This window comes from Scomber japonicus, chromosome 11 (genome assembly GCF_027409825.1).
Source record: "Scomber japonicus isolate fScoJap1 chromosome 11, fScoJap1.pri, whole genome shotgun sequence".
In the NCBI taxonomy this organism is placed as follows: Eukaryota; Metazoa; Chordata; class Actinopteri; order Scombriformes; family Scombridae; genus Scomber; species Scomber japonicus.
Genome location: NC_070588.1, coordinates 19,974,408 through 20,118,586, shown reverse-complemented (window position 1 = coordinate 20,118,586; position 144,179 = coordinate 19,974,408). Strand labels below are relative to the sequence as shown.

At 39.3% G+C, this 144,179-nt stretch overlaps 1 protein-coding gene across 1 annotated transcript; it reads left to right on the top strand.

Moving 5' to 3' along the window:
- The first annotated feature begins 28,747 nt into the window (after positions 1–28,747).
- Positions 28,748–105,995, top strand: LOC128368266 (NALCN channel auxiliary factor 1). The gene is made up of 3 exons (XM_053329053.1): positions 28,748–29,479; positions 102,969–103,140; positions 105,694–105,995. The coding sequence occupies exons 1-3, from the start codon at positions 28,748–28,750 to the stop codon at positions 105,993–105,995; spliced, it is 1,206 nt and encodes a 401-aa protein (XP_053185028.1).
- Positions 105,996–144,179: the final 38,184 nt, after the last annotated feature.

Here is a 144,179-nt window from a genome sequence, read left to right as displayed (position 1 = left end):
ATATGGTAATGTGGTGCTGTGTGTGATATTAGGAAAACAGTAAATTGTGTGTTGAGTGGAAAAGCATAGAAGAGAGTTGAACTTTTGCAAAGACGTGATTATCACCAGTATGTACTACTAACTATGACAAAGAACTACTTGTCTCTGAATGCAAAGAAAATATGAAAACAACAAGGGGGGCTATCTCTGAAGGCATAAGATATAGGATGCTTTGTGTTCTATAAGTTTCAAACAAGAAATATCTTTTTATATCGGACGCTGTTCGAGGGGGTCGGATGGAGTCACATGAAGTCAGAAGATCCTGGAATGTGAGGATGCAAGGATGGAGTCAGATCAACAACCAATCAGAACACAACACATTATACATTCCATAATCATTTTGTATTGTATATAAGACTGGGTCAGGGAGAGCATAGTCAGTCACACTTCGTGAACTGACACACTTTGTTGTTCGTCAGGGATAGGAAGATCTTGACCCAGAGCTCTGTATTGTTCATTTACTGCTAAATAAATGGCATATTGAGACCGAATATCTTCTCCTATTACTTTATTAAACGAACACGCGGTTCAGCTCACACATAGTGTAAGATTAGTTAGTAAAGAGAGCTAAATTTCAATCATGTATGATTTAAAACGTCATGTACTGTACAACACAACACCTTGGACATTAAATAGTCATCTGAAGTTTAGTGGTAACCATTTTATGTGCAATTAAATTTTTGTCCAGCAGGTGCTGCTCTTAGAAAGAACATAATTCTTAAAACATGCTTTTAAAGATCCTCTACGTCTACAGATATGTTTCAGCATAAAAACATACTTATTATTTATGTCCGATATCCACTCCTTCTCCCTCATTACAATAGAATCTATGAAAATATAAATATTTTTTATTACAGGTAGGCTATTTAACTGCTGAACACAACATGCCTCCTACTTCACTGTACAGTGTTAGACTGTACTCTATTCTCAGTGTTTGTGCACTGGAGGCTTCAAGTTTCCACATCACACTTATGTAAGCTGCATACTGGACTGCTATTGACTGCAAATAATTTGTGATGTCACAAATTATGTACACAGGGCCACCCATACTTCTTCTTTCTGGCGATGAATGTTTCTTTCAGCTCTCTAGTGTCAAACTCTGCACATACGTGATTATGCACAATGAAACTCAAACATCCAATTGAAGGAAATCATATTTTTGAGTGTAGGGGGACTTTAAGTGGAAGTTTATTTAACAGTAAAAGCAAAAGCTCTCTTCTTGGAATATGAACAATGAACTGTGTAACAGCACTGGTAATAGCATTCAAATATATCATAGACTGAAATATATATATAGAGGGTATGCGTTTACGTCACTTCCCCCCCGGGACATGCCCCTCTCAGTCAGACTGAGTGGCAAAACAAACCTCCCTCAACATGGCGTAGTGTAGCAGTGGACACAGCAAGACCAGGAAAAGTATGGATTATCGGATCAAATTAAGGACAATTGGACTCGACAATGATCTGTACAAGCTACCAAAGACCAAGTGGTCCACGGACATTGGCCAGGAATCGGGTATCCTGACATTTATATGTACCTGATTTCAACGCTGGGAAAATACACAATTCCTCTTTTGGGAACTGTAGCTATCATTCATGCATGACACAAAGAAAATACAGGAAGTTGTTTTTTTTGTGTGTTATTGTTGAGTTGTTGATGTTGCAAACAGATCTGCAAGAGTCAGCACTAGGTACCAAAAAGCTAGCCTAGGTATACCCATGGTCTCATTCCAGCGACATTCAACTTTGCTCAGAAAGTTAGCATGGCCACCAAAACAACATTTTCCCCTGAGATAAGGAACCAATCACAGAACAGTGAGGCGGGCTCAGGGCGACTCTGTTTACATCCAGCATGGCGGCCACGGAGGTGCAGCAACCATTTGAAGCAGCAGTAGATTGTATGCTAAATAAATTGGAAGGCAAGTTCACTTTGAAAATAGAACAAAAACTTGCGCTACACGATTTATCCTTCATAAAAAGGAAGTGTTCACGCTGCTCCCTACAGGCTCTGAATACGTCATCGTCTATCTTTGATATGATTGACTGTAAGTTTGTCCAGAAGTGTACACAAGCATTTGATCGACATTCGTTGATCCCGCCTCAAATACGAGGAAATGAACGGCTCCTCTCCAGACCATTGAGACGGGGTCTGGTTAGCCAGGCTACCAAAAAGCTGCATTGCTGAAAAATTTGGTATCAGAAGTAAATTCATTAATCTCTTAAAGCATTATCCCAACATAATATAGTATATATCTTGACAGCCCATGGTAGCATGGCAGCTCACAAAAGCACTAAAAAATAAGTTTTTCATCAGGAGTTTTTCAGGTGTTGGTGGTGGAACCCGAATTAATACATTTCACAGCCTATAAAAGTAGGTCAAATTGTAGATGTGACAACCGTAACACTCTGCTCTGCTCACAGGTGAGGTGCTGAGAAAAATGTCCTTGGATGAAATGTCCCTCGATAAAAGAACAACAAGGTCAGAAAACATGTCAACCTCAGACATCCATGGTCAACGTGCACACAATATTCATCTGAGTTCCTGTTTACCTGGGAAAATGACTCAGCTCTGGGCTCTGCCAATTGATTGTATAAGGTGAGGTCAACTAATTGAGGAAAGACAAGATAACTAATTAATAAAGATTTGAGTTGACTGATTGTGATTATATGTAGCAGCACTAGTAATGACTTTACATACAACCCTATAATGGTGTATTAAACGAATCATGACATAAAATCATGACATGGGAAATATGAAGCAAAAGCAAATATAATATAATATTCCTGGGTTTCCTGTCGGTGTTGCTCTATTTAACATCTTGCTCACACTCAGTATGACCTTGTAGGAGACAGACAGATTATGTGCAGACTAGCACAGCTGTTGGCCATTCAGCTCTGTCCTTGAGGTTCGTTGATTTGATTCTGTGGTGTCAGAGTCAGTATCAAAACCCTTAGATAAAGCATGCCGTTCAATCATGTTACATAAAAAACAAACAAACAAAAAAACACCATACCAAAATTAAGTTGGACTGTGTAAAATGAAAAATATAAAATAAAGTATTTAAGCATAGGGTTAATCTTATGTATTATTGTTGAGGTAGGAAAGCTGACACTGGTGATATTGAGCATTAAAGCTGTATAATAGGGTTATAATTTGACCATCACCAATATGGCACAAATGTGATAACAGCCTATAAACTGTATGCAGGTAGAGGAATTATTGCAAAAGAATGATTTAGATAATCAATATATTGATTTTCAGGTGTAAGTTTGTAGTAGAATTTTGACATTCTCTAGGCAAAATCACCTAGACCAGCATGACAAGCTGCATTTTTTCAACTTGAACAGATCGACTTCCAGTGTTCAAACTCCATTTATAATTCAGGCTCTGTGGTCAAAAAGGAAAAGCTAATAGCTCCTTCATACACACACATAGACACACATTTGTATTTGTCTCTTTAGGTTATGGGATGTACTGCATTCTGATGGATTCCGTTTATATGAGACTGACAGCTGGCAAGATCACTATGTCTTACCTACAACTCAATTACCTTTGACATGTCAGTCAAAACATCTATCACACACGCATACACACACACACACACACACACATATAGAGACACACTCTAATATACACTTAAACATGCACACTCTAGCTGGACTCTCGTACCCCACAACTCAATTACTTGAAATATAGCACTCTAAACAGCTGGAGGGCCCCAGCTCAATAATACAAAGTCAGAGCTGCTGTAGGACGAGGAGCAACTGTGATAACCTGGCTGGAAATATCATATCATCAGGCCAAGGGACATGCTTATCATTCACCTCACGCCATGCACCCAATGCCCTCCTAGGGACAACAGAGCAGCAGAGTATAATTCTACAAGGGACCCATGGTTCCCTCTAATAAAATGAGAAATTACACTCAGCTATTATGCAGAAGCCAAGCTATTGATACACATCGATTTTTCTGTCAGTCAGCATCTTTTATGACTGGTGCTGTGCCCTTATCTTTTGATTTGTGGGATTTGCTATTATTGCATTTTTGCCAGGTTTGTGAAAGACTTTGTGAGCTCATCTGACATCATTGAGTGAAGCCTCTTTGATTTGCAAGTCACTGAATGCCATGCACAAAGTGATACATGTGGTGTCCATGGCTACAGTGTAAATATGTTGTCACCTTGGAGACAGAGCATTGCTTTGAGTCAGAAAAGACCATTATAAAATGGTAACTGTTTTAAACCCATCGCGGAGAGTTTAGCTATCAGGGCAGTAGCTTACAACCTTAAACTAATCTTTTTTTTTCCTTTAATGAAGATTCATAATTAATGGAGTGGGGATTCTAGCTTCTAGTGGTAGTCAACAGGGTTTAATGAGATTGTTCATTGTATAGTGATGGCTAAATCAGCCAATTAGCCAGTCAGTTGGCATTTCGGGCACACAAAATGTACTTTTTGTTTGTGTGTGATTTTTCAACAATTTTGTTTCAGTGACTGAGTGGAAATGGCTATGTTTTGTTTTGCTTGTGATATACCATTAATTTCTGCACTCTTTTTAACTGGGAGCCATGCAGATAGAGCCAGATGATTGCATTGAGTAAACCAGTGCTATTGCCTTGAGTGAGGCCAGGAATCCCAGAAGAGCTGCAAAGGTGACGTAGGGTTGCAGGACTGGAGCTGAGTGGAGAGCGAAAAAGAGGAATTATAAACCTGTTCCAGGGACCATCTTTAGGAACATGAGGTCTTGGGGATAAGAAATACTGATAAAGACCCAGAGGGAATATAGCAGCATTTTGTGTTTCATGGAGACATGGCTGCACTTGCAGTTCCAGCTGTACCTTGTATCAATGATGTTATATGGAGCAATAAGAAGAAGGGAGGACAGACTGCACTGTATGTAAATTAAAGATGGTGCAATCCTGTACGTTTTCTCTGACTGGGCAGTGTTCTGTCTAAAATGGTGGAGAATAGAACAAGATGTGACTATGCTCTCTCCCTTTGTTTTCACCTTGTACATCTCAATACAACTTTGGGTAATGCTACCTGCAGAAAGTGAACAACTTCAGAAGGAAGAGGATGACTACACAACCTCTGTATATTCTGGTAGGATGTTAACATAGTGGATGACTACAAGAACCTGGGCCTCCACATTGACCACAGACTGAACTGGAAGATCCTTCAACATGTGCAGCAAGATGTTGAAAATCTTCTAACACAGTGCCAAGTGCACTGTACTTCACTGTAGTCTTCTGGGGGAGCAACAATTGAACTGGCAACACCAACAGACTTATGCCATGGACACACTACGTAGCTTTCAAAGTTGTCTGATCGCTGTACTGTTCACACTACACAACATTCTGTCTTGTAATCAGGGGTGTTGAAGTCATTCTGGTGTGCACACGACACATGACTGATCGGCAACAGGAGTTCACACATTACAAGGTCTTTCACCAGGAGGAATCCAGGGCAAGTCTGTCTGGTCTCCAAACTACATTTCACACAACATGTGAACATGTGATGTGCTACAACAAACAAGAAAGAAAAGAAGAATATGTGTTAGACAATGGGTTGACATACACTGGCAACAAGGATTCTCTTTTGTGTAGAGAAGGTTGGAGGTAAATAAATATTTTTGCAATGGAAGGAGGACACTGAACATCCATTAGGGATAGTCCTGACCACCCTCTCTGCCACCTGCTGGACAGACAGCGGAGCATTTTCTCTAACAGACTTGCTCAGCTTCACTGTTAAAAGGAATGATAAAAGAAAATCTTTCCTGCCCAAAGCAACAACTCTCTACAATGCCAAACTTCTGTCTAGCAGAGAACAGTCAGAACTCTTAGCTTTATAGTTTCTGTCTCAACCAAACTCCCCTTTGTTTTTGTTTTCCTCCAATAACTTTGCTCATGGTGAATTTGCATGTTTTGACACCCCTGCTCCAACTCATTGCATTTTGAAACTTTGTACACTTGTCTAATGCATGTAGTTTGTTAAGTCTGTGTTTATTTAAAAAAAACGTTTTATATTTATAGTGTATGCTAAAGTTTTGTTTTATATTCTTTGTATTGACCTATGTATAATTATGCAATGACTGTATAACATGCTGCTGTAACAAAATAATGTCTCAATTTGGGATCAATAAAGTACATGTATCTATTCATTGGGTGGAAACCGCTGATATTAGGCAGCGTTAGGAGAATTCCTGTGGAAAAGAGGTAGACATTTAATAACGGTTGCATTACCTAATTTCCCTTGCAAATAAGCCTTTTTTTTTTTTTTTTTTTACATCTATGCTGATATCATTTTAATTAACCTGGAGATATAGGTTTATGTGTATCTGTGTCTATGTGCCCCTGTATTACATTTGGAACATGTTTTTTGTGCAGGAAGTTGTGAGAATTTGGAGATTTGGTAAAAACAACAAAACATAAACAAATAAATGACCAAAAACTTGCCAAAAACAAGCAAAAAGGAATAACAAAACCTTATGTTAAAGGTAGAGTCAGTGATTGTAGAGAGACCATGTTTGATTGTTCAATACACTTTTTTATCAAATTAAGCAAACTGCTCTTTACAGTCTGATAGCTGCCAGTTCTATCTTTTTCCAGAATGACTGTCTACTTTTAAAATTTTAACTTTATTAAAATTTTAGCTGTTCAGTTTTGTGTAATGGTGATTGGTACAACTTCAAAACTTAAAAAACAGGACATGTAGCTCCATCTGTTCCCATTCTTCACTGTGTTCAGTATACTCACCATGATAAGTATATAAGTGTTCATCACTTCCCCTAAAACTCTTAAAATCATATCTGCAGCATCCAGAGTGTGAATGATATTATCTAAGCCATCATTAATCTCCCGGTCTTTGCCCAGCTTCCTTTGATAGTAGCGATAGATAATTAGCACATTTAGCCAGCTGCTAAATCAAGCGGTCTTCAAGTGATTTACTGATGCAATCTATCCAAGTCCATCTATGTTTTGTTCTCCCCACATTTTTGAGACATCTGGTCTCAGTCCTTGTTTCTTGTTCTGTTAGACAGTAGCATCCCACTGTTTTGCATATTTTATCCATTAGTTGTACCTGTTTCATCTGTTCTAAGCATGTGTCTGTAGCAGACACAACAGCATCCAACGTCTGTTAGTGTCAGTTGCAAGTCGTCAGAGGTAAATGTCATTCAGTGGAGCTTCTGATTATGTGTCTGCAATGATGAGATTTTTACCTGGGACATAGACAATGTCATAGTCATATCTTAAGAATCTCAGTTGGACTCTCAGAACATCTGGGTGATCATTCAAACCTCTGCTGCTCAACAGTGGCGCCAGGGGTTTATACACTTTTCGACATTCGACTACGTTAGCTGAACAGTATTTCTGTGCATGTTTGCGTCCTTTTCTCCATTTCTCATTTGTTTTCCTTTTGTTCTTTGTGTTAGAACTTCTTCCCTTTTTTATATTTGTCTTACATGTACATGTTTTTGGGTCTCTTATGCTTTGCTGTGCAATGTTGTCTGTCTCTTAAAAATCTCAATTTGTCCGTTTTTTGAATTGCTTTTGAAATAACAATTCAGTCTGTTATGAGTTAATCTTTAAGTGCTCCAAAGCTACAGTGTTCTGCTAACTTGTGCAGTGCTGTGATGAATGCTTCTGTGTGCTCTCCTCCTTGTTGACATCTTATTTTAAACTGAGCGCCTTCAAAAATTATATCTGGTTTTCTGCACAGTGTTGCTCAAATGCAGCTTCAGGTTTTTCCTTTAATCCCGATGTGACACAAAATCTTAAATTGTCTGATCCATTTTGGCTATTCTGACAGATTTGAGAAGTCAAGTGGCTCTAGGTGTGATATTTGCACAGCTGCCACTGCCATTTCTCTCTCTTCCCTCATTGTTTTACGCTCAGGGAAACTATTCTCTCACTTATGTGTTATCTGGCCAGGCCCTGTAGCCTAGCACCTCACAGATTCGAGCAGACTCACTGGCTTTCTCGCCTTTGAGAGCATGCATAATTTGTTGCTGTCTTCTGTACTTTCAGTTCAAGGCTGCTCCCCTGTTGTCAACTCACTAAGAAAAATATCTGCAGCTTATAGCAGAGTAGGGCACCGAGATTTTGAGTTCTTTTCCACTCTGTGAGACCATGTATAATGGAGGACGCAAGACACCATAGAGCTAGGTGAATAACAAGAATATACGGAGTCACCTGGAAGTAATTTACATTGCATTATGGGCACTGCAGTCTCTGCTGCGACAGGAGTCAATTAGCCTAGCCTAGCCTTCGAAGTTTGAAAACGGGGGTAAATGGTTAGCTCCGCTCAAATACCCTTTACATCCTTAAAGCTCAGTAATTAACATGCTCTATCTTGTTTGTTTAATCCTTACACAAATGTAAAAATGTCAAGGTGAGATTGTACTGTAACTATTTCTTGGCAAAGAGCGGCCTAGTGTAATGACTTCCTGTTTTTGCATTGGGTCACTCTTTGCCAAGAAATAGTTAGGCTACATAGTGAATACACAAAATATAATGAAATCACAACTTGTTACTGTTACATTTCAGTTAGTGTATGAACTGAATGAAGAAGATACATAAACAAACAATTTCTCTTTGCTTCAAGCTTCAAGTGTTTATGCATTTAATTCTTGGCAATAATCATTTCAGCATCCAATGTCCATTCTCCTCCCTATCATCAACCTTGTTACTATCATGATAAGTACAGCTTCCTTGTGCCCAGAAAAAAAAAAAAACATATCACTCTGTGAAGGACAATCTCTTGCTGAAGCTATTGCACCCATGAAATAGTGTTAGGAGCAAAGTCTGTTTGAAAAAGTGCAATATCAAGGGCATACAGTAATTACAATGTGTTCGATTTAGCCTGTGGAGACTTCAGTCGCTGCAGAGAAGTAGAACCCACTGTCCTTGAGAAATGTGTTCGTATTGTCTGCGTGAAGTCAAGAGGTTTCTAGAGGTGGGGCAAACTGTAGGAGTTTGAGAGCATATAGGGTCATGTTGCTAACTGCTATCCACTTAAAGAGCAAATTCACTCAATTTAGAGAATGCTCAGTCACTTTGTGAAGGTCAGTCAGACCAGTAATAAGTGATTGTTTGAGTTGTTTTGGGATTTCACTCCTGACAGAGCTGATACCAGAGGACATGTGGACTCTGGTCGCCAGTAGAAACAGACAGGGTTGTGGTCCAGATTAAAGGTTACTTTTTTATCCCGTGGGGACGGAAAGGCCATCTATCATTTCTCATTTAATAAGTGTGTGTGTGTGTGTGTGTGTGTGTGTGTGTGTGTGTTTGTGCATGGAACTGTGGGTTTTGTATGGATATACGGATGTGCAGGTGTACACGTATTGAGCAAAACGATGGAAATAAATGCTTTAAAGGAAAGAGGCAAGAACCTTATTTCAAATTTAGGTTTTTGACTGTTGATTATATGATCTGATCAGTTACACATCACCAGTAGCAAAATGTACAGGACATAATCATGTTTTCATAATACAGAAGTTGACTCCTTCACAAATCTAGAGAACTTATAAAATGGGTCTTTATCTTTAACAGACTACTTTAAATATTAAACTAGATAATGATTAAATAAAACTGACAAAGCTTACAACCCCAATAAGAATGTTGCTGTTCATGCACTGCAGTAAAATCATTTTTTTATATCACATATTGTCATTTACTAATGTATCATTGCTTTGAAAGCAATGCTTCTTATGTGCAAGTGGGAGAGAAAGGTAGTTAGTCATCAGTGTGTGTCAGCAGGTCATGCTCTAAACAGATCCTGCAGCACGGTGATACAAATAAGGACTAATAGCCCAGTTGGGGGTAAATAAGTCTACTAACACCACAATGCTTCTTAGGCATTACAGGCTTAGCAATTACCCACCTTACGTTCTAGTGAACACACTGAACTAACTGACCAGTGCCACTCATAAGCCCATCAACTGCACAGCAAGTCGCATAAGGTGGGTGCTATAAAAATCAAGTAAATGACCCAGGAATAATTTTAGCCCAGCATGCAATTTTCAAAACATGACATATTTACCAATACACAATCGGTCCTCTTGGTCGAAATGGTTGCATGGGCAAGGTTGTCTGAAATGGGACTAAGTAGAGAGAAAAGGAACAAGAATGATTTGTGGAAAGCCCAACATACAAGCCCATGCTGTGATATACGTATCTGGCGTCCTATATCTGTCCCTTTTCAGTTGTATGACCAAGTAGTAAGTCAGCGTAATAGCTGTTGCTCAGGGAGCCTGCTGATTTAAAGACTGGAGTTTAAACTGTGAATCTGAACAATATATCACTGCCTCTCCTCCTCATCTTCCCCTCTTTATCTCCACACAGCTCTGCATTGTTGTCTGTTTCAAACTATTTTTCTCTCTCTCTCTCTCATAGTCTCTCTTTCTGTTGCTCCCCCTTCACACACACACACACACACACACACACACATACAGAGGCAGACACGCACTCCCAGGCACTTCCCCTTTCTCACCCCTGAGGCCCACACAATAAGAGCTTAATGAAAAGGTACTTTACACTGGCAGCTGAGCACTGGGGAGATATCTTTAAATGTCACTGTTAATGGGAGGAATTAGCAGTGAGCAGGTTTTTCTATATGTGTGTGGACATGTGCATCCAGATGACAGTGTGTGATACCTGCCTAAATGAGTTATAGCTTATTTCTGATGTGTGAGTGTGAGAGTGTGCCTGTGTGCGTGTTCACCACCCAGCAGCATGCAGTGGCAGTTCATGTAGTTGATTTATTTCCCACAGGCCTCAGCTCTCTGCTTGATTACAGTGTATCACTGCAGCTACAGCCATGACCCCACTGTGACCCCATAAATTAGTCCCACTGCATGATGGGAGCTCTCAAAATCAGATGCCGATCTTTTCTTAGCTGATTGATTTAAGTACAGCCATAATTTCAGCATATCATTTATTCACCCCTAGTCTCCTCCCTGCAAATCGAGCATCTCAGTGGTGCAATGCATCATGGCTCTAGTGAGCCTAGAGGACTGTGGTGAGAGTGATTGATGTTCTTCAATGGATCATTGCTGAGAGGGCCTGTTTAATGGTTACAGCAATGGTTTACATGCTTGAAAGTAAGGTGTTGGGAAAAAAAAGAAGGTGGATCATGTTGCTCCTGTCTTATAATCTCAGTTGATGAAACCATGATACACTGAGGTGGAACACTTTGTACTTTTTCATATGCTAGTTTTACACTGAGAAACAGAAGACAGAGCCCACACAGAATGTATCACTTTTGACCTTTTACTGAACTTTACTCTGTCTGTGGCAGATATTTACAGAGCCTCACAAAGAGGGGCATGACTGATGGAAAGAGAAAGGAAAAAGTATCCAAGAGAGAAAAGACATTAGTTGTTTAGCACGGAAGGAGGTCATCAGTGTATGTGCTGCGACTTGCTGGAAGCCTCCTTCACATCAAACTGGCTTTTAGGGAGCAGCTAATGCAAATGGGTGGCTTACACAATTTGAAGTGACACAAACTTTACATTGAAGATTTCAGGTTAACTGAAATTACAGAGGGGCATCGACGAGCAACTTGTGACCAGTCACTAATGGATGGCTCTCCTCCTTTAATTGTCTGGCGTCGATTTCAGATTTTCAGGAGAAGCACAGATGTGTGCTGTGATGAGAAGTAGAGCAAGCCACCACAGGGAGAGAGGGAGAGATTTGCACGTGACTGGTAGACTGCAGAGTGTGTCTGCAAAGTCATCTGAGGTCAGCCGGTCTGTGTGATCAGATAGATGACGCAGAGTAAGGCTGGATACAACACAGTGCTACACAGGCCGAGGCTCACACACAGAACACGCCACCTTGCATACAAGTTTACAGTAGATAGTGATTGAACCTTGTCTTTAATTGCAAACAAGAACACCTCTGAGAGTGGTGAGTAAGGAACTAAGTGAAATGATAATGAGACAAATAGTCATGCCACGGGTTGTGTGAGGCTGTACTTAAGCTAAATGCTAACGTCAGCATGCTAACATGCTCACAATGACAATGCTAACATGCTGATGTTTTAGCATGTATTGTTTACCATGTTTACCATCTTAGTTTAGCCTCTAAATATTGAGCAAGTTAAAATTTTAATAAAAATCATCATAACAATGTAATTTTGTGACCATCCTTTTGTGGTTGAAATATTGCAACCAACACCACAAATGTCAACCTCATGGTGGTGCTAGAGAAGAGTTGGGATCACCAAAGTCAGTTGGGTACATCTTCTGGGAAGCATGGATGGATGTCAAATAGATATTTCTGTGTGGACCAAAAAAGGAGGAATTACCAACTGTTTTTTGATGGCAAAGCTGGTCAAAAAACAAAAAGGCAGCCAAAAAAGTTGCAATGGCATTTTCATTGTAGAATATATCACCTTTTGATATCTGATCTAAGCCATTTCCACTGCAAATCATCAGCAATTTCACAGTAAAACAGAGATTGAAGAGAAGGAATTGGTATGGGCTGCTATGATTTGTCTTGTGAGCTGTGCGTTAACACTGTGGCAGGGACTGCTATGGTGATGTTTTAAGGCTCAGCATACTAACACTCATAGCAAAAGAGAGGAGGAGAGGGAAGGAGAAATGAGACTGGGGGATTAGCTATACTGGCCTTTCTCCAGCTTTGTCCCAGGCACAATCTGGATAGTATAGCTGTATGTTTATTCCTGTGAATGCACCAGCCCAAAAGGAATGTGAGGTGACTGGACACTGGCACTGGAGCCTGCTCAGATTCCATGTTAGCAAGGATTTAACTTCACTCCCAGTTCTTCAAAGGCAGCACTACACCCCCCCCCCCCACACACACACACTCCTGTTGGATCCAGCAGCAGACATATCCCTTTCATCAGGAGGTGCTTTTCTCTGACAGCACAGATTAGTGAGAGGCAAATGCATTTAGAAATGCCAGGCCCATTTTCCTTGCTCACACACTGAGCCGTTACCAAACTTTGGATTAATAAATGGTTCATTCAAGGTCTTCTATCTGTTGTCCCAGTAAAGGTGCAGCATGTAGAATTTGGTTTCATATTGCGGAATTAACTTGGCAGAAGGGTTTTAATCAGTGTACAGTCACCTGAAACTAAGAATCGCTGTGTTTTTCTTATCTCAGAATGAACCCTTTATATCTATGTAGGGAATCCACTTCCATGGAGATGTTGCACCGCAGTGTTTCTCTAGTTGCCCAGAACTGACAAACAACACTAACTCTAGAGAGGACCTTAAATATGTTTTGCACATTTTTTGGCCACCGTTAAATTGTCCTACATGCTTGAAAGGGGAGAGGGAGGGAGATTTAATTCAGTTTGTTGCAATCTGCAGCCTCACCACTAGATGCTACTAAAGCCTACATACTGGCCCTTTAAATTCAGCATATGAATATTTTCTTTGAGCTCACATCACATGAGTAACACTAAGTTCAAGTGATACCAACAGCTCTGTGCAGGTGCAGAAGGACACTCACTTCAAACAACAAGTTTGATCTCTATTTTTAAGTCAGTAGACTTTAATGTAAAGAGAGAGGACAAGCAGGTGGGGATGGATAGAGAGACTGAGAAAGAGTAAGGTAATATTGGTCCAGCTCATGTTGGTGTTGACAGTAGGGGTGCTTGGTACCAAAAAAACTCATTTTGGCTGGGCCTTGTCTCTCTCTGCTGGAGTGTGGAGCCTCAGTCTCTCAGCCCTGGAGTCCCTGCAAATCTTGCCTTCTGCTGTTTATACTCTGGCTAAAGCTGGTGTTACAGGGTCCGCTCCTTCCATTTGGAGGAAACAGGCACACAGGTTTGGTGCTGATGAAGACACTCCATGAATTCAAACAGGTTTGACAGATTTCTTCTCTTGAAGGGACAGATTATTATTTTTCTGGTTATCATTTAAATGTATTCTGTAATAATATTTTGATGAATTTCTATGTTAGACATGGCCAAAGTTTAAAAAATTGAGGTTAACCTGTTGAGATGCTCCCTGCAAGTTAAAAGCCCAGGCTTCAACCTGCTCTCGATGGTTTGTTTGTTGCCATGGTTTTTCCATGTGCTGTTTCCTTTGTCCACCCACACTTTAGATTGGGTGGAAAGATTTTGGGTCCAACCTAGCCTGGGTAAACCCATGCTCTCTTTCCATCGACATTCCACTTTGCTCAGAAAGTTAGCATGGCCACCAAGACAAAATTTTCGTCAGAGATAGGGAACCAATCACAGAACGGGGAGGTGGGCTCAAGGCGATGACAACCGTAGAGCGACTCTGTTTACATCCAGCATGGTGGCCACAGAGGTGCAGAAACTGTTTGAAGCAGCAGTAGATTGTGTGCTAAATAAATTGGAAGGCAAGTTCACATTGAAAATAGAACTACTGATTTTCCCTCCATAAAAAGGATGTGTTTACGCTGCTCTCTACAGGCTCTGAATAGATCATTGTGTATCGTTGATATGATTGGCTGTAAGTTTGTCCAGTAGTGTACAGAAGCATTTGATTGACATTCGTTGATCCCACCTCAAATATGAGGAAATGAACAGCTCATCTCCAGACCCTACCTCACTTGTGGTAGGGTCTAGCATTAGCCAGACTAGGTCCAACCTGGATGGAATTGAAATATTTTGTAACTGAGAGGTTGACATTTTGAGTAAATTATGAGAAAAAGTAGTGAAATCCTACGACTATAGTTTTTTTCATCGTTTGTTCCTGTGGCCTCCACAGCCCACGAATGTCCTGCCATAGACTGTAAACATGGATGACATGAAAGGTCCCCAAAAGTGAAGCTAAAATATCTTGAATGCCCTCTGGTGGGTTGTTTCAGTATACAGTAGTTCATAAATCCCACCCCTGCATGTTTGTGGATGGGACATGAGCCAAAGATAGTATATATGTCACTTTAGGTAGCTCTTTTCTCATTTATTTTCAAGTGCTATTTTTTTTTTCTTTTTCATTATTTGATGCTGTGATTGACATAAATTAGATATTTTTGGTTTCACTATTGCATAGTGGTAGGAACTTGAGACATGTCGTCCATCTACATATACAGTCTACAATGTGTGCTGAGGGGTGGCTTCAGATAGCTGGTCAATCAGAATAGAGTTGGCTCATAGAGAGGGTGCTCTTAGAGACAGAAACTAAAATGTCCTGTTTCCGACAGAGGCTAAACTGAGTGACATGTAGGACCGGCATACGATAAATAAGTGTGGAGTGTTTGAAATGTAAAACATATTAAGGTATTCCAATAGACCTGTAAATGTACATGATACATCGCCTTTAAAGCTGCTTTGTGTAGAATCAATAAATGAAAAACAGTCTTGCAAACAATTCTTCATCAATTCTTTATTAACATAAAATAAATGTTATATTTTTATGATAATTTCACCATAGAAATCTTACAAAAAATGTCTTACTTGCAGCTCAAAGAGGAAAAGCCTTTTTAAACTGTTACGCTCTTAGAACTGGAGTAAGAAGCGTTAAACCCACTGTTTGATTATCATTTCTAAAGCCCCCTGGTCCTTTCTCAGAGAGAGCAGTCATACCCCACGAATAAGACTGTGTGGAGACTGTGAGAGCATCAGTGTACAGTCTCAGGCCATTAATGATGTAACATCAGGGTAAGAGAGGATGAAGACAAACTCCAACACAAAAACATTTAATCATGCAATGTTGAACAATGTTTTGTGTATATGTATATGTATTTTTTTGTAAAAGTGACATCACTGTGTGATATTCTCAACAAGAATGTTTTAATTATTGCAGATTGCACAATAATAAAACAGTTGTGTGTAGTAGGAGGTTACAAAGAGGGGATACATTAACAATACTACTAATAAACATAAAAATGCAAAGCCCTTAAGAGTGGTCCATTTTATTTACAACACAAACAAGCTTCATCTTCTATGTACCGTGTTTGTATTCCATACTGTATGTTTCCTTTCAAGGGTAAAAGCTACCTTTCCTGACAGACACATTTCCTTTGAAGCTGGAGGCAGGGTAAACGCAGATTTCCAGATTGTTCGATGGGAATATACACCAGTGATCTAGCACCATGGGTATGGGAAAAAGCATTGTCCTTGGGATATAGAGCTGTGTTGTTAAGCTGCTATGGGATTCCTGGAATCGAAATGGAGTGAGTCAATCGATCAGGAGAGTAAAACCTGGAGGCGGAGCAGGGGTGGTGCTGGGTGGGGTGGGAGGCTGAACATCATGATGGTATCTCCATCATTGGACTAATCCTCCTTGATTCCAGTGGCCAATTGAACACTTTGAACATTCTGAATGTGTCTTACAATATAACAGTGATTCTACATATTTAACCTAATTTACTGTGAAGTAATAAATACTTGACAATGACATCATTGCTGAGTATTTTGCAAACCATGCTGTAGTGTTTCTGATTTTTAAATGAATGTTTTTATCTTCCAGCAGCCATTGGTTTCCATTCATTTCCGTGTGGTTGAAAATCAATTGTCTCTTGAGACTTTCTTTGGTTGTGTAATCCATCACAGTAAACATCAGGTATGCATTTCTTTTCCTGGATTGAATTACAATTATGAGGCAGTGCAGCGTGGACCATTTAAATAAATCAGCACCAATAATGGGAAATATTAAAGTAGACTTGATTATTTAATATTCTTTGTACTATAAGTCACACTGTAAAAAGCTTGCTGAATTGTACATTAACTTACTAGAAACTGGATGCCCATAAGTTACAGTAAAAGCATTTACAGTATTCCTGTATCATTGTCGTACTTTTAATTCAAGTACTATTACCGTATTTTCATTTGCAGTACTGTAGTTTTGTTTACAGTATAATTACTGTATTTTCAATTATAATACCATTATGTATTTTATTTTATTTATTTATTTATTTTCAAAGATTAATTTTTGCGTTTATTTGAAAGTACTTGGCATTGAGACCGACAGGAAACACGGAGAGAGAGAGTAAGAGGGGAATGACCTGCAGCAAAGTACCCTTACCAGAGTTGAACCAGGGACATTGCCGTTAGGTGGCATGCATGGTAACCACTTCACTACCAAGGCATTCCACCATTACACATTTTAATTTCCAGTTTTATTACTGTTTTTTTTAAGTATAATTAAAGTATTTTAATTTCCAGTATTATTATTATTACATTATTAGTCCTGCATTTTCTTTTATAGTATTTTTTGCTGTGCTGTATTAGTACTGTTTTTCCTTTAGAAAATTACAGTATCAGTATTTCTTTAACTAGTTTAGCTTCATTTAGTTTAAACAAAATTCCCATTTTTACCATATAAATACAATTCAGTTGCATTACAGCCCTTTAAAGCACCCCAAAAATCATAATTACTAATGAACATTTGTCCTAAAAATATGCTCTCTAATCATTAGAGTAATTGTTGAACTATATATACATCCAAATATGATAAGTGGGTATATAATCGAATACTTCTTATAATTTGAATAATCATACCATTCTCTCTGTAAAATGTACTGTTTAATAATACCTGCAAATTTCTAGGAAATGTAAAGGTAGAATATGTAGAATGAGCAGAACAACGCCATCTAATGTCTCAAGATCGTAGTCGCAACAACCAAAAAGTAATTCCAGCAGTCGGGTTGCCAGGTCCGGTGCCGGATTTTATTTTAGCTCTAACTCTGTAAATATACCACTTTATCCACATGTCTAACCTTTTTAGGCGAGAAAGTAGCCCTTTAGATCCACAGTGTGACGCTAATTTGTCCAAATAACATCTGCTTAAAGTTTTGTTCCTGCGAATTCGGAGCCACTCAAGTTAGCCGTAGCGAGTAACGCACTTCCGGTCATTTTCACAGAATAAAACACCCGTTGCCTTTTATTATTAAGAAAACCATAACGATAGAGTTGGTGCTTTTATTTTGAAAACAGGAAGCGAACATACCCTCGCTGTAACTGACTTGAAACCACCGAGGTACATTACATTGTAACGCCAGTGGGAGTAGCAGCAATGTCTCTGCATGTACTGCCTAATCCTAAACACCGATTGGCTTGTGTGTGGTGTCGTCAGAAGCAGAAGAGGCTCACGGTCGTAAACATCTAGTCACGTGTAGTCTGAGATGGACGCGCAGGTCAGGAAATGACGTAAACGGACCGTATATGGTTTGTTATTTGTGTTATTACATTACGTGTTGGACTAAATACATGGACATATTGAGGAAAATATTCCGGTTTTATGAAAACGGATTTCATATTTCACAAGAATGGATACTTGGCGAGCTGTACAGAAAGTCCTGAGTCATAAGATGATCGTTGTGGATAAAGGGAAGACTTTGAAGGTATGTAGGCATTATAGCTTTTCTCACTTAGCTGAGTGGCTAGCCGAGCTAATCGGTAATATTATTACGGCTGTGAGCAACCATATAAGTCGTGAGTGGTCTTGAATGAATCAGAACAATCTAAGCTTTCCAACAATGTATGGCATGAGTATATATGTTTAAGGGTTGGTGTTTAAAACATTCAGAAGACCGTGTGGCTACCTCCTAACATCCGTCCCGTCCCGTGAACGGAACAGCGTGCGTTAAGAGGTTAATGATCAAATATCAAAATCCGAATAGCGTCAGAAAGTCAACCCACTCTCCACATTTCCATTGCTACCGTTTTGATACTTCATGGTACACAAACAAATAGCATCTCATATGAAAGCTAAGACCCTGGCGAGTTCAACAGTACCACTATTATTGCGCTAAAAACTCAGTGAACCAGCAGCATACAAAGGTAAACAACCACTTATTTACAGTGACTAACAGATATTCTGTCTTACCTTCGAAGTTTTGTGATGAAAAGTTGTACTTGAGAGCAAAAAACGCTGGTTTTAGTGAGTCCAACACGGCCGTGCTTGTTTACAACTCCATTTCACCCAGTGCCTGCCTACAGTAGCTGCACCGGAACAACAGACAACCCTGGCAACCCGCAATTCCGGCCGTTAATAGACCTTTTTCACACTAGCCGGAAATACGTAGAGTACGGGTAAACTGGCTTCCGGTCGCTTGTAAACACATCGAAACAAAATGGATACCGGGAGGTTGTACTCGACCAACTTACAGCTTCTACCTAAGTTTTCGTTTTCAGATGTCACAAGAAGTGTGGAGGAACACAGCAGCACAAAAGGCAACAAGTTGAAAAAAGGGTACAAATTTTTCCACGAGGAATTTGTCCACAATTATCAAGGTAAGTTGAGCGATATTGGGTGAACCGTTACTGAACTGATAGCTACAATGACACATCATTAGCGCGTCTACTCTAAGACCTAGTTTATGTATAGTATAAAGTATACGATGATATAGCCGACCATACTAAAGCATCCTAGTCTTGTTTAAATGAAGCATTATGGCATAACATTGTTGTGTTGATGGTTGTCCAAGTGAACGTCTTCTACATTGCGACAGTGATATTAGCCGAATGCTAACCTTTCTATTTTTCTGTACTTTGTACTATTGAGTTGCCATTGTGTATGAAATGCGCTATATAAATAAAACCGCCTTGTCTTGCCCTGCCTAACCGGCTAACATTTTCTCTCGTAACGTGTGTTTGTGTGTGATCATAGTATCAAATGTACTAGACGGGCAGGTTTTTGTGAGGGCTAGATGCTTCAAATCCATGAAGAAGAGTGAGGAGCCCCACAAACTAGAGGTTTGACCATAGATAGATGCCTTTGCAGTACTTCTGTGCACTTGCTGCAGTTGCAGCTCTTTCTGACGAGTTCTTACACAGCTAGAAGTGAGGAAAAGTACACACACTCTTGTTTGTTTGTTTGTTTGTTTCATCTCTTTCCATACTTCTATTTCATCTCTCTCTATTGGCTGTTACTTCATGTTACTGTTGACACTGAGATGTAATATGATATTAAATGAAATTATTCTCTTTTGTTGTTGTGTATAGATATCACTGGCCACTGACAGTGGAAGTTTGATGGCTTATTCCTGCAGCTGCGTAGCTGGTAAAGGCTTCTGCAACCATGTAGTTGCCCTCCTTTACCAGACTGCACACTATTCACAGCTTGGTTTGCTGAATGTTCCACCACCCCTGGCCTGCACAAGTGATCTACAACGCTGGCATAGACCGAGAACACAGGTAAGATAAGTGGAATCAAGAGTAGAGTCTTTTCATTTAGAGCGTTATTTTACGATCATGTTGTTTATTTACTTTGGTTTTAGGTGTTTAAGTACTGATTCACACATACAGTAAATCGTAGCAATTCCTGCAAAAGTGATCACATTTTATTCAAAATTTTAAGGGAATCCATCCTGAACCTGTGAGTAACGTGGTGGTGCAAAAGCCAGCAACGGTGGGCAAGAGTGGTCTTAGCTCCACATTGTACCAGGCATATACAGGTGATATTTTATGGCCATTTTAATGTTGCTTTGAAACTACAGCAGTACTTGCCTAACTCTTCCTTTTTTGACCAACCAACCAAATAAATAATTTAGAACCTTGTGTATCTTTTCTTTCTTTAGGACAGTTTCCTGATCCTGACATGATGGCATCTGGAGCCAAGCTACGCCAGGAGCAACCCCAGCCTCTCATTGCTCTTGTATTAGATGGCATGTCTGAGATAGCGCTGACTCCATCTAAATTTGGGCCTGTCCCACATGGATCCCCGCTGTCATATCATTGCCCACCAGAAAAGTCCAGTGATGTTATCCTGCATCACTTGGCTCCTGAATTCCCAGCTCTTCCTTTAATGCAGCATACCTTCTCCAACTTGGACTTTGTTCCAACACTGCATCAGCTCATGCACCTCCAGTCACTGCAAGTGTCACCTCAGATGGTCAGTGAAATTGAGAAGGGAACCAGGCAGCAGTCAAAATGTCCTGCATGGGCACAGCTACGCCAACCACGGTTAACTGCTAGTCGCTTTCGAGAGGCCTGCTCTTCCTGGGAGGGAAGTGTGGATCCAGAGTCTGCAGCAAAGGCCCTCGCTGTCCAAATGATAAGAGGCTCCAAAAAGCAAACTGCTGCAATGAAGCGGGGTCTGCTCATGGAGTCAGAGGTCCTGGCAAGTTATGCCGAAGTAGTGCAAGTTAATGTGCTGCCTGCTGGATTTGTCATTCACCCAGAAGCACCACATCTCGGGGCAAGTCCAGATGGTAGGGTGTATGACCCTTCAGAGTCACCACCATTTGGACTTGTAGAAGTGAAGAGCACCACTAAACACGACGTGTCACAGGTTGCTCACCTTAAGAGGGAAAATGGCCGTGTCAGCCTGAGGCGTTCACACCGTTACTACTGGCAGGTTCAGGGACAACTAGCGGTAACCGGCCTAGAGTGGTGTGACTTTGTCACAGACACACAGACAAGTTTGTCTGTTGAAAGAATTTGGCGAGATGATTCGTTCATAATCAAAATGAAGGAAAAATTAGACCTTTTCTACTACAACACATACATGAATGTTTACTTGGAATCACACTGAACTGTCTTGTACTCTCAATAGATGTCTTATGTAATTAACTGTGAATAATTTTTCGTCTTTGCATAGCACAAAATCAAATTAGTTCATGAACCCCTAACCCCCACCACAGACTTTTATTCTGCCATGTTATCTTAAGTTTGGCCTGGCCCACTCCTGCACATGCCTCTTAAAGTTACTCACTATAAAATGTATAAAAAGTAGAATGTTTTGTGTAAAACTGACATGTTTAATATATTTCTGTTTTCTATGGCTTTATATAAATTGTTGATATTGATTAAATCGAAATGTTGATGTTTATTGAATCAGTTGATGTTCATCTACCTGTCTAACACCTTTTTCATGGCACACAAAGCCCAAAATGATAAATTCTCCCACTTACCTTACCTACTCACACTGAAATGTGGTGAATTGATTCAATAAATCAGTTGTTTATCCAATTGTTGTTCGTTCATTTTGAGTAAAGTAAAGGATTCAAAGTAAGTTGACCATTATAATTTATTATGAGGTAACATGCACAACAATACTGATCTGGGCACCAATTAATGTATTTACAAAGCATCTCATCTGAAGGTTTAATTTCACACATTCTGATTAAATAATTACAGGTTAATACATTTATAGAACATTAAGTGTTACTTTGTGTTAGATTATTGTTCATTTCTATTATACTGAACCACAACATTTATATATAAAAATATACAACATGTACATCTTTGAAAAACATGTTCAAAACTACATAGTATGTGCTACATGTGTTTTAGTTTGCTGGGGTTGTTGATGATCCTCTCAGCAACTTATTCTTCACAAGACAAAGGTCCTTGAAAATTAACCATTACACAGCAGTTGTGCCATATCTGGTTGACAGTGCCCATCAGAGTGAGCGGTACAGGTGAGTCCCAGATGTGATGTGACTTAACTCTGGCTATTACCCTCTCGACTACTATCCTGAGACGGGCGATGGCTTGTGTTTTCTCCGTTTCCTCTCTGGTAAATTGAGCTGAATGCTTGAAGGGTGGAATGATGAGTTTGGCTCCAACATCAGAAAGCAAATCTTCAATGAGAAATCCTTTGTCAGCCATCACTTCATTCCCTGGCTCAAGTAAGGGAAGGATTCCACTGACCTTTGTTATCTCCTTGTCAGAGATGCTTCCTGTGTACAGGGGTGAGACAAACGTCACCAAACCATTGGGGGCGACTCCGATCAGTCCCTTCAAGGTCGTCCTGTTTTTGTAGTGAGAGAACATTTCTGATTGCAATGTCAGTGAGGAGGCTGTCGCCACAGCAACCTCAGTGCAGTCCAGAATCACACGGACATTGGGACAGTGCAACTTAAATTTTGCTGGCATGACAGACTTCACCTTCTCCATGCTCACCCAGAGAGGAAGTGACCCCAGCATCAGGAACAGGTAGTTGGCCCAGGTGATGGTTACTCGACTCACGGTGGCTACACTGACCTCAAACATGTCAGCAATGAGCTGTTCTTTCATGCCAACTGCTACTCGCATAGAGTACATGAGAAACTCATCGATTAATGCCATCCTACGAGAGGGGCTGGGTCCCATGTCTGATTCACCTATCCTCTTTGCCTTGCTCCAGTAGGCCAATCGAGAAGCAGATGGTGCAATTGACTCCCAGAATATTTTAAACACACGTTCAGATGGAAATTTTGTGTAAAATCGTATCTGGTCGTCTGACGCACAATATCGGCTGAAGAGGGTCGGGGATGGTAGGGCTACCTTCTTCAGCGCGGCTCTCAAGTCCTGGATATATCCCACTGCCTCATCACGAACACCTAGAGTGATTGAAAAGAAATACAGAAACTAATTCAGCCCTTCATGCTTTCAATCCTACAGTGAGATGATACCGAAGTATGCAGTAGCAGTAATGTCATCTAATAATCTATGATGATGATTGTTATTAAATGTGAACTTTTAGCTTTCATCGTCTTTTATCATAGTTATTGTGATGTCTGGTATTGTACTGTGTGTCTTGTATATGGACCTTACTTTTAAAAAGTAATTAATTGTAGTTACTAGTTACTTTCCCCAGAAGTAACTGGGTTAGTAACTGAATTACTACAAAGCAAATGCAACTCATTACCAGGAAAAGTAACAATTGGGTTAGTTTTTTTTTTTAAATAAAATAATTTAAATAATTTAATATGTCAAATTACTTGGTCTCAAGTCAAATGACGGCGAGTAACGCCGCATTTTATATCAGTAACGGTAACGGTAACGGTTTGTTTTTGAGGATTACCTGGTGGGGGCGGCGTCGCATAATCGTGGTCGAGTTTCGCCACCTTCGTCGCTGTATCGTAGTTCTGGCAGGTCACAGACAGCACAGACAACCGTTTGTTGGACCTTTCATAAACAGACTCTCTTTTCGGATGAGATGTGAAGTTGTTCCAAGGAAAAAGACTGGGAACAGCCCCGGGTATTAAGCGGCTAACACTGCAGCCCGAGATATAATCCTCCGACGTGAAGTGCCGGCTACAGACATGCGTGCTCCCCTTCTTAATAACAAAATTCAGCCCCTCCTCCCGCCGAATCGCCTGAATCCACCTTCGTCTCAGATCGCTGTCAACCGGGAAAGAATGAAAAGAGAGGTAGGGTTGTTTTTGGGCAGAGCAAGAACAGCCCGGTACACTACAAAAACTTTTGTTTCTTGTTTCTGCCATTCTCAATAGAAACCGGATGTTGATTTACCCGTAGTCTACGTATTTCCGGTCACAAAATGCGGAAGTGTGAAAAAGGTCTATTGGCTGGTACAATGTACACAGAACGTGTCAGAACGTCATTGTCGAACCCGTCAAAAAATTTTAAAAATATTAATTCAGACTTAATATTTTTTTTTTATGGAAAAGCAATACTTTCATTCTGTACCCCTCAAAACTCCCCGTGGCTGTATTATTTTTTTTTTTTAAATATAGCTTTTAATAAATATTCTACATATTCAACCTTTAAGGAAACTGTAAAATAAAGTGTCACCTTATATTTATATTATTTTTACATATCTGCTTCCTGCTATCATACCATATGTTTGTGATAGCAACTGAGCAAACTCCATTGGTTGATGATGACTGAGAGATGCAGTTAAAAGCCAGTTGACTTTGCATTGACATTGTTTTGTTGAACTACTACTCGAAAGGCTCAGAATAAATTTTCATGCTCAAATAATAATAATAATATTTTTTGGCAAACAATCAAAGCATTACAATAACCACACGTGTGAGAGAAGATAAGAAAGCAACCATGTATGTGCTACTATATGCACACGTGGATACAAACATGCACAAACACTGTCACAATTTGGTTTTGAGTAGGGATAATACACTAACCTCACATATACTAACCAAGTCACACATCAATCATCAGTTCTTAACAACTACTTAGGACCAGGCTGAGGGTGTCGTCTTCTCTGACCAATCACTGAGGCTGAGCCTGTATCTTTTTCCCCTTTGACGTCAGGCAGATGAAAGCACTGAAGGAGATTGAGAGACAGAGGAAGACAGGGTGATGGTGAGCAAGAGCTTAAGGAAGAGTTATATCAGGGGAATCGTACAGGGTCAGCTGAGTGGGAGAGGAAGGAAGAGAAGGAAGGAGAGAGACAGTGACAGCGGGAAGGGGAAAATAAATGCTGATAGATCACTGAGAAGGAGGAAAGCAGCACTAAAACAACAAAGGAGCTGCGCATAAATGTAATATAGATCAGGAGAGAATGAGAATAAAGAGTGCACGTATCCTAAATCCAGACATAGGGATGGACCCATGAAAAGAGGTCAATTTCCATGCTGACACAGTGTGTAGGAGGTGTGAAGGTTGTGTATTTGACACAAGTTGTCAAGTGGCCACGAGCACAGTTGGATCATGTCACCTGTCTGTTTTTCTCTCTCACCACATTCTCCTCCTCCTCTGACTGTCAGTATGGTCCAGTCTAGCAACTACCGGTCTTCTCCTCTCTGTCTCCCTTCATCAGGAACGCTTACGGTTTGGGAAACACAATGCCATGATGAGGTAGTAAACATCCGGGGGGGAAAAGTTCTTGAAAAAAGTTTAAAATATCCATGTGATATAAGCTCAACCAATTTTACACATCAAAGTCTGTTGACAGGTGTTGAGGAATACCACTGTATATGTGGAAAAAAACTGAACAAAGCCTTTTGTGGCTCTAGAGGGAGCTGCACAAGGTCTGATAATTTGCCTGTACAGTCGAGGGAATCAAGTTGTGTTGCATTGTGGGTAATACTGGTATCAGGTTTTGACAAAATAGAAGAATGCATTGAATAAAAAGTTAATGGTTCTGCTGCATTGATTTAAAAAAAACTGCCTATCATGAAACTGTCAATGTTACAAGAACATAATGCTAAAGAAACAACATTCTCATCATCTGTTCTTGTATGACTCATGAGAAACAACACATCAGGTCGCCACTTTTTATTGTTTGGAATCTGATCAGGAGCAGAAAAACTTTAAAAAGCATCAACATGAGGAGTAAAAAGGCACTGAACCTTCAACTTGGTTATTTTGGATATGCTTAGAGCTCATTTATGAATAGATTGTTGAGCTTAACTTGAATTACATAAATCTACTTTCAAGTATCTTTGACAAGCCAGATAGGACATCAGTGTAAAAATGGATATGAAAAGGGTTTTGATAGTGACTGATGCACTTATATCTGCTTTTAATTTCCTAGAAATTTCGACATAAAAAATAGAAAAGGCCCTCAACGGTGCAAACTGCCTTTGATTAAGCAAGCACTCTCAAAGCAATGAGATAATAATCAATTCTACACATGTATGTATTGTTTCAGAGAAAACACACAAACACACACATACACACACACACACACACACACACACACACACGCGTTCCCCAGCATGAATAGTGGATGAGTCATGTCTGCTAGCCCTTACTGTTACTGTGATGGCTCCAGATTTAAGGGCCAGCAATCTGCATTCATCGCACAGACATACTCTCTCTTTTTCTCTTTCTGCCATGTCCCAGGCTCTGTCTCACTCACACTACTCCTCTCTCCTTCACACACATGCAATCACACAGGTATGAAAGTATTGGGAGTGGTGTGAAACTGACAACTCTGTGCTGTGCAAGACACACACTCCATATGTTGTAGGCAGGCTTTCAGTTTGAACCAATCGAGTTGTGGATTTGGAAATAGTCCCTATCCATAACAGAGCAGGAGGCTGACATACAACAGAGTTAAGGTCAAAGACAGAGCATGAAATTGAGCAATGGCAGTTAAAGGCAGACAAGACAATTCCAGTCGAAGTAGGACATCTATCCCCGCAAGGTATGATCACAGCATCCTGCAGTGACATAATATGTGAGAACAGTGAGTGATGAATGATGAGCATTCAAGCACCCCTAGCAACCACACAACAGATGTTTGCTACAACACTGTCCACAGTAACAAATCCAGTCCTACCAAAAAGCCAAGCCCCTGCATAGTAAACTTTCAGTTTCCATCATGATCAGAGGAACAGGGGCTCAGAACCAACAAGCAAATTGGATCTCCTTGTGTTCCCTCCACTCAGGACCGGTGTAATACAAATAGCCCTTTTACACACAATTGTTTGCCATTGTGTTCTAGCTTGGATAACTCTGGAGTGCACTCCTCAGAAGCTGCAATACCACAAGATGGAATAAAGACTCATTTTCTTGTGTTTGAGGGCAGTTTCACAAAGTGAACCTGTGACAGGAAACTAAATTGTAGCTTGCACGCAGGCAACCAAGACAGCAGTGTTAAGCTATCCATGGTGCTGAAATTCATTGCTGTTGTCCCACAGAAATATTTCACATAATGTACAATGTTTGCATTTACTTGCCTGTATTATTCAATATGTTGTCACATTATTTTCTTTTTTGGCAGAAGGATGCTGGCTGCACTAAAACTAATTGGATTGGTGTTAGATGAGCACCCCCTCAACAACAAATTGTAGAAGCTGCCTCCTACTCTGCCTTAAACACAAATTAATCAGGTAATCATCTCTTGTCTTATCCCCAAAATACAGCTCATTAACACTAAGCAACACTCTTTTTTTCTCTTTGGTGGCACTTTGAGCCCTGTACGCTGACAACAGTAGTTTTAAGGATGGGGATAAATACTGTAATTTCCTTTCAGCCCCTAAGAGTGTGCACAAACACATGCACACACACACACACACAAAGACACAAGCATATTGCATAGCATATGAACATGTGTATTTAAACCCACTGACCAAACATAACTGATAAGATGGGACCCACTTACAGGGAACAGCGCTTGTTCAGCTGCTTCCCACCTGTTCAGAGGCTCAAACTTGCTTATATTTTCAAAGCCTGAAGCCTGGGGTAGAAAAACATGTTCGCTATTTCAGAATGTATGAAATTGCCAAATTAATGATCTTACTGACTAGAATGGAAACAGTGAATGTGATGTCTGAACTACATTGTTGTGCTTGTGAATGAACTCCCGTCTATCCTGCACCAAAAGCAAGGTGTCGCCAAAAGTGTGTTTGCCAAGACAGTATAGTATATGGCCACTATTGCTCATGAACGTCAGAGAGGAAAGCCAAAAATTAACCACCTTTAAGTGTGCCTGTGTGCTCTCTCTCTCCCTCTCTCTCCCTCTGCCTCCGTGTGTGTGTGTATGATGGGTGTGTGTGTGTGTGTGTGGTGTGTGTGTGTGTGTGTGCATATAGCTAGGTAATAAGCTGCTCCACCACTGCGCAACGATGGAGCTATCGCAACGATGGAGATGACGCAAACAGACCCAGCTCTCCGAAAAAGTGTTTCAAGACGAACATGGCGGCAACTTAACCGAGGTCCAAGATGACAATGGCCAACGGGAGAAAGGATTCTAGGCTTTCCTGCCAGGTACGGGACAGAGAAACCAGCCAGCGTGCATCGAAGGGGCTCGTCGCTTTCCTTTAAGTCAATCTGCAAACCGAACGGCGGCAGGCGCGCAGCATCAGTATCGAGGGGCTCGCAACAGCTGGTCTCCCTGCGCCCTGACGAGAGAACAAACCCGGGAGGGACGGTAGAGGGGGGCATGCGGTCAAAGAGGACGCCGTTTCCCCCCGGTGAGCCATGGAGAACCGGGATGCGGCAGCGCAAAGCTTAATCTGTGCGGGCGGTCTAATTGGATAGAGGAGCGCCCTGGACCGGCGGAGGCACGGCACCCCACCGTTACAGAAGAGAACCAACCGGAGCCCATCTCCCCCTAAGTCAATGAGTATTGTGGCAGAGCAGCCCCCGCGGTGGAGTCGGCCAGGGCAGCACTTTCCTAAAATATGACCAGGGGTGCTTGGATGCGTCGGCAGCACGATGAAGGCTTAAAATATTGGTTTGCACCCCGAGAGAACGAGAAGCCATTTACCGAGTCGGAGCGGGCCCAGAGATGGCGACTGTCGCTGGCCTCTCTGTTGTTCATCACCGTCCTGCTCTCTGATCACTTGTGGTTCTGCGCCGAGGCGAAACTGACACGAACCCGAGACAAGCGGTTGGACGAGGGGCTTGCAATTACAGACATGGGTGAGCACCAAAACTCCCTCAACCGAAATCATACCCCAACATCACCTGACCCCCGCCGTCTCGCCAGAGAGCAAGATGCTATTTTTCTAGGGAATTCTACCAAACCTCTATGGCGAATGGACACCTGTCACCCCGATAGTGTGTCCAAAGACTGCTTTACTTTCACGGACGCCGAGACCGTGTGCCGGGGCCTCTCCGGTGGAGGGGGAAAGGGGACACAGTTGGCGTACGTGAATCTGAGCGATTTGTACCTTTCTTTTTGTAATTCCTACTCACTTTTGGATTTGTTTTACGGGTTTACGAGTCTAGACAATTTGAATTGCACCCTGGATATGGCCATGGCGGTGGATCAGCAGGGATGCAGCGAGTGTGTCCGGGCTTACCAGCTTCTTGACCAGGAGGTGGAGGAGAGGTACCAGGAGTTTGAACTGCTGGTTCAGAAATACGAGACGGATGCATACTCGGTTAGGACGTGCATGGAGGAATGCAAGGTAGGACTAAGGGCCGGTTGCGCGCACACACACACACACGCGCGCACACACACACACACACACACACACACACACACACACACACACACACACACACACACACACACACACACACTCAAAAGTGCATTTAAGGGGATGGGTTCACAGTCGTCATGGCAACCATTGGGCATATCTGTCAGTATATTAGTTTTTTTTTTTTTTTTATAGAGTTGAGGCTGAAGCACCAGCTGCATCATTTGGCCTGTCAGGGTTTCCACAAACACGCAGTTGCACCACATACAAATGGTTTGAGGGGACTAGAAGACAAGTCAACAGGGACTTTTGCAGTCCTTCATTCTCTCTCTCTCTCTCTCTCTCTCTCTCTCTCTCTCTCTCTCTCTCTCTCTCTCTCTCTCTGTTTTTCTTTTTGTGGCTCATGAAGTCTAATCTTTTTAATAGGGACTACTTTGTGAACTGTGACTGTGGGGCTGACATTTGACATTTGGACTAAGGGCCAGGCGTGTACCGCAGCTATGAGAGAGGAGGGGAAAGAGGGCTTTTGAGTGGTGCTTATTTCAATATCGTTAATAGCATGCAAGTGACCTAATCCAGGCTTTGCAATGTCCCCAGTTTGGTGGTTCATAACATGGCAGCATTAGGGCATATATCTCAGGGTCTGAAGTACATGTTGTGCATGTCAACAGCATACAACCCCAGCAGTCGTAGGTCTACTTCATTCACCAATTAGTCTTGTGTTACTTTTGGAGACAAGGCCCACTCAGTTGTGTTTTCAACAGTGAAAACGTACCTGTAAATGGCAACATGTTGGAGACACATTGTTTGAATCACACACACTATATCTGTTTCATTTGTTGTGCACTGGACTGTTGCAGAGGCCCTGTCTCCGCCTCAGCTGTGCACCCTCCTACTGAATGCTCACTGTCCATGGTACTTAAAGAAGGCCTCACAAAAAGTCTTTCAGTAGGACATGCTTGTTTATTTAGCTGTGTAACTATCAGGTTATAGCTACCATATTTATTAGAATGGCAGGGAAGCATGGTTGTATAGTTGACTTTACTGGCACACAGACCATAGCCAACTTAATGTCTTGGTTTATGCACGAGAAACTTATTTGCCAAATCAGGTGGGTTCACTCTCTCATCATGAGAGATGGAAAATATGTGATACAGTGGTCCTCTAAGAATGAGTGAGAATAACTGAAAGTATGGTTCGAGCTCCTCAGGACTGTGACTATATGGCTTTAAAGGGAAAGTAGTGACTCAATAACCTGTAGATGTATTTGTGCTCAGCAGATAAATGTTTTACCTGTGTTGTAACATGTTTAAGTGTTTCATGGTCTGTAGCTTGACCAATTTTTTCATTTGGAACATGAAGATTTTTAAGGAATTGTTATGACTGTTGTTATCTTGTGTGTCCAAAGCTGGGAGAGCCTCATCATCACCACAACAGCACCATAACACGGGTCAGGGAACTCTGATCCACTCAGTATCTGTCATACTGATCAAACAACCCAAACATGTACTGTAGAAAGCTATATGATGGATGTTGTCCATCAGTGTGTGTGAGGAAGAACATCAGAGGGAGAATATACTGAGGATAATCATTCGCAATACAATCACATGGTGTTTTTATGTTTGTTTATTGCGAGTATTACCTTATTGTTATGCCTGTTTGTCAGAAAGTGAATATATTTCCTCAAACATCTTATAGCTGCTTCCTCCTTAGGCCATCTAATCAGTAGTGTGCGTTTGCACTCCTACCCTTCGCTAATGTAGGACTCGGGCAGTGCTACAGCAGCCTTTTAGCCCCTTTAGTCCAATCTGAATTGCTAATCTGCTTCAGTGCCCAAGTGACCTTTGTGAAAGCACAGCACCCCAGGCCTGCATCACAAACCACTGCTCCTTGAAGAACCACTCTGCTGGACAATGAAGACATTAGACAGCTTGAAACAATTATTATTGCAGTTCACTCGTATTTCACTTATTTCTGTCATTTCAGGCCCCTCTCTTGTAAATTATCCATCCATGGTTTAAATGGCAGCTTAAGTAGTTTAAAATATGGATGTTGCAGGAATTTCAACATCATATGGTGTTCCTGTGAGCTGTATATGTATGTTGTCAGTGTGTGTACATTTAGAGGATCAGAGAATACATAAGGAATTAGAGAAGAAAGGAGAAGGACTAATGGAAAAGCTCATGTTTAATTAAGAGGTGCAATTAAATACAAAAGGCACACACACATACACACAAACAGACAAATACAAAAGGCACACACACACACACACACACACACACACACACACACACAGTAGAGTTTGACAGTCAACTAAGCCAGAAATTGATCACAAAACAACCCATAACACTTATAATTTAGGATATTTGTTTGGTGGTAGTGACATATGTATTACAGACAATAAAACAACATTTTTTGAAGTTAACTTAAAAATACATGTATGACCAAACTTCATCAAACCACTGCAGCTTGCTAAAAAACCCCCAAACAAAACCAACAAACCCAACAACAAAAAAACGTATGCCCATTCGTTAAAAAAAAAAAAAAGATTTATGTTCAGAAGGAACGGATGGGCTTGGGGCTGAGTGCCACAGACAGACTTGGTAAGTTTGAGCTTCAGATGTGTCTTTGACTGACTGAATTCCATTCCTGCTTTAATTTCAGGGTCCTGGTATTGTTCATGCTGGCTCACTGTCACACTGCCATGGCTTACTGGGACTTGAAAGGAGTCATTGTTAATGTTATTAGTAACACTTGCGCTTTTCCTACTATGACAAGTCAAAATGTCTGCTTTGAAAAAGGTCCTAATAATGCAAATTGTTGGGGGCAATACCTGGCCTGGCTTGAGATATACACTACTAAGTGGTGTTGTTACTTTTTTTTTTTAGATGGAAGAATGACATCATAATTAATCATGATTAACTGTCGACACATAAGCATGTAGCATTAAAAGAAGTTCACATTAATGTGAGAAGTCATCCCTCCTCTTCCTCCCTGTTTTTCTCTTTCTGTATCCCTCATCTGATGTTTACACCTTTTGATCTCTGTATGTACCTGTCTATTTCACACACACACACACACACACACACACACACACACACACACACACACACACACACACACACACACACACACAAAGAGCCCCATGTGCAGTGTTTCCTGCAGGTCCAGACCTGACTGTCCCTTCCGGTGTAATTTAATTTGCACTCCCATAATTCTCTGCTTCTCTGGTGGCTCTGTCTCCAGGGCTCCGTCTCAACATGTTGATCTTCTTTCTCCCTGTATCTGTCACTGTCTCTTGCTTACTTTCACATCCTTTCCCTCTTTGTCTTTCTCCCATCTGTGTCAGATCTCTGAGGAATCAGCATCACATGGACACGTGTCCAGTATCTCTCTCTACATCACCTCCACCCCTCTCTCCCTCCTTCTTATAGACTTACTTCCCATCAGGGGCCTTGGTTCAGCTCTCCCTCTTCCTCTCCCTCTCCCTCTCTGGAAATATGTGGGTGTTGAGCTCTCTTTTCCTGCTGGAGTGATAGATACTGATCTAGGTTAAGGTCCTTTCCTTCTCTTCAATTACAGGCCTGTCCACACAGATCCCTCTGTGAGCTCCTTCACCGAGCCACTCCGGTCCTCTGCTCATTCAATCACCTTCACCCCCCTCACTCTGTTTCTACTATTCACTTAAAGTTCACATTTAATCTGTCTGTTTTGGGTTTGTGTGTTAACCTCACAATTAGTATTGGATGAGTTGCACTTTTTCATTAAAAATGAAGCAGGATTACAAAAAAGTCCCCTCTTGAGTATGACTGTATGTCAAAGCAAAATTAAACAAGATAAGATAAGCTAAAACTTTATTGGTCTCGAGGAAATCATTTCTGAATCACAGTAGAACCAGAAACACCCAGAGATAAAGAGAGAAACAGAATAGACATACAGGAAGTAGAACAAAAGTCTACAGCTCTGTGCTTTGAGCAAAATGCTAACATCAGCATGCTAACTGGGTCACAATTATATTAATACACTGATGTGGGTTGTTTACTTGCTGTCTTAGCGTATTGACATGCTAACATTTGCTAATTAGCAGGGAACACAAAGTACAGCTGTGGCTAATGAAACTAAGGTATTTTTACCTGATGATGGCACTACACCAAAGTTTTTATGATTCCTCTTTAAGAGGACATGAATGTTAGCGCTAAATGTAATCGCAGTGCATCAATAATTGAGATTGAAAGTTTATTCGGCTCGGTAGTAGTTGTTCTGGAGCTTTCAATTGCATTATGATCTTTTTCCATGGATGGAGTTTACCCAGTTTTCATGGAGCTGTAGGAATTTAAATTTCTATTTTTCTGAGCACTTGAAGGGCTGCTCATCCATGTTGGCTTCACAGTTGAGACTCAATGTTCATTAATCATCATTTGAGAAACACTGTGATGAAAGCTCCAGAACAGCTAATAATCAACCTGGAGGTGAGATTGCTTTTGTCAGTCCATCCAACAGTAGTGAAATCCCACTCTGAACTGGAAGTGTCAACCTGCTGGTGATGCTATAGACACAAAGTGAGGGCATCATTAGAGTCATTAGGATACATCTTCTGGGGACCATGAATGTCTCTACAAATTTTCACAACAATCGTCTCGTATTATTCAAGATAATCAACCAATAGAGTGACTTACACTGCAAATACAAACACATAAATCAAATAAATCAATATCAAAGCTGTATGTGGAACATTACCTGCACTGGTGTGCATAAATGTAATGCCTATGTCCTGATACTTCACATCAAAGTGACATAGAAGAGATATACAGTATTTATATCCGTATCATAAGTTTGGGATAGCTCGACGTTCAGCGGTAGGAAACATGCTACAGTACATTTGTTAAGGCTGACAGCTTTTTCATATAAATTAAGTAACAGAAGGGTTTGACACAGCACATAAAGTGGAGATTGTTCTGCTATCTGCATAGACAGCATGCCCCCCTGCAAATCCTGCACTTTTCTCTCAGTAAAATTCAATTAGGGCTTTGTTGCTTCTCTACCCAGCTCAAATAGATTGAGGGAAACTCCCCTTCATATGAGCTGCCAGTGTTTGTTTCTCCCCAGGCAGGAGATAAGGGAATGTGTCTGTTGGAGGAGAACGCAGCAGTCCTCCCATGGAGACGCCTCCTTGTTGTCCTCTATTCCCTGTCTACACAGCACAATGAGACCATACAGCTCCCTCCGTCGCTGCCTTGGTCCTCAGCTCCAATCAACACACCCACACCCATTTCCATCTCTCCATATTTTTTTCATCCATCTCTCCTACACAGTGGAGTACAGCCCTGTTTGCCTGGTGCGTAGGTACTATTTACTGTTGGTCTGCTGAAAAAACTAAGGACAGCAGTCTGTGCTTATGTGTGTATGTGTGTCTTTTGTGCCTGTGTGCAAGAACAAGCTGCATGCATCAGGCACATTCACTGTAGGCCATAGCCCTGCTCCACTTGAGATACAAGTTCACCCAATTCAATCAGATCTATAACAAACAAATAATGACTTTTTACAAATGTATACTTCCTGTCTCTCCTCTCGCTTTCAAACTGGTATGCTTAGTTGAATGATTTGATGAGTGGGTGATGTGTTGTTTGATTTTCTATGGCAAGGTGGGGGAGAGAGAAGGGGCTAGAGAGAGTGGAAATGGCTGCTACTGATAACTGACTCCATACAAAAGGCATTGAACACTGGAAATGTACAATTGATAAACACCAGGCATTATTTGTCCTAACCAATGTTAATTTGAGGTGTTAAACAGCTCAGGCCTGCATCATCATGGCTTAATAACAACTATTGTGCTTCTGTGGCTGATACATTATCTGGCACTTGAATTTCTTGCAGTGTTATTTGATGGTGAAAAAAAGGACAATGACTTTAGATTAGACAACATCACGTTTCTGGTCTGAAGTTTTCCTTCATTGCTGAAATGTTAATTCAGCTCTTATGTGTACGCATGACATTGATCTGTAGACTTCTATTATTTGAAGGCAAGAGAAATTTCTTTTGAGTGGAATGAGTCATTGATAAAAATGGAATACATTTAATCAGGACTTCATTGAAGCAGCTCCATGAAAGTCATTTGAAGCAGAGAGTAAAATATGTGCTATTTGGATACTATTTTTAGAGTAACATCAGTAAGAAGTTTATGGATGAATTATGAATGAATCTGAACCAAACAGGGTCTTGAATTATTGGTGACTGAGCAAAAGCTGGATAGACTAAGTTTGATGCTGCAGAATCCATTTTGAACATGATTATAGTATTATAGTACACCAGGTCTACAACCACTTCCTGCTTCCATGCACAAGTAGTCAGGGTCATCTGGTTCTTAGACTTTTGGCTTCTGAAGCAGTGCTTCTTCTCAGGTTGATTACCAAACATTTGATGGGTGAAGCTGGTTGGACATGGCTTATCATTACCTTTATTTTTCATGTATTTTCTCAAAAATGACCACACCCACAGTAAACAGTTCATACAAAATTAGTAAATTAGTACAAATCTATGAAAACTGAGCTGAACTGAGACCCCATTTACCCTTCATGCATGTTGGCTGATTTGGATAGCTAAATGTACATAGCCAGATGTCGAAAAAGGTATAGTGAATTTCTCCAAGACACATAGGCTATATTATCTTTTGTCCTCAAGTGTCAGTAAGCACTCTGCAAATAGCTACTTACAGACTCAAGCCCCTGGCCATAATGACAGGTGAAGTGAAATTAGCCTGCATTTTTCAAGTCACAAAAGCACCAGGAAGAAAGCTGAACATAAGGTCATACAGACGGCGTAACATGTTGCAGTAGCATTCATCTGGTCGCTGATCGGTGCAACCTCTGAATGGTCGGTGTGGATGAGAGAGCATTGATCTGTTATCGGTGAGGGATCGGTGTAAGTGAGAGCCCATAATGACACACAAAGCTTTGGTCTCAGCAGTGTATTCATGTGAATCATCCATGTGTTTGTTTTTATGGGTAGTTAGCTACCTAGGTAATCTGCTAATACTACAGTTATTCTTTGGATGTTTTTTGTCCTTACCAAACAATTTCAGATGCATTACTACCCCCCTTTGTACTGGAGGAGGGCTGAAACTGGTGTACTTGTAGCTCAGAAAAACCCAAACAGATTGTGATCTGGTATGCAGTGCAAATGAAAGTGTACTAAATCACATTTGGGTTTCATCTGGATGTGAGACACTTGGAAATTACACATTAGAAGAGAAGAACAAAAAGAAACTGACAGCAGTAATAGTGAAGTGTACTGAGATAGCTTCAGTCTGAGTATCACTGGCAGAGAGACAGAAACCAGTCACAGTTCCCAGGCTCTGGTGACATTTTCACATTACTGAGTCATCATCTTCTTCAGCCGCTTGCAGCATGTTGTGATTCAGAGAGAGTAGATCACAAGTGTGAGAGAAGAATAGTACACGTACATGCAGACACATGTACTGTATATAAACTCAGACTGTACATAGATGGCTTGAGCAGACACATACTGTAGCAACAGTGGCACAAGCTAGTAATGATGGGCCATAACTGACACATGATATAGACACTAGCACACAGAGGACAGCACAACCACTGTATATCGACAAATGAATTAATTGGGACATATTATGGTTATGTTTATATTTACTATCATGATATTTATTATTATTTCAGTTCTAGCACTACTCGACTCGACTCCACTCGGTTTGGTACCAGGAACGACCTTTTCCATTACTATAGTATCTCCTTAACGTGGGCGGGGTCGTCATAGCATGGCTGCGCGAAACTGCCATGACTTCGTTTTATGCGCGACACAAACACATAAACAATGGAGGACACGGAGGTGACGGTGTACTCCATATACAGTAGTATGTATTTTTTTGTCACACACAAAGCAAGAGAATGGAGCTGTATGGCTGTAACGCTGTTGTCGGTATTTAAAAATGCCGGGTTTGATTCTTGTGTTGGACGGCTTCCAGTGACTCTCTGACCAATCAGTGGTCAGCAGGTGCTTAAAAAGTACCAGGTACCAGGTACTATCCCTAGTGGAAACACACAAAAAACATGTTGAGTTGAGCCGAGTAGTGCTAGAACTGTATAGTGGAAAAGCGCCAAACGTTCCAAAACTTGATATTAATGTATGTAGAAGTGCTCCCTGCATGTAAAAATCCAGGACTTCAACCTACTCTGAACATTTTATCACACATTTGCAATATTGTTTTTATACCTGGCGACGAGCTGTAACCTTGCTGCTAAAATGTATCCACTTAAATTGGATTCCAGCTCAAACATGTATGAATGTTGTTAAAAAGGCCAGCAACACTTGGACTATTCTTTTCTTCCCCTCTTGGTAAATTCCAGCGCCACACAGTAGCCCACGAAGACTGGTGTTCAGGAGATTTCGGCTTTGTTCTGTGTTTAAGGATCGCAGCTAATTTAGTTTAAAAAAAAGATCCTTACTGCCTTAGTTTTGGCTCTTGTGTTAGTCCATTGAACTGCAAGTACCTGTAAGTACCTGTAATATGTATATTCCTTCTTAAAAATACTTATTACTGTGATGTTGGCTGTTACTGCTGGTCATAGCCATAATTAGGCTAGTGTAAGTGTTGTACAAGGTTACCACAAATGCTATTACTCCATGTCACAGCACTGCCTTTCTTTAATTACAGGGGGGAGAGACCTGCTCTACTTGTGTCATGGCAGCATGGGTACCGTTTTACCAAGTGCACTGCCTATATTTACACCAACAGCACCACACACACGAGCCTGATAACAATAAAATCCTAGAGGCAAATAGAGGAGGGGTTGAGAGCAAGAGAGAATGACAAATGAATGGTTAGATTATGGGAATACCCAGTGATGTGTGCAGCATGATGGGCTTGTGTCAGGTCCTCTGACATACTGTATTTTCTCTGGGTTTTTGTACAAACAATTCATTTGAGCACCTGGTCCTACCTAATCCTTTCCATTTTAATCAGGCTAGGGTTTCTGTCAATGGATGTGTGTGTGTGTGTGTGTGTGTGTGTGTGTGTGTGTGTGTGTGTGTGTGTGTGTGTGTGTGTGTGTGTGTGTGTGTGTGTGTGTGTGTGTGTGTGTGTGTGTGTGTGTGTGTGTGTCCTGAGTGAAAGCACATGTGTGCATTTATGAAAGCATGGCATGTTGGAATTGTTTCCATTATTATTTGTCATAAATTTGGTATGAAGAGTGATAGATGGAACAGTTTGACATTTTGGGAAATACTCTTATATGCTTTCTTGCTGAGAGTTAGATAAGAAGCTGAAAACCACTCTCACATCTGTCTGGTCAATATGAAGCTAAAGCTAAAAGATATTAGCTTAGCTGCATTGCTGGTTAAGTTACTTAAAAACAATCTAATCAGTTACATATTACATATCAGGTTATTAAATGATAAAGGTTTTTTTTTCAATGACTAATAACTCTACAGAAAAAAAATAACAATTTGAATTACATTGCTTTCATTACTCAACACAGCTTCACCAATGGTGCCTTTAAACAACTCAAGTCCTCCACACCTATCACCCTTTGGTATTTAAAACATGTAGAAATAGAAAACAAGACATTAGGGTTTATCAAGCAGCAGCCTACATTAACATTAAACCTATACAGGCCCAACATGAAACATTTGAAAGGACTTATTCAGACACTTTGATCACTAATTCAAATAGAGATATGATATGTTGATTGACAAAAGGTTGATTCAAAAATACCTTTAAATATGAAAGAGTCATTGCTGGAGCTGGGACTAACCCCTGCTGAAGGAACAGAGCTGCTACAGTTGAGCAGCGAAAAGAAGACATGAATGAATGGCATTATCTTTATGCTGGATAAGCATCTCATCTGAATATCCTGTCCTAAGTAAGGCAAGCGTTTTACTATTCATCTTCACAACCACATAGAAGTGTGAAGTGGGATTTTCTGTTTTCACAAAAAAAAAAAAAAGACAAAACAAAGAAATAGACTGAACAGTGCACAGGATATGTGTGTTGCCCTCTCCTCTTGTGTACTGGATTGGAATGCAATACTTTCCCACCTTTCCCATTAGCAAGGTACATAATGGGCCTAATGCAATTTGACATGGAATAAACCTGGTGTGGTTAAGAAATGTATTGTTGACTGTTTGAATGGATTGATTGCTTGACAACAATAGGTGCACTTAAACACAAGCCTATTTGTGATAAAAAGCATGAGCATTTCAAAAAACTCAGCAACAAGAATGTTTTTGATAGGACTGAATGTTCGTATTGTTCTAATAATAACTTATAACATTGACTCTAATATATAAAAGGCCAGCGTGCATTCTTTGTTTTTTTTTAGCCTGTTAACTATAGATAAATGCATTTATTTGGTCTCATTTATAAAGTAATTAACATGCACATATGTTTTCAAGAACATGTGCATAAAACAAAGTTTATCATTTATCAGTGTTATTCAAGATATTGTAAGGTGATGTGAAAATGGCAGTAAAATGGTCAAGAACATTCATTTATGCACAAATTCACTAATTTATATTTTTGTTGTTGTCTGGTAAATATGGAAATTAGGATTGCATTGTTTCACGACTGTTTCCAGGGCAGCATGATGAAAGGCTACACTCATGTGTGATGCAGACTTTTTCAATATTTGTTTTTTAGTCATTTCCAGAGGAGGTTTGTACATAATCGCCCCTATTTCTCCCAAAAAGCATTTTTTCCATGTGGGGTGGAGAGACCTCTAAAATAGCATTTAGGCCTTATTACCTTAAACACCTCCATTCAAGCTCATGCAAATTGTGTTGTGCTCCTCACAGCCCTCATTATGAAGCCAAAGAGGCTGATTATTCACATCATTGCTCCAATGGCACCTAGCAACCACTTTGCCATTAAGGAGCCTTTTCTGGTTTGTGATACAACCCTAAAGTATGTGAGACCCTCATTTGGTGATCCGATTGAGATTTTTGTGAGTAGGCTGAAGCTGAGCAAGCATTATCCTCACCCTGCACCTCCTCCAGTCTGACACAGTAATTTGATTGTGTACAGAGTGGGGAGGGGCAAAGAAAGAGAGGTTATTGATGGGTACAGATAGAAGATGGGAAAGGAACAAAGCAAGACAGAAGAGGAATGGAAGAGAGCTTGACCTGATGATTAGGGTCTTATTGGCACCTCTGCGTACTGGTTTTGCACCTGCTGTGTGTGTATATGTGTGTGTGAAGTGGATGGATGGTGGTCGGGTTGGTAGGGGTCTTCACCTGCTATGGTCTTCTCTTTGTCTAAAACCTCTTTGTCCTTTTTTTGTCTGTTCTGTCTGCCAACAGTCAACTGCAGCTGCGCCACCCTTTCTTCATCCTTTTACTCCACCTTTCCCATTTTTATCCTTCATTCTTCTTTTTATTCTTCTTCCTTACATCTTTTCCCCCACTTGGAAATTACCCATAGAACATGGGTGCTGCTTTAGTCCTGTCCTGCTTTGTCTCTTTTGTTGCAGTTTTGCTTTACAGTGGCACTGACAGACCCTGACTGAGTCTTTGTAAATTATTCATCTGTCATTGACTTTTCAAAAGCGCTGAGGAGGAACTGGAACACTCCTCTTCCTAGCTTCCACCCTTGTGACACTCTGTTGTACCTCACTTATTTATAAGCACACAAACACAAACAGGCACACACAGACGAAGGCACGTGCATGCCCACGCGTTCGCTCATGGAAATCGTGAGCACATCCAAATATAAACACAAACAAAAGTACAAAGGTGTTTTTTTTTTGGCCCTTTTAGACCACAGGAACTTTTCAATGAATCCAAGAACATTTTAAGCAGTCAAGAACAACAGAAATCTAGTACAGGTTTTCATTTCTGTCCTGCAAAGATTCCAAAGGTAATACTATCTGATAATCAAAAACTCTTCAGGTTAAGTCTGCAGTAGAATGCTGCTGTATGTATACAGCCTTCATTCAGGTTGTAAACAAGCACTGAGTTTAAGTGGGAGCAATATTAGAAATTGGCATGGGAATTCAATAAACATTTGTGACTTCCTGAGTAGTCCAAAAAAAAAACAAAGACAGAGAGCTGGTGAGCAATAGAAATATAAAATTGTTTCCACAAATACAGAAAAAGCACCAGAAAAAAAACACTCATCGCTACTCTGGAACAAGCATCTTTATCGTTATGGTATTTTGATCCTATCTCAGCACATCCTTTTTTCAGCATGTTACAATAAAAATCATAGCACACAGCAGCAAATAAAAAAGTATTATTAACCTATTTCTCATTGAATGAAAACATCTCAGACCAGGTGCTTTTTACTCTGCCTAATCTTTGCAGATCTAAAAACTGATTAACTCACACTAAAATGTTATTTTAGTACCTGTTTTTATTCCACAGATTTTTCCTGGGACTTCCAGAGATCGTTTAATTGAAAAGGCCCATTTATGTGTGCATGATGTGTCAAAATGCATGCTCCATACACCACAATCTGTCTCTCATCTGTTTGTAGCCATGTGTCTAGAATCTAACAGAGCACAGCTGACACAGCAGTCATTGAGTAGTTAGACAGTAGGGATGAGCTTGGCATAAAATTAATTTTTTATTGTGCCACGGATGCCATAAAAACCAGGTCCAGGTGCTTTGCTGGAGGGCATGTATGTGCCCTCTATCTTAGAGCAAAGTAGGGGATATGATATGTGTAAATATCCCCCACCCATGTTCTTTTTGTAACCCTTCCTTCCCTCTTTTTTTCATTTTGTCGTTGTGGTTACTCGTCAGAGAATCGCTGCCCCCTTCTGTCATCTCCTCCTCCTCTCCCTATCTTGCTCCCTGTAGCCCTAATCCTCCTGTGCAAGCTCTTAGCTGGATAAAGCTGTCTCCCATCCTTTCTCTTTATGGCAGGATTTACAGCAGTACCTCTTCATATCCCCCTTTTAGCACTCTTACTGTAGCTTCCACTGTTGCACGGCCGTGCTTTTTGGAGAGCATAAAATTCAGTTGTGCAATTGAAGGAAATCCCTAAAGGTCTCTAAAAAGCCCAACTGACCGTTACTTGAAAAGGTTCAAATAGGGAACTATTTTATCACATAATGTTATAAGATTCTCACTGATTTAAACAGAAACTGGAAATAGAAAGGTCAGGGAAGGACATTTTGAAAATGGAGACATTTTGATTCTTATGACACACATTTATGTTTCCACCAGCTGTCTAGTGAACAGCAGCCTGTGGCAGAATATAACAGCATATGAAGCTGTTTGTTTGCAGCAAATTGTTCTCACAATGAATTTTTGGGCTTCATGTTCATTCTTATCAACCTCCTTTTCAAATGTGATTGTGCTCACTTTCAGTTTGAAAGTGAATGTCTGGGTTCCTCATTTTTCCTTGATGTCCTTTCGTCCTTGGTGTCATCTGTGGCGTGGACTGCAGCTGAGCAAAATGTGCCGTTATTCCTGCTGTATAATCCAGAGTTATTTAATTAGAAAAAAATGTGAATTCCTGACAGTATCCCTACATTTCTTACATCAAAGATTGAATGTTGTTTTATTTGTGTTAATAGGTGATGGGGGGGTTTTCACATGCAGATTTACTGACATCCCTTGAAAGTAGGTGTAAGGTTTCGGATGGGAGAGAATGGGAGATGGAGTCATCAAGAAAAGGGAAGACATGAGGCAGAGAGAAAAGACAAACAGGGGGGTGGGGTCTGAAATTGACAACAGAATAATACAGATGATGCTTGGAAATTAACACACAGGAAGGACAGGAGGGCTGGTGAGCTGTGTGGGGGCTTGACCCCCCCCCACCCCATCGAATCTGAGATTAATGCCTTCAGTCAAAGCCCACAGATGCTGGTTGCACAACTGTAGCATAGGAAATGATGGTGATTGATTGGTAGGGGAAAATGAGGGTCATATCCTGTACATAGGACAGCAGGACTGTTCTCTCTTTCATCACTATACCTCCATCTCCATCAGTCCTCCATTCATCTCGCCCCACCCACCCGTCATTTCCTCTTTCCTTGCATGTTTTATCAGCTTAGTCTTGATGTCCCTAGTTCTTACTTGTAGAAATGCACCAAACCAACCTTATACAACCTAATGACGATATGCCAAGTCAGGCTATTTGCTGATTATGAGCTGTGATCTGGTACCAGCACTTTTTTTCTCTCAAAACATGCATACATGTCTTTGAGTGGAAGTGATTAACACTGTAAACGGATGTCCATACAGCTACATGCCGTTTAGCCTTGTCAACATTTGATTCATTTTGTTTATGAATTGTTACACCTCGTGACAACAGAAACACCTGTGTTCTTGTCTTAGCACACACAGTACTTGCAGAAGTATAACGGTTGTTGTGAACAGATACAGACCTGGTGAAAAGTGCTGAGCAGTGGTGATTTGGAATAGGCTTCCCTTCATGTAATTTACATGATTATACATCTCTTCACCAAACCGTTTCACCTGTATGTTGCTCTGTTTCTTTTCGCATGTTGCTCCTACAGTAGTGCTTTTTAAACTCATGTTGCTAACAAGCTCTACAAAGTTCTTACAGATAGACTTTGAAAGGACCAACAAAATCGTACTTAGTGTTGCCCACAGACTTCCTTTTGATAAAAGTTCACTATTGATGTATTGATGTACACTAAGATGTAACATCACACACAAGTTTTTTCTTAACTGCTGTCTTTTATCAACCGTAAAAATCCCCCCCAAAAAAGGTTTTCCATCCATGCATCCAGATAAAAAAAGGTGCTAAAATGTCTAAGAGCATTTTCAGACCTGCACCTTTTGGTCCAGTTGAACCCCTTGGTCTGAACACAGCAACTGTACTCGGGTGCAGACCAAAACACTTGTACCAACAACCTTTAACCTTTAAAGTAATCTTGTTCTAGTCCCTAATGAACTCTGGTGTGGTTTGTTTGTGGTGGGAACATGAGCTGATCTCAATCTGACCCAACTACTACTCTGCAAGTTTGAGCTGAAGGGCTCCTGTCAACAGATGTAGCATACACAGATATGGATGATTTAACAGTTGCTAGCAACTAGCTGGAGAATCAATTGAGGTCCCACCTTGGATAGCACAACTAATATTGTTGTATTTGGCCACAGGACCTTGTTCCTGTAATAAGTTTCTTGCGTCCACCCTAAATACCTCTCTCATGGCATAAATCTACAATTATAAAAATTATAAGGAATAAATCTTTGGTTGCTGTCAACTGTTCCAATTTTAAAGTAAAGGCTTCACATAGAAATGTATTTAATGTGAAGCTTATGCACTAAGTAGCAAACTATCAGTCAATATTAGCTTGCTACTGCAAATGAATGGTGCTTAACACAAAATTGATTTAAGTTAGGTGGATCATGAAATTGAGCTAATATCTGCTAAATAAGATAGCTGAGCCAACAGTTCAGATCAGTACATCCTTACCTTCTTCCCCTGCCTGTCTTGATCTGTTTGTTGCAGTTCTTCTCTCTGTCTCTCTTTCTTTGTATATGTCTCTCGCTCTTGAAGCTGCATGAACAGTAGCACACTAGCACAAAGTTGCAGGTGAAGTAGATGATATTTTTTCTTGTGAAAGTTCAGCCCCATTTATGTTTGTTTATTGATTGCGTGGGTTTTTGTGTGTGTGTGCATCATTGTGTTCCTGTGTGTTCTTGGGCCTCAGTGTAATCACAGCTCTAATCTGTCTGCAAGAAGTCTCTGTGTGGGTGACATTAAAGTTCTCATTAGCACTGTAACTCAGCACCAATGTCACTGTGAAGACACCAACACCACATCCATTGCAGCAAAATCTACCCACCATGTCTGCATGTGCATGTGCATGGGTATGTCTATGTGTGTGTGTGTGTGTGTGTGTGTGTGTGTGTGCGAGAGAGAGAGATTAAAAGCTTCTTAAGTTAACAGTTCAAATGATTTCTTGCACCCATTCCTCTTATTTTCTTCTCTTAGTCGTTGTTAATGCGCTGTCGATTTCATTACTCATGTGGGAAAAATTAGATATAACAGTACCCGAGTGCTTCGTTTAAAAGCATGCACTATTAAAAAGTTGGGGGAATGATAAGTAATGTTGTGTGAAGTGAATCATGTCTTTCTGCACCACATTTCATTAAATAACTTAACAGTTCTCTTTAAAGACTATTTGATGTAGCTTGTGCTGAAGTAAAACAGAATGGATGAGAATGAAGATATGGAAAGAAGGAATAGTTGGGAAAAAGGAGATAGAGGTAGGTTGCTATGGTAACAGGAAACAGGCCTGAATGGAGTGAAGTATGTGGTGTAGACCATTTTGTGGAAACCACAATAAATTAGTTACCATACAATACAAGGTCTACCATTGCTATCATACACAGGAATGCCAGCTATGCTGCTGCATACAACTGTTTCCTCTCATCACCAATCTTATTTCTATAACCATCATTTGACACATCTCTCAGTGCTGCTTGAATAAGCATGGCTATGAACACTCTGCACCAAGTTAGTGTGAGTTGTTTGCAGCATATTAGGTAAAAGAACCAGAGCAAGTAAGAGAAGTGGGTCAGGGGAGGATATCGGAGTCTGCACTCAGGCCAGTTCTGTCTGATTTCACACATCTCAGCTAATCAGCCTTTAACACTTAGCATCCTCACTTGCACATTCTTATGCACAAGCAAGCTGCCCTACTACTTGTACTGGGTGTAGGGTATTATGGTTACATGCCAACACTGAGCAAACCAGCCTTGCCTTGGTCTTACTGTGTTGTAGCACTGGTAAACTGATGCACATTTGGTCTGGACTGTTTTGCTGTAACTTTAATAAGCTAATGCTCAGCAAGGTTTCTCTGTTGTTAGCTGTGGGTAGTAGCTTTGATTTAAAAAGATTTAGTGGTTGAGGGTGATTTTCACTGAATAAAAGCTTTGCATGTTTAATGAAAAAGGCAGCAGAAAGGGAGAGTGAAAAAAAGGAGTGGAAAGAGTGATAGCAGATCCATCAGACTTGCCTCTTGTGTCCTTGGTGACACAGATCTGCAGTTTTTTTCTGCAGTAGGAACAACAGAGAGGTAGTGAGACAGAGAGAAAGAGAATATATTTCGAGGGTCAGGGGCTGAGACAAACACTAAAGCTCAGGGAGTGAACATTCAGCACCTGCAGTGGGACTTGGCTGCTAAAGGAGTTAATCTTTTTTTTTTTTTCTGGGGAAGATTGGGTCTCTCTGATTTGCATTATGCAGCATCCTCGCTGCAATGCCTGCCCTGCAGCAAAGTGCAAAGTTGACAAATATGGGCTTTATATTCAGTAGCTGGGCTTGACAGTGTTGGTGTTGAAACAGATAGTGTTCTTATTTGGCCTTGGACTGGGACCATGTCTTTTCAGATATTGATATCTGCATGTGTGTAATGGGAGGCAGGGAGTAAAAGCCTGGTGATGCAGCTTTGAGATGAGTTTAATTTTAAATAAAATCAATAATTAATACATTTAATTAGACGTACAACAATAAATATCGAATGTTCAAATGGGTGTTGGATGAAGCAAAGAGCTTTTCTAGTCCTACAACTTTTTTCCCCTTTTTTTCTTTTTTAAACTCCTATCAGTCACTTCCAAGCTAAGAAAAGAGAAATGCAGAAATTTACATACAGTTAGCTTGATGGTAATCACTGTGTTTTATCACTGTGCTCACCTGCAGAGTGGTGCTCAGTGTGTAACCACTACAGATAAAGATTCATGAGTTGTACCTAATTGCTTGCTAAGACAGTCCAGTTTCACTCAAGCATGCATCACCTATAGTGACACAATTGGCATGGGTGGTATTTAATCTTTCATACTTTTATACCTTCCTGGGGTACACCATATATGACAGTATTTAAAACCCCCAAAAAACAAGAAGTAATTGTAGCATATATGATATTGTCTCATCTACAATAATGTGTCTAATGTGCAGTTAGCCTACTTAGGCAAGTCTTAGGCAAATTGCTCTTGCTGATGGCATTTGTTGCTGTGGTGGATACAGACACATCGATGTGCTGAACAGAGATGGTGTGCAGGTGGTGTTAGCCTCTTCATCGATATTAGCTGTCTCACCTTTATCATTGGGATGAAACTCAAAATACTTCCAAATGGGGCAGAGACATTTTTCTTTTTATACTTGTCCTGTAATGTTATCCACACCACTCGCACACCAGTCGCCGTCTTTCTCAGCTCAGCTTTGTGTTCTAGCAGTAGAAATTGACCTCTGGTGGTGTGTTGTACACTACGATACAGCACCTCAGTACAGCAGCTCCGTCTCTGTTTAACAGAACGAGGATCATCCTTATTTTTTGTGGCACTGTATAAGTACTGTATAAGTATACCATTATCCCCCTGATACCGCCCAAGCCTATGACACAGTTTCTCCTAAAAATATAATTACTATATTGCACAGGTATAAAACATGTAGTTCTAAAGTGGTTGAAGCGTCACAATGTGTGTTAATTGAGAGTCTGGATGGCTTTGGGAAAGAAACTGTTCAAGAATCTGTTGGTGGTCAAAGTAGTGGTGACCGTGGAGGGAAAAGTCCTTTATAATGTTCTCTGCTTTGGAGAAGTAGTGGGTGTCAGCAGTATCCTCAAGTGAGGGAAGATGGCAGCCAATGATTTTTTGTGATGACTTTATGACCCTCTGTAGAGCTTTCCGATCTGCCGCTGAACAGCTGCATACCACACTTTGAGGCAGTATGTTAAGATGCTCTCTATGGCAGAGCGATAGAAGACCAGTAGCCTACAGTCCAAGTTGTTCTTCTGGGGGACAAGTGCAGGCGCTGCTGTGCCTTCTTTACACAACTGTGATGTTTGTCGACCAGGAGAGGTTGTCGATAATGTGGGTAAAGATAGGAGGGTGGCCAACTCTGCACTTCCTGAAGTCCAGGATCAGTTCTTTTGTGTTCAGTGTCAGGTTATTTGCAGAGCACCACAAGGTCAGTTTGTGGACCTCATCCCGCTGGGCACACTCGTCCCCTCCTGAGATGAGGCCAACCACTGTAGTGTCATCTGCAAATTTTATTGTAGACTTAGTGGTATAGGAGGGTGTATTGTCATATGTGTAGAGTGAGTAGAGTAGTGGACTCAACACACTATTGAGAGCGATAGCAGAGGAGAGATGGGGGCCCATCCTGACAGATTGGGGGCGGTTTGTGAGAGTCCATGATCCAAGTGCAGAGGTGAGAGGAGAGTCCCAGTTGGAGCAGTATCCTGATATGTCCGGAATGATCGTATTTGAAGTGGAGCTGTAGTCAGTGAAGAACACCTGGACATAGGTTCCTCTGTGCTCCAGATGCTGTAGTTCCATGTGGAGAGCAATGGTGATGGCATCCTCTGTGGACCTGTTCTCACTGTAGGCAAATTGGTGGGAATCAAAGGTGGGAGAGAGGATAGCTTTAATGGGCCTCAGTACTAGTCTCTCCAGGCACTAAATGACAATGGGAGTGAGAGCAACGGGTCTGTAATCATTTAGACTGTCTACACTACAGCAGGCTTCTTTGGGACTGGGATGATAATGGCTGATTTGAGGCAGGGTGGACAACGGTATGCGCAAGTGACAGATTGAAGATATTAGTGAATACACCACCAAGTTCGTTAGAGTTAGTTGTGATGCTGCCCCTGCCACATCTGCCTAGTGCTATTCCCTGTGAAGTGCTTCTCGATTCTCCTCTTGTAGGCCAGTTTCGCATTTTTGATGCCTCTTTTAAGGTTGGCTCTTGCAGTGCTGTAGAGGGCCCTGTCCCCTGACTTGAAGCCCATATCATGAGCTTTGGGTTGACTCAGATGCACTTCTTTACAGTGACAGTATCAATGCAGCTGTGTAAAATAAAACAGTTTGTGTGTATACTGCCAGGTCCTGGTTCTCAAATACATCCCAATTAGTCCATGCAAAACAGTCTTGTAGTTGGGAGAGAGCTCCCTCAGGCCAGGTTTGGATAGTTTTAATGGAGGGCTTTGTCTTCCTCCTGAGGGGGGTGTAAGCTGGGACAAGGAGCAGACAGATGTGGTCAGATAAGCCCAGGTGTTGGAGGGGCACAGATCTGTAGGCATGCTTAATATTTGAGTACGTACTGTATGGTCAAGTGTATTTCTTCCTCTGGTGGGACATTTCACATTTTAAAGTCACCGGTGATGATGTGCATAAGCTCTCTGTTGTTTGTTAATGGTGTCATCCAGATAGTTGAGAACTGTGGTAATATTAGCATCAGGTGGGATGTAAACAGCTCTGGTAACCACTGCAGCCATTGCATGACTGACTGTGTCTCTATGTCGGGTGAGCAGTGGTTGTCTACAATGCGGCTCTGTGCACCAGTCATTGTGGATATAAATGCAAAGTCCTCCTCCTCTGCTCTTACTGGACTGCTTGTTGCTGTCCTGGCGATGTAGTATGTGGCCTGCTAGCTATACAGCAGTGTCGGAGATTGCCAGGTGTAGCCATGTTCCTGTCACAATAATCACACAGCAGTCACATACTGAGTTGTTGGCAGCAATCAGTAACTCTATGTCGTCCACCTTGTGTGTGATGGACCTGGCGTTTGAGAGGAGTATGCTCGAGAGCTGAGGTTTGAGGGGTTGTTTCCTTAGCCTGGTGAGTAGGCCCACTCTGCAGCACGCTTTTGCTTCCTCTCCCTTCTCCGCTTTATTTTTATGCTGTACATATCATAATTTAAAAATGGAGGGCATCTGTTGTCTATTTTGTCACCCTCAAATATCTACAGTATATAAAAAGGCCATAGGCCTGTTGTTTTAGGCTCTGCAGGGATTGGTTGTTTCTCTGTAGAACTTGATTGTACAGGTGTAAATGATCTAATCAATTTGAGAGCACAGGCAGATCAAACACAAAAACACATGCAAAGCAAGACATAAGGCAAATGTTCTGCCCAGGTTATACCATACTAGGATAAGCCAAAACCAATACATTTACATTCTACTTATGAACATCTGCTGTCTGACAGTATAAGTTGAAGTATGAAGGAAGATATATTACTACTGTATAGAGGAACATGTTTTACATAAAGTGCACACAGTTAATGAAATGTATGCTTTCTCTCTACCTTTTTAAAATGTAACTAGTCATCTTTAGGCTGATGCAGTCAGAGTGGTACTATAAATGGACCACTGAAAACTTTTGCCTAATTAATAAAGGTTAATGCATTCGAGATGGAACACTTAATCCTGCAATACAAGGGCATTTGGTTGAACATTCACTTTCAGTATTTGTATCCGTTTCGTCAATATTTAATGTGGAAAATGGAGTCAAATTTTAAATGGTCTTTCCAAGCTTTTACCAAATATATTTTTTTCAAGGGAATAAAGTGCATGCATAACCACAGTCTTAAACTATTTCTATATCTATACTGTAGCTCATGTCAGGTAACATCCCAATAAGAATTGTCTTAATAACCCAGTCAGCCAATGAATCCCATTTTTAAAAGTGTATGTTTTCCTCACCAAAAGGACAACAATATACTGCACGATACCTCTGGACCTGCATAGTTTGTAGCAACAGAGATAAGACTGCAGGCTTACATGAGTACACCTATGCATTAAAGATGAACTGAAATTTGAATTCTTCTCACTTTTTGAGTGTGGAAATAATGATGCTGCAGCCATTATGCACAGTTCTCTACTTTTCAAAAAGTTGATAACAATGGTTTCTGGACATATCTGGGGAAACAGCATCTATGTCTCTGGTTTGCTGTTTCCCTTGGCATCAGTTAACTGTTGTTTGAAAGCTGGTGTTGCTTGGAGATGAACAATTAACTTCTAAGGTACACTACAGCCCGGAGAGCATTGTAGCTCTGTAGGCTATTAACATTGATGCAAAATGTTTTTCTCCACCTTTTCAACAAGTCCTCTTTTGGTTATGTACAGTACAACTACTGATTTATAACTCTGCACTGGTTTCCAGTAGATGTTACGTTTCATTCATTAATTATTTTTTTAGAACACCTGCTATTGTGGCTAGTGTTAGCCACAATAGCTGAGTGCAGATAGCAGATAGCCAGACCTATCTCATTGGTTTAGTTGGATTTGATATCTAAGCAATACACATAATCCACCACACTCACTCTAAATATAAATATAAAAAAACAACAAACATGTTGGAGAAAATGTACCAGCCACCCTCCACTGGGGCATTGAGCCTTACATGTAAGAAAGTAAGATGTGAGATCGGCAGAGGGTCACCAGGCCAAAAAAAGAAAGTGACAAACAAGCCTTACTTGACTGTTAATTAACTTCTAACACTGGCTTCTGCGATGTGGAAATGATTGTTTTGTGTAGGGATTATATTTTTCTGCTCTTGCTGTTTGTGGTCATGATTCAATACACTATGTTATGAGTTTGACTACTAAAAAGTTAACTGAGAGTTACTGACTGTTAGAGTTAGTTTTGTTTAGAGGAGGCGTAGTTACACAAACTACTAAATAATCATGCTCATTGTTGCCATAATGGTACTACTAGTAGTAACTGCACATATTACCTGGTACAACCTAGTTGATTTCATGTATCACAATGTGTCATTGGAATAGTGTTTCCCTGCTGTTATGATAGTGATGTGAGCTCCTTGCTCAGAATTAGATGTGGCAGTGTTCTGTGGTCACTTGTAGCAGCACAGGCTTCTGTTGCCACGGCTCAGCAAACGTTTGAACATGACACGTTTGAAGCAACATCGTTTGTTTTCTTCCTACCTGTTGCCCAAACACTTGATATGATAATGATAATAACTGTTTATTCCTTTCAACTGAATGTAGTCAAGTGTATATGCTTAATCTGTGGTTTCCCAAAGGGGATCTCTATAAGGGCTGAGCCTTATCCTACCCCCTAAAGTGGGAGTTAGTCAACTGAGGTCACATTGAGGCTAACTGTTCCTGTAAATTTAGGATCCGATCATTTTGTTACATTATGTCCTCTTAACCCCTGACAGACACATAGCTAATATCAGCTACACATGCTCCATTCTGGAAATGTGCACAAAAAGTAAAATCAATTAGGAATCAGTGCTAACGTTAGCAAGCTTGGCTAATTAGCTTCAAGTTTCCAAATGGAAATCAAACTGAACAGCATGTTTGGTGCTACAAACATTGAATCAGTAAATAGACGGACAGACATAAACATATATCAAAGTTTGCATGTAGCATAAGATGAAAGTTGACAACAGGTGTCCTACAGAAGCAAAGCTGGCACTCAACTGTCAGTCAGCCAATGCCATTGTGTACACCCACTGAGAGATGATGTTAACACAAATATGTCCATCAAATTGGCAACAGAAAAGTTATGTGACAACACCAGAACCCACTCCATTGGATGAATGAAGACCATGAGATTGGGGTAAATGGAATTTAAGACTATTTTGTTGACTGTTGAGCGGATTCAGAGGTAAAAAATAATCAAGGTTCAAATGTATAAAAAGAGCTCTGAAAATTAATAAAATATGCACATTAGCTACAGTATAGTATCACATTTCCTTACAGGTGATGAGAAATAATATTAGTCATTCATTTATTAATTGATCATCATAGATCATCGTAGATCATCTGATCTTGTCTTTGCTTTATTGTCTGTCATCATTCTTTAAAGGGGACCTCGCTAATTTCCAGCTCCATGTTTTTGGACTTCACTAGAGTAGCTTTTTATGATTCTCATACTGGTATTGTATGCAGCCCCTTAGTTTAGCTTTTTTCTGTTTTCTGATCAGCCAATTCTTTTCTTATTGGCTTCAGGAAGCTTCTTCAGGCTCCATAGGCAGATTTTGCTTCTTACTCTGGTTGTTTTCTCAAAGTATAAACTTCTCAACTATGTCTGTACTTGTTGGAGCTGAAATCTGATCCATAACATGCCAGTGGAGTGTACAAACATCCACAGAAACAAAGATTACAGCAAGATGTGTTTGGTAAGGCTTATTACCTACTTATTCTTTGACATCTCTATCCTATCTGTGGCTTCTACCTGAATCATTATCTTTTGAACATTAGCCTCTCTCTTTGTTCCTTTTTGTACCTTTAGATATTTGCCTTATTTTACTGCCTGCTGATTGCTTTCAGCATTGTAAGAGTAGACATATGACAAGATAAGATTATAAGATTCCTGCTTCAAATAAAAAGCTTTTAAATGGCTAAATGAAGGGAGACTTTTAGTTTGAGGACTTAAATGAAATGTGTTTATCCACCATTTTAGAAAAGCTTCATTAGTTGCACTATTCAGTTTGTTGCAATCTCCAACCTCACTGCTGGATGCCGTGAAATCCTACACACTGGTCCTTTAACACCGTTCTGGCTAATGTAATCTTCACTGAAATGATTCATTATCTCCAAGTGTTCCTGCTATGCAAGTAGCATGTTTGTGTGTTTATAAATTCAGTGTAACAGACAGAACTCCATTTACACTATTAGAAGATTATGCAGCTGGCTGGCCTAGCAACTCGTTGAGTAATTGTCTGCCAACTAGACAAAAGTGCCATGCAGAAATGATAATAAGTCATCTTGCAAGACATTTTCAAGAAGCCAGGAAGCCTCAGTGTGCTCATTTTGTGCCATAAAACAAATGTGTAGAGGTGGTGATGTAAATCAGAGGTTACATAGAAAGGAATGTACATGGATTTTTCATATGAATACATTCCATTCAGGGGGTCTCAACGAGGTAACGTATATTTGCATAAGTTGATTCATATGTGTGTGTATGTGCATGTACATGTATTTCCATAATCATTCACATACTCTTTGCATCAAGTGGTACATATATAGAAACCACATTCAACTTGCATCATGTTGTTAGTGGTTAGTTACCGTAAACTGTACTTTGCCTTATTTTTTTTATTCATAACTTCTTGTTTTCAGCCCTGTCTCTGTATGATTATGAAGTGAGTCATACAGCTCAGGAAACACAAAATTGTGCTTCCAGTTTTTCCACTCATGTTGAAACAGTTGCAACTAGCATGAATGTGTCTTCAACCCAATTTGCATTATCTAGCATGGACCCTCGCCTACTTAAAATCTATTCTGTATGCAATCTCTAACTCTAAAATATGCTTTGGTTCAGTCAAACACACTTTGACTTCATTTACAAACAATAATTATGAGAAAACATCTAGCAGATATGGGATATTCAGATGGTCTACCAAATGGACAATACATGCTAACATGTGGCAATTATATCTATGATTATACACATTAATATAGTTCAAAGACAATGTCCATACTGAAACCTTGCTTGCTGCTTGCTTGCTTGCTTGTTTGTTCTTTCACACAGTTTCTGTTGCTTGCATTGCAGAGTAAACTAACAGATAGTGTTACAGTGGGTGACAGAGCAAAGATGTTGTGAGACTGGTGCTAAGTGTCTCCAAACTCCAATGTCACCTTTTGACACATTGACAGTGTGAGTGGTGTATATTAATATTTTATGGTGGTCTTCCAAGAATACATGGCCGATATGAAATCTGTCCTTCTGACTGTAAATAAACTGGGCCCTGAGGAAGTTTGATAGCAACTATACAGATACTGCAATCATTACTAGTGTCATCATGTCTCACAGTGTATTGTATGCAGATTTGTGTAAAAGAGATATATTTGCAGCTGTGGTTGCACATCACATCTGTGGCTGCTGTAAGGTTTCACCCCTTTAGTTGTCAAATGTTTGCCCATTTAAGTTCTAGTGTGTGCATTTTTGTTTGCTTGCTTACTTTGTTTCTTTGGACACCCACAGACAGACAGAGAGAAAGAAAGAGAGAGAGTCAGTGTCAGCTGTGCACCTGGGTATGTTTTGTCCTGTGTCAGCGTGGCCTCTCTGAAGCCTGATATTATCAACCTCTGCTGATGAAAGGTAGATTTTGTCCTTTCCAGATGTCCCTGGTTGGGGAGAAGGAAGGAGGTTTATGATTGGCTTGTTATTAGGCTATTTCATGCAAATCTGAATTGAGTTTCAAATCTAGGCATGGGTCTAAATCAAACGTTGAATCCCTGTGGATTTATTAACAGCCTTTTTTATAATCTCTCACAGAACCAAGTGCCATTAACAGGAACCATGATAATGAAGCACCTTGTGGCTAAAGATGCAGTAATGTAGTCTTAATTGGCCAAGTGCCATAGAAAGTATAATTATAGTCGGTGGCATGTAACATATGAACATACACTCATCTGCCAGTTTATTAGGTACACCTAGCGTAAAACTGGTGCAGTGTAATAAAACATCACTGCAATAAATCCGACCTCCATTAAAGTTATAATGTTCAGCTATTGTTGAAACTGTTTTATGGAGATGTTTATTCAACTTTATGGTCATTTTGGAGGCTGGTAATTTGTGACTGTATTTATTGAGAGATGCTTTGTAATATTGAATCTACAGTCATTTATATAAATAGACTGGACAACATTTTAGCGACACCTCTCTGTATGTTGTAAAAAAAGTTGGCTTTGCTGCTGGAGCTATTAAAATATTATTTGAGGAGATGCCCAAAACCTTTTCCTTCTGTTTAAGTGAAGTAAGAACTTAAAAACTGATACATTAGAAAAGTCTGCACGTCAGATTTCATGGAGTGCACAGTGTGAGTGTGGAGAAAAGAGTGTGTTGTGTTGCTGAAGAATTGGAGGTGTGCAGTCTGTGGCCTGCAGTTATTTATCTAAGAGGCTGCTCCTTCTTATTCCATTATTACCTGGCAAACATTAAAAATGATCAAATGGTGAAAAGTATAGAAAACCAAGAAAGTAGTAGGAAATGTTTGGTTTGCATTAGCAGTAAGTTTATATAGCTCTGATATGGTGTCAGGAGAGTGAGACAGTAAACAGTGAGATACATTTAAAAACTGCAACACTGAATTGAATGCATGCATGATTTCCTGTGAATCCCCTGTGCTTGTGAAAGGAATTTGAATCCAGTGTGGTAATGGCTGCTTCTAACAATGACAAGAATTCACTAATTACTGAAACAAACAAAAAAAAGCCAAAAAAGCCAAAGCAAATCAAAAACCTGGTTAGTTTTATAATTCTGAATACATCTTCATTGACAAAATGTGTTTTTGCCTCTTCTTACTTCATTTGGATGTTTGAGCTTTACTGTGCAGAATGATGTATGTGCAGAGTTTGACATTACAAGGCTGTTTTCATGTTGAAGGTGGATAGTTTCTCTGTGCTCATTGAAAAAGTGTATGATGATTTGTGACATGACCACTATCATGAAACTAACAATATTTACATGTTCATATATTCTGGGAGGGAATAGGAGTAGAATTTGTAACTAGCTAGAGTATTATTACAACGGGTCTGAGCAGGATCCTAACATAAAATCTATCTTATCTATCTTATAATCTATCTATCAGAATGTATAGCATCATAGTGTCTTATAACACTAATACAATCTTTGTTTCATCCCTTTGTAAGTTACTGATGGTCTTTTGCTTCATTTTTGTAAGTTCAGTATATGTGCATGTAGTGATATTTAAGTGTACACGAAGGGCGTCTGTAAAGACTCAAGTAAGCTACAGAGTCACTTAATTGCACACCTAAATATCTTGCATCTTCCCAGTTATAATTCATTAGTAGTGGTCATGGTTCTTGGGCTGAATCAATCACTCCAAACAAGACATGTGTGAAAGCACCAATATTCAGTGTTTCCTCTCCTTATCCTCAAATGATTTATCCTCTTCAGCCTCTTCCACCTCCTTTTATCCTTTCGAAACACAGTATGTCATTTCTCCCTTTTACATCTTGCTGCATTCATGTGTGATGCTCAAAAAAATCAGGCAGTCCAGGGAACAACACAATACACTCGGCCACCTTTCAGGACATGGAGTTTATATTAGGTGAAGGCTGAATATTGCAGAGATCATAAGTTGCTGCTGCGAAAGATGATTCTTGAAAGCTGTGAGGAAGAAAAGGACTATATGTCAATGTGTAGTACAAATATGACATTATGAATACACAGACACAAATATGAAATGTACTACACTTATGAAACATGGAGAGTAGCAATTGAGGACAGATAACCAGTGGGTTTGTCACCTAATAAAAACTCAGTGTCCTGAAAGAAATATTGTGTTGTTCCCCAGGCATGCCCAGTGGTGTTGGCATCAGAAAACAGATGCAGCAAGATATGAAAGAAACAAATGAACATGCAGGTTTTTTAAGTATAAAAAGACCATTCTGAAATTAAATTACAATGCTGTAAATTTTACACTTGCTCCCATGATCATACTAACTTGTGATAGCAAAATGATGCTTGGCCACGTGCTGCTACCACCTCCTATTGCTAAACCACTATCGCAGGAAGTGAAGTTTTCTAGCTATATGCATTACGTGTTAACCTACTCGCTCTTTTGTGTCTGTGTTGCCGATGAATGCTTTCTGAGAGTCATGGCAGGAGGTAGCCAACTGCTGTTCAGGCCACCTCACCTCCCCTTGCTGTGTACCCCCTGTTGGCCCAGCTTGTCTGGAAACCCACCTTAATATAGATCAGGCACCTGGGAGAACAGCATGGGGTCCTGGCCCTCTGGCCTGTTCCAGAGCTTTATTGATAGGCACAGAGCCGAGCTGCCAATATCACAGCAGCACATGGACCTAGTGGCTGTCGTTTAGTGTGTGTGTGTGCTTTATATTGTGGCACTTTCTTGTCTTTGCTTTTGATTGCTAAAACGTCAATTGTGGGCATGTAAGAAAAATGATTTTGAACATTCAAACAGCCATGCCTCCACACACACAAACACGCACGCACGCACGCACGCACGCACGCACGCACGCACGCACACACGCACGCACACACACACACACACACACAGTATTGCATATAATGTTTTCAATTAAAGTGAGTATATGTCATTAGATTTTCTTTGCTCACTCGCCATCTATTTTTCTTTATGCTGCCTGTTATTATACCTTCTAAATAATGACATTGGAGTGTCAGTATCATGGAAAATGAGAACAAGGCATATACATGTACATTTTGTATCTTTAAATTATCTTATGGAGATTTGACTTCATCTATACAGCATGTAAGGCCATGAAAAATGGGGGTAAAGAGGATGGGTAATAAGAAACACGGAGAGAAACGTGTAGAAGAAGGCAGACAGAATAGAAGGAGAATGAAGAGGTGGTTAATATTTCATTAGTTAATTAGAGACTGTGCTGCGTTCTGAGCGAGTGTGCTGTAGCTCTAGGCTCCTGTGTGTCATTGTGGCCGGCACAGTCATCACTTACTGTACCAGCCTATTTCCGATGGCCTTCACTTCACAACAAATACAGTACAGGGACTACATTGGCAGACACCAGGGGGGAAATGAATGTAGAAAGGCAAATGGGCTGAGTATTGTTAAAGAAGGTGCAGTTTAACATGCAGGATATAATCAGGCAAACATTGTGTTTGGTTTCTTTGTGTGCAGACCTGTGTATCCAGGTTAGCTTGGACAGTGTGTATTATAATGTAATCCTATATCAAACATTGTCAGAGGACATGCTAGAGGTTGTTCACAGAGAGAGAGAGCCAGCGTCTTTTATCATGGTCAGCTGCTGACTCAGTTTTAGTGCCACAGGTCTCCCTTCATGTTACTGTACATACAAATTGCACCAATGATTTTGCACCAAGGTACACACAGACTTTAAATGTGATAAAAGAAAGCACTGGTATCAGATGGTTTGGAAAAGCTGCATCAGTGCATCAACATTTGTAAGTTAAATTCAGATTCTATGTGTATTGTGCCTAATGAGGTGTGATTTAATATCCATTAGATATCCATACAGTAACCACAAGCAATATTTAGAGTAAATTACATCGTTGTAGCTACTATAGAAGAAGTTGTAAATGTCTGACTTTGGCAGGCCCCTAGTGTCAGTATCCAAAAGACTTTGGCAGCTAACAGCAATGCATATCTCATATGAACCTTTATACAGTTGCATAAACTGACAGTTTTCTGAAAAAAAAATCCTGCTTGCAGAGTTTAGGAAAAAGAATTGTGGACTTTTCTTAACCAAAGGCCTTGTTTCATTACAAAGCAAAGCAAGTACCCTCATGATTCTGCTCTACCACATCATGTAGTTTATCGCAGTTGAGGTCTTCCTCTATTGCAACCTCTTGTGATACTTTTCCACAGAGAAGGATTTCACTGAAAGAGCTATTCCACTTGAGTAACCCTGTGTTTTTTGAACTTATTGAAAGAAGTACAATGCAATTTTTATTTGAACAAAAACATGGACACTCAATGCCATATACAGTTAAGACATGTACTACTTGTATGTTGGATGTTATTATTTAGTTACATCTAGTTAGACGTAGATTAGCTGTAGGAGCATACAAGACTGGGACCAGTGACAAATGTTTAAATCTTAAAAATATCCCAGTGTGTCGTGTGTGTATGTCTGAGGCTTTACACTGTTGGCATATGAATTGTTTTTAGTTTGCATATATTTTGTACAAATTGATCTGCTGGTGAAAAAAAATGCATAACATACATATTGTTGTTCCACCACATTAATGTTACATATTTAGCACCAAACACTTGTGTACCCTGTGCAGTAACACATTCATACACCAGAGATTCAGTGTGCCACTGGGTTGACAATGATACACCCTCTACTGCAGCTTTCGTCCCACTTAGATCTATGGCAAAGTCTATAAAGGAAAGGCAAGTAAAAAGCCTCACCATGCTTCAAGAAAATAACATTCGTCACAGCTGCACTTTTTTCATATCTGCACAAAAATATGACCCAAGACAGGGAAAAGTGAGGACATGAGGTAAGGAAAATCAAGGACAGAGTGGCAGCATTTCGGAAAGCTGTGGGAGGCTCTGGTTGCCTCAGAGAGAAAGCGCTGAAATGCCACAAGTTACCTCAGGCTTCTGGGGAGCAGCGCTGGAAGAGAGAAGATAGAGCTGAAGTCTGCATTGTGTGTGTGTGTGTGTGTGTGTGTGTGTGTGTGTGTGTGTATGTGTGTGTGTGTGTGTGTGTGTGAGATGTTCATTCAAAGACATTTGGAGAGAGAAATTCAGCTTGGAATACATATTGTTGTCAGTTCTTAATTAAGTTTTGTTTGTTGCTATTTCAAGCACAGATGTTAAACCAGAGGTGAGAACTTGTTGTCTCTTTTAACAAGTATTTTTTGATGTGAGAATATCACTTCATGTCCAAAAAAAGTACACATGTCTCAATGATGAGTCATAGGTGTCAAAATAGAGAAAGTGTGTGTTAATAAATAGCTCTTTGTGTGAACAGGTATACAGAGACAGGAGATACATGTGCTGAGTGTTTCAGTCTATACATGTGACTATTAAACATTGTGGAAACTTATAATTGTCCATAAATAAAGTTTTCCATGGAGAGCAGAACAGAGAGAGACTGATGCATGTGAGCCGGGATTGATGCTTTATTCAGCTTATCAAACCAGAGGGGAACAGAACTGTAAGACCAGAGGGAAAAAAACAAGGGAGCAGGGACAAAGGTCTGCATGTTAATTACAAGTGTATATGATAAACCCAAGTGCATTGCATGTATGTGTGTGTATACTCAATAATTAGCACCAAGAAGTGGATGTTTAAAGCGCAGGGAAACATAAATTCAAAATGAAAGGTCTCATCATTAAAGGAATTGTACATAATCACAGCGTAATTAGCTGTAAAAGAATCACACCTCATTTATTTATTTGGATTTTTTTTTGTACTACAGTGTGAGACAAACATTTTTACATCAACATTTTCAAAATTTAAATGATAGTTGTAGGAAAGGGACAGTCTGGGATTTTAATATAATTATTTCAGGTTATTTAGGCTGCCGGTTGCGCTTGTTTGAGTAAAAAATAAATTTACAGTTAAATAATTCATAATTAATTGATTTTTTGACTTCAGAACAGTCTTGCATGCTTGAATACAAATAGCTTTGGAAATATATTTCGACAAATATGTTTTGTTTACATGTTTTCTGAGCTGCATCTATATCACTGCCGATAATTTATTCACTGTGGAACAATAGCTTCCGATGATATCATGCTCTAAAATGAGAGAATTATGCTTGTTGGGATCTTTGGTATCCTGTGTAAACTATTACTTTATTAAACTGTTGCTTTTTCAAATTATTAATTGTAATACATGTAGATGTTAGTATTTTACATTTCAGCATAATTAAAAAGGTTTTATATAACCTTATATGGCTTTTATATGTGTGTGTGAGTGACCTTGAGCCATTTTCTCAGTTCTTTACATGAATTTTCAGAGCTGCAGACAAGGAAAATGCAGGGCATGGCCTCTACGAGAAGTTTGAGGGCATTATACTGTACGACCAAGCCACCACATACTATCTGAGGCAACACCTTCATATGGATCACACCTTCAAAATTTTAAAATGAATTTCCACTCAGACTTGGTCGGGATCTTTGCCGTCTATACCTGTGATGTCTCACTGAAAATCATTTGTTGGAAAATTAGCATCCTACAGTAGCTTTCTACCTCATATCAGGTGTTGTTGCTGCTGTTTTTAGCAGCTTTCACTCCTACACTCCTGTTTCTAGCCAGCTATGACTCAGGACTACTAATTGTCTTAGTGGCATGAAGGAACCCTTAGGGGTATCAGAAAATAACCCTGACTGATAACTCACGTTCATATTTTTTAGATGAGTCTTTTGCTGCTAGCTATATTATGTGATGTATAATATGTGTGTGTGTATACTATGTGTACATGTGTGCACACAATTTTGCATACAGATGTGTTTCTGAAATACATACATTATGTTTACATTGAACTGAGCATACCTGTGAGCGTATATGTGAATATGTAAGTTGGTTGTACTTGTGATTAAAGCAGTGTAGCTGGGATGATTTCTGTTGTTGGAGTAGATACTGATGACCTGGCAGTAGTGTTATTTGGCTGAGAGAAGACATTGTCCCCCTCCTACCCTCTTCTGTACTGATTACTGACTCCTGACTCTTGGCACACAAACCCCAGCTATCGGCCAGGGCAGCTTCACCCCATAATCACTATTGATTACTGATAATCCAGTTAGGAGAAGGAAAACTGTCTGTGCTTTGGCAGTGAGAAGAAGAAGGCATCAGTTAGATGAGCTATCTTCTTACAGTTCTGCTGAGGCAGGACTGAGAGGAAGCATATTATATTTCATTTTACTGAAGAGTCACAACAGCAATCATACTAAGACAGGCCTTCCAACACAGCACTGACTTGACACACATTAACATAAAGGCAACACACCATTTGCTTCTGTCTTTGGGATGACATTTAAACAATGAAAAGAGTTAAAAAGAGCTTGTGACTCAATGTCGTTCTTCCATTGGATCCACTGGCTTTTAAAATTTCAAGGCAAGTCATGGTTTTGTACTGTGGCCGACATAGGCAAACGCGCAGCAACGGCCAAACACTGCAAATACATAAACGATGCAGAACCAAAGACACACAAACACACAAAACTATGGTGGCTGACCGGGGCCAACCGCTTCATTTGGGGGAGAACAGCTGCAAGTACAGAAACGATGCAAACTCCAAAACACAAACAAAAGTCAAAACAAATACAACTATAAATCCTACAGGGGGCGCTCTAGATTGTCTCAACTCAACGGGAGGCAGGTATAAGGGAGAGAGTGAGACGACTGCGGGTCAGTGCCATGCCCATGCTGCTTTGAATGAAAGCGCCTCCCGTTGAGTCGAGACAAACCCAGAGCGCCCCCTGTAGGTTTGGGGCAATTCCATTGTAGTGAGTGGTTATGCAGGGTTTCTTTTAATGCAGGTGTTTTCTTGATTTGCACCATTTCTGGCTTTGCATCATTTCCTAATTTGCAGCGCGTTTGACGTTTATGCATTTGTTTTTGTTTCTTGCAGCATGTTTTTTATTTGCAGTGTTATTTTGTAGTTGCATTTGTTTTGACTTTCGTTTGTTTTTTGGAGTTTGCATCGTTTCTGTATTGTAGCCGTTTCCCCCCAAATGAAGTGGTTGGCCCCAATAGGCTACCGTTTTGTGTGTTTGTGTGTCTTTGGTTCTGCATCGTTTATGTATTTGCAGCGTTTGGCCGTTGCTGCGTGTTTGCCCTTTTCGGCCACCATAGTTTTGGACATACAAGGTTCACAACCAACCACAACCAGTTCTAGCTAGATATAGTCGGCCGCACCTCACACAGCAAGGGCTCTGGAACCAGTCTTCTCGAGAGGGGTTGGACTCTCTTCCACTCTGGAGTTGCCACTGGTGAGAAGCGCCGGGCAGAGGTGGCAATACTTATTGCCCCCCGGCTTGGTGCCTGTATGTTTACCCCGCTAGACGAGAGGGTAGCCTCCCTCTGCCTTTGGGTGGGGGGAAGGAATTCTGACTGTTGTTTGTGCCTATGGTCCAAACAGCAGTAGCATTATAGATAACCAGTCTTACTTTTAACTTTATTTCATGCCAACTGTAATCATGCTTCCAGGATGAGTCCAGCAGAATGCTGCAGAGCAAATAGAAATGAATCCGTCTTGTCGGATCATTGTTTAATGGGCTGCAGAAATCTGTATTCTATCTAATAAATGATGACAGTGATGAGTACATTCGTTAGGACATCTGGGTCAGTTAGACGACTGAGATGCAATGATGAGCACCCTTGGCACTCATGATGGCACTCATTAATGAAGCCATGAGCCACGCTCCCTTTTCTAACACGTCTTCGGAAAAAGTTGGGAAAGACCTTAAAAGATTAAATGAGTTGAGTCATATTTTTGGCTGGATCAGCTTTGTAACCCTGACTGTCTGTCACTGACTGACTGACTCACTGTGTGATAAAGTTATACCATTAGTCTTCTGGCCCACTGCTGGAGTTTCCCCATTGACCTTTGTTCTTTCAAAATGTACTGTGTGAACAGTTTTCATTACATCCTCAGGGGGAATTTCCAGTTGAGCCCCAGAGCACAGCCCCTAAGTAACTTTTAAAAACACACATTTATATTTGATGAATGTACATATGAATAATTAGTAATATAATCACTTTTCAAATGAGTAATATGTAATGTGTACATTTTTAGGTAACTTTGTTATTATTTCAGTTATAGATGTCTGGAAGAGCTATATTCTTTGTGAGAATGCAAGAGTCTGCATTACTGAAGGCCAACTATTTGAGGTTCAGCAGCCTTTGATAAAGAAATGTGATTTATCAACAGTTTGATATATTTACTATAATATATCATATTATATTCATCATATATCATGATAATATTTACTGAGTGCTGTCTAAGAGAATTAGACAAATACAGATTCCAGAGGAGAGGAGAAAAGAACTGAAACAAAAAGTACGATAGGTTAAGAAAAACAGCTTCAGTTAATCTGCAGTGTGGGAGAAAAAAGAGAAACTGAGAGATGGACTGTAGGTGTACTGCTAAGGCTAAACTGAGTAAGACATTAAAAACATTTTAAAAATAGCATTATATCATATTGCAGGTTAGCAAGTGTGAGAATTAAAAACTCTTTGAATGAAATATGGAATTCAAAAGCAACAAAAAACAACTCTAAATGACTGTGTTGGGATTACATATTATACATTAAACTTACTATAAATTTGATCATGATCAATAAAAATAATAATTATAATAATAATATGTATTTATTATAACACCTTTGATAGAAAATACATTTCACAAAGTGTAACAGAATACAAAAAGACCATAAAAACGTGCAAACATTAAAAAACAAAGGCAATAAAAACATACAATCAATGAGGCAGAAGAAAAGCAATAAAAACTAAATTAAAACATAAGACCATAAAATTATAAAGCAAAACACAGGCAAACAGAGGACATACAGTTCAGGCAAACAGAGGACATACAGATAACTGGGTAAAATAAAGTCAGGAAGTCAGCCCTTCTTCACATATGATATTCTGTATGTCACTGGATGCACCACAGTGTTCAGTTAAACACAAAAATGTTATACAAACATAATAAATCAATTGGTTAAATGCCTATTGATTAACTATTATTATGACTTCACTGGTTGCCTCGGCCAGGTGTCGCCACATGTCATCACTTCTTGTATCCTTCCTGTATCTGTTGTTTTAAATTAAAATCCCTCTAGTGTTTTATACATGGTCCTTTCATATACCAGATTTTGTCCTAATATGACCTAAATCGATTACCTTGAGGAGTTTTTTTTTCCTGCAACTTACAGACCAATGAAAACTTGGTTGACTGAGACTCTTCTCATTGACTGATGATTGGTTCACTATTAGGGTGCAGCATGCAGATTTTTCACATGCATTTCCTGTTAAATATCAGAAATCCACCGCACAGTGTGGCATAATCCTGGCCATCAACTCCCACGCACCCTGCATCTCCACAGCATGAAGCATCCACTGTCTGTCAACACTCTAATGGGAGGCAAACAAAATAATACAGAGGGAAGGGGACAAGAATATACACAGAGATAAATGGATATTGGGCCAGTGCTTTACACATTGGAGCACTGTGAGTTATGGTGATAATGGATACTGTATCGGACGATCTGCGCTGTACAAGCTGGAGACAAGCTGGGACTTTTCCTTGTGTCACATTTCGGCATTATTGCTCCAGTGTAAAGAGGCTGTGTCAATTGTAAAGCGATTATAAATGCTGCAGCTTGGTCACAGCAGGAGGACAGGATTTAAAGGCTCATTACAGCAGAAAGTTTTACAAAACAGAGAACAAAACCATTTAGCTGGATGATTAAAAAACAGCATGGTGACATATTGATACAAAAAACCCCACTGTTTTTTTTTTTTACACTTATCACATTACAGTAGATAGTGCTTGCATAAAAGTGAAAAGTGATAAAGGGACTGAATGCAAGATAACTGTATTTACTGCAGTGTGCACCAAGAGTCAATAATAAGAGTGAATAATTTTGCATAGTGCAGTTAACGGTGTACAGTGCAGCAGGGCCTGTGCATATCCTCCCTGTTCTCACAATACGGGGTCCCCTTGGTGTCTGAAGGCAGAGATGGCAGCTAAATGGGCTATGGATTGATGTTCTCCTACAGCAAAGCACTGCAGAGGCCTGACTCTGGCTCCCCTTCTACCCCCCGCTAAACCTCTTCTTCTCTCACCTGCATTGCACCAGTTATTTCTCACCTCCAACTTAATATCTCCTCCTGTCCTATAGATTCAGTGTCCCCCCCCCCCCCCCCCCCAACCCCTCCCTCTGTCCCTCTACATCTCTTTCAGTAAACACTGCAGGGTTTCATTCACGTGTGCTCAGGTGTGGGCTGACTTCAAGGCAAATGAAAGCTGTTAATCCTCCTTAGCAATAATTCTGAAATATATCATGAAGGAAATGTTCTCACAATAGGAAATTAACAATCTGGGAACATAGTGATCCACAGTGATCCACATCTAACAGCTAAGGCTCAAGTTATGCTAGTTTGTACCAAGTTATGCTTGTTGTCCAACCACATTGGAAGGCAAAAGTGTTTATAATGTAAAACAAATGTTAGATACTCTAAATCAGAATATCATCTGTTTATTGACACCCACTTCCTTCCTTGCAGTGTTTAGCTTAACACATTTCCTACGTTAGTAATTGCTGTGTCGTAAAAACTGTTGCTTTCCATCCCACAGAGAGGACCTGCAAAATGAATTTAATGATAGCACCACCTCCTGAGCCATGCAATTTTGTTCCAGGAATTCATCCCCAAAGTAGGTGGAGAAAAGTGGAGACAAAGGCAGAATCCATGACAGTGGATACAAATTAAGTTTCCATTGTGGGAAAAGTCCTATAAGATCAAACAGGGCAAAAAACAACTAAGCACCATCCTCTTTTTGCTAAATTAACAAATTGCAGGTGTGACCTAGCCTCTCATAGCACCACTAAATCCATGAAATATTCACTGTCATTCAGTCTCCTCTGTAACAGAAGGTCTCTGCCTGCTCCTGGAATTAAGTAGAACTGGGTAGACTTCAGTTACTGAACCGTGACAGCCTACTGACCACTGTTCAAGAGTTCTGCCAAGGGGAACAGGACCCTGCTTTACACCATCAACCCCGAAATAAAATGGCTAAAGGGAAGAAAAACAGTAAGACCTGGATTTGTGTGTGTGTGACAGTAGTGTGTGATTGATCATGATAGTAGGATGTGTTTACAGCATTTGGTGGGGCCATTGTAAATCAGGCCCCTGCTTTTCCCCGTCGCTATGGCAATGACTTCCTGATCCACTCTGGGCTGATTTAATAGTCCTGGGGGACCTCTAAACACACGCCATGGATGCTCTCTGGGCTCCGCTCACCAGGCTTAGACTGCCGTAAATTCAATCAGTTACTGGTTAGAGCACCTGTGTGCACTTGAGTGAGCATGTGTTTGTCTGTGTGCAGCTTAGTGTGTGTGTGTGTGTGTGTGTGTTTGTGTGTGTCTGTGTGTGTGTGTGCGCGCGCATGTGTTTGTGTGTGTATCTTTGTTTATTTTTGCATTAAACAAACTGATCATTTTCCAAAGTAATTTAATCAAGCAGTCTTAGATCGATAAAATTTAAAAAATCAGTCTGTTTGAAATGATGAGTTCAAGCTTTCTTGTGATCTTGTGATGAAAACTAGGTCATGTATGTAGTAGAAATGTGCTAATGAAAGCAGAGAAAAAGGCTGTACATTTCCCATATTGCTCTTAACAACAACAATCAGAATGCATTGTGTCCAGTCCTGTCCAATCAGCTACTGATGGTGTGTTTACAGAACACAGAGCTGCCAATTAGTAGACAAAGTATTATATTTCTTTACTGAGGCTTATTTTCATTTACAAAAAGTTTTTCCTCATCATCACCGAATCTGGATATGGAATACTGGTGTGCAAGGATTATAAAATAAATGGGGCACTGGAGTCAGTTATATGGATCCATGCAAACTTAGTGAGCGTTGCATACAAGCCAGAAAGAGTTGGCAAAGTTTGATATGATATTCTCAGTCAGAAAACAAAGTCAAGTCTGCCAAGGTTTCTTAAATTAAAGGTTTCTTTAATTTCCTTTTAGATTCTCCAAGGGAGTTTGCTCTTCTAAGATCCAAGGGGAGGCTGTTCCACAGTTTAGGGCCATTAAAAACAGAAAGCAGACTCACCAGATTTCTTGTGGGACACTTTGGGAACTTCTAAAAGAACGGCAGTAGAAGATCAGAGATTTTTTTGTGAAAGGCAGTCAATGATATATGAAGGTGCTAGATTATGTAAGGCTTTGTAGATTTGTAAAATGACTTTAAAACTTTACTTTGGTCAAAATCCTGCAGTGTTCTTAATTAACTGTAATTTTCTTAAAAGCCTTTTCTTTGCATTTCAGCATCATTTCACTTTAAAAAAGTCTAATTTTGAAAATGTGTGTGTGAAAGAAATATGTCTCTGTGACCTTGTTAAAATGGCTACAAAAATATGTGTTATGTAGGTAAACAATGACTAGTGTTTGCTTCTGAACCTATAAGTACAATTTCTGTTTTCCGCACAATTCACTCATCCAAATGTTGATGTCAGTAAGAGAGATAAAAAGAGCATTTAACGATCTGGGGATGTCTGGTGAAACATAGATATATTGTTATATATCATCAGCATAACAATGATATTTGACGTTATGGTGATTAATAGTTTTGCCCAGAGGGACCATAAAGAAAAAACTATAGGACCTAGAATGCTTCCTTGAGGAACACCACATTCAGTGTCAAATTTTTTTTGTCACAAAACCAGCCAAGCACTGTGCCAGAGAGATACCCATTTCTCAACTTGAATTAAAATGCCATGATCTATTGTATAAAAGTACAGTACTCAAATCTTACAAAAAGAGGAAAGCCACAATTGTTTGAAATTCTCAGGTCATTTACTACCTTTAATAAGGGAGTGTCAGTGCTATGGCTGGTACTGGAATGTATCTAATGTATTATTACAGTAGGATTCAGATGATTATGTAGTTGGTCAAACACAATGTTCTCAAGAAGTTTACTAAGGAAAATAAGATTTGAGATCAGCCTGTAATTAGCAAGGTCACTAGTCAGTTATCCACATATGCACTAGAACCTACCAAACTGTTTAATCCACCTTCCAGTGGCTCTCTCACAAAACAATAATAATCACTACAATCACTTCACACTTCTTAAGCAGAGGTTTCACTTTGTTGATAGTGACACCAATGTAATAGTCACACTGTAGGATGTCTTAGGTGGAAGCTCACCCACTGGTACATTCCGCAGAGTTGATGAATCTGGATTTATGATATTGATATTAAATATAATGGTGTAAATTCTGACAGCATTATGCTAAATTCTCAAGTCAGATTTTATGATGACAAAGAGGCATTCATTTACTTTTTCTCCACTGTTTCTTGGCGATGCTTCTTTTTAGCTGACAAAAAGTGTCACTTTTTCAAAGTTAATTTGAGGGCTACTTGTGTTTTTTAATTCATGGAGGATTAAGTTAAATTCAAATTGAATTCAAATGTATTTCCATACAAAAGTTGTTTAAAGTGCTTTGCATAATAAAAGAAGAAGAAAAGAATGTACAAATAAACAGAAACACCCATGTGTTCATTTAAGAAAAGCTTTACTGAAAAGTAAGGTATTTATAGTTTGCTTTTAAAAGAACACAGTGTTGGAGCCAGTCTAAGTTTAGCAGGCAAACTTTTGCTTTTGGTTGGTGCATAAATACTGAATGCCATGTCACAAAACCTTGAAATGCTCTAGGCAAATTCAGGACATTTCCACCTTGTGACCAGAGAGATCTGCTGTGGTTATAAACACACAGCATGTCTGAGAAGTACTGTGGAGCCAGACCAGCAAGTGCTTTGCAAACCAAAACTCAAAATACAATTCAGAACAAAAATGTGTAATTGTATTCTGAAAACAGTGGGTCACCAATGAAGGCTCTGGAGGACTGAAGTTATATCTTCTGATCTTTTTGTTGTTGTAATCTATAGATTGTTTTGTTTGGAAGACGTTTGGAAACAGAGAGTTGCAATAATTTAGTCTATTCATGACAAATACATGCATGAGTTTCTCTGAGTTAGTTATTATTAGAATCATGCACTAGATCATCAACTGAGCAAGCATTGGATTCTGAAAGTATTAATTATATCTAAAAATTGAATTCCAGCATTGTCGTCAATGATTCACTTTACAACAACAGTCACATTACACTGTTTTAATACAGACATGGTAGCAGAAAAAAAAGAAATGTATTTGCGGTTGTGTGTATTTACATGTTACACAAAACCAAACCAGGCCAGCGCATCTAAAAAATCCATAGCCTATGAGTCACATGTGTCATTAACACAAATTGCCAAGTTAAACAAATCTTATTGTAACTTGTAGGAATGATCAACATGAAATTCAGAAAAGTTTTTATTGTGCTTACGAGATTGGTAGATAGTCACAGTCAGTATATTGCTAAGCTTTAATAACCAAAGAAACACTTGGAGCAAGTGAAGTTGTTAGAAAAAATACGTCATCTCCTCATCCCCTTTAGCTCGTCTACATGAGTACAGGAAACTGAGGAAAGCCATTTGGTTCAACAATTGGCTAAAAATAAAGTAAGATAATGTCGAGAGATAAAATCATAAATATAAAAACTCTTACTAGAGAGGGATCTGACATTCAAAAGTACAAGCTGTTTCAGTTCATGTTTGGGGTGAATTGGAATCGATTGAATCAAGACAATTTTAGTGGATTTGTGTAATAATGATGCACAGGTGTGGTGTTCTCCTTTTTGTTGCAATCGGAAATAACAGGAATTGGGAAAGTGTTAGATGAACATAAACAAATGAATTGAAAGAAAACAGAAAGGGAAGTTACAATAACAGGTGCATGCCTGTTATATGCACTTATTAAATTGGTGGAACTGATCTGGCAGTGGCTCAGACCTGGAAGACATCAAGTACTAGTGAACCAGTCACTGGAGGAGAGCAAGGGGCTTGACCGAAAGTGGGCAGATGCATATGAATGGCTTGGGAGCGGTGAAGCATGTGAGTGTTGTAAACAGTAAGATAAGTTTTCCGAGCCAACCCTATTTGGGTGGAGGCCATACCTCCAATAAAGCTGTCAACACTCCCAAAACAAATTAAAATTGTCAATGAAGCCTGCATTGTAATAGCTGGAAGCCTAGTGTGTAAGACTCAGCAGCCGGTTGAAGTGACCCACCCCACGGCCAAGAGAGGGGATTGGTCCAGAGATGTCCAGTTTAAGCAGGTCTGACTGTAGATTTGGGATGTAATTTGCTCCCATATGGACAACAATCCATTTTAACTTTGGATAGGGTTTCTGGGACCCTCGCACCAGGAAAACACTACATTTTTGCTGTCGTCATCGTGATATTCTGGACTATGGAGTCTCCAGTGAAACTTCATGTCCCCTTTAAGACAAAGACAAAAGTACTCCTACCATACCTCATTAAAAAAAAAATCTTAAAATCACATTTACTCCTTCTCCTTCATTGACCCAGAATCTATGAATATATCTATATTGTTAATTGTGTGTTAAATGTTTAACAATAAAACATTGTAAGTTGCCTATTGATTGACCATGATAGGCTTCCAAATAAGTTGTGATATCACCAGTCATGCTTAAGGTTACAGATGAATGTGAACATAAACTCTGCCAAGTAACAATAAACAACATTTGCTATCTTCTGTAATGCTGCATGTAAAAAGAGTAAAATATGAGATATATAGCTAAACCCCTTAAAACCCAGTATCCATATCTGCAGCCATAGAAACATGGCGTGAAAATAAGTGTTTTATTTCAGCACCCCAAACCCCCCCCCCCCCCCAACCCACTCTATTACTATCTTTCTCCTCTCCCTGCAGACATACACACACAGACACACACTAGAGGGAATGAGATAATGGTATACTACATCTGTTTGGTTTCACTTTGTTTAAAGTACAAGAATCAAGACTGATCTAAGAGGAGATTGCTGGAAACACTCTGACAAGCATTGTGTGTCTGTACTTGTGTGCGTTGTACTTGTGTCTTGTTTCTGAGGAACCATGTTATCAGATAAGCTTAATAAGATGATTGATCACATGTTCGTGAAGATCCCTCTGCTCGTTTATCAGTGGGTGCTACAGGCGCATGTGAGCCTGTACACAAGCAGCTGGGTCATTCTACCAGTAGAGTAACAAAGTGTGTCGAATGAGTAATATGCATGAAAAAATACCCGCGAAAAGTATCAGTGAGCAGTGTGGAATTAATTAATTTGATGTAATACAATTAATTTGAGCCATTTCCATGTTCCTTCTACACCTCTAAACAGTGTATCCTGTAGTTAGATACATATAGATACAATACATGGATGCTTTCAGTATATATATAAGAATCCAGGTTGTCAAAGTACACAAGCTACCATTACAGATAATGTGTTCAGTTCCACTCTGCTGTTCAACACAGAAATCAGCTGTCAGATTTGTCTATTTGTTTTTAGCAGTTAAGATCATAATAAGAAAAAAAAAATTGTATTGCTAGAATCATTTTCCATTACTGAATTTTAACTATTACTGTATAAATTTGTGAGCACTTTGTCCCTTCATGTGTGAGATGCAGTTACACCATGACTTTACTTTTGCAATTTCACAGCCAATTAAATAAAAAAAGCACAGTTTAAATGTGCAAAAGAGAGCAATGACACTGTTTATCGGCGTAAAATTAATAGAGCCCTGGAGTATTTTTCCACAGTACCATTAAAGGTACCATGCAGAGATTTCTTTTTACATTCTTACCTATTTACACTGTGTGTGGAATAGTGTGAAAACACAGGACCTCATACAGCACCTCTTGATTGACAAACAACCAGTCTTTGAGGCAAATGCCAGTTTTTGTAGCCTTCACATTGTGTGATTTGATATGCAGGCAGAGCAAGTGATGATGAGATTTTTTACAGCTGCTCGTCTGTCTGGTTGATGTTTCTCACCTTGTTGTCCTCTTCTTAATGTTTTATGGTTTGCATACCTACACATTTGCATTAATGCCCTCTGCAGTAGGCAGGAATGGGTATTATGTGACCCCAGCAGGTAGAGGAAGAGATACAGATAGAATTGTGACCCACTCCTCAAAAAATCGATCTATGGTCCCACTAGTCATGAAAAATCCAGAGTAATTTTAATAAGATACAGCATAAAGTTTTCTCGATGGTTTGTTGATTGATTGATTGTCTTGCCTAAAGCAGTCAATGAGTTGGTCTCCGTCTTTGAATGCAATGTCTTTTCAAAGTTCGGGTGCTTAGGATGATATGGTAATTGTGGTCTAACAAGTATCTTCTTATTGCTAAAACCAAATGAAAAGTACAATTTAATAAGTTCTTCCATGGCAGGCATAATGCGTGCCAGGTGACGTCTCTCCAGTGCAAACTGAGTCTATGTGATTGCCTGGCAGAATAAAACAATGGAATGGGGTTTTTTCTCATAAATTTGTGATATTTTTCTTGCAAGTTTTTTCTCACAAATGTATACTCCCCCCCCCCCCCCCCCCCCCCCCCGCAAATATGTGACTTAAATCTCAGAAATTGTTTGTTTTTCCTTGAAATATTAACCCAGTATTTTATTTTATTTTTTTACATATATGGCCCTAATATGCTGTCATGGGACATAGTTGGAAAATCCATATTAAAACGCGAATTGAATTAGGTTGTATGAAATCTTTATTTTTAGGATCAGAGGAATCTCTCTTTTCCTAATCCTGTCCAAACTTCACTCAGATTGTAGGAAGATCCATGTGCATCACTTCCATTGAGAACCATTGCTACATTTACTTTCTGGATATTCAAATGCTCTTCAATTTGTATATGGTGCATGTAAACACCATATTCTGTTTACTATATGTGGGATATACCCTTTTATCAAATATGAAAATCCTGATTATGCTATCTCTGAAATGTTGGGTTTAACAAACATGAGTTTGATGAACAGTGCAATGCCATTTTCTGAGTCTAGAGCATGAGGATAAAACAGCAGAACATTTATTAAACTTTCATGCATTAAAAAAGGATTTCATGTGGGCTGACTGGATGGATTAATGAGTGAGTTTGAATGAAAAGGTGTAATTTTTAATGAGTAAAAATGCATGCTTTGAGCCTGTTTCAAGTATACATACTGATAATTCATAATGCTCTTATCATTTTTTATAGTTTATAATATACATATAGTGTTAAATTACAGCTCATTACTCCACAACACGTTGTCCATAAACTGCCATGTGAATGTTTGAATGAAAACCAATTTCTGCTTCTTCATTGATCAATTTAAACATATTTTTTACCTCACTTGAAGATGAAAATGACTTGTCTTGTATTGAATCCTTTAGTGTCCTCTGACTTTTCATAACAAGATTTAACAATATAAAAAATGTATTAAAAAAAAGATTGTGCTTAAAGCTTCAATAGCTTTCACATTGGTTCATTGTTCATAGAGCATTACAATGAAACCGAAAATATCAATAGTGTTATGTCTATATTTAGTCTCCATGGATACGGTAGTCCACTGTAATCGATTATAAATTTAGCCCTTGACAGAAAAGTGTAACCATGGAAAAAATGGTAATACTTTTCACCACTCATGCTTCCTAACAAGTGCTGTTGGTGGAACTAGGTCTGTGGTTGTCATGGAAACCGCTCTATTCATGCCAGGTGATGTACAACTGCTTCCTGTTGGCTCTCCTCGCTGACATTTCAGCCTAATCAACCAGAAAACAGGCCAAAATGAAAATATGAAGAAAAAAAAACAACAAAAAAACAGTAACAAATGAATGTATGCTTGTTTGGTTATTGATTGATGTCCCTAACCCTAATCCTAATCCTAAACCTAAACCTAAACCCTAACCCTAACCCTAGCACTCACAGTATCTGACCAGCAGCTGTCAACTTCTAGTTCTGAAGGTGAGGATATGTCTGTCTGTCCCTGTAGACGTATTTGACACATATCCACACACACACACACACACACACACACACACACACACACACACTTTCTGTATGCATCAATCCTACTCTCCCTTCAAGTGAAATGTAAAATACCTCTAAGCGATAGCCTCCGGGCATTACATGATGGCTAGAAAGACCTTTCAGCCTGTCTTAAGCTACTTCAAAACCAGGATGCCAGTATTACTGCATCAGCTAACATGACAACATAGGATTAACAATAAACGTTTATTTGAATAGTACAGTTCATACAAGTACAACACAAAGTGCATCAATGGAATCTAAATAATAAAACACCAGAAACAAAAGAAAGTCAAACTCACGTAGGAAAAATGATCAAATAAAATAAAATAAAAAAGTAAACAATAAAACATGAAACCACTAAAACTACATGAAAGCAATTCTTGAATTTAAGTTTTGAGGTTCTGTTTTAAGCTATCAACTGTGTCTGATGTCCTTATCTCTGGGAGGCTACTTAATAATGTGTTTATCCAACAAGATGAGCCATTTTATGATAATTGGTAACACTGTCTGTCTTAATACAGTAAATATGATGAATTTGGCTTGAATATGTGTGTTATGGAACCAGGTGTGTGTTTGCAGTCAGAGAGCACAGAGGGTAGTGGTATCCCAATATTTACTCCATCTATAGTAGAGATTAATAAACATTGTCAAGAATGTGATTTATGAATCACATGTATTGTGTTGAAAAAATGAGTTGATCAACTTTTTACTGAAAGCTGTTGATAAATTATTTAAAGATCCCCTCCAGACATGAATTCAGACATAAAATGCTCTGCTTAGAACAATAGTACATCTGATATGGCTTTTCTACAAAAAAAAGTGTAATTACCACTTTTCGAACTCTGCATATACATCATTCAGTACAGTGAAACTCAAACATGCAAGTACAAGAAGAAAAACATTTTTTTGAGTGGAGAGGCACTTTATTTTTTGATCACACATGCAGGTTCCAGCTTCTCAAATGTGAGGATTTGCTGGTTTTCTTAATTTTGCATCACTGCAAATTGAATATATTTGACTGTCAGCCTTAAAAATAATAGTCTCTAAACGTTACCTTGGGCTCTGACAAATTATAATGAACGACAGATTAATTCAGTATGAAAATAATCGTTAGAAATAGCCTGAAGCTATAATAAGGACTTCTTTCTCGACTCTCCATTCTGCATCAAGGTTCAACAAGGACAAACCCATCATCACAGAGGAAGTGATACTAATCTCTCTGCTGACAGCGGACACATAAACAACACATGCTGTATATGGACTATCACTTGGTCTGGACTGGAAATCAACATTATTACTCAAATACAGTACCATATATGAATATTCCATGAGGGTTATCATAATAATTGATCATTATTGATATCTTGTAAACAATTAAATAGATATTTTGTCATATACTATATATCATAACTGTAAGAAGACAAAACAATAAAATGGTTATGACAGGATATTAAACATTCAATCAGAGAACTAGCACAAACAGCAAAGTCAAACAAGCTGCTTTTCAGAGGTTACTGAAAGTCATTGTGGGAAATGTAGGAAATTAAAATACAGCACGAGAAGTCCATGAGGCAGGTACAACAAAAAATTAATTTATCAGAGCTTCTGGATTCTATTGTGCATAACTAATTGATGCTATTTGTAATCTTCCTCTGTTATGTGTCACTTCTGGTCACCCTCTCATGCTTTGACATCTGACCTTTTTCCCATGAGGCTGTGCTCCAATCACAGAAAAATAGGAAGAACATTGCCTCTGACAACAGGCGTTACGAGTGGCCTCATGGGAAATGTAGTGCTGGCAATCTAAAGTGGGGTATGAGTCACCATCTGTCTCCCTCACTCAGTCATTACACAAGCACTGCACATGCGTGTTGGTGTAATGACTTGTCTAATGCGTGTCAGTGAAAACAGTGATTGTGTTTTAGTGGTTATTTACTGCTGTCTTAGAATTTGAATCGATTGCATTTTTGATGACAGGAAAAAATCGTCATTTGACCTTGTAAGATCCTCCGGGGCTTTTCTTTCTCTTAAACGCTGGATGTCACTGTGTCTTGTGTATTTGTGCAGCTGGTTTCAGGGATGTCTGTATGCTTTGGAGGTGTCGTCAGAGCTGGTGATGTACACACAGAGAGGATACACTATTGCAATACAGACACACACCTTAAGGCTGAGACTGTCCTAATGTGTCTCTACTTGGCAGCACGTTTAAGTATTCCAGGCAACGCTCACAGGGTATATTGACATTCCTGTCTCATTGCTTGCTCCATTGTGCATTCTGTGAGAGCTAACCCCCTCATCTCTCTCTCTGTGTCTGTCTTTGTGTGTGTATGTCTCTTTCTCTCTCTATAGAGCATCAGGCTTATTATCCTTACTCATATTCAGCTTTGGAAAACATCAAGACAAGTCATATCTTCACACATACACAAACAATGATTACTATACACAGATAATATATGATGTAATGACCCTATTTCTGTGACCATTTTACTGATTTGTCAATCATAATATCAGTTTCTGTTTAAACCAAACTGAAGGTAATGTAGGGCTGGGTATTTAACCTCAATACTGTTTTGTGCTGACTAAATATTGATAAAATGCCAAATACTGAAAGCTGGCATTAAATGTTTGGTCAGGACCTTCTTATCTTATTATTTCTTTAATGGAGAATTATCATTTTGTCTTGGCAAAGTTCGTGCGTGGCTGTCATTAAACATGGATGCCCTTGAGAGGTTTGGCTCATTTTGTTGAACAACAAAAAAGCATGTGTGCTTACACTTGTAACATAAGGTGCCAAAAAAACTTGGTAGCTGATCTTTTTTGGTACAGTAGGTACAATCTGTTGTAAGTTAATAGGATTCTTTATTTCTCCTCTTTATTTCTATAATCGTGCTGCAGCATTTTTGTGTTTGAGAAGAATTATTTGCTGAAAAAGCTTCAAATTCCCACCATACAGGATCACTGAAGACACTGCAGTAACCTCGGTATACCTTTACATACCAAAGCCAAGCAGCATCAGTGCAGTGTAACCCTCTCACAGCAATTTTCTGGCGCTTCTTTGAATTGGGTAAAAGCCTAACTTTTGAGAGGCAAAAGGCATTTGTTTCCAAAGATAAACCATGGATACATATTTTAGTTTTGCATTATGTCATCTGTAATTATGTTATTTGTAGTTATTTCATTAGTACAACACATGGTTGCTTTGTTGGGGACAGAGAGCCATTTACAGTAAATGTAATGTGTGAATGTTTTTTTTAATTTAGGTAAGCACACATTTGCGATACCAGTTTAGAGCTAAATTGGATCTCAGACCTCAGAAGCTGATGTTATAAATAAAAGGTAAAAATGATACTGCTGTCATACTCATAGTCTTAGTAGCTGTGTCCAACAATGACATAAGATTTGAGATGGACCAAGCAGCATCTACCACAGTTTGAGCCTAAATCCAATATGCGGAGGAGAGCTTAAAGTGCAATGCCACCAACGGCCACTTGATGCTACCATTCAAAAAGCATTAACTTTTCTCTAAGTCAATTTTTTTTTTCAACAAGTCATTATGGTCACAACCGTTTTTGCGTCCTTTAATAAGAGTGATAGTCGTCAGGTTGGAAATAAATGCTCCATTGAGAGTCTTCAAGAGTAGCTGTGATGTCTGCCATGTGGGCCTTGATTGACAGTTGATGTATTTGTTGCTCCGCAGGGACTGAGTTGGACTATTGTCGCAATATTTCAGTAAGTACACTGTCACTTGATTATGTCAACTGCCCTGTTAACACAAAGTAGCTAACATTAGCCCAAGTGTGCACAGGTTGGTGTGTGCAGGGTCTTGGCTCCAAACATAAAAGATAGTGTCGAACCAAAAGCATCAACTCTGGGCTTTAAACTGACTCCAGAAGAAACCAATGGGTGATGTAATGCCTACAGCCATATACAGTCTATGAGATGGACCAAGACACAAACCAGCAAAGAAATTGACTTTATTAGAACTTTTTGGCATTTAAATAATGGTCCAGTAACTATGATCTCTCAGTGTTTGTTCGTCCTCATCTCAGACAAGCAGCTGCAGTTTTGGGTTCATCTGCTTCAGGTTTATCTCAGTGCTACAGGTGCTGTAAGAGAATACACACACAGGTAAACTAAATATATTCCTCTTATAACAGATGAATGAAGAATTTAAAATTAAATTCTTCATTTTGCATTTAGTCTCCTGAATACATATATATGCATAAAAAGTGAATGAACTGAAAAGGCCTGAAATAGAAAGTAGGACGCATAAGCATTATATATAGTTTATCATATAAACAGGCCTGGTTTGCACACACACACACACACACACATGCACGCACACACACACACACACACACATACACACACATCTTCATTTGCACACCTTCAGGGGTTGGAAGAAATGCAGCTTCCTCATATCACGCTGGCCTGCCTGTAATGTTGGTTTGTTTATGTGTGCTGAGGGAGTGATAACCTGCTACTGTAGCTAACGTTTCTAAACAGCTCCAGCAGCAGTTTGCACTAAGGGGATGAATGGGCAGAATTCACCTGAGTTTGGTTCTTTGGCAGACAAAAGTCTTTGAGGCAGCTGGATGTCTCTCTCTCAGCTAAAAGCACCCATGGGTTTATTTATCTTGACCATGCATCTTTGTTCTCTTCACATCCGTGTCATACCTCTCAGCACTTGTCAAAAGTTGTTATCTCAACAATCTGTGTGAAGATATAATACTTTCCATTGAGTAATATTTAACTTAATACCACCTACATACTTCCCTTTCTTCTATGTATTTTGTGTAGAGCAGCTAGGCCGGCTGGTGCTGTGAAGAGAGTAGAGAGAAGAGAAGTAAAAGATAGATGGAGTTCTTGATGGGTCAAGCAAGACAGGGGGAAGGGGACATAACTCAGGGAGTTAACTGTGAGGACTGTGTGATAGTCAACTCCCCTTGTAAGCATGTAGGAGAAGCTACGGTGGCCATGAAACTCACAAAAAAAGCCCCCTCTAGAGCCAGCGTTTGGTAAAACACAATGATTTTTAGTTTCAAAGAATTATACACTAATTAAAACATGTCCATTTCACTAGATACCATTTCATTTTACACACTCACCTTTATGTTCATATTAGAAATAAATAAATATGGACATGTACATATGCACATGTTAACATGCACACACGCACGCACACACACAGGCCCACTAAGTTACATTAAGCGATTCAGCATTGATCAGAACCCCACAGAGTGGACCTCTTAGCCCTTTTATTAATAAGTGATACAGGCCAGGAGAGCACTGGAGCGCTCATCTTAACTTAGCATATTAAGGCAGGAACCTTTTCCTTGAAGGCTTAGAGGCAGAAGCCACTTACGGGAGGTTTGTGGCTACTGCATTCGCATGCTGATGACATTTAGCTGAGCAAGGAGTCGGGGGACCTTATTTAGATGATGGAGACATTAAGACATGGCTGTAAGCTGGCAGACCAAAGTCATAATATCAAACCGATAATGTGGCAAAAAGTGGAGTGAATCCCCATGAGGTGTGCTTGTTTTCTCTATTATCATACACATTTGTCATCACTACATCTTTTATAGGGGTAGTCTCAGAAAGAAGCTGCGGTAAATAATTCCATATTCGTAGTTGCTCGATGTGTATTGTTTTGTGATAGACATACACTCTGCCTCTAATGAAATAAGATACAACTGTTTGTTTTGACAGACAGTTAAAGATAGACTGGGTTTTGATATTTTGCAGACACCATTAATGATCTGTTGCTGCTCTGATTTAGCTAATCTTTTAAGTTACACATACAAAATATTTTCCCAGTGCAAAAAATCACAGTGATTCAGAGGATGAGATGTGATGTGATTTTGGAGTTAAATGATAAGAGAAGTGAAACCTGCTGGTGTTTATGCTCCAGCATGCTGTTCAACAGGCCTACAGGTCGGGGCTGCCAGGAAGGCAGACAGCGGTGGGGGGTAGCTAGTCACATACAGATGACACAATCTGCTGTGATGCCACAAAGCTGGCAGTGACAAACACCAGCAGGTACCCAGGCAATTCACATTCTGGCATTTCTTTGTTATATAACTACTTGTACACATTTAAGGCCACACTGCACCGGAGGAAACAGATGCGTTTTCAATGTCAGTGGCCCAGTGAGCAATGGAAGTATTATGTCATGTGTCGTGTGCAAGCATCATGGCATGACTGCTCTTAGCCTTGACCCAGGACCACATACTACGTACCAGCAGCGTAACATCATGTTACCCGGTGCATTTTTTTTTTTTTTTTGTGCCCCCACCCCCGCCCTAAACACAAGCACACGCACACACACATGCTTGGACACACTCAAGCACAGCCACTCGAGAGAACTGCTATTGACACCAGGTAGGCTAATATTACAGGTGACAGCCACACACTCATCCTGCAAACCAGCCTTTCAGCACCACGGACAGCAGCCAAAGCCATATCAACACTTATCTAACAGCCTGCCCTGACCTGGGCTCAAACTACCACATCCTGATGATGTCTCCAAACTATCAAACATTCAAATATAGCCGACACTATAAGCTACAAAAGATATCTTGCACAATATGTCCATAAGCATAACCATCAAGAAAAACACAGCTCATTATATGCCTTACAAAAACACAGCATTAATGAATGGATGTGACACCTATATCACACAATCATTTTCAACATATGAGGTTACAAATACATTGCCATAGATTTAAATCCCACTAATTCCACTTCATAACAAAGAGAAGCTGTACTCACTCATTAGAAGGTCATCTTACGGGCCTTGCACTCAGCAAAGTCATTTACGACGCTGCTCAGGTCCAAAGCCCTCGCTCTGCTGTTCTCAATAGAGAGTATAGCCAGTCCACTGAGTCCGGAGAAGCGGGACGGGGCGGTAGGGTCAATGCCGCTAGCCTCCAGTGCGCTAGCTTTTGCCTAGTTTGCCTGGGTTTGAGTAAAAACGTGTCTAATTTGGTCATTTTAGCTTTACCCTCATCATGCTTCTTTCTTTTCCTTTTCCGTCGATCTTTACACCACTGCTGCGTACCCTGGTTCTTCATGACTACCCTCCAGAGCTCCAACATTTCAATCATAGATCCACTCATGAAAATGGTTACAGTAAGAATGCTAAAGCTACAAACTTGCCCGATTAATGAGCTGGGTGAAAACATTACGTCTGTAAAGTAACAAAAACATGATTTATGACATGACTGACAGAGAACTGTCTCCTCCAGTAAAGTCAATAAAACCATGTAAAGATAGTGCTGTGAAGTAGTGGATAGCTCAGTGCTGTCACCAGTGGCCAGAAGCTATATTGCAACAATATTTATGGCAAAAACATTTACATACTTTTTGATCCTGGATTAGAGCTAGGTTGTTCTGCTTTTAGTTTGGTTCTGTTCTCAGGTGTGAAGTGCTTGTGAAGGTTTCTGAAGATACAAAAGCCACTCACCAAAACCCAGCTTTAGTTTTGCTCCGCTGAGATGTTTGATGTTAACTATAACTCAAACATTAACTCTGTATTCATTCTATAACTGTCAGCATCACATTATCACATCAAAAGTTGAGGCAACTATTGAAAAAAAGAAAATGGTAGAAAAAGCACAGGAGTGAGTAATAAAATTAATTATGTCTGAATTCCATTTAGATGCTCTAGGTTCAGTATTGTTAATACTGCCTCACTGTCACACTGTGATGGGTTATTGGGACACTTGAAAGAAAGGAATCAATGTTAATGTTAACACCTGTGCTTTTCCTGCTAGAAAAAGTCAAAATATTAGCCGTTTTTGTCTACTCTGCAAGTCACCTGTTCTGTCCTTTGAGAAAAAAAACAGAAACATTTCATTTTTTAAATTTCTTGATTACTTCCCTTAGTTTTACAGTATTGTGGCCAAACCCTATTATGCCAGCTGGAGTTCTTATTTCACCAAATCAAATAAATAATAAAGCAGAGCAGCGTACTGAGCCTCATACCATCCTGCCGCACAACACAAGAGCCACAGACACTGAGCAACAACCCATAGCTTTCCTGCTAAGGTCTCCCTCTTATCTATCTCTGCACCTTACTGTAGCTTGGTGAGCAATCCACAAAACATTCACTGGATAAAAGTGTGCGGCTAATGTCAGTTAGCAGAATAGTTAGCTAATTACCGCTCAGCTGCAGCACATTAAACAGCTTGTTAACAAACCTGAAAATGTCACTAGCAACACACTGTCTGTCCATGACTTGTAACTACAGATGTTTATTTGCTTTAGCTTTGTCCTGTATGGTGTAGTCAAACAAGCCTCTTCCATGACCCCTCAGCATTTGTAGTATTTTTTCAAAGACCTTTCTTCATTCATATATGTGTATATATATATATATATATATATAGGTGTTGATATTTGTGTGTGTGTGTGTGTGTGTGTGTATATATATACATTTAAATGTTGACATCACTGCAGAGTGCAATGATTTGATTTGTTTTGGATTAAAAACTTAGTTGACAATCATTAAAAAGATCATCAAATATCACCATTAGGCAAATCAATCATTTAGCAAGTAGGTTACTAACTGTTGTAAAACAGTACATGTGCAAAATATGAGCAACCTATACAAGAGTTATGTATACCTTGGACTAGTCACCGGATGCAACAGACATGCTACAGAGAAGGCCATGGAACTTATATTACACCTGCACCCCACAGGGATGAAATGCAGGTGACAACACTGCTGACACATCAAATCTCCTTACTGCAGTGCACCATATAGTAGGAACATTGAATGATACATTCAGAAAAGAGTAATTTCATAATGTCAAGGCAATTTTATTTATAACTCTCAGTGGGCTTTAAAGTCTGTAAACATGTATCCAGCCTAAAATGTCAAACTGTTTATGAAACAGTAAAGTTTGGGCAGGGGTCAAAAGTAGCTGCCGGGCAATGTCAACTCTGTTTTGTGACTGAATCCTTTAATAATTATGTCTGTATGGTAGAAAGGGACTCCCTACATTTTGTGTCACTTAATTGTGTCTTGCTAAGCATCATTTCTCTGGTTGATGGAATGCAGTAGACAAAGGGCGTCCTTAGAGCACAGCCACTGCCCACATAATAGACTCATCACTAAGCAAGCAAAGAGCTCACAGCAGCACAGGAGTCAATGCGTTCCCCCTAATGACAACGCAAATCCTCACACGTCCTCCTTTAGCACTGACATGGCTTTGTGTGTATATTAGTGTGTTTGGTCAGTTTGTGTTCATCTGCATGCATGTGTATGTGGATCCTTTTGTGCATAGTATGTGGGGGAGGAAGAGGAGGTGTCAAGCACACAGTGGTATCCAGGAAAAGATTGTTCTGTTCTTGTAGATGTGTGTGGGAGGACACTGTGGAGTGGGGTCATCTGGGACCATGGATACTCAGGGAATTAAGGAATTACGTACTCTGTTTTCAATTTAAATGCAAATGTTGGGAATTTGACCTCCGAGAAGAATACAGAGACACAGGAGAGGAGAGAAAGGTGGGCTATGTATGTGTTTACAGGGATGTTTAGAGGCCTGAGTATATTACGCATGATTGGCTGTTGTCAGTATGATCTGCAAGGGCAAGACATTTTGGGATCATTACAGCTGACAGAGAATGACCTGAAGGTCAGCATTGTTTGCACCAACAACATCACATGCAGCTTTGTCATATTTTGAACACCTGTCGGTCTCTGTCCATTCATAAAGCCATGGTTACTCTGTTATGAACTACAAGTCTGGGCTCTGCAGACAGTCCACGGGAGGGCACAGCATATGTATGCTCTTTATAAATGTCTGCCCTGCTTTCATAAATTCCCAGGAGGTACACTCTTGGAGACTCATTTACATAATGGAATAGAACATACTCATTGGGGATTGTGACTCTGCAGAAATATGCTCCAAATTTTCAATCCCATAACATACACTGTCGTGGTTCAGCAAGCCGTGTCTCCAGATACTATTCTGCTACACAGAATCTGCCACCTTAAAGTGTAGGATTATTTGAAGTAGCATATTAGCAGGAGGAAATGAGCATAGGAAACATGGGAGAACATGAGGGAGATGGCAAATGGTGAGGTCAAATTTATTGAAATTGATGAAAGAATGCAGAATATTTGTTAAGTTCAGAAGTCAGTGAACACCGTGAAATCAGTCCAATAAAAAAAATGTTGGTGCCAAATGTAGGGTGAAAAATCCCACAGATGGTTTATCTCAGTGGGATTATTAAGCATCACACTGAATCATTATTGCCTCCTAAGTAATAATTGGTGGCTGTTGATGTAGCCAAACTTTATACCTAATCTCTAGTATCTAAAATACACTTTTGATTTGAACCAACTTTGTCTACACAAATGATTGTATTGATCAACCTACAAGCAGGTTAGTGTGACTGAGGATGTAAACATATAAAATATGCACATTAAAAAGAAGAAAAGAGACGAAAAATATTTTTTATTTTTACATTTATATTTTTTATTGTTAGCAAATACATGAAAGTGCCAAACCAAATTGAACTTGCTAGTATGTGTGTTCCTTTGAGCTCAGTGATAAAAAATGTGTACAGTAATAATAATAATAATAATAATAATAGTACATTTGGGTGAACATGGGCACTGTAGTTTATTTTAAAGGGGACATAACAGGCTTTTTGTGATTTTCTGCCACATATATACTGTTATGTCAATGTTTGCCTCCTCCTCGTGATGACGTCTGATTGTTTGCGCATGTCCACAGACATCCGTCTGTTCTCAAACCTTTTTTGCTAAGGTTGTTCCATGGGGTTGTTCACGTTGCTCAGTTACACATTTTGTTTTAGATTCAGGCTTGAAATTTGACACAAAGATGTGTTTGACAAATTTCCATTTCAAGTAAAGCATGAGATAAAATCAAAGAAGTCATATTCTCCTGTGATTGTCTTTTTCAAAGTTACCTCTGGCCAATCAAAACAGAGAAGGCTCATTGGGGGATCTTAAGGAGCTAAAAGCCTGGCTGAACTGATGGGCTGTGTAAAGGGCCAGTATAAGATAAATGAAGAGGTTTTCCACCTGTAAATCATGCAAAGATATTCCAGTTGAGCCCCAGAATTTTAATAAAGACATAAAAATATGCATGATATGCCCTTTCCATTGGGCCTTCAGCATTCTACTGCCACAAGTACACCATTTTTTTTTTTTAAAGAAACAAGGAACCTATTTTTAAAGATTTGCATCTTTAGAAATGAATGGGCTTGGGGCTGAGAGCAAAAGACGGTGTAGGTAAGTTAGAAAGCAGTGACAGACGGACTAACACATTGTTGGTTTTTGGTCTTTCCATGTGGTTTGTTGACAACAATAAAAATAGAGAATGTTGTCTGCCTCATCATTTAAAACAGAGCTAACTTTGAAATGATTATGGTCATGTGACCTGACTTGTGATCCTCCTATTACACTAACTTCTTCTCTGAGACAATTCATGTGAAAGGGCCCTGCGCTCCTAATGTTCAGCTTAGCAGACCTTGCAGGGAGATACTGTATAGGCTATCAATTATTGAAGAGAGATATGGGTTATCTACTATTGCTGCACACAGAAAAGAGTGTACTTTCATCATAGCAGACAGTTGGTGAGAATGTTCCTCATTAAGCAAGCCTCTATGAGTGGGTGACAGTGATTAGTACTGAAGAGGACACATATACTTGATGAGGCTGAAGTGTAGTATTAGCCTTTGTTACATTGAGCATGTGTTTGGAAGTGGAGCAGAGTGCACCAAGAGTTCCTGTGTTCTCTCCTCCTCACAATGGAGGCAGCAGAGTGGAAAATCTCTGGATTATGAAGAGCCTGACCCAGAGACATGCACACACACACACACATATACACACACACGCTCCTCCCACCCCATTTATGTAAAAATGTGCTATGTCTGTGCTCCTATGCTATACACACCACATAGATCATGGGTATTGCAGGTATTGCAGTGTTACTATTATGGGAAACGGCTCCTGCCCCTAAGCTGCTCTCCTACTTTCTGCTCTCCCCTCATCCTCTCATACAGTATATCAACTCCCCTAAGCTGTTGAGCTAGCTGTTGAGCTAGGTCCCGAGGCTAGCTCTCTTTTAGTCAATGATGCTATTAGATGGTCCATTTTGTCATGACAGCCAAACTGAATAACAGCCGTGTTTCTGTTTGGCTAAATATTGGATGTAACCAAGGAAGCCCTGAAAGAACACACCTCAGTGCACCTTCCTCTGACACCCTCGCCTATTATCTGTTATTCTCTTATGAGCCCTGAAGTATACAATATGCAGGACCCACAGTAATGTTGGATATATTAATGGACACTGGACAGCTATTTTTGATTGTTTTGGTCAATTTGTCCATTCATAATCGGATGTATGTGTACTTTCAATAGCAACTGTTTATATTGTAGTAGGTTAATTTACAGTTACAATGAGTAAAGCTCACGCAGGCACTTAAATGTCCTCTGGGTAAGGTGCTGGAGGGCATGCATGCATCATACAGTAGACCTAGACAGCCTGCAGTACGTAGCCACATTAAACTAATGTGCTTTTGTTTCTGTATTTCCAGGTAAAGAAATTATTTTAAACATATGCATGCCTGGAAGTCCCTTTTGTGTCTAGGTGTGCAACATATATATGCTGTTACATGTTATCCCAGCATGTCGATTGATGACATGAAATGACAGGTGAGGTGGTTTGAGAGGGCCCTTGAGTGGTAATAAAGCAGCAGGGAATGGGACGCAACCGTGTTCTTACAGCGACTGTTGTAATAGGATACATCGTTTAGATTAATAGACCTGTCATTGCTCAGTCCAAATGTATGGGCCATATTCACCATAGAAATATATATTGAATTTTAGCGCATTTACAGTTGAAAACTGTTTTACAGCAGATAAGTAGAGAAACCCCAAGTATCTTTCATTTTTTGAAGTTTTATAATTTGCTGCATGTTTTATTCTAACTAATATTCAGAGTTTTTGTTTTGGTTGTTTTTGCTGAATGTGTTTCTTCTACCCTGAAGTAAGATATATGCTGTATTTCACCATTTGCTAAGCCCCACCCCCTTAGTTACTGTTGCTATGGCAAGCCTCCCACTCTAGCACTGCACATTGTAATCTATGAATTGATTCAAATGAAAATGATAACAATCAAATAGGGTCTTAAGTCAGGTTTTTAAATATAAAAATAAATCACAATGATATTACAGCCACTGATCTTCTTTTTATAAAAAGAAAGAAGATAAAACATTTTTGAACAGTGGGGAAGATTTTGTCACCATATCAATGGTTCATGAATTACTTTAGCAACAGAAAACTTATTCCAAAGGCTTACTTGAGCAACGTTGAAATGTCTGCAGTTCTTGAATGGTTTCAGCTGAGAAAGCTGAAGCATTTAAGCCTGACCTTTTGTAATAAAAAACAAGTCCTACTTCAAAGATGAATCAAACAATATTTATAAATGGAACAGAAATTCAGAAAGTGCCATATGCAAAATTCTTATTGTAGATGAGAGATTGTATACAGAATATTTATGCACAGTAAGAGGTCCATGAAAATCCTTTTTTAATTGAAAAAAGTCTATTCTGTCCATCCTTCTCATTTAACTCTTTTTACTTTACTTGGTTTCACATTTTAACAGACAAGACCCATCTGCACCTCTTTTGAGAAAATATGTAAATGTTTTTCAAACATGCTTTTCTATGTTTAAATACATAAATTGCAAAGCCACTGTTACTCATTATCAACTAGGCAAAAACAGTATCCATTTACCTTATTGTCGTACATCAAAACATCATTTAAAAAAAAGCTGTAAATGCTGTCATTGTTTTCCTATTAGAGCTGTAATGTTCAATACCAAGGTTGATGAGTTATGATGTTCATGGATACTCATAGCATGTGTTTGTTTGCATACCTTCTAAGACCTTGAATGCTTCACTTGGCTATCACAATATTCTCTGAGCTATCATTATAATTCAGTGTAAACTCGATGCTTCCCCTGCAGTAGGCCCATTGGCAGTGTGGGGGCTGCTCTGTTCTGCTCTCCTCTGCCTCTCATTTTCTCCATGATAAAGGGCTGGATCTTAGTCTGACTGTGGTAATCAGATTAAGAAATAAACAAGCTAGTAATTGGCTTCAGTGAAATATTCAAATGATATGAATGTTTACTAAAAGGATACCCATCCTGAAATTTCAAGCATGAACCACCCATGATAACATGACATGTCATTACAAGTCCCCACTTTTGCATAGAGTTGCACTTCCAAATCATCTGTATTGGATGCTGTACATTTGATTTTCCTTCAGTTATGGCATATTTTAGAATTACATGCTGCAGAATAGATGACTTAATGCTGATCAAATGTCCACAGCAAGTGTGCTTTGTAAAATATAGCGTCATCTCCACGGTTTCAGTGAAATATACATCTTTGTATGTGCCACTGGCTGCATTAGATCTCTGTGTTAATCCTTTCATCTTGCAGTGTATGTGTGTATGAGCTCCCATGCTTGTGTGCTTCTGTGATCTTGCTTTCCGTCTAAGCGCAGCATTGCAGAGCACAAGCTGCATACTAACCCAATCATTAAGACATAAATGAGAACATCAGAATCTATCTGCAGTCTCGCACACAGAAGTCCTGAGAGAGAGAGGCAGAGGGAGGGGAGGGAGAGCGGTGGGGGGAGGGCTGGCCAATTTATCTCCACTCTCTCCTTCCTCCTCTTCTAATGTTTGCATCTCTCCGCTTCTCTCTGGCTCTCCCACTTCCTTTCTTTTTCTGACAGAGGGGAGGAATGTGGCCTGGTTGAATACATCAGACTCAGACTTTCTGTAGTTTTTAGTCTAATTGGGAGCAGCCATGTCTCAAGCTCGGCCCAGACGTTGTGACCCCATCAGATTCTGCCATTCCTTTCTAATTTTGTCCTGCATTTCAAACACTGGCCAAATCCTGGCCCACTTTCTCATCCACATGTGTGATAAAAAAGAATACATCAGTGAGAACATGAAAGCTGCGACAGAGAGAGAGTGCTAGGTAAAGATGCCTGAGAAATAAAGCTACCTACGTGCTAGTGCTATTACAAGAGTCAAACATGCTCTGCTCTGTCTGTTGTGCACAAATCTTTCGGTCAATGGGTGATGAATCTGTGAGAAAGACAAGATATCAGTGATCTTATAGTGGATATCACATTGCGACCACAGAAAGCAGTAAAAGATGAGCATGTGCAGGAAGGTAGACAGATTGACAAGAGGAGACTCACTGAATACTGAGAGGGTTTAATGTGGTTAATGTGTCACTGAGGTCAAAACAGACACTATTGACCTCCCTGACCTCTGGGAATAAGTCCTGCGGGGATCATGGCATCTTTTTCTGTCCTTCTGTGGGAGCATGTTTTCATTAGTGGTAGACTTTTTAAGCTTCAGGTTATATGATAACTCAAAATACATCAGCTGCAGCAGTGGATAAAGACTACTGCAGTGATTCACATACTATTGGATGCATGCACGTGTATGTACACCGTATATCCATGTGTACATGTGAATATACAAACACACACATAAACATTACATGGAATATTGCCCTTGAGGCTGCTCCTTCTTTGTGGGCTAATGACATTAAACATTAATCTCCTTAGAAGCATTGCTGACAAAGCATGTTTAGCTTGACCTGAGCTGTTAAAAAAAACCCAAAAAACACTGAAGATAAACACACACTTACCATGACTTATCATGACTTATGTCTTAAAGGACTGTCACTTCTGGATGGTCTAGCTCTTCTACAACAAGATCTGTAAACTCACTCAGAATGTGTTTGCTGGAAAAATGTTCAGAGCCCATAGTGAAATCAGGAGCAGCTTCCCAGACATGAGTTGTGTCATGGCAGCTCTTTGCCTTACCTTTGATCAGGAAATGTGTCCCCTAAACTGTCATACACACGTCGTCTTAGCCTAGAGAGCAACACCAACTGACTAGACGTACAAAGCACTTGGAGTGTGAATTAATGGAGGACTGGTGGGCCAAATATATTAAACGGTGGATTCTAAATATGCACAAAATTGGAAACATGTATGCATAGTCACCCCAATTTATTAAATCCGACTCCTGCTGTGTCCGTTTAATAAATCATACTCACTTTAAGCTGTGTGAATCAACAAGCAATGCTCAACCCCCCGCAATTACTCATTAATGAGTGTGGGCACACAGGTAGTTAGAGATCTTTCCAGCAATTTAGTTTTGCATTTTCATGAAGAGAAAGATTGAAAAAACAAGTATTCAAAGTTGAAGAAGTAGACCGTGAGATACCCAGACATCAGGGTTCAAATGGATCATAATACTACTTTAGGCAGGACACTGAAATCATGCTCATATTGGCTTATTGGTTTCAGCTGTTCAGTATTCTTCACAACCATGGGCTCATTCATAGCTTTGTGGCTGGTAACATTCAGTCATATTCATTCAGTTGCAGATATTATAACCCAACACTTTTACTGTTTACTCACTGATTACACTTAAGCCAATGCCGTTTGCTGCTGCAGCTCCCACAACGACTACAGCCTCCACCTTGTGTGGTATTTAATTTAATTTGGTTTAAATAGGATTTATTTTCATGTATGTTTATTAAGGAAGATTAGCTGTCAGCAGAATCCTTGTGGCTGCTGCTCTGAGTCTTTGAGAGCTTCTTGAGAGAGGCCTCGTCCAAAGCTAATCATATGCTATAAATGGTCAGTTCGTTGATGTAAGTGGTTCTGACTGAGGTATAGGTCATGCAATTCATTAGCACCTTTTACACTCTCCCTGCCTCTCTTCCCTGCCCAATCCCAACTTTATAAAAAATGTGTCATCTCCAAGCGCTCATGGTCATCATCAGGGTCTCAGACTTTTGAAAGCACAGAAAACATTTTACATCTGTTGTTAAAGGCTGAATAGCAATCTCTGTGAACTGAACATGTGAATCTGCATTTGACCGACACTGGAATGATATTTTCAGCTGCAAGCTATGCAGATTATCAAATGAAAGGAGAAATCACACACTGAATGACACACAGATAAACTAATAGAGAATCAAATTAGATCATATTGAAAGCAGTATCAGATTAAGTTAAGGTCAATGGAGCCAATTATTTCATTAATTAACTGCTAATTAGTTTAAAATTCTTGTTGATCAATAAATCTCAACAAATATAATACAATTCTAAATTCAAACTCATGAAATTTTGTGCAATTGGTTCGAACAGTTCAGTATTTCATTTAATTTGATTCAATAATGATAACATTTTCTTCAGTTCACCATTAAATCTGCAAATATTCAATTGAGTTAGAGTTGAATTTATCGTTAATAATACTATACTTCTTTTATTATAAATCTGTTTACTAAAATTAAGTAAAAATAAAATGAAAAGGAGTGAATAGAGAAGATAGTAGGAGAATGAAACTAATATGATATGTAATTGTTATCATCACAAAAGTCTAATGGACTTGTTTACTGAGTGAATAGAAATCATTCATTTTCTACATGTTGTCATCATCAGCCACAGGCCTCAGCAGTTACAACAGAGCTAAGCTGATGTGTACAAAAACAAAACATTATGAGCTTCAAAAAATAGTTCATGTTGTTGGATCATTGTTTGCACATTTGGTTGTACAGAATGACCTAAAAACTGTTATTTCAGTGTTAGCAGGTTGGATTTGCTGAGAGGTTCAGGAGTTAACAAGGATCAGAGTCAAACCTCTTGTCGGTGGAGGTGGTCTCAGCACAGGGTGTGTGTATACATGAGTGTTTGTGTGTGCGTTTGTGAGTATGTGTGTGTGTGTGTGTGTGGTTGATGTATGTTAGCAGAGTGTCATGGGTTCCCAGCTGACTGTGTCTGGACCAGCCCAGACAAGACCTCCATTATCTATACCTCCTCAGCTCTGGTAGCTGTTCATCAGATAATTAAACAGTGGATAGTGCTGATTTTCTGCTGTGTACCCAGAGACTACATGTGCACGAGTATGTGCGTGTGTGTGTTTGTATGCTTAGTAAGAATGTTCACATGTATCACGCATGGACAGTGTCATTGATTTGATGGCAAAATTAAATTAAATTCATGATAAAGGCTCCATGGTGACCTTATTTGTATTCATGTAATACTTCAGTGAATCAATCTACTCAGTTCTTAGCTCATTATGAAACAGCATGTGGGTTCTACATATTCACTAATATTGTTTACAAACTTGTAAGCACTGTATAAATGAATGCACAGAATATAATCCATGCAATTGAAATTCCTCCAAAACATGTAAGGCAAAACCATTTCATAGTATATAAATGTCATTTATAGGAGACAGAAAATAAAGATGCAAACTGCTATTGTAAACAGGTAAAATCTCTTAGCATTTATCATGTTGACTGGTTAAACTGATTTCTGGCAGGCAAATTGGATGAGAGGGTGACGAGGTGACTTTTAAAGGTCACATTAGTCATGATGAGGTGGGGTTAAAGACAATAAGGATAAAGTTTCTTGAATAGAACCACAACAGCAAAATACAGTGCATAAGTCAGACTTCCACCCTAAAACTTCAATGTAGCATGCTGTAGCAGTCCTGGCTTCAAACAAATGAAAATATAACCATGTTTAAACTTTATTGGGAGAGAACATGCCTTAAAATTTTTTTTTATGACAAAATGTTCTTAAAATAGTTATGTTTTACTTTTTATAAGCAACATCATGATATAGTCTTAAACATTTATAGATCATAGCTGTTGCATGAATTTTCACATCACACTATAGTAACTGTGATAAGCACTTATGAGGCACTTGCTAATATTTGTAGATTTATACCTAGTAAACTTTTCTTTCTTTCCTGTGGTTGCAGATGTGCAGAGCAAACAATCAAATATCTCTGTCTTGTCTCCTGTCTTTGTAGCTGTGTGGGTCCAATGGGAGATACAGTGCAATGTATATTAGAACAGCTATATTTAACAAGCAGGAGCAGGATATATTGATTTTTGCTTACAGTGATGTTCCAAACTCTCTTTTAGACTTGTCATGTGACCTCTACATATTATTCACAGTGTTGCAGAGGCTTCCAAGGAGATTCATAGATATTGGATTTGATCTCTTCTTCACCTGTCACTGTACCTTCTTCTTTTCTGCTGTCCATCTTATCTTTACATTAGCTTTTAATTAAAAGATGCTGCTTTGAAGAGAGCTTTGATTTCCCTCACTCATCCAAATGCAGGCGTAAAGTTCAGTGACACCCTTTGAAGATTTCCTCCCTCTTCTCTCTTTGACTTTTTCTCTCACGCCTGTACCAGATAAACATGGATGGAATGATTTTTAAATTTTTATTTATAATGAATAGCAAAACATCTGAAAGTGAAATATATATATATATATATATATTATTTAAACACATATATATATATATGTGTGTGTGTGTGTGTGTGTGTGTGTGTATGTATATATATATTATATATATATATGCCACCAAATTCCAAGATGACAATGCCAGGATTCATCAGGCTCAAATAGTGAAAGAGTGGTTCAGGGAGCATGAGACATCATTTTCACACATGGATTTTCCACCACAGAGTCCAGACCTTAACCCCATTGAGAATCTCTGGGATGTGCTGGAGAAGGCTTTGCACAGTAGTCCAACTCTCCCATCATCAATACAAGATCTTGGTGAAAAATTAATGCAACACTGGATGGAAATAAATCTTGTGACATTGCAGAAGCTTATTGTAACAATGCCACAGTAAATGTGTGCCATAATCAAAGCTAAAGGTGGTCCAGCAGAATATTAGAGTGTGTGACCTTTGTTTTGGTACTAGGCAGTGTATATATATATGTATATATATGTATATGTATATGTATATATGTTTTAATCAAGTTATTGTTTTTGATTTAAAAATATAGATGCTGAAACTACCAGAGACACAGCATGCCCATTTGATTTATGTCCCAAAACAACAAGGCATTCAACTGAAAAAAGGAGACCAATTTAGAACATATGCTCATTTTCTAACAGTCCCCCTGTAAGAGGCTCCACAGAGGCTGACATAGCTGGCCTGGCTGGGTCAGTGGCACCCATGGGAGGAAAACCCTCCGATAACAAGCCACTGACAACTGTAGGTTATTAATACTGTAAAGACCTGCTGACACTTCACTCCCTCCTTGCCTATTCCTAACTCTTTCTCTCATTCATGTGTGTGTGTGTGTGTGTGTGTGTGTGTGTGTGTGTGTGTGTGTGTGTGTGTGTGTGTGTGTGTGTGTGTGTAGCAGCTTTACCTGTAAAAGAGAAAGAAAGAGAGCAAGCTAGAGAAATAGCACAGTGAGAAAGAGAGCACACTGTGTGTCTGAAGGTGAGTGTGTATATCTGTTATGTCTCAGCTGGCAACCTTGCGCCATCCCCCCCTTCCAGGCCATTTTTCATCCTGCTGCTGCAGTACACACTGCAGAGGGAGACAAGGGGGGAAGAGGGGGGAGTAGGGGTGAGGTAGGGAGGGGGGTGCCATGGATAACGGTAGGAGAGTTATCAGTGCTGGGAAGAGAAAGGGATTTTGCTATGATACTGTGCAGTTATGGTGAACAGTTTCTCAGACTACTTACATTATTTAACAGGTTTGTGTGGCTGGGAATGCAGGAACAGGACCCCACAGAGGCAGACATAGTTGATAACTGAGCTGCAGGTACACACATGCATACAAGCATGGTCTGGTAGAGCTGACAGCAGGTTGCATGACTGCAGTGGGTGTTGATTCATCACTCGCACTCACAGTAGGCCCATCTTGCTGATAATTATCTTTGTCAAATTAATTATCAGTGTAAGTGTCAGCATGACAGTGCGGATGAATTACACCCAGATAACCTTGATTAATCAACAAAATGAGTTTTAGGGCAAATGTTTTGGATGTGCTCCTTGTAGAAAATGCCCTATCCCTCCTCCATCCATCTCCATTCCCATGTCCATAATTCTTCATTGTTGTACATCTCTGCTCTGCTGTCTCACTGTGTTCTCATATAGGAGTTTTTTTTCCTGCTCAATCTGAAAGCAAAGCTGTCTGCCCACAGTAGGTAAAACTGCAGCTGTGCTGTGGATGTAAACTATCCCGACTGCTCTTCTTTCATTTATTCATTTCTTCACTCTTTTCTGCTTGCCTGGACAGTCTGCTGTTCACTTAATAAGCCATGTGCTGTATGATGAGATATAGTTTGCAATCTGCACAGTTTAGCTGAGTCAGAAATTACTCTTCAGAGACCAATTTCTGTCCTCATGATCTGATTTTTTGGGGGCATGTCAGTGTTTACTGTACTGCAGCTTCTAAAATCAAACTATTAAATCAAGCAGCTGTATGCTGGCATATAAAACCAAAACAATGACACCACAAACTGCCCCAAAATGACAAAAATGTTAGTCACATAAGAGTATTGGGTAAAGCTTAAGCCCAATTAATAGTGAACTTAAATTAGTGAGGAAGGTCAGTGATGAATATAGTGTGTGTATATAAATGTTGTGTGTGCAACAGAAAAGAGAAGAGAAACAAGTGAGTTGAGTGGTGAATCAGGTGTAGACCATTTCCTAATGCCCTCCCCTACTGTGCCTGTTGACTCCGCACCAAGCAGACACACAGCAGGCAGACACTTCTTTTATTATGCAACATAATACAATCACCTTTTTCAAAAACCTGCATCATTTATTTGCCAACATTTCATGTTTATGAATGTGTGTGTGTGATAGGAGCTTGATGAGAACTTTATTAAGTGGTCCAGGAACGAACGACATCCTGACAGGTGGACCTGATCTGGGTCGTCTTGGAGACTCGCCTGACACACTCTCGGAGGCAGCAAACACCTCCTGCACAGAGGAACTTCATCCTCTTTCATTCATTCATTTTTCATGTATTGTCATTCAGTGCTTGTAATGCTTGTATTTTCTTTTTCTCTTTTATGCTGAGAATCACACACCACATTAAAAAATGGCCTGTCAAACGTCTCAGCATACAGTAACAGTCTGGTGAACTTTGTCCTGTCCGTTATCTGTGGCTCTTCTATTTTTACACCCATCTCTGCCTCTCACTCTGTTTGGATGTGTCTATTTCCCTTTTAATAACCTTACCCAATATATGTCCTTGGCGTGTTGTAATTAAATTAGCATGGCTCATGTGTGTCAGTCAATATACTGTGTCATGGTTTCAGCCTGTGAGCAGCCTCGTTCTTCCTTTTATTTTACTATTTCAATCCTCATTGGTGGCTCCTCTAACCATCTTAGGCTAAACCTGCCTGTTTATCTCATGTCTGCCTTGTTGTTTTAGATCGTTAGTTACATTTTCTGTGTATGACCTCTGTTGACACAGTTGGTATGCCTGCCAGGTGCTGGTGGCGCCCCGGGCTTCTCATTGTACACATATGCATTCATTTACCATACACACAAGGTAATGCACATACGTACGCCACAGCCAATTAAATGTTATCTGCCTAAGTTACCGCAATGATATTGAATTGATTATACATGCACTTTCCATGCAGAAGCCAGTGGTGAGTTTTTCTTTTGTGTTTGTGTCCACGCTTGATTACATTAATTGACTTACCGACGTGGTTAGCTGAGCACACTTGTTTGTTTGCAAGTGTGAGTGTGGATGTTGTGTTTGAGATTATAATGGTGTAACCTTTGCTATTCAACCCTTCAGCCCCCTCTTGTAGTGGAGCTCCCAGGGGGCATTACTGCTGCTGCTGCTGCTGCACAAGTATGGGAGTTTACATGCTGAGTCCTACTGAACAACGTCCTCTATTTGACCCCATACATCTCGAACGGCCTTAGTGTCACTGCCTGAATGGACAGCTCATTTCATCCCACAGTGTGGACTGTATGTAGAATGATAATGTCCGACAGATGGTGTAAAGGAAATTATATCTCTCTTTAGTGAATAGCTTACAATGCCAGGGGGCAATAATTAAAAGATTAGAAAATCAGTGGATCAGTTCAAAGATACATAAATCCAAACATTCTATAGTTTAACCATTTCTTTTTTTAACACAATTAGAGGGGATTTGGTGCATTTGCATTGTCTCTGCTTTGTGCAATGACTTTACAGCACTCACATCAACTTTTTGTACATGGAGACACAATCTGAATGCTAATCAGTTTAAACCAGTAATTATCAGAAAACCTGAGGCCATGATATCTAGAATTTACTCAGTTTTCATTGCCTTATGTTGTTTTTAAATTTTACTCTGTACCAGGCGAATACCAGGCGACTGTGCTGTACACTTGTCCTGGCCCATTATTTAAGCTGGGGATCATTTAAATAAGCAGAGCATAGATGAGAATGAAAAAAAAGTGGCTGAATGCAGTGGAGCATTGAATGGCTGAGTTAGTTGTACTGTACAGTAATTGACAAAGCAGCTCATGAGACCCTGTATGTGTTTATTTACCGCGTGTCGAAGAGGAATGAGTTGAAGGCTGCAGGGATCTGATGTGCCACTACCAGCTCCCTCAGCCTTTGTCAGCAGTTTAGCCACAAGTCCTGATAAAACATTAAAGACGAGGCACTGACAAGACAGGACCATCCGGGGCCACTTAAAACCAATACCACAGGGCAGGGTAAAGGCCTTCCATCAATTACAACCTTATTAGCCTTATCGTAATGAAATAATCAAATCCAGGAGACAGCTGAGTTTCAACTTTGCAGATCACCAACAGGCAAGCTAACCAGAGAGCAATAATGGAAGAGCGGGAATTGTAGAGCAGAAAAACAGATCAGCTACTTTTTATTAGAGAGGTGTGGCGTGTGGAGCAAGATGTATTTACATTTAAAGAAAATTGTGATTTTACTTTGACTATTTACTTTTTTTAGTCCTCTTGACCACAAGTACAGTATCAAACAAGTTACCCGACTGATTGTTGTTGTTATTATTATTGTTATTATTATTATTATTATTATTATTATTATTATTATCATTATTATATTATTATTATTATTGTTATTATCACCATCAGTATCTACTCTATATATTCGAAAGCCTGACCATATTTAGCATAAAGCATATTGCACAGTATTAATTCCATCAGTACAACTGCTGCCGTGTTACCATTTTTAATAGAAATCCTGTTTATTCCACTTGGTTGAACTCTTAATTGAGATATTTTTTCAATCAGTGTCAATTAACCTCAGCATCTCCTGCATAGATGTTTGACATTAAAAGCCTGCCAGCAAATCAATGGACATAATCCCTTCCTTTACTGGCATGCTTTTTATTGTAAACAATCTACAAGAAGTGTTGACTTTTATTGACAGTACTTTAACAGTGATTGAATAAACAGCATAGTAGATGTGATCATTTTGTGAGAATAGTATTTCTGTTAAAACAAGAGTGATAAACATGACTATTTTGATTATTGTGGAATGTCCTTGATCAATAAATAACTGGAGTAAAGATTTAGTGTTGTGAAAATCCAATATTATTTACTTCAGATAATACATTTTGTGGGTTTTTGTGTGCTTTTGTCTGAGAATGTAAAGAAAAAAACAAATATGTGCCTCATCTCATTGAGTGTGTGAGATGAGACAGTGACAAGAATTAAAAGAGAGATGTAAAAGGAAGTGAAAGGTGACAGAGAAAGGAGAACAAAAATGTGAGAGCCAGCTGGCTGACCTCTAGCTCACAGAGTTGGTGTTTGAAGAGAAGGCAGTATTTTACTCTGTCCCCACAGGAGTTAGGAGAACACACCAGATATATAAAGGAGAGAAAGAGTCCATCCTAGCACCATCTCCATCATGCCACTCCTCTCTCTATCTCGTTCGCTCGCTGTCTCTTTCTCCATCTCTGAGATATGACAGCGGGATGATAAATTAGGAGTCATGCGTCCGCAGCAGACTGATGGTTGAGGGAGCAGCTATCTTGCATGCAGCAGCAGCAGTGGGCTTCACTAACTGGGGCTGAGAGCAAGACGAAGGACACGACTGTGTGGCAAAGTGCCAAAAAGAACCATGTTTTTTTATACCACATCTGTTCAAACAGATGTTCTGTTAGCCTCTGAGGCCAGATTGCCCTTTTTTGTTGCAGTCTCAAGTGTCACCTGCCTCGAACTCACTGTACGATTACAAAGCAGTGACTTAAAATGTTGATATAAAGGAAGAAGATGGCAAAATAGTTTTCATCTGCACAAGCTCTTTTCTAGGCTTGAGTCAAAGCTAAGAGGTTGCTTTAAGCTGTGTCCAGAGATAATCACTTTAGTTGTAGTGTTATTGATAATTCAGCTTTTGACTCCTTGATTTATGTCTGAGCCTTGGCACAAATGATCAGACAGACCTTGACTTTAACATTGTTTTGAGATTCTGCTGAGCAGGAGAAACGTCAGAGATATACCAAAACAGACACTTCCTGAGGCTCATTGCCACAGACATCGTTAATATAATGTGATACATTGCTGAATGAGAGAAAACCCAGCGTTACGCCCGGTTTGTCTTTATCTCCCTATGCTGACAGCTACAGGAAGAACAGTTGTCCAAACACCAGGAACAGGAGGAGGTGAAATGTAAAATGTGTTGCACAAGCAAAATGTAAAAGAAGACCATGTACTCTCTAATATACTTCCCTCAAACACAGATACAAATCTGTGCACACACAGAGGCAATGATTTTGAAACATTAGCCAAATGTGTACATGAGAAGATGTGACACGGAGTGATGTGACCGCATTCACACAGTGATAGCAGATTAGAGAGAAGGGCAATGTATGGGTGCATATGTGTGTGTGGTGGTGTCTTATCTTCAACTGGAAATGTAATTATTAACACACAATTTATTGTATTTGTGTAGACTGTCTGTATATTTACATGATCTAAATCTACTATACAAAATACATGACAGATAATGCAGCCCAGCAGTTACAGTATGTTGTTTGACAGCAATATTTATATTATGAAATATAATATGACTTATTAAAGGGACCATTACTAACACAGGACATAAGGGCCTGAAATATGCATAAAGCGATAACACACTCTCTTCCTGTCTTTCTTGCAAACACACACACACACACACAAACACACACACACTATAGCAAAATGTAAGCATATCTACATGTAGGACTGATATGACCAATGTTATGGGGCCCTGTTTAGGCGTGATGATTAGCTCAGAGCAGGTGCTAGCTTGCCTTGCAGTCCTTGGGGTAAATACCAGCTAATTGCTGCAGGTGATAATACCACACAATGAGGCGACCACCTTATCGCACGAGAAAAGATAAAAAAGGTGCTAAGTAAATCATTTGTCCCCACTTGTGCACTGGTAGAGTTGAGAAAATGGGTGAGAAAAAAAACAAAACAAATTACCTCATATTTGAAAACATGAGCCTGTTTTCCTGCTGTGTTAACAGACAACAGACATGAAAACAACGCTGCAGCATAATAACTTAAATTGTTGTCTACCATATTAAAAGAGGTGTCGATCAGGTAAGTATTGTACATGTCATTCCTGTGTTTTGATGATGGCGCTGCACTTCTGTTTTAATTTAGATAGTTTGAATACTGTTATTGGTTTTAATCATTAGGATTTTTATTACAGTGTATCAAACCCTGCTACGCTTTTTTCACTTATTGCCATTAGATATATTTGCACACTGTAATCGCCCTCGCCCTTCGTATAGTACCTTTCATTGTATTGACTGAGTCATGCAGATATTCACAGAAAACAATGGATGCATGTACTGGAATTAATGTGTGGCAGGTTATATTAGGGGGAAAGTGAGCATGCCAAATATGAGTTCAGTATTACTGTGGAACATTGTTAACTGTCTTTCATCTTCTTTACAATATGATGAATCCTCTCAACCCTTCCCTTGCATTTCCTACAGAGTGGCTGTCCAAGGCATATAGTTGTGCTTTTTTAAATAGTTATCCTCATATTCACTAATTTTATTTTATTTTTCTTTAGTTGAATCTCCAGTGTATATTTCTGACTACATGAATTTGTCAAGTTAATTCAATTATCAAGATAGCTTTTGATTTCTTGTGACTGGTTATTATAGATGATATGATATTATAGTTTTTCTATCTGTTTACAAACATTACTGATTAGAAGTTATAATCTTTTGTTAGTGTTGTTGATGGTGGGAGTACTTAGATATCTATCTGTCTTACTCTATCTAGATTACTGTACTGTATGAATTATTTAAAACAAACTGCAGGTACTCTGATGCACTCAGGTTTACACAAACTGAAGTAGTAGTGAAAGACAAGTTGTGTATTCCACCACTGAAAACATAACAAAATGTAACATACACAGTGATACTTTCTTAATAAGAAGGTCTTGTGTAATATATTGTGTATTCCACCACTGAAAACACTGATATGTAATGTACACAGTGATGCTTTCTCAAGAGGAGATTGTGTAATATATTGACACACAAAGTGATGGCTGCCCAGCAACAGTCACATTCATTAAACAGTGGATATCTGGATCGCCAGGATATCTGATCAGAACCGGAGAATCAATAGCTGTAGAGGTCATGGATGATGCACGAACATGTGAGTGTGCGGATGTGTGGATGTATTAACCAATGCAATCTTCCCTAATTCATCAATATCTTCCCTCTGCACCCCCTCCATCTGTCTCTCTCTTACTCCCTTGCCCTCACCTCTCTGTCTCCCTCCTAGATGGTTTATAAGCCCTGGCTGTGTTCTCAGTACTTCCAGACCACCCAGATGCACTGCACTAAGCGAATCCCCTGTGGTCAGTACTGCCTGGAGGTGCAGCAGCGGTGCCCCTTCGTCCTTCCCGACAATGATGATCTCATTCACGGAGGCAGCCCCAGTTTTATATGCACAGGTACCAAAACCCATCTTACATGTTATCTCCTATGTGTGTTTTCTTTTACTCCTCTATTGAAGATTAAACTCAGCGCTACATTAGTACCCCTCCAGTAGGCACCGAGTAGTTGGGCTGAAGTACTTTGTTGACTATTTGAGGGATAAAAGAGCATTACTTCCCCAAATCCTGGGATTCAGTTCTACAAGTAGCAAGCTTTTCTGACCTCTATTGCTTCCACCCACCCAGTGTACTGTCGAGCTACTGGTCTGGGTAACTTATTGTACAGTACATTGCGTGAGCCTGTCAGGAGCTTTATATCTTGTTCAACCACCACACAGCGAACACTTGTGATTCTACAGTTACAGGATGTTCTGTCTAATCAGCAGACTAGCAGGGCGATACACCAGAACAACAATTGTTGCCAATTATTCACAGCAGAAGCAGCTGCACAATGGAGCACTGTGACAAAAGTCTGTATGCTGAACAGTGCATAGCTCTCTGTGGGCCAGGAGTAGTGGATGTGGTGCACACACACACACACACACACACACACACACACACACACACACCACTACCACCACACACCACACACACCTACAAATCTGAATTCTTAATAAATGATTGTTGAAATTGTTGGGACCAGATTTATATCACCACATACAGTAAATAGGAGATGAGTACCACACAGTGTGACTGTGAGGACAGAATTTTCCCTCCCTGAACATAATTCATATAGGCACACATAACTTACAGTAAATAACATGCTGATGTTGCCCTCTAGTGGTCATATGGAGCATTGACAGGTTTCAGTCATGTACAGTACAGTGTCAGGGTTGCATATTTGTGTCAGTTTTTGTATTGAGAATTTATACTGAATTATGTGTTAAAAAAGAATATTTTGGCACTCATTAAGATTACATAATAACACAATATTCTATGTTTTTGTTATTAATATATGTCAAGACCAAAGAAAAGACCCAAACACACAGTGTTAATCTGTCTCCAAGTAGTCATTTTTAAATATGACTCACTTTTGCATACTTATACATTAATCATGGATTAATGCGTATTTGGTGATTTAGTGAGTGTTTACATCAGCAGTGTACAGTATGTGGGTATGTTTTTAGGCAGTGTACAGTATGTGGGTATGTTTTTAGACAATTATGATGGTTTATGGCACAGAGGAATCAACTATGTCAGGCTTCAGCTTGTAACTAGTAGGAAACTTGTTTTTATGTTGGTCTCACTCTCAATATAAAGGTCTCACCATGTGACAATCCATCCTGTTCTTTGAAAGTAAGCTGACATGGGAAGCACTGAGCAAAAATTTGGGGCATAATCAAAGTAAGTGAGTCAGATGACAGCAGTTATTGTAGTTCCTTGGGTTGCTTCTGCATGTACAGTAAATGTATGTATGTATTTCACCAACAGCTATTAAAACATAGTTGCTGTCAATTGAGAGTTTGTCATAAACTTGCCATAATTACATGTTTCTTCTTTATGATGACTGTGGAGGGTGTGTTGGTCAGCTAGTTGTGATTCTAGTCCCTGTCTTGATGCAGTTGCTTTTGTTGTTTAGTACTTTTGGAAGTGCACAAAATACTGAATATTGTTGGACCTTTTTGGTGAAGACTCCCTATGTCAAAAGCATTACTGTGGTGTATCTGTACTCTATTGGTCTGGTTGAAAATGCAAGGTTTAATCACAGTAATTCAATTTGAGTGCTGAGCAGAATAGAAAAGAGATAATAGATGTTGAAGTGAAGGATGCAGCATAACAGTGTTCATACATTGTTCTCTTGACAAGATTTGTAGCATAAATACATTTTCTGCAAAGAAAGAATATACAAACAAATGCAAAAAAGCTGCAAGTTTCACTGAGCAAAATGAAACTGAGGTACAATAAGAACAAATTTTCCAAGGGATTCATAAAACTGTAACTATTAAAATATGTTAATAATAGTAATAGTAACTATTGGGTTGTTACTATTACAGGATGGATTGTCACATGGTGAGACCTATTACTGAGACCTATTACTACAATTGGTAGTAACTATTGGGTTGTTACTATTACTATTATTAACATATTTTAATCAGTAAAATGTAAGTAAGTAACAATAATAGCTTTTTGGGCCATTTGGGGTTAGCACAAAAGCTGAAAATATCATCATTCCCATATCATGACCTTCTAAAGTGGATATAGGAATGTGTTAGCAGATATGGAGCAACATTAATAATCATGAGTCATGTTTTATGGCCACCTGATATATCTAAGTGCCATATTTACTTTCCATTTAGCCATGTTTTGTCTCCACCAGCTCCCAATGAAAATATCTCTGCACTGTGGCAGTGACATGCTTCACTTTGTCATTTTGGAATTCATTCTTATAGAGATTACTTGATGTTATTGACTTTTAAATCTTTTATTGTCAAAGCACTGCTGGTGTAGGAAGATGAAAAGGCTGCAGTGCCCTTGTTGTGACAGGAGGGAACTTTACTGAATGCTGTGCACAATAAAGTGTGAGCTTAATAGTCACTGTGCATCTCTAACTGTTTATATCTCCACTCTCAGGGTTGCTGGAGGACTATCCATCAGGTGTGAACCCAGATGCAGAGTGCTGCGATGTACGGTGGGACTTAAAAGTGGACAACCGTTCCTTGGGGACCTTGAAAAGAACTCACCCGCCATGCCAGCACCGGACCTCCCTCAGCTCCTCGGCAGCCTGCAGACTGTGTAACAGCCGGCTCAAACTCTGCCTGCTGGTCCTCGTCCTCCTACACACTGTTGCCAGCCTCACTGCATCCCACAATGCAACAGGACTGGGCCTCCCCGCTATCACGCCTCTGGAGGAGAGCCCTGCCAACGAGGAGTGATAGAGCTGCCAGGAGGAGGTGAGGTTGTTGAGGTGGGGGATTCCCTCACCATGGCAACCGAAGTGGAAAAATACAGCCTCAGTTTGTGCAAACGGCTGGAGCTGTCTGCCTGTGGACATTCTGCAACACTTTCTGGCAAATGGAAAATGCAGGACGCTTTGAGACGAAAGACACACCAATCAATCAAAAACAAATAAATAAGTAAACAGACAGACATACTAAGGGACTCAACCAGTCCCTTAGGTAGGAAAAGGGGACAATGCCACAGCCTTTGTTGAGTGGGAAGGTCAGCTTCCTCATGGCTGAGTTTCTCTCACTACGCTTTTTTACACTGTGTTCCAATTATTGGTTTCTGTTGCACTGGCTGACTATGGAATAACACAATCATATTCTCTTTCTAATGCTCATCCTTTGTGTTTGTTTCTGGTCTCTCATACAGGAAGAAAATGTGTTCTCTGAATAAGACAGATAATGTGTAAAAACAATTAGCTGCAAGTTTGTGTGTGTGAGATGATTTGTGTATCTAGATTTTGTGTGTGTGTGTGTGTGTGTGTGTGTGTGTGTGTGTGTGTGTGTGTGTGTGTGTGTGTGTGTGTGTGTGTGTGTGCGTGTGTGTGTGTGTGTGTGTGTGTGTGTGTGCTTGTATGCGTGTCTTTACACACGTGTGTATTTATCTATGTATGTGTGAGAAAATGAATGTGTGTTGCTGATATGTACCCTAAAAGTCTACCTAATCGACTGGTGCAACAATGATGTTTTTATGGAAGCACCCCCAGATGTTATTCAGCACCGCCATGCTGGTTTGTTGGTCACATTCTAGTAAAAGCATCACTGGGTTTTGAATGTGGTTTTGGACTGATGCCCACATTAAGCTCTGTGTTAAACACAGGTTTTACAGGTTTCACTGACTTTGTTTTATGAGATAATATTCAACTAACTGTTTTATCAAGTATAGTGTTTATATTATTAGCATCAGTAAAAATCTAACACCTGGCTAAACTAAACTTAGACAACAAATCCAGTTTAGCCTTATTTTCACAGTTTTGACCATCATGACCACAGTAACAAATAATTACATTGTACACCAAGTTTAGTGTTCTGTTAAAATTCGGCTACATTGCTAAAATTAAGTCAGACTGGGCAATGAAACACAAGAAATAAGACAATCACACAGGTTTTAAATAAACCCCAAGATAACATGAAGCCTGTCACAATTGCACAAGCAATGAAGGGTTATTAGGAACATTTCAGGTGCGCTCACTTTCAGTTTTTACACCAAAGACAGTGGTTTAGATAATATGACCAGATTGATAGACTGTTAGCTTGTTTAAAACCTTTCTGATTGCCTAATCCCTTGTGTTTCTTGCCCCTTTGGACTTTGTTGTAGTGATGTCACCATGTTCCCAGATCTCATTACTTTACTACAGTGTTATTATAACCAATAGAACTGGCAGCCAAAACTACATTAATAATACCCAATTAGTAGTAAATTGAATTTACCAAACTAACACATTTTTAAAAAGTTTAAAATAAATTTGAAAAACTGCAAATATTGTGCAGAATGATTGTGGTTTAAATATTCTGAAGCATTAGATCTCATTAAGTTAAGCTGTTCTAAATGCAGATTCACAGAAATATGAGGCAGAAGCATGATGCCAAATAACCCAAAGAAAGCTTTTACTAAACATACTGCCTGGGGCTAAATTATTTTAGATGCTACTTAACTTGATAACATGTTACACCTGGAAAAACTATCAACCAGGGTAACATACACAGAACCTGTTCTCCCATGAAAACGACACAATTGGAAGTAATTTCAAAAAGGCAAAAGCAACAGACATGACAGACGCCATCTAGAGGCCATAATAATCAATCCAGTAATTTATCCAGGGAAGTGATGCAGTTATACAAGATAACTTCCTTATTAGCAGGAGGGGTGTTGGGCAGATCACTAGATAGTTAGTTAGATGGCAAAAAAAGATGGTAAAAATTGGATTTATCAGTAGGAGACTGATGTTTCCCCTTTTTAACTGCAAGTCAGGACATGTTTTTAAAAACTGTAACATGGTGTTTACTGTTGCTGTGATGACAAAGGTTGCCTAACAACATTTCAAATGATCATTTTAATCTAAACCATGATTTTTCTCTAACCCTAACCAAGTAGTTTTTGTGCCTAAACCTAACCAGACCTTAACCTCAGCATTGTCACACCATAAACATACATAGGATAATTTTATCTCACAGAACAAAACATGAATTTGTCTTAAACCTGTCTTAACCAAAGATATTATGGAAGGCATTTAACCAAAATCCCACTCAGATTCTGGTTGCTTTTCAGTCACATGGCTAAGAAAATTTAGCTGACATTGGGATTTTAACACTGGATTGATATACATGTATTTATCCCTGATGCTCCAGATATAAACGCTTACCTTTATATATATTTTTTTAGATTTTAAAGGTACTGTCCAGTCAAGATAATGCCTGCAACATGAAAATAACAGTGCTGTCTCCTCTGCCTCAAGAACCTTGATTATTTTCCTTGTCCCCTCGGTGGATTTATAATCTAATATGACAGCAGTTCGAATAGAAATAACTTTATTCTATTTTATCACCACTACCTGAAAACTTGATTTTCTGATTGCACCTGAACCAAAACTGAAATCTATATCAGTGGTGTAATTTTAATCTCAGGCCTCTTTATTCACAGGAAACAAGATGGCTGGATGTTACCTTTAAGGACCTTTTATTCTTTGTTAACTGCAATCCCCATGTGGTTATGATGAAGATAAAATGTCAACATGTCACTAGGAAAGCTAGCATGCTACCTGTAGTAGTGTGAAGGAAAATACACTGACCAACTAATAGATATATTATATTATAATCCCATTCCCTGGCCACACAGTAGAATGACATCGACATCTCACCAACACTGGGACTGTTCGTTTAAAACTGTTGGTTACCATTGAATCGAAAAGTGTAGTTGTTCTCATTAACTGCATGTGTCTTCAGCCCCACTCCCTGTAAGCACCACACCTGTTCCCAAATCAGCTCCTGAAGCATGCCCATTGTCTCGTACTTTTCTCCTCAAAGCATCAAACTAATGTCTCATTAAGTAAAGGGCTTATTAAGATATACAGTACAAACATTGTCATCAACACACTGAAACACATGTACATCAAAATTGTTAGCAGACAGAGGATAAAACATGGTTTATTACCTGTTTTCACTCATACACCTGCAGCACAGGGGCATCTCACTGGCTGTTACTGGGGGGCAGGAACCGAAACAAACCCAGAGAGAGGAGTGTGTCTTTGAAAGCATAACCCGATAATCGTTAAGTCAGCTGACATTTGCATTTATTTTTATAAATGTTGACCAGCGTGTGAACAGAAAGGAATGGTGTGACCTTAAGGGCTGACTTCTTCTTCAGTTTGTAGATTTTCCTTTGTCTCCTTGATGAACTTGGCTGGCAGATCAGGTATTCGAAGACAAACAGATGATGCTGAATGCACCCCCCCCCCGCCCCCCTTCCACTCTCAAGTATGCTGATCACTTAAACGAGATGTCCAATCAATATCTGATGTCAACCATTGTACAACACAGCTTATATGAGGATTTTAAAAAACATTATTATTCAGACCATGTCTATACGACAAGAATATTAGCCTATTTTGACACCTGATGTTTAGACCCTTCCCATCATTCCTTGCATAAAATACATAACTACTCATTGTCATTCAGCACAGCACTCCCATGCCCATCATGGATGACCACATTCAATGATAGAAAAAAAGCTGCTATTCTTTTGTCAACCAGTAGATGGTGATATTTTTATTCTTTTTATATTGCTACTGCTGCTGAAGACCTACCACACAAGGACTGACGGATACAAGTCACACAGCAATCAGGAAGGCAGAACTCTGTGGGTGAACGTGTGCTGCCATTTGTGATCATCACGCAGTACGTGCATATACATAGATGTGTGTTTGTGTGTGTGTGTGTGTCACTAATTGCTGTGTAGTCTCTGGAGAGCTCGTTAGCGTTGCCATGACCTTGGGCCTGTAGTCTGTGAACCATAGGGACACCCCCCTCCTCCTCCACATACGATAGAAGATGTCAGAGAAGGTCAGGGTAAATTAAGTGGATAATGACCTCAAACTGGTGCCAAAGTATACCTCGTATTGAGAAAATAAACCTGATTCAAAATCTGATATGACACAGTGCATTTCATGCTCAAACAACTGGGCTTCAGTAGTAATGTAGGATCTATCAGTGTCATAGAAATGTGCCATGTTAGCAATATTTGGATTGCAACTCACGAGCATCAGGCAAACCTTGCCATGAGCACATGTAAGGGATCTCTTGAAGACATACATGTGATTTCATCCTGCCTATCATGTCAGTGGTTGTGCTGGGATGTAACAAGTCATCACAAGTCAACCACTGGTCATGTGCTCATCCAACAAAACCTGCATTCCCAAGTCATGCAGAGGTTATGTCAGGTCTGATGTGTTGTCACTGTGGTTGCATAGGTGTGAATGCTCTGCATACATATGTGTTGGTCTTCACGCCCCTTCAGACAATATTGCACCAAGGATGTACATTTTTGTGTGCAAGGTTTCTTCCAAACAATAATAGAATTAGATTCGATCGATGTTAAGCTCTAATTTGATTTTCATTGGTAATGCAGGCATGCATGCAACAGTTACTCTGCTGTTTGTTTTTTTGTGTGTTTAGATTTTTTTACTGCATTATATTGAGAATAAATTGTCCTATAGATTCAATCTAGATCTCCGACAATGGTCTGTAGCAGATGTAGTGTTTGGTCTGTCACATTCCATTACACACCAACCTACAAAGACTAATTTTGTTTTTTGCCCCTGCGCATATAGAGTATGTATACCACTTGCCCCCAACCCCTATGCACCCACCACCAAATGGTATGTACACAAATATTGACCCCTTTCACTCCCTTTCAGCCTCTCTCTGTTTTCACAATAGTTCCGTTCTCTATCCTGTGGATCTATGCAGAAGCCCATTCCTTTTTTGGTTGTAAATACGTTCCCTAGTATGCTGAACAATGTATGTCTTTGCGTCCAGGTTTTCTTGTGTATTTTGAGTTAATGTCATGTTACTTTTTTCTTCTACTTCTTCTACTTCTTTTTTTTTATTTTTTATTTTGAGCGTCTGAAATCATTGATGTTAAAAGAGAATGTGGTAAGGTTTAACCAATAGACTTGTCCTCAGTTTCGCAACCTTATTGTAAAAGGTTGTGTTTCTGTGTGTGAAAGCGACAGATTTGATTTTAGAAATGAAAATGGTTCAAAGGCATATAGAAGTATCATTGCGATTATGATTATTATGATTACTATTATACTACCAGTATATTGTAATATTATAGATGCTTTAGTTCAAGTAACTTCTTTAATTTTTTTACAAACAACTTTGATGAAATGATTTATAAAACAGTCTCACAAGTCATGATCTTTTCAAAAAGTATGAAAACTACTGCTACAATGATTAAAATTGTGTTCTGATGAAAATAAATACAGACATATAATCTGTTCCTCTGTTGTGTTTCTGTATGATGTGACATTGTTCCATTTTTGTATGCAAAATCAGAATATAACAATAATGTCAACAAAGAACTGTTAAATACATCAGCATATGCAGCTCAGAGAAAAAATATCTTCTGGCAATTTCACTTATTTAATAATAAGAAACAAGAGACGTAGCATAAACTAATGGAAGGGCGAATGTGATTACATGGTTATAAAATGGGATTGTACTTGTGTGAAAATGAACTGAGTGAGCATCTAGACAGTAGCTAACATTAAACAATAACTGGAAAAGTTGCTGAACACCAGAAGGTCTTGACTGATGCGTCAGATCAAAAACTCTCTGACACACCGTTCATCATTTGTAAACACTATGTTAACAGAGCTTCATCTTCACCTGTCAGTCACTGGTTCCCATTTAAAATGATACTCTTGTTGAGGACATAAAATGTCAAATTTATTCAATATTTTATTTACTTTGTGTAGCACCAATATGCTTTTTCAATCTTGGAAGCCAAAATGATTTTGCATTGGCAGACTTTTAGTCCCTAGCATGGGTCAAGACCCAAAATCCCATATTCTACACTTCCTGCTATATAATGCATCTTGATAGCTTCTCTTCAAAAGACTTCCTTTCTTAGTAAATGCCTTTAAACGTAAATGTCTTTCAGAGACTTTATATTAAAAATGTGTAAGCTCTAAGATCAAGCTGATTTCAATCTGATGACTTTAGAAAACCCCCTCCACTGTCACAGAAAGTGTTACATATAGGTTTCACAGGGCTGCTATATACATGCCGGTGATGCTCATTTTCTCTTTCATTTCATCTTGTCAGCATTAAGTAGTATGGAGTTCCAGGGGCAAGAAGAAGATTTTTTAAATATACTTTATTATATTTTTACACCAGGATAATTTATACACTCAAAAGTAAAAGCAACAATTTCAATGAAATGAAAATACATCTTTAAAAATGATACATCATTTAATAATCTTGACAATAAAAATACAGAGTATAAATCTACAATGTTAAAGCCTTCAATAATGTAAAACTATTCAAACTAATTCTTCACTTGTAAATGTAAAAAGCACAGTAACATAGTGTATGTAGTTCCACTTAAAACCATGGGATGGCAGTATGAGCATATTAGATGTGTGAGTGTAAATTGGCATTACTCCAACAGTATAAAAGTAGACCTAGATGGAGAACATTTAGACGGGAATCATGAATGAATCCTATATCAGCATTTATTGACTCAATTTTGTAAACTCACTGTATTTTCACAACAGCAGGAGATTTGTTTATCCAATATCCACTAGGTGTTATTAAATATTTACTACAGTTTTTCACTGAGCTGAGACTTAATCCTTAAGACTGGTATCTCTTCCAATCAGACATCATGAAACTGCTGACAGAGAGCTGCTGAGGTCAGTCTGGTCAACTGCATTATATAATGTATGTTACATGCACTTACAGTATTTGGCTGCAAGCATTGATAAAACTGTGCAGTGAGGCTATGACTCTCCTGACTTTGAATATTAATATGTGAAAGTGAATAGACACTAAATAGTTTGCTCAGTAGTGAGGAGCAAATCAAGACACTTAGACACTATTTAATCACACTCAAATAAAATGGTGGAGGGAAATGTAATGCACTATATTGTAAATTGGGAGTGATTTCGGACACAGCTTACTCTGTACTGCTCAGGTTAAATTATTGTGGGTCAGCGAGATGGGCTGCCTGAATTTTATTTTTCCCTGGGAGGCAGTATTGCATAGACGCTGTCTCAAACTTAGCACTATTGTAATGGTGGGTCATAAAACAGGGGAACAATATCAAAATGGCATTTTCTCTTTTGCCTTCTGTTTCGGTGCCAATGGCCCATCCACCTTGGATTAGAGCCCTCATTTCAGCTTGGTGGTGGTGGTGGGGAGGGGAGGGGTAGAGGGAGCAGTGCTCAGTTGACTAATCCTCAACTAGCCTGCCAATAGTCTGCATCCAATATTCCACCTGCCATTCAGACCATAAACTGTGTGCATGTCTTCTTGCTATTAAAAAGCCATATGTTTTGTAGAGGTAGGAATGTACCACTGCTGTTAGACTGTAAAGAGTAATAGTTAATGATGCTGATCACCTTTTCTACATGATATTACTATCACTTTAGCTAGACTGTTTTGGGATGTAACAATAAAAATAATAAATTCAACATAAACGTTATTTTCTTCAAATAGGCCTATATTGTTTATTTCCTTCTGACCTTATTTAAGAATGTATAGAAGTACTGAACTGGTAACAAGTGAGCTTGCACAACTGATGAAGACGACACAAACCACAAAAATGAACAGAGATGGTGTTGATGGTTCCATCAAGTACCATCAACACCAACAAGAGCATACACAGTATAAAGTTCATTTTTAACTATGTTTTACAGCTGGGGTCCAAACAGAAGCAATGTGTTATTTCCTTTAGCAGACTTCTGAAATGTTTCACCAGGTCAAAGTCATGTTTACAATCAGTTTTTGTCATAAAGTATCAAGGGCCCCAAATGGGCCCCTAACAGCTATCAATTATTATGACGTTCAGGTATTACACATAAAAAATGTCTTACTATTTTAACTAGTATCCCCTGAAATGATGAAATAACTTAAACGATTAATTCAAAGAAATGCTTTTATAATTGTCAATGTATTACCCCTTGTTGGGTTAATAGCATGAAAAATGGGCCTATCAGTATTTTATGTGAAAACTGTGTTATCATACAGTATATCCAACAACAGAGGTCAGTATTATCTAGGCAATAAAGGACACATAACACTGATGCTAAGTTTCAGACTGTTGGGGTATCTCAATTTTTAAAAAGATCAAATGCCTCATGGAGACAATATTGACTGCTTTTTATATAACATTTGCATTACAGAACAGGACGAATACAAAGTAGGTGTGATTTGCTTTAAATTTCAAACAATCTGTAAATCTAACAGAAAAATCTGGGCCGTGCAGTTAGCTGAACCACTGAACCAAGCTGAGCTGAGCTTGGCTGAACACTGTGTTTTTTTCTTCTTTCTACCAGCCTGCATGCTGTTGATTGGCTGCAGGCTAATCCTTCAGAGCACAGTCATTTGTCAGATCTGCTGAGAGCTTTGCAGGTGTGAGGATTAACAAAAATTAATAAACATTTTATTCAAGCTTCAAATTCTTCTTTCACTGACTGTAGATTTAATTTAGCATCAATTACCTTTGTATTGCCTAATGTATTTGTCACTGAGGTTGTTTATGTGTCTTGTGAGAAGAGTTTTACAAAATTACAGCTTCTGAAGTTCTTATATCATTATCCATCATAACAGTTTTTACACCAAGTCTATGGTGCATCCTTCTGTTAGTTTGTTTTTTTCCTCACTTGTTTTTTGCAGCAGGGTGTGTGTACTGTGTGAGTTCAGGTTTTAGAACAAGAGGGAGGGGAGGAAAGCAACATTAGGACTAAAGGGATTTACAGAGATGATCTGCCTGAGTGGAAATCCAAATAAACCAGCCATAGGAGTGTAATTCACATCATTTCAAAGGGGTGGTGTGGGAGAGGAGGGTGGGGTGGGTGCGGGGGTGAAGCTCCGTGTTTATGGTGCTGCACCGTTCTCAATCCGCAAGCATCATTTTTGGTCACAGTTTAGGGCTTAATGGAGGAGGCATAATTAAACAGATGCTTCAGCATAGCTGATTAGATGAACAGGAGTTAGGTACTGGGTTATAAATGTTCATCATGACAACATGAGTGGCATTGTGGTAAGCGTCAGACAGTGCCAGAGAAGCCCAATTTCACACTAATTGTTTCTCATACTAATGAGGTGCATCAAGGCTGAAGGTGTCCCAGAAATTAATGAAGAAAGGAGAGAGAAAACATCTCTGGTAGCTACATAAATTATATTTTAATTAAAATCTTAATTTTCAAAAACCTAATAGGTCAGTCCAAGGAGCACCCTGGAGAAGGCTTGACACTAAACTCACCATCATGTTTCTGTAACTTGAAAATAATATACAGCCAGGACAGTACATTGTAGTTAGATCCATGTCACAAACAAACTGGAATCACAAAGTTACTTAGAAATGGTGAACTGCTCACTATTCATCAGATGGCAACAACAGCAACCATGAAAAGTCCTAAATGTGTTTTTTGATGCACAGGAACCAGATAATGCAGTACACAGTCTTCTATGATCCTAGACTGCAGAAAGGTCATAATGCAGAAGACATTTACATGCTAACATCAGTCCATGTTCTGCAATGCGACCCTGACACCTTTAATCCTCAGTGGAGCTATACTGAGAGGCCTGAAACTGTAGAAATTAAAGGCAGGCCTTGTGAAAGGGTCTCTGTGAAGAATGAGAGAGGAGGTACTGTACATATAAATACACTTCAAGAGAAAAAAAATCAGTCCATAGTGGATTCATATTGAAAAATGTGAAATTGTCTGTTCCTGCTTTTCTTGAGTTGTCATGGCAGAAACAAGAACGAGAATCATATAGTGCATATGGTTGCTAGGCAGAACCAGTTTCTTCAGCATGCATCCTTCTCTATCAGTTGCACATACTTGATACCTAACATGTCCCAGCTGTATTCAAACCCACCTCCCCACTTACCTCAGATACAAATTACATCCTTTTTCTACAGGCATATGGAAAGAACTAATTAGAAGAATCCATTTAGAGCTTTAAGTGCTGTCTGACTTTGTATGTGTATTCTTCAGAGCAGCAAAACCAATAGTTCACATCAAAGCGCACAGGTTATGGTGCCCTCTCAGTAACAGCAGTATCTGGACTAAATGGGGTACATAATAGGTAATAGTGGCAAGGAAATATACAAAAAAAAGGCAACAAATACAATTTAATTAGTTACGGAAAAGATTTAGACATGCCGTAAAATGGCCAAATCTGCCATTAAATGCATTTTCGCATACACAACACATATTAAAGAATGTTAAATGAATAATGATAACTGCTTGGTTAGGAGTAGCAGAGAGTATCTCCAATTCTGGTGTCATTCAAGTAAACAGCAGCAGCTTTATAAATGTACACTGATTAGTAGAACTATCAATCTGCTTTGTTACCATATACTGCTCTTTTCAACAGGACTGCATTTGTCATAAGCTTACTTAGATATCAGAGAGGATGCTTGCATGGATGGTGTTGATGTGCATTTTCATATCTCTGAGTGCTTGTGTGTGTTAGGCCCTCGACTGGATTGGTGGCAGGACTAAACTGAACTGGAGAATCTTCCCACAAAAACGCCAGCCTGGAACATTTTAAGACTCTGCTCCTGCAGTCTTGAGTTAGCTTGAACTGAGTTTTTAGTGTGGCTGTTTAAGCAGTGCAATAGCTGGAATGGTGTTCACAATCATACCAATCTGGATCAAATGGACAAAAGCACCAGTTTGTTTATATGTACAAGCACTCTAAACATTTCTCAGAGCCTTTTCTTTTACATGTGTTGTCATCTAAAAGTATAAAGTCTAATGCAAGCTGGCAGGTTAAGCTAGCATAAGTGTTTGTATTTGTTCATGTGTGAGGTCATTCTACAGTTTACCTTGCTATTTCATCAAGAGAAAATAAAATGACTGCTCTATGATAAACGTCCAGGATTTTAAATCCTGGCACCATAGTACTATAAACAGCTGTCCAGTCTTTTGGCAGTTGATGCTTAAAACTTCTGGATGATATACTCACACTGGACTGGATTGGACTTTATCGTCTCACCACTGCCTGAAGTAACGTCGCCTTACACTGATGTAGCACCTTTGTGTTTATATTATTGCAGTACTGATCCGTCTGAACCTCCCATAAATCACTTTCAGTGTCATGTGTGTCAACCACTCTTTTGTTACATCACAGTGTAAATGACTCCCAGCCGTTCAGATGCCTTGGACGCCCCACCAGCCTGAAGTGAGCCTCTTATTAGTGCAACATCTTCAGTTCTGACTGTCCAGTAAATCATTTAAATCCAACTTGATGTTACCAAATTTGAACCTGGTAGCAATCACTGAAGAAATCTTATCGAAGCTTGTAAAAGCACAGTTTCAGGAGCAGGAACACACCCCAATTATACCCCTTCCGGCTTCCTATATAAATTTCCATAACCCTCTTCCCTATCTTTTGCTCTCCTACTTGCGTTTCCCCTCCTCCCACGCCCTCTCTTTTTCTGTTTCTGTTTCGGATCCTCCACGCAGCCTCCCCACAGCGCACTCAAGAACACAAATGTCAATTTTCAATCTTTAACTTTGTCAATAAATCTTGTTGGTGGTGTGGTCCTTGCTTGACTGGCACCTACCGTAGTGTCTCAGTGCTCCAAACAAGAGCAATGTATGAGAGCCCATGAGTGCAAATGTGGTTGAGCTGTTACAGAATGTAGCAGAAGAATGGCAGTTCACTATAAAATATTGAGTTTTAGTGACTGATAATGCCTCCAACATGGTCATTACTGCTCAACTGGGTAAATTCCTACATGTGAGATGTTATGCCCACAAATTAAACCTGGTGCTCAAGTTGCCCACTTTATCAAAGCTATTGGTAAGAGTCAGGTGTCTTACCTTGATTTTACACTGCAGCATCACTGCACAACACCAGTTTGTTGTGTCACAAGCTGAAAACAGACGTCAGCTACAGGTGGAATAGTGATTATGAGATGGTTGACAGGTTTCTGGAGGAACAACCTGCACTTTAATCTCTCCTCAAATGAGGAGAGTAAAGGCTGACCTCTACACTGAGTAAAGTAGATATCCCCAATGCAGAGGATGTTATTAAGACCCTAAAACCAATTACAGATACCACTTCTCTTGTCAGAGGACCCACCATGTCTTTGACTTTGCCACTGCATGCTAAACTTATCCAGGACACAAAGGAAATAATTGGAGAATTGTCAATTGTCCGGGAGATAAAGCAGGCCATTAATGGGGACCTCACCAAGAGATACACCAGTGAGTGAGGAGAGAAACACTCTTCGCACAACTTGACCTGCATTTCAAAGGCCTTTTCTTTCTGAGGAGGAGAGAGTGGAGACATTCGGGAGAGTGATGGCTGAGGCTGAATCAATAGAGGTCATTTCTACCATTTCATTTCTTTAAAAAAATGTAAAATGCATAAAATGCGACACTTTAAGACATTTTTTAACTTATTTTGGGTTATTTAACTTACCAATTGACGAATTAACAAATATTACATAAATAGCCTACAGCAAGTGATGAGAATAGAAGAGGAGGAAAACACAGAGCAAAACACAGTGAGGGAAAAGGACATCCCTCATCCCCAGACCACTGAGGAGGATTAACATCAAAGCCCTTCTTCTCCCAAAAGAAGGGCTTCATCATCTTCTCTGCTGGTGAATCAGCTCGACCAGACCTTCGGTGATGGTGCAGTTCAGCAGCCCCTGTAAGCCTATGCCAGAGCATAGAGTGCCAGAGCTGAGGAGGAAGTGACCAAGGACTGTAATGTTCCACCACTCTCTCTCTCTAAGAACCCTCTCAGCTGATGGACTAAGAATGAGGGGATGTTTCCTCTCTCTACAGTTACTGCACAGAGGAACACACTTATATCAGAACATGCAGCTCCTGTTCTTCCACAAGAACTTCCACATTAATACAGCAGCTAGCTGCTACTACAGATATGTTTTGGATTCTATGGATTCTATGCTCATTCCCCATTACAGGAGGACTTTGGCTTAAGTCTTTACAATTTTTTTGTGAATTTGGAAAGATGTTTATGTTATCAAGTGATTCAGAACATGCCGGTGTTAATTTACTACAAAGATGCTGCTGCAGGCAGACTTTTGTTTAATTTATTTTATGATTCTATGCAATACAGGGAGATATGTTGGCAAATGCAACCTTCCAATTAACACATACTATATCTTCCATTTGTTGTAATAATAAAAGATAATAGAAGTTAATTCATCTGTTTATTTCAATTAGACAATGTTTTAAAAGTAGCAGTGAGAAAAAGTAAATCATATATAAATCAAAATCAAATGCATCAATAATTGTTTTATCATTGCATCTTAGCCCTCTGTGAGGTGACTATAGATTCCCATCCCTAAGGAGGAACAGTACAAGCAGAGACAGCTCACTGTGATGATGATGTTTGATTAAGAGCAACAGATGACCAGCAGACCTCCAACAAACTATTTTACTTTGCCATGCTGTGTAATGAAAAAACAGTCACAGTGTGCCAGCTATACTTGGGTCATGGCACGGCATGACAAACCCCCTAAACTGGAAACAGAGCAGTGAACTTGTGTGCGTTATGTAGGGTAGATAATCATATGACGCGATCCTTCACAAGCTGATGTCCGCTCGGGTTGAAAGTAGAAAAAAACATTAGAAACGGAGCACTTTAAGCAGTCAGAAGCCAGTGCACACATGGATTACTTGCACACCTATGTTTACCTTATTATTTTTGACACTTTGGCCACACTGACTATGAACATCCAACACTGTAACATTATATATGACTGAAAGTAAGTGTTTAATAGGTCGCCTTTAATCCACAAAGCTGAACCGAATGGTCAACAGCTACTTAGTGCACGTGCAATGTCTGGTTAAACACACTGTTTTGTGTACATGACACACGCACTCTTGCCTGCAGTTTGTGTCTTTGTGCTGTTAAACAGTTAATTGATACTTGGTCTTTGTTCAAGCAAGGCATGTTGTTATCTACAGCAATTAAGATGGCTGGAACAATTTTCCCCTCACTGTTTCTGTTTCCCATGACTACCGTTGTTGTGACTAATAACAAACATCATATTCATAAATATGCTTATTTGCTGTCTCCCCCAGCACTGTGATCTATTTTATATGTGTGTATTTATTACAGAGATCCAGGGTGTGCAAACATCACTTAACAAAATACTGGGAGCAGGATGAAACAGTTATCCCAGCTTTGTCCAAAATACCATACAATGTATTGTTTGTATTTGAAAAAAAAAGAAAGCAGAAAAAACAATTAATATACAAATTGAGCTGCCCCACTGTATGCTGTAAATGTATTTTATTGAAAAAACAAACATATTAATTCTCCTCTACATCTGCCACAACTGGACATGCAGCAGACACTTCCCATAAATGTAACCTACTGTCCCATTTATTATCAGGCATCAGCTGGCGTTTGGGCTTGAAATCTGTTTCATAAATGGATAGTCCAGTTGATCTGATGGGATTATCAAAGGATGATATAGAGTCAGTCCGAGTCAGTGGCATTATTAATAAAGCAACATGTCATTTGATGAATAGATGGGTGATACAGTATGTCACGCATCATAGCGTAGTGTGAGGAGCTATACTGTAGTATTCAAAAGAGTGAAAATGTATACATCCTTTTAGTACCAATGTATTTACAAAATGACATACAAATGCAATTGGAAATGTTTAATCTATCCTGCTAACACACAAAGACAAAATGTGTATGAAGTGAGTCAATGGTGGAGTCCAATCATCTGTAGCCCATCATACACACACCTGTATGCAGGCACCAACACACACACAGCACAACCTCAGTGCTATTCCTCGTCCCCATCATCTCATCTCCATGGTAGCACTTCAAGGAGCTGCTCTAATGTACCATAAGAGCTTCTTCAAGACTCACCATGAGGATGGCTCACATAAACACTGTTGCATTGAGGACACATACAGTGTTCAGTTGCATGTTTTTGTGTTTCTTCAGATCTGAGATCATACTTTCATACTTTCAGCTTACTTTGATCATACTCAGACCACAGATGAGACACGAGTAAATATGTACAGCTTCCACATTGGTTCATTGGTTGCATCAAGGCCAACTACAGCCTTTCTCTGAATCTGGAAATGAATTTGGATTAGTGTGAATGGACATTCTTACTCTGCCAACAGCCAAAGTGTGCACCACTAAAGGCCCATTTATGCTCAATGTTAAATACGGATCCGGATACGGACGGAGCCTTCTGTCCGTGCTCTGCGTTCATTTCGTCCGTATTTCTGCACGTTTCCATAAAGCTTACGGATACAGACCAAACGGAGCAGTACCACCGGAAACCGTGAGGGCAGTGTTGCTGTCACTAATTAATACGTAGCTCTAGTGAGACACGAAGAAGAAATGACAATGGAGGAACTTTTTGAGGAAAGGTTGTGCGAGTTGGTTAGAAACTTTAAACATATCGTTTTTGTCTTTTATGCAAGAGGTACATTTAACAATATCTCCTCCACAGTCGCCATGTTTGTTTTTGAGTTTGTTGTTGTCATAAACTTTTGACTCTGTGCTGCCCCCTGGTGGATGTATTGGTTAACATCCATGCCAACGTAAAGGACGCATGAAAGTATGTGAGCAGTGACGGTAACATCGTTTGAAAAGGACGGATACATTTTCGTACGTACGTTGAGCATAAATTTGCCTTAAGTGTTCCCATTAAGTTAGCGTTTGCTTTGGTCAGAGGTAGTAGGGTGTGTTCTGAGAGTATGATAGGAAATGCCCTGCACACTATATTTAGAAGATCCCAGCTCCAAAGACAAAAGATGGCTGACGATAAAGCAGCAATTCTGGCTCCAATACAAAACAATCGCTACGTCTTTATGTAGAGGTCTGTGGTCAGGTCAAATTGAGTATACTTGTTTGTACTACACTGAAGATCTCTGCTGCGAGTGTATACAGTTATGATAAGCCCAGAGAGCATAACGTGTTAGTCTAAGCTAAATGCTAGTACTCTAGTGAACTTGTAACCTGATTTAAGGTTGTAATGCTATAATTTATATGCTGGCAGCATATGTTGGTGCAAGCACATGGCCATTACGTGGAGGCATTACGTACTACTACAAATTGTTCTGGTGCAAAAGAATTGTTTGTTAATTTTTCCACTGCCAGCACAAGACTTCACAGGAGTAGAGGGATTAAATGCACTGACACGCTCATACTTAGCTCTCACTCTCTCTCTCTCTCTCTCTGTCACACACACACAAACACACACACACACACACATTACCACAAGAACATGAATACACAGGTCACACATAGCATCAGTGATTAGACCCAGATGGGACTGAACCCTGACTGATAGCATCTGTTTCCAATGCCATCTGCTGCAGACATCCGCTGGCTGACGATGGACTGACTTTGACCATGTTAAATAGTTTGGTAGCATTCACAGTGAGTCTTGCATGACATTGTGTCCGCAGCACAAAAAATCCAATTATTTTAGACACAAAACTGTCAAGTGTGAAATCTTTAGATGCAAATCTGAGTCCTACCATAAAGACTAATCACCAACACAGATGAGTTTGATCATTATCAAAGCATCAGAGCAATGCTGATCCATCCTCTTGTCAGATGAGATGCTCTTCTTATCATCTGCACTTCTCTGCTCCACTATACATCCATCAGTCTTTTTCTTTCACAAATAAAAAAAGGAAAACCTGTGCAAAGTAACTCTTGATTAATGTTTAGTAAATGAAAATACTTTGTATTGTATGCAGTAACATTTTAGCTAATGGTAAAATATGTAAATGTCTGGCACTAGCATATCACACAACATCATGAACAGGGTTTCCTTTTACTTTCAAATGCAGACTATAAATAAACCCACTCTGGTTATAGAATGACTATTTTGACTGTATGTGTACATTGAAGGGGGATTATCTTCACACAAACAGCAAAATTGGGAGTTTTTGCAGTCATGTAGAAATGTTGTTTCTTTGTTGAGTTTCTAGAGTTGTAATCCTGCTTCATATATTATAAACTGCAGTATTTTTGCATCTCATAAACTGCATAAGCTCCTGATTCATTTTCTCACAGGTGCAAAGTGCAAAACAGAATATCCAATATACAAGATAAATCATCTCAGATATTTGTGCTTCATACACAGACTATTCAAACACAAACTTGCAACTGATCTGGCAGATATGACAGGGCTAAAATTGGGCTTTATCTGTACAGAGTCAGCCAGGCTGTAGACAAGTCAGCTCTGGTACTGTGTAGGCTTTTCACACCTATGGGACCACTGCCTCAGAAGTAATCAGCATTTCTGTCCTCAGGAGAACTGGCTCTAACAATGAATCACATACTGTAAATAACAAGAGTGTGAGTGTGCATCATATTAGAGAATGAAACAATCAGCCATGAATGTAATGGTTACATGAACGTTTACCATGATGCTCACTTTTGTCGCTTGACTTTCAGCATGATCCTATCATCAAAACCTTTACACATACATGAACACATTTGATATACACTTTTCAGACGTGTAGACTTCTCACCATTACTGACAGGATATGAACCTAATCATAGCAGTGGCACGGCTGATCCTGATTAACTTGCTAGGAAAGGCTGAACCTTCATCATTAAAAGGCCGAATCTTCACCTTGAACTGAGCTGAAAATTGTGTAGGAAGGAAGGAGCATGGCATGGAATATAACACAATTATAGAGTAGAGCAAACAAAGTCTTTTATATCTAACTCGATTTTTCCAGGTACATACACAAGATCCCTATCTTAGAGCAAGTGCAAAGATATGACATGTAAAATGATATATATTTTTATTGTTTATAAGAGGTTAAGGCTGTGCTGTTTGTGATCATGTCAGTATAATACAGCCTGTAATAGCTAATTACTATGCACAAGCATGGTTAGTTAAGTTTCTTTAAGCCATGAAAAAAATCAGCATGTGGTCATATTTTATAGAGCACCACACTGAGCCTTGACCCTGCTTAAGTCATGATTATGCTAAATCAGAAAACACTCTGTACCACAAAAACAAAACAAGTCTGTCTTGAGATTTAATGAAACAACAAATTAATCAATAAAACTGTTAATAAAAATGTATTTTTTTAAGTTTGGCCGAGCTGGAATTTTCAATTACTATAAACAAACAGTGTCTCATCAGTGTCACTTGATGAGGTAAATGAATGCTTAGTTAGACATGTTATCAACAAAACATTTAAAGTGTCAAAACTGGACTTGTAACCTCTGAAATTATTTTAATGTGAGGAAAAATACTAACATATTCAATTCTAATTCATTTGTTGTAAATGTTGACTTAATTTAAATCTCTGAAATGTTGCTTTTTGAGGCACTGTCACAGGTAGCCAGTTTAAGTGAGATACCTGACAAGCTTTTCCAATATACATTAAATGTCAGTTATTACAGAACAGGAAGAACATGAGAGAAATAAGAACTGACAAAGACCTGTTAACCAATAAGACATGGGTATTTCCACGCATTTTCCTGTAAACCCTCTTTGCTTGGTCTTGCCTCCATCAGTTCACTGAACATACAAAATGACAACACAGCCATTTTCTTTAGTGACAAACTGATAAAAGCGGAGAATTATTTGGGGTTTAAGATATCATCTTAAGAGCTACAGCCCTGAATTCCCAGGCCAGGCAACGCACATGAACAAGAAAACTTTATTCAATTAAAGACTTAATTAACATTAGACATAATGTCCATATAACAACCAGCACTATAACACTAATGTTACATACATACATCATACTAACATACATTAAGGATACAACAACCCGTTTTGAGCCAGAAACTTCCAAATAAGGAGTGTGGGGAGTTTGTTGACATGGTCAACTTCTTTTGATGAGGTTGAAAGTTTTTGATGGGTGTCAATTGGACCCAGTATTGATCATAAGGTACTTCTACACAGGCTTCAACCCTGAAGCGGTAGGCTAGTGATTGCAGCTTGATTAGGATCAGACAGTGATTGCAGAAGACCATTTCAACTTAAAAACAGTACAAAATAGCAACAGTAAGCAGGGTACTTACAGAAATTAGTCCTACAAGGGCATTACAGGGAGGTTAAAAGGCGCTTGCCTGGTGTTTTCATAGCCATAGCTCTGGCAAAATGGAAGATAAACTGGTATGGAGGTTGCTACTAGCAACAGAATGGTAAACTGGAACTAATACATTGACATCACACAGATAGATACCGTAAACTTAGTTATTCTGCTTCCCTTTTGTCTCTGCAGTCCACTGGAGTGGTAGTGAAGCATTTTCTTAATGCAACGAAAATCTAATATAGAAAAAGCAGAGGATATCTTGAGTTCGCAAGCATAAACAAAGCCTTTAAGGTTGGTTCAATCAGGCTGATTGTTTTTTCTCCTCATCCATCACTTTGTCAGGCAGCAACAGTCGGTTACTTTTTCTGCTCTGTGATTTTTTGATATTGTAATGCTATGCCACCATACTTAATGGCAATAATATTGGCAATCAGACAAGTGATGTAACTGATTGTAACAAGTTGTTTTCAAGCTTAGTCTTTGCCAGAACCCCTTCATCTATTTGCATGATTTTCATCAGAGTCCTTTAGTAGTAATCGTAGTAGTAATTTTAAAATATGCTTGTATCCATAACACAAGGCAGGATTTCTCATTGATTACAAATGATCTTTTGTTATTTGAAATCAACTTTGAATACAGGCACACATGACAACATCACAGATCATTAATCAAAAGCAATATATATGCAATAGTTAAAAAAAAACCAAAACATGCTTTCTATTAGACAGAAGTTATATGTAAACATACCTCTGCATTAGTTATCTGTGTTTCCCATGTACTTAAAAATGTCCTGTCTCATTTACTGTACCAACTCTGGATGTTGTCATGCTGTCCACTCATTCGAGACTGGCCAATGGAGATGTGTCTTACATCTTTCAATATAGGTCCAACCCCTGTAATTCAGCTTAACTGCAATTTAACTTTACGGATTTGTAAATTTCTGGATTTTCAAACAAAACTTTTGGATTTGCAAACCATCTATTAAACTCAATGATTTTACTTGCAATAAAACATATTTTGATTGCAGTTTTGATAGTTTTGCTCTCAAACCTTTTACATTGCAAAACTATTCTGTTCAAATGCATAACAAAGATGCAAACATAACTCCATGAGTGCAGATTCTTTAACATATTTAAATGACGAGAAATTGAGTCAGAATTACTTGACTCAGACTGAGCTGTTTACTGCATCTTGTGTGTGTGTGTGTGTGTGTGTGTGTGTGTGTGTGTGTGTGTGTGTGTGTGTGTCTGTACATGACGTACTCTCGTGCAACACAGCCAATCACTGTATCCCTTAATGTGATCCTGATCTCAGCTGTGTGTGGTTGCTCTAAGACTGCAAGCACACAGACAGGAGTGAATGATGATGAAGAAATGTCTGGCTCAAGCATTTTAATGGTTGATCCTGTTCGAAGATGACATTGGTGCACAAATCCTGGAAATGTAATTTTTCTCTCTGAATGGGAGAATTAAGTGATGAATAGAGAAATCTTAGAAGACGTTTTAAAGTCAATATACTGCACAGTACATTTGACTTAATGTAGTCAAATGTCATTCTGTCGCCTTTTCAATTCAGGTTTTTTACTACATCACTGTACTGCAACTGTTCTTTTCAGTCTGGTTGCCTTTCTCTTCATTGCCTCTACCCAGGAAGATGTTTGCATAACTGTGGCTACATGCATGCATCCTCAGTCCTGTGCATCCTAACTTGCTCACAATTAATTAACTGAAGGAAGTGGACAAGGATTTAGGAGGATTTACTATATTCAGTAGTATTCATCCTCTGTGGCCAGTGACTGTCTGTACAGTAGTTATCGAGATATTTCAGTCTGGTGAAATGGCCCTCTTAAGAGCCAAGCTGATGCACTAGCCAAAATCAGTTGGATCCCTAAATGAGGTTGACAAAGCAAATATTTGGGTTTGTGTTGGATACTTAACAAAGTTTGTGTTGCTTAACCTGCAGTCTGCTCTGGTGGATAGGCTGATGTGATTGTAAATGAGGATTTTGTAGACTTTCAGGCTGGAAGACCAGAATGGCAGAGCAGGGATTAATTTGGTGCTTTGATCAGCACAGCAGTGCAGACGGACTCTCAGTACAGGCTCAGATTGCCAAAAGGCTTCTGGGCTGTCTGTTCTTTAGCTCCCTATCTGTGTAAGGTTATAATAGTATACTGTCAAAAAGCTAGGGCCACTAAACACAACAGGGGTTTAAACTCTGATTGGATGTCCTCAATTTGACATCTGTAGCTTGTTGATTAGCTACTCGAACACGAGCACCAAGTGAAACCTTGCACAGCTCTTTGTAGATTAGAGGGACTTTATGATTTTTACTATGCAAAGTTTTTCTGATAATAGTAAAACTGCTTGCTGAGATAGGTCATTGAGAAAACTAGTGGTTACATTCAGTCTGCCTGCATAAAACTGTGAGACATGCCTCCCCAAGGGGTTGACGGAGAGCTGAAACAGGGAGTGTGAAGGGAGAGATGTGAGTATGGAGATACTTTACAAGGCTACAGGTGCATGCTGTTGTTCTAAACACATGGAAAATATGATACTAAATTTAAAGCTCATGGAGGTAATAAAGATTCTTGAAGCAGCCAACTGAGAGAGAATCGCAGCGTAAAATGACAGGACCTAAACCAAAATGATAAAAGTATGATGAACAATATCTTGGGTTGGGTTTTACATGGATTGGTTCAAGTGACTTGTTGTGGCCTCAGTGATCTGTAAAGAAGGTTTACATTCTGAGTTTCAATGTAAACCCTCTGAAAATAGAGACTGAAGGCGTTTCAAGGAATGAGTCAGACTTTAAATGTTCTACTGTATCATTTGTAACATAATGGTTAGTATTGAATATGCAGCACATCACCATTTCCCTTTGTGTCTTGAGATTCACTGTAAGATATTTGTCTAAACAAATAAAAATATGCTATAATAAATGTTTCTTTTCAAAAATATGTTAATTTTCTTGAATTATATGTACCATTTATTAATGGTGAATCTTTAAAGCTTCATTAGTATTTTTTAATGGTTTTGCTAGTTCTGCCAATCCCACTGGAACACTGTGGTTTGCTGCCCCAAATGGTTGACCCAGTGGCTCTTACCAATAATAACCGTCATGTAAAACTGTGGGAAGCTGCTTTCATACTATAGGTTTAATTTTTAAATGTATTTAAACAGGTAGTCTCATTGAGATATGAATCTCTTTTTCAAGAAAGACCTGTGTACTGTGAGCGTTCATCTACAGATGTTTGTGGACACATTCAGTGATGTTCCTGGAATCGTTGGGTGTTTCGGGTCTTTCAACACATAAAAGGATATAAAGACAAAAATAATTTAGACATACATTTATACATGAAAACAAAAGCATATACAAGCATAATTGCCAACAAATAAGTACCATGTTTTAAAATGTTCAAGTGAAATTAGAGAATCCAGCACAGATTCTTCTGGACTGGACAACATACATACAATGCCACTACCACTACTACTACTTTTTTAGTATAAGTAGGCAATGGTGAGTAAGAAAAATATCAGCTGTTATAAAGCGAAGCGCGCAGAACTAAGAGGTGAAATATGAATGATTGCTGGCCTTGAATGAGTATAGTGAGAAAGAGGAGTCACACCCCTGTTGCTATTCCTGCTGAATGGGTAAGCAGGCGTCTGCTGACAGTGCTGATATTTTCTACTAACAAGTGTAATATAATCCAATAATCATAATAATCATCACAGACAGCCCTAATTAATTACAGACAAGAGAAAACAAAGCAAGAGAAAAATTTCAGTCAACAAACATACCACAGTATGACACTTCAGCCTCCAGAACCAATTGAATTTGAAAGGAGGATGATGGCTGAATTAAACCAGATGTTTTCTCAGTGGTGAAAAAATATGAACTGATGTTATGAAAGGTTTCTAAGCTGCTTGGCGAGTAAAAATAGAGGCAGCGTGTTTGTTTTGACCCCGACTGTGCTCAAAGTGCAGTACACTCCAGTCCAGACCTTCTAAATATCAATGCTGGCAGCAGAGTTTGGCTCTGTCCCTGCTGCTTTCATCCACAGCAAAATGGGCTTTTTCACATTGGTCTCAGTTGAATACTCCAGTGACTGGCTATTAAAACAAATGTAAGATCTGATCATTAAATCACCCGTATTATTTAGTATGTAAGTTAATAATAATTGTTTAATCCTCATAGCTTTTAAACTTGATTGTTGCTTTTTAAACATTTCAAATAGCTTTTTTTGCCATTACAATCAAAGCATGTCAGAAATCAAAGTGTTTCTTTTAGCTTATTGAGATAATTAAATGCCTTTCTCTCTCTCTCTTTCTGTCTGTCCCTCTCTCAATTATTCATTCTGTTGTGTGTGTGGATGTGTGTGTGTGTGTGTGTGTGTGTGTGTGTTTGTGTGTGTGTGTGTGTGTGTGTGTGATACACACGCTTATCAACACTGCATGGAATGAATGTGATTGTGAGTGTATAACGTAAAGGACACAGTGAGTAAAGCCCTCTGGACAAGTTCCTATTTCTTCTACTTGCCACCAGTTAAGCCCTGTTAGATCAGTACATCAGCAGGGGATTCCAGTCAGTTAAGCTGCTGTGGGTGGATGCCTACCTGTCAATGCCAAGCGCTGTCTGTGTCACGCACTTTTCCACAAAGATGTGGAAACTTTATCGCTTATCCAGGCCTCATCAAACTGTGTATGTTACCATCAGTGTTTTCAATCAGCAAGGCTGAGAGCACTCAAGGCCAGGTTGTTGTTGTGTGTTGGGCAACAGGCAGAAGGCAGACGGCGGAGGGTGGGTTACAGTAAATCTCCTTGGCAGGTGTCTACTTCACCTAGCACACCCCCATAACCATCACGTCGCACCCGGCGCACAGCCAATGGTGGACGCGACGCATATGTCTTTGTTAATTTCAGACCAATGCAGTTTTCTCCATGCCTTTGAAAACTTGTGAACCTGAGAACCAGTGAAATCATCCATTTACCAATTATTGACAGACATGTTATTTTATTACCACTAAAATCTATTTTTTATTATTTTTTATAATGCATTTATATTCATTGTACCTTAAATCAGTTGCTACTATTGCCAATGTGCACAATTTTAGATGTTTACTTTTAAAAAACATCTAAAACAAACACCCAAGTAAAGCATTGACTCCTCAACAACTGCAATGATTTATATTTTGATGTTCTTCTTTTTTCTTTTACTTTTTCTTTAGTTTGTAGAAGACTTTCAACCCTTCATTATCTTTATTTATTGTAATTCTGTTTATCTTTTCTTGGGTTTTTAGGAGAGGTCTTTGTATGAGCTTTAGCTCTCTCTCTCTCTGCACAAATATTTGTTCACTTTAAATTCATGTTTAGTTGAGCAAGAGGTACAGTAGCCTCCAAAGGAATTAATATCTCAATACCTGTGACTTGCCTCCTCACTAACATCCAGATTCAAGTTAACATTTAGACACAGTGATCAGGGATGGGCAGTATTTCTAATACATGTATTTAAAATACGTATTTCAAATACAAAATACTATTTTGTAATTTGTATTTTATTCTTTCTATCTTTCTATCTATCTATCTATCTATCTATCTATCTATCTATCTATCTATCTATCTATCTATCTATCTATCTATCTATCTATCTATCTATCTATCTATCTATCTGTGGCACCCTCACATGGTCAACCCCCTGTGATACCGCTCTTGGCCACTGGGAATTTTTGGCGCTGCTTCACACTTGCTATGGGCATGCACATTGCACATTGCATTTATCAGGGCAGAGGTTTATATTTGGATGTCTCTAACATGAGGGGTCAGCATATCTAATCTGTTGACTGATTATGGGAGGAGTCTCTTGCTTTCAGATATTTTTCCAGGTACTGTACTGTACAAGTGAAGGGATAGATGAAAAAGGCTATTAGAGAAAGGTTGTTTAAAAAACTGCCTTGGGGAAAGAAGTATTCTGTAGTATTTTGAAAATACAAAAATACAGTATCTTATGTTGATACATTTTTAAGGTGGGTATTTGGGCATTCATTGTGTGATGAATCAGTTTTAGCCTTATCTGTGTATGACACTGGTCCAGATGAGTTACTGTGATTGATCTGTCATCATCCACGATGACACCTGGCCTACAGTCTATAATTGTGTGAACATATGAAGGCTACCAGCCTGGAATCTGAGATGCTTGAGGGACTGCTATGAAGTGCAAAGTAAGGGTCACATGAAAAGAGTCGACAGCTGAAGGAGTCAGAAAGCTACTTCCATCTTCTCCTTCTCTCCCTCTCTCTCTGTCTCCCTCAACCCCAACCGGTCAAGGCAGATGGCCGCCCACCTAGAGCCCTGTTCAGCTTAAGGTTTCTTCCCGTTAAAAATGTTTCCTTGCCACTGTCACAAAGTGCTTGTTCATGTGGGAATGTTGGGTCTCTTTGAATTAAATTAAAGAGCCTTGAGATTACTTTTGTTATGATTTGCCACTATATAAATATAGATTGACTGATATAGATTGATTGATTGATCATTTTCAATAGTAGTAGAGGAAAAGTCAGGAGATCAACAAAGTCTTTAGGATTTATTGTATAGATGAATGTCAACATTCATGAGAACCAATATATGACCAAATGTAATTTTGTTGGAAACTAAATGTGCAGAAAATTAAAGGACTGTATATTGCAATAATCAGTGTATGAATTTAAGTGATGTTTTATTAAAAAATGATTACTATTGCTATTGCCACACTGTACTTTTAATTTTTTTAATTAAAAAAAAAGATTTTATCAATTTTGTTTTTCCAAATCACTAAAAGTGTCTTTAATCATAAGTTCTCTGCTGTTTCTGTTCTCTGGATAAATATCCAGTCAGCTCCAGGCTGATCTTTCTCTTTCCAGTCTAATCTTTTCCATCATGGTTTCATCTAATCTTATTATCTGATAGCTGTCTCATCATCTGTTAGTCCATACGTGTGTATGTGTTTTCATCAGTCAACTCACACACACAGTGCAAGCGATCAAGAATGATGACGAGGTGAAAGATAGATGGAAGAAATTGAAAACTTGCAACAGTGACATCAAATTAACCATAAGCAGGAAGTAAGGTCAAATGAGTAAGAAATGGAAAATGCTGACTCCAAAGGTAAAAAGAAGAGGTAAAGCAGAGATGCCTTCCTCACACTAACTGCTTTTCCTGCCGTCCCTCTTTTATTACAACACTAATACCTTTAATGATTGGTAGCATTTAGCACTGATAGATTTGATTACCTGCAGTTATCAACCCTCAGTGTGACTGTAAAAACAGCCTCCGGTCATCTGAAGCAGAAGAAGAAAGGTGCAGAGATGAGATGACGATCTTAGAGGTTAATTGAAGGTTGATGAGATATTTCATGCCTGAAGCAGAGAGCACATATTAATTATGAATAAATGAGACACTCTGGCTCTGCCTTTTTATGCTATATAATCATGGTGAGTCTTGCTGTAAGACTGAGTTAATTTATCAGGCTACTGCTAGTTCATAGATCATTATGAGGGACTCATTTTTGCTTTGTAACAAAAACCTTTGGGTTGTACTGTTACATACTATATCATATTTGGATCTGCAAAGTTTTTAAAGTAGTGGAGTTTGGATCAAATGTTTTGTCTCTGTTAGTCCCTTTACACCTTGCATTACAATGTTTTGTATCTGGATGATTTAACCTGATTACAGCTGGTATTAATGGTGTCTCCAGTGTAAACATTGAGAATCAGTCGCTTTGTCCATCATAAACAACCAAATGTCACATTCTCTTCATATGTGGCACCAAACACAAACAAAAAAACCCCCAACAAACAAAAACAGATGATAGCCATCCATGAAGCTGCACTACTGTGTGGACTTTTGATGGTCCATGATGGTCTTAAATATCCATCGCTTTCTTGCTGTTTTCTTAGCTCACTAACAGCTGCTACTTTGCTGGTTTGGAACAGTAGGTTTTAACAGTATTTCCACCCACGCAGTTGTTGTATGGGGATTGACAATGCAATATTTACACTTGTGTTTAATGTGGTCACAACTTGTCTCTGACCAATTTCGGAGGTTGTTTGGCTGATTAGATCACAATCTATCCTCAATGTGTCTTAAACCTGTACTTTCATGTGGTCAAGCACTATCCAATAACAATCCACTGACCCAAAATGCATTTCAATGCAAGGCGTAAAGGGCTTTGTATGCACATACACCCCTCTGTGACTGCTTGTGTATTAGGTTCATGGTGTGCACGTTTTGCTTGGTGTTAAATTCAATTCTAATTTCCCTTTGGAGAAAACAGTCCTACTGTTTGATTAACACGTTAGAATTCAGCTCTGTTGTTGCCATTTACCAGCATCCCACAGGCAGCCAGACAGGAAGATGAACATAGACAGCAAGACTGCACTTTGCTTATTTCTTTCTCAACCTCTCCTTTCCAGGATCAGTCATTATTAAGCAGGTGACCTTTAACTACTTTGATGAAATGAATCACTTACTAAAATGATGATTTCAGCCTGGGTGGCATACTGCAAGAAAGAATATACTCTTCTGAATTCTGGGAAGAGACATAGACTTCCTTTGTGCAGGCACAATCGATACAAACATTCCTTTGTTCCTGCATCAATCAAGCTTCTTAACAGCCAGAAATGAATGCATGTGATGGTTTTGTGTATGGAAATGAAATTGTGTATTTGTGACTACAGATAGTGTGTGGATGTATGCAAGTGAATGGATTAATGGAGTGTCTGTGATGGAGTGCTGGGATGTGTGACTGAACCTATATTTATGACGGAATGAATGTTTTGGTAGGTTGACATGGTGATGTGGTGAGGGTGATGTGAGGTGATGTGACGCAAATGCTTGTGTGAATGGGGGGTGGATGTATATTTATGGTGGTACATGTGTAGGATCGTCCAATGTCAGTCTGTGTTTGTTCCACCACTGTCTTTTTACCTGTACGTTTGTATTGCATGTTGTTTTTATTGTATGTTATTCATGTGCTGCAACTTTTTTCCCTGTCTCTGAGACCCTGGTGGAGACCAATAAAAGTAACCTAACCTAACCTAACCCTAAAGTACACAAACATGTACCAGTTTATTTTGTGCTTGAGTCGGTGTGTGTGTCTTTGAATACTAATTAATTCAATGTCAGTTTGGCTGGCTGGTATTCGCTTCATATGATTAAATATTATAGAGTCATTTATCATCCTTTATCTTCTAACCTTAAAGTTTGACTTATTTAATAATGAACATGGCCCTGTTGTATCTCTCTAACATGGACATGAAAGGCAATGAAGGACATGAAATAGCATTTTGTTTGAGCTGTTTGAAACAGACATGTTGATGTCATATTCCCAGTGTTGGGGAGTAACTAGTTACAGATAACTGTGTTACGTCATTTAATTACAAAATCAATGTATGACATAAATCACACATTTAAAGACTAAATATGCAAAGCCTTGTGATCTTTAGTGTAGCAACGAGTCAATGTTGCTACGCTACTTGGAAACTGTGATGGCTCATTGATTGAACATTACTCATTTTCAAAAGTTATTAAATGACTTTAGTAATTACTAATTACTCAGCAGCAAAAGTAATGACTTACATTACTTGTCACTTTAGTGATTCAGCTGTCAGCGCAATCAAAGTTGCCTTTAAATAACTAAAAACACAGGTGAAATTAGAAAATGAGACATTGTGGTTGAACATGCTGGCAGCCAACAGTTTGTAGGGATACGCTGACTATCCAGCACGACCTCAGCTACACATTTAACACACCCCGCAACTCTGTGTCATGAAAAAAATGGAAAATTCTTGTCCAGGTAAGTGAATCCATAGATTACATTTCATGACCATTTCACAAACTGTCATGAAACTCCATTGCACCTTGGCAGCTGCAACTCCTCACATGACTGAAAACGTTGACAAAATATTTAAACTGTGCCATATTTAACAGTCCTACAGAGAAACGTCTAACACCGTTTAGTCTGCTTTAAGGAGCTCAAGCACAATCAATGTGTCGTGTCTTCCTGAACAAGCAAATACTTTTAGATTGATATAGATTGAATTAGGATGTTTAATTCCCACCATTAAATAGCTCAGCCTTTGTTTGATGTGAGACTTGATGAATATCAATGGGCACGGTTTGCCAGGTTACAGCTTTATGTTAATGTCAGCTGTGAATCAAGATATTGACAAATTCTCTGGCTTACTTCCACAGGCCTAAAACATGTAGGTTAGGTTATTTAGTGAGTCTAAATTACCCGTAGGTGTGAATGTGAGTGTAATTGGTTGTCTGCCTCTATATTATATATTCTGCGATTTACTGATGGCCTGTCCAAGGTGTACCTGTCTCTCGCTCAATGTCAACTGTGATTCGCCCCCACCAAGAAAATGGATGGATCGAAGAATTCCTCATAAGTGGCCGGGTCACTCAATTACTCATCAATCGTAGTTGGTTTAATTGATCCAGTTTAGGTAAAGGAAAGGAGCAGAATTGACTGAAAGTTATTTATAGCTGCAGTTAAAACCCTCTGTATTTAATTTATGTAATTTGATTTAAACCTGTATGAATAGTCAATGTATTTTTCAATTTAAAAATATTGAAGGTCTGGATTTTTTTCCAGAGGCCTCTTGTTGCCCTCTCAATCTGGCAAATCTAAAAAAAAAAAAAATGTTGTGTCTTGTAGCCCAGAGGACAATTGTCACACTGAAGCACAAGACACAATAATTTACTTTTGTTGAAACAAAGTATTTTTTATTTTTGTGCCTGTACATGTCTAAGACTCAACAGTCACAGGAAAAGGTCAGGATAAACTGTGAAAACGGAACAAAAGAATCAGCGGGTGCACCGGAGAAGAAGGTGCTGACGTGTCTAAGGTTTTGACATAAGGTTTCAGCAGTGTGGTTCAGTACAGCAGGGTGACTGTTGCACATTTGCAGAGTGAGTCGAAAAGCTGTGGACAAGACTAAAAAGGTCAACACTGAAAAGAACAGTCAGGGCTATAGAAAATAATGTGAAGCTGTGACAATGATTTATATATTTTGCATTCATATCAGCACTCATTTTGGAAAACAAATTGTCAAATTCCTTAACATTTCGTGAATGAAGAATATAGTTTTTGCAGTATATCTATATGCAGGGGATGCAAGGACTCCTTAATGGATTTTAAAGTAAGAGGTTTGGAAAATAAGAGAGCTTCTCGTCTTCTCTGAGGTAGGCTCTTATCCATGTGGTAATAATATCTACACACAACTCTATCATGTCTGTGGAATTGCTGTGCTCTGCATTAAAACTCACTCTTGTCTCCATTTCCATGGCTCTCCAGAGTGCTCTGTCCACTTTTCCATCCTGTCTTTTAATGTGACAATTAGGTAAGAGGAGATGGAAGAGTCATTAACCAATCACCCTGACATGCCCTTTTTTCCTTTTTACAGCTCTGTTGTTCCCTTTTATCTGGGTTTTGCATGGACAGTTCCCTATATATCTCCTCTTCTGTTCTTTCCCACCAGAATTTCCAAATATGATTAATGCATTAATAATCATATATGAATCATCTGAAAATATATAAATATAAAAAATACTTATTAAAGACAATAATGGGTGTGCATCAAAGTCACTATACTAAATTAGGTCAGATTAGTCTTTCAATGTGAATTTTCATACCTTTTGTCTAAGTATTATTTTACGCTGTATTATGGGTAATCACGAATTAGCTCCAAGATGGCGAAAGGCATACTTTTTGACATGAAGAGGTACTCATGAGGTTACTCATACTGAAAAGCTGTGGATGACACTTATTTATGCAGAAACTTGTCTTTTTTAACATTGTAGATTTATAATCTGTATTGTTGTTGTCAATATTATTTAATGATGCATATTTTTGAAGATGCATTATCATTTAATTCAATTGTTGCTTTTATTTTTGTATGTATGAATTCTCCTGGTATAAAAATGTAATAAAGTAACTCAAGGTACACCACATACTTCTTCATGCCCCTGGTATTTTGTACTACTTGATGCCGATAAGATGCAATGAAAGAGAAACATCACACACACAGACCAGTTTCCCTAGATAAGTTTTTACCTCATGCTTCAGACCCAAAGGAGAATTGATAATTGTTCAAGTTCACATGCAATATTAGTACTGAAAATTAAGATCAAGCTAATTTTTCTCTTCTACTCTATGGGATGTTTCTGTCCAATCCTGAGCTCACTTTGAAAACCTGCGTAACCATTCGTCAGGTGTACCACCCCAATTAAATGGCCCACCCATCACGGTCTCTGCAGAATGGCGGGGGACAGCCCCCATGTGTTATAGCTCTTGATAGATGTACCATAACTGAAGCCTTTCTAATTTAGAGTGTGCTTGCAAATGCTATTGACGGGATCAATCAGGTAGCCCTCAGTCACCGGCAGGAATGCCTGCCCAACCTGTGCCTTGGGAGAGAGGGTTGCACAACATACCCCTGCTGCAGCCACCGGGGAATTGGGGTGGGCGGGTGGCCAGCAGAAACCACACCAACCCACCCCATTCTAGCATCCAGTGGCTTTGACGCATCAGAGACCGAAGCTTGACACAGCCTCACGTTACCGACGATTAACCGCCAGACGACAGAGAAAGGGTTTGAGAAACTTTGTGTTTTCAGGAAGCCACACCACGTGCCCCAGGCGAGGTCCTGAGGCCAACTGTGTGTGCCATAATGGAGTCTGCCTTTTGGAGACTAAGTTAAGATGATGGAGGTCCAGAGAAGGTGTTGGGTAGATGTAGAGATTAACACTCGTTATTTCAATAGCTTTTGTGAGATACCAAAAACTGACTATACCAGCCAATGCTATCTTTTCACAGCACTTAGGTGGCTTTAATTTTAATTTCACCTTTGAGATCACAAGTATATAACCTCATACCCTGTTTTCTATATTCCCGCATGTTAGCATGCTACTCTGTCCATCAGCATGACCACCTGTCCACCTTTTTTAGTTTTAATATATTTCAGTTGAGCTTTGAATTCACAACACACACACACGTTTTGTTTTTTGTTCGGTTTCCATGTCCAGGCACTGTTCATGGAATCATCTTTCAAACTTGTTACACTGGATCAATAAAATGACAAGGTCAGTAGAACAATATGGGTGTGAACATGTGCCACAAGAACAGAGCAGAATCGAACAACACATGAACGATGACAACTACTCACAAGAAATGTACACCACTACACAATAATGAATGGGCCAGTGTTATAGCAGCTAGCCTTCTCAAGTGAATGAATATAGATGGGGCCGTCCTCATTTGGAGGCCGTAAATCTTTTTTTTCCAGTGCTGTGCAACTGGACATGCGGTAAACCAAATAACCACAGCCATAAAAGCTTTAATGCTGACTGACTTAGACAAAATCCATGATTGCTTTGGCTGCAAGGTTGGAATCCACTACCCCTGTGGAACTTGGTGCAGAAATATTGTATGGAAACTGAAAACTATGAGGTATTGATTAGGTCTTTAAAACTATAGCAAACATTCAGGGTGTGTATACAGGAATCATTTACCTACTGAACAGAAACTTCTAGTGGACATTCCCAATATTTACAAAGGAAACAATGGCCTGGTAATGAACGGATGCAAATATGAATGATATTATGAACCATTATGACATGTTTAAATTTTTACAGTAATATCAAAAAACCCTTCTATTAATTGTGCATGAAATGTAACAAATAACTGTTTCAATTAATTCTTGCTTCTATTTACCAACACACGCACGCACGCACGCACGCACGCACACACGCACACACACACACACACACACACACAAACACACACACACACAGACTACCTTGGTGAAACTGTCCTGGGAAAGCTGTGGTCTTTAACAAAACAGAATCATACTTGCTGTGTAATGGTTTATAGTGTATGTGGTCTCTAGCTGTTTTGAAGCAAGTTGTAACAGGCCTTCAATTATCTAGATCAGGGAATTGGGTGGGAAAAAACACAATCTATATACAGTATATTTGAGTGATCAAAAGATTATATAGTGGCTTCATTATAAAGTAATTCAACACTATAGTTATCCTGGTAACCTCATTAGGATTGTTGCAGTTTGTGATTGTATTACCACATATATTTGTGTATCTTTACAATTGAACCAATGTACTATTTGAATGGTTAACCTAACAAACACATAGTAAACAACCAAAGGGTTACTACATATAACTGTGTCAATGATAAATATTATTCCTTGAGCTCATATATTAATAATGAGATCATCTTACACTATCTTTCAAAATTGATTTCTCATTAGAATTATACCTCAGTGAGTTTGAAGTGTACGGAGCTCACTGTGGTGGATGATGACATTGTTTCCTTTGATCTGGGAGAGGGGCACATACACCACAACCTCTGTGTTGTTCTTTTTCCTCAGGGAGGTGAACTGCAGGTCATACATGTAAATCAAACACAATCCATATATGGTTAAGAATATATGAATATGATGTAATTCCTTTCTCTTTCTTTTTTAATACATTTGTTTTTCCATAGAATGTTGTAAGTTATTGGTATGACTTTAAATTGGTGATGAATTTCTGTTGAGAATAAAATAAGAGATGTAAATGACAGCCATATCTTTTCTTATGGCCATCAGGCTCAGGGCTGGAACACAGCTGTGGGTTTGTGTCATGGAATCTCTTGCTTTTCATTTCAGCGCCCATGTTAGCGGATTAGAGCAGCCACACAGCCCGCGTGAGACGTGTCATCTAGGGTCTCACCTATTTTTTCTGCATGACACTTGCAGTTATCAGTAAAAATAGAAAGTGAAAATCAACTCTTGATAGTCACATTGACAAAATACTTACAATATAATACCTACACCATTAACAGGGACTCCTGCATGTTGTTTGACCTACTTCCAGGTGGATACTTTATGTTATCTTCCTTATTTGTTGTCAATTTCCCTCTACTGTGGGTTTGAGGAACTTGGTTTCATCTGGAGAGATTTTCTTCGCTTGGTGTGGTGACAGTGGGGATTTTTAACTAGTGGAATAATCAATATAATCAATTGAAAAAAATGGTCCTGTGTGAGGGGTGTACGTGGATGACACAGAAGTAGCCCCAACCAGATACAGGTCTGTCAGAAAAAGGCTGCCTTCACCTCATATATTGTTTATTTTTCACAGTTGACCACAAGCTGCTCAATCTTATTCTGTCAAAACTAAATATAAATTCAATCTATTATGAAATGATATGAAACATTTTTGATTGATGACCATTATCTAGGTCACACTCTATGTAGAAACACAGGGTTAGCAGCAGCAGCAACCCTATTTTTAACCTTTTCACCCACTGTGCTCCAAATTAATACTGTACTGTTGCAAATCAAAGGGGTGTTTCTCAGTTTCTTTTGGGGATATGTGTGGTGGTACTGTAAACAGTGTGCTGTAGTAGTCATAGAAATCAATGTTTGTGCATCTGAACAGATACTGCAAAGTCTTTTTGGGTATAATCATGCATAGAGTGGTCACAACTAAGGATGGAGCCATATACGGATACGGTATTTGAAAAAAAGTACTATGTTTCTTACGAATATTTATGTTGTACAAATATTTTAGGATTTTTCTTCTTTTTTTTTATTTGAGAAGAAAAAAATAACATGTCAGATAACGGTGCAGGTCAGTTAACATCGTTTCAAGGATGTATAAATAGCTGTGTGTCTCTAATGGACGACTCGACTCTATTTGGTACCTGGAACAACCTTTTCCATTACAAAAAAAGTACCTACTCAACGTGGGCGGGGTCTTCATAGCACAGTTCTGCGAAACTTGCTGCTGTATGTGGCTTTTGTCACACACAAAGCAAGAAAATTGCTGAATGACTGTAACGCTGTTGCCGGTATTATTCTTGTGTGAGACGGCTCATGACTCGTCCAGCGGCAACTCTTCTGACCAACCAGTGGCCGGCAGTCTGTTGACGTTACATTTTGTATCGGCTCGGCTCGCTTGGAACCTCACCAGAGCAGGTACTAAAAAAGTACCAGGTACCAGGTACTATCCCTAGTGGAAACGCAAAGAAAAACGAGTCGAGTCGTGCTAGTACTGTAGTGGAAAAGCGCCATAAATTGAGTTTTAGCTGAGTAGTTAGTGCAGTCATCCTTCCCCTTGGAACCTGAATTCAAGACCTGTGGTGGGGACCTGCTTCGCAAATTAATTTATTGATGAACACTGACTTTATCACTTAAAATCCTAAAGGTTAGTAGAGTAATAAAAGCAAATAATTTTTTTTTACTTCTATTCTCATTTTATTCACATACAAATACAAATAATTCTGCTGCCTCAACAAAGCTCTCTGCTCTACTTAGTCACAACAACTCCCAGAGGTTAGTGTTGAAACAGATTAAGACGTATATACTCCACTGTTCAGGGCTCAGTCCAGTACAGAATCTCATCAGTCTGTAGTGTGAGTGAGCAACAAACAAAGTGTGACAATACCATACTGAGTCGTCTCTTTCTTCACTGAAGTCAAGTGCAAGAGGTAAATTCCACAACACTGCTTAGCTTGCTATATCCTGCTGAATCTGCAATGAAAGTGTATCCATTGCAATGTATATGTATTCATTTGCATTGGTATTTATTTAAGTTCAATAAATCAAAGGTTTATGTAGCAGTAAAGCTCATTTGTTGTGGTGACTGGCATGCACTTGCCTTGTCGCTATGTCCAAATGATAATTTGAATTCTCCTGCATGACCTTTGGGCATATCTATCTTTGGGGGTTTCTATTAGCTAATGTATGCTATTCAGCTCATCACTTCAGATAATTAGTTAATTCGTGCTTTTGTTTATGCTAAACACCGATTGGCTTGTGTGTGGTGTCGTCAGAAGCAGGAGAGGCTCACGGTCGTAAACATCTAGTCACGTGTACTCTGAGATGGACGTGCAGGTCAGGAAATGACGTAAACGGACCGTGTATGGTTTGTTATTTGTGTTATTACGTTACGTGTTGGACTAAATACATGGACATATTGAGGAAAGTATTTCGGTTTTATGGAAACGGATTTCATATTTCACAAGAATGGATACTTGGCGAGCTGTACAGAAAGTCCTGAGTCATAAGATGATCGTTGTGGATAAAGGGAAGACTTTGAAGGTATGTAGGCATTATAGCTTTTCTTACTTAGCTCAGGGGCTAGCCGAGCTAATCGCTAATACTATTACGGCTGTGAGCAACCATATAAGTCGTGAGTGGTCTTGAATGAATCAGGACAATCTAAGCTTTCCAACGATGTATGGCATGAATATATATGTTTAAGGGTTGGTGTTTAAAACATTCAGAAGAACTTGTGGCTACCTCCTAACATCCGTCCCGTCCCGTAGACGGAACAGCGTGCGTTAAGTGGTTAAACTAACCAGATTAACAAGCACGAATTAACTAATTATCTGAAGTGATGAGCTGAATAGCAAACATTAGCTAATAGAAACCCCCAAAGATAGATATGCCCAAAGGTCTTTTGACTCCAAATTTGGACTGCATGAAGCCAAGACATGTGGCTGTGGCCTCATTGTGTCTATATCCCGCTGTGAGGTCCCTGAATGTCTGTACACATGTCATTGTAAAGGCAAACCTATGGGCGAGTAAACAACCCCATCATTGTAACCTCTGCCACTCTTTGTCAGTAAGTCACAGAATCACACAGACACTTTTACAAGAATCCTGAGAGTGTTTCCTTTCCAATGATACCAGACACATCTCTGAGTCTCAAACTATGTGGGATCTGTGCTGCTCACAACTTGGGCATGTCGTTTAGGCTAACAGCATAAAAAACAGGGGTGTGTGTTAAGTGGTTAAGAAGGAGAGGAGGCCTGGCTTGCATGCGCTTCTCTACATACAGTAGTTTAGTACATTTGTGTTGTAGAAATCCCTTGTGTTAAGATGCTAGACTGTTGTACTATATGTTTATCTGAGGGTAATCAATATTACTCCTAAATCTCCGATTAGATTGGATTTGTTTGCATTTAAGAGGAATTGTAATGTGTGTGTCACTTTTCAAAGATTAGGTACATTTTTTCAAGAACATTTCAGGATACTGTCAATTTTCTACTGCATGTTTATCAGAGGTTAGCCAGGATGTTTTCTAAGCTTTGTCTCAGATGAGAAGGGCTCTGCTGGCATTCAAGGGAAATTGCAAAATGCTGTTCCATAGATTGAGGATGGCAGATCGCAATTGCTGTGTTGTTCTGGGGGTTTTAATGCACTCCCTGCTAATACTGTACTTATTAAGCAGCGAGCAAGCCATTGTTTTGGGGGATTAGCTCTCTCAACAGAAGCTTCGTTGCTGCTCAGATTGTTTGAGAGCTCTTTCAAACCGCAGAGCCTTTTCCACCAAAACTAACTCTATCTAACTATTTGCTAAAAATAGTTGGATTGCATCTGAAATACGATTGGATGTTTATAAAGTCATCTCAACTCAATTGTGTTGCTAGCCAATATCAACAGGCAGTTTGCCTACTGCCTAACTGTATTATTGTCTTTGGTTGTGCACACATGAGCGCTGGCATTTTTCTACTAGCACAAACTCTTTCATTCTGTCCAGTTTGTTGTTCAGGGGGCAGTTCCTTTATTCAGCAAAGTGAAATGTCTTTAATGGGGAATAAAGGTTAATATTGAAGATTAATATGTTCCTTCAGACATGACTCATACTGTAACAAAGATTAATAATTCCTCAGAATAAAAAAACACAAAATGTGATTATGTGATATGTATAACATGTCGGAATGAGTTTGAGGTCCAAGATGAGCAAAACTGATATTATAATGTTGCTGTTATGGTGGTGCTTGATTTTGGTCACAACCGGCC

Bases quoted from the DNA above. Each gene is read 5' to 3' on its own strand.
- LOC128368266 (XM_053329053.1), top strand. From the start codon at position 28,748: ATGACCAGGGGTGCTTGGATGCGTCGGCAGCACGATGAAGGCTTAAAA. The intron at 29,480-102,968 runs GTAGGACTAAGG...TCTCCCTCCTAG, and splicing joins CGTGCATGGAGGAATGCAAG to ATGGTTTATAAGCCCTGGCT. The intron at 103,141-105,693 runs GTACCAAAACCC...CTCCACTCTCAG, and splicing joins CCCCAGTTTTATATGCACAG to GGTTGCTGGAGGACTATCCA.